The 144179-nt window shown below is 40.1% G+C and overlaps 3 protein-coding genes across 6 annotated transcripts; all 3 read right to left on the bottom strand.

The window, feature by feature from the left end:
- Positions 1–43518: 43518 nt before the first annotated feature.
- Positions 43519–71276, bottom strand: mtf1 (metal-regulatory transcription factor 1). Its single transcript, XM_084089591.1, has 12 exons — positions 71126–71276; positions 70631–70707; positions 68118–68613; positions 58249–58487; positions 55950–56081; positions 53441–53514; positions 52228–52358; positions 52064–52138; positions 51867–51969; positions 47633–48120; positions 47447–47504; positions 43519–45361 (listed from the first exon to the last, which is right to left on the bottom strand). The coding sequence occupies exons 2-12, from the start codon at positions 70651–70653 to the stop codon at positions 45057–45059; spliced, it is 2124 nt and encodes a 707-aa protein (XP_083945717.1). The 5' UTR covers positions 70654–70707; positions 71126–71276; the 3' UTR covers positions 43519–45056.
- A 919-nt stretch (positions 71277–72195) lies between these two features.
- On the bottom strand, positions 72196–114581 carry inpp5b (inositol polyphosphate-5-phosphatase B). Of its 4 annotated transcripts, XM_084088847.1 has the most exons (23): positions 114240–114581; positions 113739–113818; positions 110546–110643; positions 110430–110459; positions 110229–110339; positions 106362–106499; positions 99943–99991; positions 98475–98645; positions 97273–97374; positions 96599–96713; positions 93692–93808; positions 92975–93162; positions 92234–92345; positions 92017–92126; positions 90046–90181; positions 88587–88697; positions 87818–87983; positions 84661–84896; positions 80979–81089; positions 80537–80621; positions 79235–79362; positions 72834–72945; positions 72196–72580 (listed from the first exon to the last, which is right to left on the bottom strand). In XM_084088847.1, the coding sequence occupies exons 1-23, from the start codon at positions 114294–114296 to the stop codon at positions 72441–72443; spliced, it is 2703 nt and encodes a 900-aa protein (XP_083944973.1). In that variant the 5' UTR covers positions 114297–114581; the 3' UTR covers positions 72196–72440. The 4 variants fall into 4 exon arrangements, with proteins under 4 accessions (XP_083944973.1, XP_083944970.1, XP_083944971.1 ...); XM_084088844.1 differs by lacking the exon at positions 114240–114581 and having other exon boundaries at positions 113700–113833; XM_084088845.1 differs by lacking the exons at positions 110229–110339; positions 110430–110459; positions 110546–110643; positions 113739–113818; positions 114240–114581 and adding an exon at positions 106795–107169.
- A 1085-nt stretch (positions 114582–115666) lies between these two features.
- LOC311067897 (uncharacterized protein) lies at positions 115667–129446 on the bottom strand. The gene is made up of 9 exons (XM_084090043.1): positions 129311–129446; positions 127060–127111; positions 126489–126764; positions 126372–126406; positions 125284–125370; positions 125007–125172; positions 124859–124926; positions 124670–124765; positions 115667–117766 (listed from the first exon to the last, which is right to left on the bottom strand). Exons 2-9 carry the CDS (start codon positions 127109–127111, stop codon positions 117515–117517), a joined length of 1032 nt encoding a protein of 343 aa, XP_083946169.1. The 5' UTR covers positions 129311–129446; the 3' UTR covers positions 115667–117514.
- Positions 129447–144179: the final 14733 nt, after the last annotated feature.

Genomic DNA, 144179 nt, shown 5'->3' with positions numbered 1-144179 from the left:
CCAGACAGTTTTAGATACCATTGACTTCCATAGTATATTTTTTTCCTATTATCTATTCCTATCATATTATTATTGCAACACACAAGCTGAGAAACAGAATATGCTCTAAATTGTTCAGATAACTTTTCTGTAATTCATAACAGAATTGACAACTCATATGTATGACAATATCATATGTGTGACAAAAAGTCACACTGTGAATTAAACTGTTGAAGGGATTGCTTTGTCAACAGATAATAGTTTAAATAACTTGTCTAAGGAATCATATTGATGCATATAAACAAAAACAAAAAAATCACGTTAGAGGGTTGCAGAATTTAGTAGAGTTACTGTGGACTACCTACTATAATTTTAACATAAGCACACAAGGATCCAGTGCGTCATCAAGTAGGGGCGTGTCCAGGAGCTCAGGGGCTCCAGTGCGTCATCAAGTAGGGGCGTGTCCAGGAGCTCAGGGGCTCCAGTGCGTCATCAAGTAGGGGCGTGTCCAGGAGCTCAGGGACTCCAGTGCGTCATCAAGTAGGGGCGTGTCCAGGAGCTAAGGGGCTCCAGTGCGTCATTAAGTAGGGGCGTGTCCAGGAGCTCAGGGGTTCCAGTGCATCATCAACAGTAGGGGCGTGTCCAGGAGCTCAGGGGCTCCAGCGCGTCATCAACAGTAGGGGCGTGTCCAGGAGCTCAGGGGCTTCAGCGCGTCATCAACAGTAGGGGCGTGTCCAGGAGCTCAGGGGCTCCAGCGCGTCATCAACAGTAGGGGCGTGTCCAGGAGCTCAGGGGCTCCAGCGCGTCATCAACAGTAGGGGCGTGTCCAGGAGCTCAGGGGCTCCAGCGCGCCATCAACAGTAGGGGCGTGTCCAGGAGCTCAGGGGCTCCAGCGCGCCATCAACAGTAGGGGCGTGTCCAGGAGCTCAGGGGCTCCAGCGCGCCATCAACAGTAGGGGCGTGTCCAGGAGCTCAGGGGCTCCAGCGCGCCATCAACAGTAGGGGCGTGTCCAGGAGCTCAGGGGCTCCAGCGCGTCATCAACAGTAGGGGCGTGTCCAGGAGCTCAGGGGCTCCAGTGCGTCATCGAGCCCCCGTTTTAGCCCCGCCCAAAAAATCCGGAACACAGCAATGGTGAAAAACTGTTTAACAGTCTAACTCCACAATTCAGTACTTCACAGTTCACAGTCTTTGTAATATGTTTTAGCAATACATTTCTAACATTTATAATGTGTTTAGAATTTTTTTTTAGAATTGCCTTTACAGGGACTTTAAGGTTTTTACAGAGGGGTTTGTTCATATTTCATTCAGATTCTGATTTATACAACATTTTATACCTAAAAATGGGGCGACATTTTTATTTTTTTATGGCTGTTAACAGTTTTTTCTGATTAATGGAGTGATAAGAAGAGATATTCAAAATCCCCTCTGTAAAAACCTTTGACTCTAATATGTCAACAAAATGACACAAGAAATTTGAATCTGGCTTTATCCAATGTTCAGATTTCTCTTCTGGAAATACATGCAAATTAGCCCATATTTAAGGAGATACTACCTAATTTGCATATTTAAACACAGATATTCTAAAAACTTGTAATACAAAAGATATTTGTATTAATGTCAGTAATCAACTAGGGAAGTTTCATACTGATATCTATTAGTTATTTTTTTTCCTATTCACCTGGCGTGTCTCTCCTTTAAGTAATAATAAATAAAAAAAATGGACTAACACAAAAAACATATACATGTATGCTTTACATCTGCCAAATATATACTCTTTTTTTAAAATAAAGTGCACAAAAAGATGTATGTTTTTATTTAAAGGGCTGAGCTGTCAGAACAATAAATAATTTATAAATTAGGGTGGACCTGGGAAAAGCAACTCAAGTTCCCCTGAGACATAGTGGAGACCAGCCTTAGACCCGACATGGTTCAGCATCAAGATCCTCATGATGGATTATTATAACAACTTTAACCTGATGTTCACTTCCGGCAAAGTTACATCTTCTTTTCACCGGCATCGTCTGGAAAAAGGGATCATCACTGGATGCACCGTGTCAGTGATTCTCTTTTCCCTGGCCATGAACATGCTGGTCAAATCCGCTGAGCCAGAATGCAGAGGCCCCAAAACCAAGTCCGGAATCCGTCAGCCCCCCATCAGGGCATTCATGGACGACCTGACAGTAACAACTGTAGCAGTCCCAGGATGCAGATGGATTCTCCAGGGCTTAGAGAGGTTAATCACCTGGGCGAGGATGCGTTTCAAGCCGGAAAAATCCAGGTCCATGGTACTGAAGAGAGGGAAGGTAACAGACCAGTTCCACTTCTCCCTAGGAAGTACCCAAATCCCATCAGTCACAGAGAAGCCTGTGAAGAGCCTTGGGAAAACCTTTGACTGCTCTCTTAAAGCTGCAGTCGGCAAGTCTGACAGATTGAGTCGACTTAGCCAAAATTTTGAATGTTTACAACTCTCATGCCCCTCCCCCACTACCAGCGAGCACCCTCCCATCGAGATCGTGCTCGTCAGTGCGTGTGTACCTGATTTTCTGTGAACACGTCCGTCTCTTCAGCATCGATCAACACCATGGACTCGGAGGTAGGCTGCCCTGGCTAATCTATCCATAGATAGCAATAACCGAGGAATTGGAAGCTTGTTAGTAGATTTTCTCTCCGCCATCACGCTTCGCACAATCTTCAGGCAAACTTCAGGCGTGTCGTGTGCATGTGTTATTGTAACGTGCCCAAGGGAGGGGGATCTGTGGCGTGTGCACGACCTGTGATTGACAGTCAGATCTCACACCCCCCTGCGCTGATTGGACCTGATGATCTGGGAGCGGTGGATTTTTGCAAAAAAAATAACACGCTCCAGGTGGAGTTAGAAGCTCAGGTTTTTTTCTAAAACCACCTTATTTATGTTGTTCTGTCGGATTATAGTGTCAATTTCACTGAATATGATCAAAAAATTTTTGCCGACGGCAGCTTTAAGGATGCTGCTTCTATCAGGGCAACAAATTAACAACTGGAGAGCTGTCTGACTACAGTTGACAAGTCAAGCCTACTGGGGAAATTCAAAGCTTGGTTATACCAACATGGAATCCTACCTAGGATATTGTGGCCATTGTTGGTGTACAAATTTCCAATTTCCACCGTGGAAGGATTTGAGAGGAGGGTGAGCAATTACCTTCGACTGTGGTTGGGCTTGCCAAGAAGTCTGAGCAGCATCGCCCTCTACGGCAAGAAGAACAAGCTAACGCTACCGATCAACAGCCTCAGTGAGGAGTTCCTGGTTACCAGAGTAAAGGAGGTGCTTCAGTATAGGGATTCCAAGGACCCAAGAGTATCTCAAGCTGGCATTGAGGTCAGGACTGGCAGAAAGTGGAGGGCACATGAGGCGGTGGACCAGGCAGAATCACGGCTGCGTCATAAGGAATTGGTGGGTCCTGTGGCCATTGGCCGTGCAGGACTGGGAAGCACCCCAATAACCCATTATAACAAACTGAAGGGTAAGGAAAGGCGGGACCTGGTCCAAAAAGAAGCGAGGGCTGAGCCCTATCACATCAAATTTCTCATTCAGTCTGTCTATGACAACCCTGCCCAGTCCATCCAATCTCTTTTGTTGGGGCAAGGTTGAGACTCCGGCATGTACCTTGTGCCAGGGAAGAGGATCGCTGGAACACATCCTCAGCAGCTGTCCTAAAGCACTTGGGGAAGGTCGCTACTGCTGGCGCCATGACCAGGTGCTGAAGGTGGTTGCTGAGTCCGTCACTACTGCCATCAATCGGAGCAAGCGTTTACAACCACCAAGGCGCAAAATTTCATTCTTAAGAGCAGGAGAACCCCCGCCTTCCCGACCAACAGTTCAGACAGGCCTGCTGGGAACAGCGAATGACTGGCAGCTAAGGGTGGACCTGGGAAAGCAACTCAAGTTCCCCCGAGACATAGTGGAGACCAGCCTTAGACCCGACATGGTTCTGCACTCAGTAACATCGAAGCAGGTTATCTTGTTGGAGCCAACAGTGCCCTGGGAGGAGAGGATGGAGGAAGCGAGTGAAAGGAAAAGGGAGAAATATGCGGAGCTGGTGGAGGAGTGTCGGAGACGGGGGTGGCGTGCACAGTGCTTGCCCATCGAGGTTGGGGGAAGGGGCTTTGCAGGAAGGTCACTCTGCAGGGCCAACAGCCTCCTGGGAATCACAGGAGCACGCAAGAGAAGAGCCATCAGTGCAGCGTCAGAGGCTGCAGGAAAAGCCTCACGATGGCTGTGGATCAGGAGGGACAAACAGTGGGCGAACGCTTCTTGGACACAGGCCGGGAACTGATCACTCCCGGTCGGGTCGCCTGGGTGAGGGGGTCCGAAGTTGAAAGACCCGAAACCCCCTATGACCCCAGGTACTATCACTGATGATGTGTCCAAGAGTGCATCACAAGGTGTATGTAACAATAAAAAAAAATAAAGAAAAATACACATCAGAAAACTTAACGTCAGAACTTGTTCTCTACACTACACTCACAGACGCACACACTCAAAAACTCTCACATGCACAGACGCACACACTCTCACACTCACAGACGCACACACTCACAAACTCTCACAGTCTCAAACTCTCACACTCACAGATGCACACACTCACAAAATGTTGTTTTATTAACAAATTTCGGGAGGAGCACATTCAGATAATTAAACCCAATTAAACACATGTGGAGCACATTCAGACAATCAAACCTAATTAGACACGAGTGGACCACACTCTGTTAATCAACCCAGTCAACGAGGTAAGAGGTGTATATATATACTGCAAACTTACCTCGTTTAACAGCATCCCTCCTCCACCCCATCTCCTCACTTCTAGTCCTAAATACTCTTACAACAACGGGGGAGTTCTCTGGGTTCGGGCAAAATTTCAGAGCTCGGAGCCCTCCCCCGGACCGCACGCCAAATACGCATAATCTTTACTCTGTTTAATTGATGTAAGGGTGAACTCGTGAACTCACACTCACAGACGCACAGACTCACACACTCACAGACGTACACACTCACAAACTCTCACACTCACAGACGCACACACTCACAGACACACACACTCACAGACGCATACACTCACAGGCTCTCACACTCACAAACTCTCACACTCAAAGACGCACACACTCACAAGCTCTCACGCTCACAGACGCACACACTCACAAACTCACAGACACACACACTCACAGACGCACAATCTCACAAGCTCTCACACTCACAGATGCACACACTCACAAACTCACAGACACACACACTCACAGACGCACAATCTCACAAGCTCTCACACTCACAGACGCACACACTCACATACTTACAGACGCACACACTCACAAACTCACACTCACAAGCTCTCACACTCACGGACGCACACACTCACAAACTCTCACACTCACAGACGCACACACTCACAGACACACACACTCACAGATGCACACACTCACAGACACACACACTCACAGATGCACACACTCACAGACACACACACTCACAGATGCACACACTCACAGACACACACACTCACAGATGCACACACTCACAGACACACACACTCACAGATGCACACACTCACAGACACACACACTCACAGACACACACACTCACAGATGCACACACTCACAGACGCACACACTCACAGATGCCCAAGCATTCACATAACACATTATAGACTTCTATAATTCAATGTTAGGCTGCATAGATTAGGTCAGCCGGAACCGGGAACACTTCCCATAAATCCTCATGTACTCGTGACATCATAAGAAGAATGGCATCTACGCTAATTTTAGTGTCTTTGTTTATCCTGAGGTCTTCCCACAGCCTGCCGGATCCAGGCCGTATCCAGATCTGACGAAGGACCTTCGCCTGGACCCGATGACAACGCAGTGCTGAAGTGCCAACTAGTCTCTCCCTATGGAGGATCCCTTTACCACTCTAAAGATAAAGCGTCGTCGGGAAATTTTGTTTTGCGTATCTACCCCGAAGTGACAACCCACTGTTTTTCACAGTGTTTGGACTACCAAGAGTTGTTCAGTCTGATCAAGGGTCTAATTTTATGTCTCGCCTTTTCTCCCAGGTGTTAAAGCAGTTGTCTATTCAGCATAACATTTCATCTGCGTATCATCCAGAGTCTCAAGGTGCACTTGAGAGATTCCATCAAACTCTCAAGACTTTGCTGAAGACCTACTGCAAAGAGTTTGAGAGCGACTGGGATGATGGCGTTCCACTACTCCTCTTCGCAGTTAGAGCTGGTTCAGGAATCCCTTGGTTTCAGTCCAGCTGAACTTGTTTGGCCATACTGTGAGGGGGCCCTTGAAATTGGTAAAGGAGAAATGGTTAGATGTTGAGCATTCTACTAACCTCTTAGACTATGTGTTTAACTTGAGGCGCGATGTTACGAGGACGCTGCTAATAAAGTTGCGAGTAGGCCTACACATTGGATTCACGTTTATTATTATATTATAAAATACCCCAGTTTTTACGCCGTCATATTTTATTTTGTTGTATTTATCCGCCACACCTTAAAGGCCGGTCCGTGAAAATATTGTGTGATATTAAACCAGTCTGTGGCACAAAAAAGGTTTGGGACCGCTGCCGTACGGGACCTCCCTTGTCCCGATTAAATAGACTGCTACGCTGATCTAACCACTGACTGATACAACAGCAACACAACACTTGAGAATGATCACGACACCGCATCATCCAAACACAGCCCTCACTCACGCTCATCAGACCATCAAAGAACAAACTCTAAATTGAGAATTTATTCTTTTGGGACAAATTATTGTTGGATTTGCGAACAGAATCCTCTGCTGGTCTACACAGAGAGAAAGCCCTGTCTAGGCTCTTCTGTTGTGTCGAGCCATTCGTTAGTCTAGTTGTTTGATGAGAAAATCAAATGTCAAAATGTGCAATACACGCATTGAGTTTTGTAAGCTCCGTGCAACTGCAGCAGTGGAACACTATTATTACTAGATTATTAGAAATCTAATTACTCAAGCTGTTTTCTCATTTTTCTACTCTTAATATTAAATAAAAAAAACGACTGAGCAAAAGATACACGGATTCTCTTGAACCACCACCGCGTTTGCGGCAGAAAACTACTGCAGTGCAGCCAAAATGCTCTGTTCGACTTATCTGAGATCCTTTACTCTTCCCTGTGGATGACCTGTGACCTACTCTTTCTGTAAGATCTGAGTTTTCCGCAGTTTCCGCTGTATTTTTTAAAACTGAATATTTGCAGTCTAAGAATTCAGAACAAAAAAATAGCTGTTTGAAAATACTTGTCTATAAAATTCAGCCATAAAAACATTTCAATTCATTAAATTTCTAATGTTCAATATTTGTTTAAAGAAATCAAATTCAGAACTATTTAAAATACCACATAAAATTCTAATTTGTTAATTACACTTGTAAATAATTCAAATTTACACAATTCAAATTCAAATCATATTGTCATATTATAAGCTCCATACTCCCTCAGCTCAGAGATCCACTGGTTGGCGATCACACGTTGGTCTGATTGGTTACAAGGTAGTTTGTGACGTCAGAAACACCAGCGATTTCAAAGCGTTTTTGAGGGTTCACTGCAGTTTTAAGGAGAAAATACTCAGCAATGGAGTCGACTTATGAATTTACACATGCTTTGTCTTAAAGCATATTAAAAACACCACATAGACACATAAACAACATTAAAAGCTGGATTTTCACCACAGGGGGACTTTAAGATGTGAAGTTCACTACGAGTGTACTTTAGTCAATGTTGTCCCTGTTGTTGTGTGTGTTTAAGAGCCGTGTCATTAATGTTGTGTTTGCTGCAGCTCATCGGGGTCCGTATCCCAGATCACCCGTTCATGAGACGCCTCTGTCAGATGTGTGGCGAACCGCTCGCGCTCACCAGCGCTAACGTCAGCGCTCACACCAGTACGGTTGCTGCTAGCGTAAGCACACGACTCCACAACTCCCAGTGCTTTCTCAGTGGGCTTTGGTCTGAGTTTGACGTGTGTGTGTGTGTGTGTGTGTGTGGTTTTCTGCAGGAGTTTGAGGATCTGTGGCCCAGTCTGGCGGTTGTGGTGGACGGAGGCCCGATTGGAGATCAGAACCGCTTGGGTTCGACAGTCGTGGATCTGTCCGTGAGTGGCAGATACCGCATCATCAGGCCGGGATGGTGAGTGACTCTCAGAACCTCATTAACACGTTCATTAGAGACTTGAGTTGCATCTTCGCTACTATATAGGAGGCAAGAACAGAGGAGTGTGAAACACACTCGTGAACGTCTGCGGATGAGCGTCTGCTTCCGGTGAGGTTCTGAACTGCGCGTCGCACAGGAGTGGATGTAGAACATCTAAATGTCATTCATACTATATAAAACATACTTTTTAATGGTTGTGAAGTGTTTCAAATCAAATGTAGTATTTGTACCTACTATACAGTATGTGATTCTGGATGCAGTTTTAGTCTTAGAGCTGCACGGTATATTAACATTATTGAAATATCGCTAATTGACAGCAGTGAGTGATTTTATCTTTGTCTCGTCGTTTAAGCAGGTTTATTAGGCTGCCGTCACTTTAAGAGTTGCACGGATCCAATATACTGATACACACACGTTTTCTATCTTATTGATCAATAAGTTATTGATCAAAAACTTATTGATCAATAAGTATTTGGTAATTTAAGCACATTCCTCACATTGTCAACTTAAGTAACTCACTATTTCATGCAATAACCCTTTTAATTCAGCTCTAAATATCTTACATTGGGTGTCTTTGCCGACCTTGTGTGGAAAATAAATAATATAACATGATATTTCATGACTCTTGCCACTAGATGGCGTTATAGCTCTATATGGAGCAAATGAGCTGTTCCGCTGGGTCCTAAAGTGATTTCTCTTCAGTATGCATTCAGATACACAAGTAAACATTATAAAATCATTTTTGGGTAAAGTTTTAGCATTTATATGAATTTTTATATTTAGAATTTTGAGCATTTTTAGGTTTTTCTGTGTACTGAAGCATTCCTCACATTCCAGTCATTCCTAAGGGGGTCAAATTGAGGGAAGGATGAGTGAGATGGGGGAACACTTAAGTTGCTATTGTTGGAAACTTTTCCGTCATTGAAGCAGAGACCAGGAGATGTTGGGATATCTTTCAAGCAGAAGTTACTCTTTATTGAGAACTCGCTGTGCGTCGCTGTCGTCATCTAAGTCCGACTAGGGAACTTGAAAACGTAGTTTATATACATTTCAAGGGGGAGGGATTTACATAGAGGTGGAGACACTCTGAACAAAGCATGTAAATTAAGTACATGAGTCAGCTCATTACCGACATTTCCCCAACCCTGATCTCATCAGCATAACAGTGTCATTCAAATGCATAGATGCTAATCCAATCAGCCTGACTATTCAACGACTGGGACAGGGGCTCCAAGAGCCATTAAAGACAAAGGGTGAGAGTCTCAGTAATCTGACTTTAAAATTGTTTTATTTTTATTTATTTTTTGACAAGTACAAAACATGGAAATACATTTATATATTTACACTGATTCCTTTCAGATGTCTTTTGGTGCAATGAACAATCCTCAAGAGCTTGTCTTCCTTTTCCTTGCTCAAGACCATTCTAGAAAGATACACACAGATGTTGAGCTGATGTTCAGTAACTCTGGACACACAGATGTTGAGCTGATGTTCAGTAACTCTGGACAGACAGATGTTGAGCTGATGTTCAGTAACTCTGGACACACAGATGTTGAGCTGATGTTCAGTAACTCTGGACACACAGATGTTGAGCTGATGTTCAGTAACTCTGGACACACAGATGTTGAGTTGATGTTCAGTAACTCTGGACACGCAGATGTTGAGTTGATGTTCAGTAACTCTGGACAGACAGATATTGAGTTGATGTTCATTAGCTCTGGACACACAGATGTTGAGTTGATGTTCAGTAACTCTGGACAGACAGATATTGAGTTGATGTTCAGTAACTCTGGACACGCAGATGTTGAGCTGATGTTCAGTAACTCTGGACACACAGATGTTGAGCTGATGTTCAGTAACTCTGGACACACAGATGTTGAGTTGATGTTCAGTAGCTCTAGACAGACAGATGTTGAGCTGATGTTCAGTAGCTCTGGACAGACAGATGTTGAGCTGATGTTCAGTAGCTCTAGACAGACAGATGTTGAGATGATGTTCAGTAGCTCTGGACAGACAGATGTTGAGCTGATGTTCAGTAACTCTGGACACACAGATGTTGAGCTGATGTTCAGTAACTCTGGACACAGATGTTGAGTTGATGTTCATTAGCTCTGGACAGACAGATGTTGAGCTGATGTTCAGTAACTCTGGACACACAGATGTTGAGTTGATGTTCAGTAACTCTGGACAGACAGATATTGAGTTGATGTTCAGTAACTCTGGACACGCAGATGTTGAGCTGATGTTCAGTAGCTCTGGACACGCAGATGTTGAGCTGATGTTCAGTAGCTCTGGACACGCAGATGTTGAGCTGATGTTCAGTAGCTCTGGACACACAGATGTTGAGCTGATGTTCAGTAGCTCTGGACAGACAGATGTTGAGCTGATGTTCAGTAGCTCTTGACAGATGTTGAGCTGATGTTCAGTAGCTCTGGACACGCAGATGTTGAGCTGATGTTCAGTAACTCTGGACACACAGATGTTGAGTTGATGTTCAGTAGCTCTAGACAGACAGATGTTGAGCTGATGTTCAGTAGCTCTGGACAGACAGATGTTGAGCTGATGTTCAGTAGCTCTAGACAGACAGATGTTGAGATGATGTTCAGTAGCTCTGGACAGACAGATGTTGAGCTGATGTTCAGTAACTCTGGACACACAGATGTTGAGCTGATGTTCAGTAACTCTGGACACAGATGTTGAGCTGATGTTCAGTAACTCTGGACACACAGATGTTGAGTTGATGTTCAGTAACTCTGGACACACAGATGTTGAGTTGATGTTCAGTAACTCTGGACAGACAGATATTGAGCTGATGTTCAGTAACTCTGGACACACAGATGTTGAGTTGATGTTCAGTAACTCTGGACACGCAGATGTTGAGCTGATGTTCAGTAGCTCTGGACACGCAGATGTTGAGCTGATGTTCAGTAGCTCTGGACAGACAGATGTTGAGCTGATGTTCAGTAGCTCTTGACAGATGTTGAGCTGATGTTCAGTAGCTCTGGACACGCAGATGTTGAGCTGATGTTCAGTAACTCTGGACAGGCAGATGTTGAGCTGATGTTCAGTAGCTCTGGACAGACAGATGTTGAGTTGATGTTCAGTAACTCTGGACACACAGATGTTGAGCTGATGTTCAGTAGCTCTGGACAGACAGACAGATGTTGAGCTGATGTTCAGTAACTCTGGACAGACAGACAGATGTTGAGCTGATGTTCAGTAACTCTGGACAGACAGATGTTGAGTTGATGTTCAGTAACTCTGGACAGACAGATGTTGAGCTGATGTTCAGTAACTGGACACACAGATGTTGAGTTGATGTTCAGTAACTGGACACGCAGATGTTGAGCTGATGTTCAGTAGCTCTGGACACACAGACAGATGTTGAGCTGATGTTCAGTAGCTCTGGACACGCAGATGTTGAGCTGATGTTCAGTAGCTCTGGACAGAGATGTTGAGCTGATGTTCAGTAACTCTGGACAGGCAGATGTTGAAATGATGTTCAGTAGCTCTGGACAGACAGACAGATGTTGAGCTGATGTTCAGTAACTCTGGACAGGCAGATGTTGAGCTGATGTTCAGTAGCTCTTCACACACAGATGTTGAGCTGATGTTCAGTAGCTCTTGACACACAGATGTTGAGCTGATGTTCAGTAGCTCTGGACACACAGACAGATGTTGAGCTGATGTTCAGTAGCTCTGGACACGCAGATGTTGAGCTGATGTTCAGTAGCTCTGGACACGCAGATGTTGAGTTGATGTTCAGTAACTGGACAGACAGATATTGAGCTGATGTTCATTAGCTCTGGACAGACAGATGTTGAGTTGATGTTCAGTAACTCTGGACACGCAGATGTTGAGCTGATGTTCAGTAGCTCTGGACACACAGACAGATGTTGAGCTGATGTTCAGTAGCTCTGGACACGCAGATGTTGAGCTGATGTTCAGTAGCTCTGGACAGGCAGATGTTGAAATGATGTTCAGTAGCTCTGGACACACAGATGTTGAGCTGATGTTCAGTAACTCTGGACACGCAGATGTTGAGCTGATGTTCAGTAGCTCTGGACACGCAGATGTTGAGTTGATGTTCAGTAACTCTGGACACACAGATGTTGAGTTGATGTTCATTAGCTCTGGACAGACAGATGTTGAGCTGATGTTCAGTAACTCTGGACACAGATGTTGAGTTGATGTTCAGTAACTCTGGACACACAGATGTTGAGTTGATGTTCATTAGCTCTGGACAGACAGATGTTGAGCTGATGTTCAGTAGCTCTGGACACGCAGATGTTGAGCTGATGTTCAGTAGCTCTGGACACGCAGATGTTGAGCTGATGTTCAGTAGCTCTGGACACACAGATGTTGAGCTGATGTTCAGTAGCTCTGGACAGACAGATGTTGAGCTGATGTTCAGTAGCTCTTGACAGATGTTGAGCTGATGTTCAGTAGCTCTGGACACGCAGATGTTGAGCTGATGTTCAGTAACTCTGGACAGGCAGATGTTGAGCTGATGTTCAGTAACTCTGCACAGGCAGATGTTGAAATGATGTTCAGTAGCTCTGGACAGACAGACGTTGAGTTGATGTTCAGTAGCTCTGGACACGCAGATGTTGAGCTGATGTTCAGTAACTCTGGACAGGCAGATGTTGAGCTGATGTTCAGTAACTCTGCACAGGCAGATGTTGAAATGATGTTCAGTAGCTCTGGACAGACAGACGTTGAGTTGATGTTCAGTAACTCTGGACACGCAGATGTTGAGCTGATGTTCAGTAGCTCTGGACACACAGACAGATGTTGAGCTGATGTTCAGTAGCTCTGGACACAGACAGATGTTGAGCTGATGTTCAGTAGCTCTGGACACACAGATGTTGAGCTGATGTTCAGTAACTCTGGACACACAGATGTTGAGCTGATGTTCAGTAGCTCTGGACAGACAGACAGATGTTGAGCTGATGTTCAGTAACTCTGGACAGACAGATATTGAGCTGATGTTCAGTAACTGGACACACAGATGTTGAGTTGATGTTCAGTAACTCTGGACAGACAGATGTTGAGCTGATGTTCAGTAACTCTGGACACACAGATATTGAGCTGATGTTCAGTAACTCTGGACACACAGATGTTGAGTTGATGTTCAGTAGCTCTGGACACGCAGATGTTGAGCTGATGTTCAGTAGCTCTGGACACACAGATGTTGAGCTGATGTTCAGTAGCTCTGGACAGACAGATGTTGAGCTGATGTTCAGTAACTCTGCACAGGCAGATGTTGAAATGATGTTCAGTAGCTCTGGACAGACAGACAGACAGATGTTGAGTTGATGTTCAGTAACTCTGGACATGCAGATGTTGAGCTGATGTTCAGTAGCTCTGGACACACAGACAGATGTTGAGCTGATGTTCAGTAGCTCTGGACACAGACAGATGTTGAGCTGATGTTCAGTAGCTCTGGACACACAGATGTTGAGCTGATGTTCAGTAGCTCTGGACAGACAGATGTTGAGCTGATGTTCAGTAGCTCTGGACAGACAGATGTTGAGCTGATGTTCAGTAACTGGACAGGCAGATGTTGAAATGATGTTCAGTAGCTCTGGACACAGACAGATGTTGAGCTGATGTTCAGTAGCTCTGGACACAGATGTTGAGCTGATGTTCAGTCGCTCTGGACAGACAGATGTTGAGCTGATGTTCAGTAGCTCTGGACAGACAGATGTTGAGCTGATGTTCAGTAACTCTGGACAGGCAGATGTTGAGATGATGTTCAGTAGCTCTTGACACATGTTGAGCTGATGTTCAGTAGCTCTGGACAGACAGATGTTGAGCTGATGTTCAGTAACTCTGGACACATATGTTGAGATGTTCAGTAGCTCTTGACAGATGTTGAGCTGATGTTCAGTAGCTCTGGACACGCAGATGTTGAGCTGATGTTCAGTAACTCTGGACAGGCAGATGTTGAGCTGATGTTCAGTAGCTCTGGACAGGCAGATGTTGAGATGTTCAGTAGCTCTTGACACACAGATGTTGAGCTGATGTTCAGTAGCTCTGGACACACAGACAGATGTTGAGCTGATGTTCAGTAGCTCTGGACACGCAGATGTTGAGCTGATGTTCAGTAGCTCTGGACACACAGATGTTGAGCTGATGTTCAGTAACTCTGGACACACAGATGTTGAGCTGATGTTCAGTAACTCTGGACACACAGATGTTGAGCTGATGTTCAGTAACTCTGGACACACAGATGTTGAGTTGATGTTCAGTAACTCTGGACACGCAGATGTTGAGTTGATGTTCAGTAACTCTGGACAGACAGATATTGAGTTGATGTTCATTAGCTCTGGACACACAGATGTTGAGTTGATGTTCAGTAACTCTGGACAGACAGATATTGAGTTGATGTTCAGTAACTCTGGACACGCAGATGTTGAGCTGATGTTCAGTAACTCTGGACACACAGATGTTGAGCTGATGTTCAGTAACTCTGGACACACAGATGTTGAGTTGATGTTCAGTAACTCTGGACACACAGATGTTGAGCTGATGTTCAGTAGCTCTGGACAGACAGACAGATGTTGAGCTGATGTTCAGTAACTCTGGACAGACAGACAGATGTTGAGCTGATGTTCAGTAACTCTGGACAGACAGATGTTGAGTTGATGTTCAGTAACTCTGGACAGACAGATGTTGAGCTGATGTTCAGTAACTGGACACACAGATGTTGAGTTGATGTTCAGTAACTGGACACGCAGATGTTGAGCTGATGTTCAGTAGCTCTGGACACACAGACAGATGTTGAGCTGATGTTCAGTAGCTCTGGACACGCAGATGTTGAGCTGATGTTCAGTAGCTCTGGACAGAGATGTTGAGCTGATGTTCAGTAACTCTGGACAGGCAGATGTTGAAATGATGTTCAGTAGCTCTGGACAGACAGACAGATGTTGAGCTGATGTTCAGTAACTCTGGACAGGCAGATGTTGAGCTGATGTTCAGTAGCTCTTGACACACAGATGTTGAGCTGATGTTCAGTAGCTCTTGACACACAGATGTTGAGCTGATGTTCAGTAGCTCTGGACACACAGACAGATGTTGAGCTGATGTTCAGTAGCTCTGGACACGCAGATGTTGAGCTGATGTTCAGTAGCTCTGGACACGCAGATGTTGAGTTGATGTTCAGTAACTGGACAGACAGATATTGAGCTGATGTTCATTAGCTCTGGACAGACAGATGTTGAGTTGATGTTCAGTAACTCTGGACACGCAGATGTTGAGCTGATGTTCAGTAGCTCTGGACACACAGACAGATGTTGAGCTGATGTTCAGTAGCTCTGGACACGCAGATGTTGAGCTGATGTTCAGTAGCTCTGGACAGGCAGATGTTGAAATGATGTTCAGTAGCTCTGGACACACAGATGTTGAGCTGATGTTCAGTAACTCTGGACACGCAGATGTTGAGCTGATGTTCAGTAGCTCTGGACACGCAGATGTTGAGTTGATGTTCAGTAACTCTGGACACACAGATGTTGAGTTGATGTTCATTAGCTCTGGACAGACAGATGTTGAGCTGATGTTCAGTAACTCTGGACACACAGATGTTGAGTTGATGTTCAGTAACTCTGGACACACAGATGTTGAGTTGATGTTCATTAGCTCTGGACAGACAGATGTTGAGCTGATGTTCAGTAGCTCTGGACACGCAGATGTTGAGCTGATGTTCAGTAGCTCTGGACACGCAGATGTTGAGCTGATGTTCAGTAGCTCTGGACACACAGATGTTGAGCTGATGTTCAGTAGCTCTGGACAGACAGATGTTGAGCTGATGTTCAGTAGCTCTTGACAGATGTTGAGCTGATGTTCAGTAGCTCTGGACACGCAGATGTTGAGCTGATGTTCAGTAACTCTGGACAGGCAGATGTTGAGCTGATGTTCAGTAACTCTGCACAGGCAGATGTTGAAATGATGTTCAGTAGCTCTGGACAGACAGACGTTGAGTTGATGTTCAGTAGCTCTGGACACGCAGATGTTGAGCTGATGTTCAGTAACTCTGGACAGGCAGATGTTGAGCTGATGTTCAGTAACTCTGCACAGGCAGATGTTGAAATGATGTTCAGTAGCTCTGGACAGACAGACGTTGAGTTGATGTTCAGTAACTCTGGACACGCAGATGTTGAGCTGATGTTCAGTAGCTCTGGACACACAGACAGATGTTGAGCTGATGTTCAGTAGCTCTGGACACAGACAGATGTTGAGCTGATGTTCAGTAGCTCTGGACACACAGATGTTGAGCTGATGTTCAGTAACTCTGGACACACAGATGTTGAGCTGATGTTCAGTAGCTCTGGACAGACAGACAGATGTTGAGCTGATGTTCAGTAACTCTGGACAGACAGATATTGAGCTGATGTTCAGTAACTGGACACACAGATGTTGAGTTGATGTTCAGTAACTCTGGACAGACAGATGTTGAGCTGATGTTCAGTAACTCTGGACACACAGATATTGAGCTGATGTTCAGTAACTCTGGACACACAGATGTTGAGTTGATGTTCAGTAGCTCTGGACACGCAGATGTTGAGCTGATGTTCAGTAGCTCTGGACACACAGATGTTGAGCTGATGTTCAGTAGCTCTGGACAGACAGATGTTGAGCTGATGTTCAGTAACTCTGCACAGGCAGATGTTGAAATGATGTTCAGTAGCTCTGGACAGACAGACAGACAGATGTTGAGTTGATGTTCAGTAACTCTGGACATGCAGATGTTGAGCTGATGTTCAGTAGCTCTGGACACACAGACAGATGTTGAGCTGATGTTCAGTAGCTCTGGACACAGACAGATGTTGAGCTGATGTTCAGTAGCTCTGGACACACAGATGTTGAGCTGATGTTCAGTAGCTCTGGACAGACAGATGTTGAGCTGATGTTCAGTAGCTCTGGACAGACAGATGTTGAGCTGATGTTCAGTAACTGGACAGGCAGATGTTGAAATGATGTTCAGTAGCTCTGGACACAGACAGATGTTGAGCTGATGTTCAGTAGCTCTGGACACAGATGTTGAGCTGATGTTCAGTCGCTCTGGACAGACAGATGTTGAGCTGATGTTCAGTAGCTCTGGACAGACAGATGTTGAGCTGATGTTCAGTAACTCTGGACAGGCAGATGTTGAGATGATGTTCAGTAGCTCTTGACACATGTTGAGCTGATGTTCAGTAGCTCTGGACAGACAGATGTTGAGCTGATGTTCAGTAACTCTGGACACATATGTTGAGATGTTCAGTAGCTCTTGACAGATGTTGAGCTGATGTTCAGTAGCTCTGGACACGCAGATGTTGAGCTGATGTTCAGTAACTCTGGACAGGCAGATGTTGAGCTGATGTTCAGTAGCTCTGGACAGGCAGATGTTGAGATGTTCAGTAGCTCTTGACACACAGATGTTGAGCTGATGTTCAGTAGCTCTGGACACACAGACAGATGTTGAGCTGATGTTCAGTAGCTCTGGACACGCAGATGTTGAGCTGATGTTCAGTAGCTCTGGACACACAGATGTTGAGTTGATGTTCAGTAACTCTGGACAGACAGATATTGAGCTGATGTTCAGTAACTCTGGACACACAGATGTTGAGTTGATGTTCAGTAACTCTGGACACGCAGATGTTGAGCTGATGTTCAGTAGCTCTGGACACACAGACAGATGTTGAGCTGATGTTCAGTAGCTCTGGACACGCAGATGTTGAGCTGATGTTCAGTAGCTCTGGACACACAGATGTTGAGCTGATGTTCAGTAGCTCTGGACAGACAGATGTTGAGCTGATGTTCAGTAACTCTGCACAGGCAGATGTTGAAATGATGTTCAGTAGCTCTGGACAGACAGACGTTGAGTTGATGTTCAGTAACTCTGGACACGCAGACGTTGAGCTGATGTTCAGTAGCTCTGGACACACAGACAGATGTTGAGCTGATGTTCAGTAGCTCTGGACACAGACAGATGTTGAGCTGATGTTCAGTAGCTCTGGACACACAGATGTTGAGCTGATGTTCAGTAACTCTGGACACAGACAGATGTTGAGCTGATGTTCAGTAGCTCTGGACACGCAGACGTTGAGCTGATGTTCAGTAGCTCTGGACACACAGACAGATGTTGAGCTGATGTTCAGTAGCTCTGGACACAGACAGATGTTGAGCTGATGTTCAGTAGCTCTGGACACAGATGTTGAGCTGATGTTCAGTAGCTCTGGACAGACAGATGTTGAGCTGATGTTCAGTAGCTCTGGACAGACAGATGTTGAGCTGATGTTCAGTAACTCTGGACAGGCAGATGTTGAGATGATGTTCAGTAGCTCTTGACACGCAGATGTTGAGCTGATGTTCAGTAGCTCTTGACACAGATGTTGAACTGATGTTCAGTAGCTCTGGACAGACAGATGTTGAGCTGATGTTCAGTAACTCTGGACACATGTTGAGATGATGTTCAGTAGCTCTTGACAGATGTTGAGCTGATGTTCAGTAGCTCTGGACACGCAGATGTTGAGCTGATGTTCAGTAACTGGACAGGCAGATGTTGAGCTGATGTTCAGTAGCTCTGGACAGGCAGATGTTGAGATGATGTTCAGTAGCTCTTGACACACAGATGTTGAGCTGATGTTCAGTAGCTCTAGACAGACAGATGTTGAGCTGATGTTCAATAACTCTGGACAGACAGATGTTGAGCTGATGTTCAGTAGCTCTGGACAGACAGATGTTGAGCTGATGTTCAATAACTCTGGACAGACAGATGTTGAGTTGATGTTCAGTAACTCTGGACACGCAGATGTTGAGCTGATGTTCAGTAGCTCTGGACACACAGACAGATGTTGAGCTGATGTTCAGTAGCTCTGGACACGCAGATGTTGAGCTGATGTTCAGTAGCTCTGGACAGACAGATGTTGAGCTGATGTTCAGTAACTCTGCACAGGCAGATGTTGAAATGATGTTCAGTAGCTCTGGACAGACAGACGTTGAGTTGATGTTCAGTAACTCTGGACACGCAGACGTTGAGCTGATGTTCAGTAGCTCTGGACACACAGACAGATGTTGAGCTGATGTTCAGTAGCTCTGGACACAGACAGATGTTGAGCTGATGTTCAGTAGCTCTGGACACACAGATGTTGAGCTGATGTTCAGTAACTCTGGACACAGACAGATGTTGAGCTGATGTTCAGTAGCTCTGGACACGCAGACGTTGAGCTGATGTTCAGTAGCTCTGGACACACAGACAGATGTTGAGCTGATGTTCAGTAGCTCTGGACACAGACAGATGTTGAGCTGATGTTCAGTAGCTCTGGACACAGATGTTGAGCTGATGTTCAGTAGCTCTGGACAGACAGATGTTGAGCTGATGTTCAGTAGCTCTGGACAGACAGATGTTGAGCTGATGTTCAGTAACTCTGGACAGGCAGATGTTGAGATGATGTTCAGTAGCTCTTGACACGCAGATGTTGAGCTGATGTTCAGTAGCTCTTGACACAGATGTTGAACTGATGTTCAGTAGCTCTGGACAGACAGATGTTGAGCTGATGTTCAGTAACTCTGGACACATGTTGAGATGATGTTCAGTAGCTCTTGACAGATGTTGAGCTGATGTTCAGTAGCTCTGGACACGCAGATGTTGAGCTGATGTTCAGTAACTGGACAGGCAGATGTTGAGCTGATGTTCAGTAGCTCTGGACAGGCAGATGTTGAGATGATGTTCAGTAGCTCTTGACACACAGATGTTGAGCTGATGTTCAGTAGCTCTAGACAGACAGATGTTGAGCTGATGTTCAATAACTCTGGACAGACAGATGTTGAGCTGATGTTCAGTAGCTCTGGACAGGCAGATGTTGAGCTGATGTTCAATAACTGGACAGACAGATGTTGAGCTGATGTTCAGTAAGTCTGGACACAGATGTTGAGCTGATGTTCAGTAAGTCTGGACACAGATGTTGAGCTGATGTTCAGTAGCTCTAGACAGACAGATGTTGAGCTGATGTTCAGCTGATGTTCAGTAACTCTGGACAGATGTTGAGATGATGTTCAGTAGCTCTTGACACGCAGATGTTGAGCTGATGTTCAGTAGCTCTGGACAGGCAGATGTTGAGCTGATGTTCAGTAACTCGACACAGATGTTGAGATGATGTTCAGTAGCTCTTGACACAGATGTTGAGCTGATGTTCAGTAGCTCTAGACAGACAGATGTTGAGCTGATGTTCAGTAAGTCTGGACACAGATGTTGAGCTGATGTTCAGTAAGTCTGGACACAGATGTTGAGCTGATGTTCAGTAAGTCTGGACACAGATGTTGAGATGATGTTCAGTAAGTCTGGACACAGATGTTGAGATGATGTTCAGTAGCTCTGGACAGGCAGATGTTGAGCTGATGTTCAATAACTGGACAGACAGATGTTGAGCTGATGTTCAGTAAGTCTGGACACAGATGTTGAGCTGATGTTCAGTAAGTCTGGACAGACAGATATTGAGCTGATGTTCAGTAACTCTGGACACACAGATGTTGAGTTGATGTTCATTAGCTCTGGACAGACAGATGTTGAGCTGATGTTCAGTAAGTCTGGACACAGATGTTGAGCTGATGTTCAGTAGCTCTGGACACACAGATGTTGAGATGATGTTCAGTAGCTCTAGACAGACAGATGTTGAGCTGATGTTCAGTAGCTCTGGACAGACAGATGTTGAGCTGATGTTCAGTAACTCTGGACAGAGATGTTGAGCTGATGTTCAGTAGCTCTGGGCAGGCAGATGTTGAGCTGATGTGTGATTTATAGTTTCTTGTGGGAATGTTTTTACCTTTCTTTAGAAAAGCCAAAGAACAGGAAGAAGAAGAAAGGCATCTATGCTTTCTTACGGAGAATAGGGAAGAAGAAGAAAGGCATCTGTGCTTTCTTACGGAGAATAGGGAAGGCTAAAGAGCTTCCCACCCTCGGTTGCAGTGAGGTCGATATAGTGCCCTACTGCGATCCCACGGATGTCCAGCAGGATTTATCTGGGTTTGACTGGGCGTCACCAGTCGACCCGTGTCCATCTGGAGTCGAGCTGCCGGTTCATGCAGATTTATACGATTCTGAGACGTCATCAGTCTCCGCAGAATCCCTCATGGAGTTAATGTCCGTCTCAGATGTATCCAGTTTTGAGATGTCACCTGAGAGCCATCCGTCTGTCCTGGATCCAGAGTCGGCACCAGATCAAGAGCTGATGTCTGTCTCAGGATTATCCAGTCTCTCTAGTATCGAGCTGACACCGGACTCCAGTCAGGATGATCCCGACCCATCGTCTGTCCCGGGTCCATCGGCACCGGATTCTGTGATCTACACCATTGTTTTTACAAAAACAAAATTGTTACATTAAAGTTAAATCACTGTTAAATTTACATGGATTTACTGTAAAACATTTTAAGTTTATTTATACAAAAAATGCTGTTTTAAAAGAAAAATCTTTTAAAACAAATAATACCCTCTGAGGTCGACAAACGCGCGGGCGCGTTTTGCTGGATTTTCTCCACATTGTAGCACTATAAACATAAATTACTCCGTCATTTATGGTCATACAGAAAAAAGAAATATAAAAAAAAGCATTGTGCTTTTGTAAAATAAAGAAAATAAACAGGGTGTGCGTTCTGCCTCTCCGTCGCGGTGAACTTTTTTTTCTTGAGCACGTCTATAAACTGAAACAAAACTCAGGGAATACTTGTCACACATTTATGAGCCATATACCTTTATAAACATTTAAGTGTGTACTTTTAAATGATCGGATTCAAACTGAAAACAAATATTCTCTGTTTAAGTAATTTGTATAAAACCAACAAGATGTCCAGCTTCTCAAACGCTTGCTCATTATTTTTTTAATTTACCACGCCCACTCGCGCAAAAGATATTCACATGCAAATCTCCACATGGAATGCGATCGCGCTCATTACCTCAAAAACAAAACACCAAAACACTTCACAAGTCTCTGCTTTTAGACGCGCCTGAGCTTACATTGGATTTACCTCAGAAGAAGAAGAACGCGATTTGAAGACAAGAAAGATGTAAGGTAAGAAATTCTTACATATTAGTTTGCTATTGTTGCATAAATTTCACATTGCAGTTGAACTGTTGCTAGATATATGGTGAATATTATAATATTTATACCCGTGTTTACTGTTACTGTGTTTGTGGATATCTGCTCAAACGTAGATATGTATATGGTAACCATAATGTTTTATATTTGAGCGCGATCGCGCTTGAATGTATCATATTTTGCAGCGCGATCGCGTTTGAATGTATCATTTTGCAGCGCAATCGCGTTTGAATGTATCATATTTTGCAGCGCAATCGCGTTTGAATGTATCATATTTTGCAGCGCGATCGCGTTTGAAAAGCAAACGGCTTCATGTTTTTACTATTATCTCATTTCATATCATCATAACGAATGGAAACATTTGAAGTAACATGATAATCAATATATTTTTCTTTAGCTTAGTTGTTACTGAAATCTTTTGGAAGATTTATACTGCTACAGGTTATTGTTATTTTATCCAGCACTGCGCATAGCTTATGCCTACAAGGCACAACAAACCTGGTGTTCATTACATTATATATTGTTGGAAACATTTGTGTGTGTGTGTGTGTGTGTGTGTATATTCTGTGAATTTTAAAAAGCAATTTTAACCAGAAAAATCTAAAATTTATTCCCAAAATCGTGCAGGCCTTTCTCTTGATATCAGTATGTTCACTTCTTTTTTTTCAGGGCCCAGATGCTCCACTGATGAGTCCTGCTGACTTCAACATTCACATGAGTCTCTGTACATGATCATGGTAAAGTGAAAATCAAACACCTTGGAAATGAAAGGTATGTACAATGTTTTTAGGAATGGCACAAAGGTCTCTGTCTTTGGATCATTGTTTTCAATGAGTGCTTTTTTGGCATTTGTTGTGTGTATCTTTGGATTATGTTGTGTTGTAAATAAATCCAAACAATTTAAAAGCCATTATTTTTTAAATCTCCTCATTTACAGTATTGTGCAAGGTTGCTCAGAATGACAGGGCCTGATAGCTCCTAATAGGGCCGTTATGGGAGGGTCTTTGTCTTTCTCAGGTGTGAAAACAATACATATTAATGACCTCTCGCATAAAGCTTTTTCACACAAAACACGTCGTAAATTTTTAAAATCAATATATTGTCTTATCTGAATGAGCAGTCAGGGTGATTTTCACATAGTTTTAGAGCAAATATTCTAGGCTACGTGATACAATTTTCAAAAGTCTTGTGAAGAAATAATCAGTATGGGTTTCATGGCCTTATTTCAGTGAGAATTTTTTTTGTATTTTCACAAACCACGCATAAATGTCATTATCTCAAAACTACAAACTTTTACATACATGCTGCTGATATATTATCGTAGCAGAGTTTGTGCTGAATACAGTGTAATCAGACTTTAGCCATGAAAATGTCACAAGTAACAGAAATAACCAGAAATGTCAGAGCATGTCAGAACACCTCCAGGGCCCAGAAAACAGCTCAGACCTCAGAGGGTTAAAAATGTAAACAACTTTACAGTTTTAAACTGTAGAAAATCAGAAATGAACAAGTCAGAAAATATAATAGCAATAAAACTCTGTAACACTCGCCAGGAGCTGAATCAAACCTTCAAGATGGAAGAGTTTCAGACGTCACGCCACTCATAATCTGTTCCTAAATCAGTGTAAGGACTCTTGGACGAGAAGACGGGATGTTTGTCTTCTCCACTTTAGTGCCTTTCTCTGGGTTGATGGAGGAAAATCACCTTGGAAAATAAGAAAAACAGGCTACTGTATCAATTATAAATGGGGGAATTTTTGAAGGGTAGGAGTCTGGGGGAGTCTGAGTTTGAAAAAAATAATTAATCGTATCATTTTTCTCTTGATAAAAAATGAAAACGGGTCTGAACACCATACAAGGGATAAAGGGGTCATGAATTGAGAAATCTAATTTTCCTATAAAAATTACAATGAAAATATCCTGTAACCTTCAGAATTCAAAACAGCTTTTATTGATTTCAAGTTCAGAAAAGGACTCATTGCGGATTGTAATAGTGCAATGAGAGACTCGCCTCCGCCTCTGCAGAATCAAATCAACACCCACTTCTACATCATCGTGTCTGTGAGATGAGAAGAGAGATACAGGATTAAAAATATCATCACCTTCCAGAGGATATTATTTACTTTCAGCTATGTGAATGTCTCAGTAAAGCATAATTGGTTTGTTCGGTTCATTTCATTGTGGATTCTTTGGTAAATCAGTCGCAATTTCGGCGCAGAGGTTTAGCAAACAGAGGACAGTAATGCCACAACATGCAAGTAACCGTGTTAATTGTAATGCCTGATCTGCAAACAGTGATTTCTGATATGTAATGATTCATGACAGATGTTCTTTGTCTCAAAATCGTTTATTGCCGTTTATGCGTCAGTAAATCAAGCCAGTGACGAAATGGTCAACTTCACACAAATAACCAAAAAAGGCGATTAAAGCTGCGTCAAAACTGTGCATGCATGTCTGTATTTGTTATATGTGTTTCATGTCTCTGGAATAAAATATTCTGATATGTGAGATCACAATATAAGGCACAAGCTGATATGTAATTTTTTTTAATGCAAAAATAAATGAGCACTGTGCATTTGTACTAGAATACAGGCTCTAATTTTGCATTAATTTGTTAAGTAAAAACAAAAAAGGGTCATATTGAAAATGCATAAAATAACTAATTTTACTTTCTGGCATTTATGTGCTGTTGACTTCCGCCATGATTCACATTCTTACACATGAGGATTCAAAACAGATTTTTTTTTTCATTGCAACTTTTTTGGTTGCAAGTTTTTGAAACAGACAAACTCAGAATGGTTGAAGAGTTGATTGATGGTTGAATAATCTTTGAACTACAGTATGTCGTTATCTGCATATCTCATCCATGAAGATGCAACAACGGAGAACAAGCCAGTGGTGGGTTTTGAGAACCAGAAGCTGACTGAGCTTTAGCTATAGCGTGAGCCCCTTTGTTAATATCCCTGGAGGTGAGAAATAATACAACAAAAGGTCAAATTCACTCAGTATTCCATGACCTACTTCACTACTATCTCAATACATTATAGTCAAACTCATTTTTATCTTGAAATAATGAAGATTTCTGTGCCACCCCTAAGAAAAACTCCTACTGTATGGAAATGTATCTTACCCGTGTCTCTCTGTTAGGTGTCCTATGTTACCAAGAGCTCTTCTCATCACACTTGACAATGTATTGATGGCTTTATACTCTTAAAGCACATCATTTCAGTTGGATTTTTGTAAAGCCAGCATGATCCATCTGTAACATTAAAGGAGTAATGTACTCAAATGTAGTTCCAAAGCCATAAAGACCCATATTGTCAAAACTGAAATTCCCTGGCTGTTTTCATGATCACAGAGGTCTAGGGGCGATGAATATAAGCTTCAAAACAGTCAATCCACAGACAAATGCACACAGCCTGCATAAAGCAGCTGTGCCTTTTCACAAGCCGCTGTTACTTCCGTATAAATGTGATGTCAGAACTACTCAGTCACCGCCTTCAGTCTCACCCCGAGCACTGCCCAGCGTCAGGAAACTACATCACTGCACAGGCTTCAGAACAACACTAATGTAAGAAAACAGTGGCTAATATTTATTCAGAAACACCACAGCAATTTAGTTCGACCTTAATTCTGCATATTTCACATGTGACTGCTTCCTCAATCAGGCACAGCTCAATGCCGGTTTTTAAAGAAGCTCCTCCTCAAAGATGCTGCAGTCCCTACGGTTCATAGTTTACAAGTTTACCTTAATGAACATGCAATTACAGCACATGTTCCCGCGTTCTGTGGCCATCCTTGCAGATTTACCACAAGTACACCTTTTACAGAAAGTAACATTGTAAAAGAAATTGTAGCACATCAACTAACTGTATCAGTAGGAAAGCAATAGTTACATAGCTTACTGTATTCGGTGTCTGTCTGCTAACGTTACATTATAAAGCAGTTAAGTGTTTCAAAATCAGTGTATAACTAACTATTAACGTACATATTTTGGAGATTTAAATCAAATTTGACAAAAAAAAAAGTCTGAGTTTGTTTACAGACAGTTTAAATTAGCGTTAACGTTAAATCTGCGTGCAGCATCAATGTAATGGTAATTATAGTACTTAACAATAACACCGAAAGTGAAGCTGTGTTCACACTACAAGCGACTTTGTCGCTGCATGTCGCCAGTGGCTGGTGGTGAGGTCGCTAGTGGGCGTTCCCACTACTGGTTGCCTAGTAATGTTTATGAGTGACATTCACAGTTGTAGACAACAAATCTGTTTTCTTGCCGCTACAAGCTAACATTTTGGAAGGAAAAGTCTAAATATAAATGGAATCAGTACATAAAATGCATAATATTAAAGATGAATGAGAAACAGCGAGTGCTCTTTGCCATCGCGGCTATTTAACTGCAGCAAATGGGCAAATACTGGTCTATCTGAGTTCACGAAACCATTCAGGCTCGGAGTCAGCACGGCAAATACCACTGTATGTACACGGAGACATATCATACATTATTGGACAGTTTCTGACTGCTAAAATAAACTCATTCATCTTGCCTCGGTCGGACTCGGCACTGAAGAGTGACGGATCACGCGCGCCCTACTGACTTCACTCCTATTGGTTGTCGCTCCCGAAAGTCGCTCTTCATTTGCATAAAGTTGAACAGATCTCAACTTTGTCGCGTCGCTGGACACGCCCCATCCAGTCGCCAACGGTCAGTGTCGCGCGTGTCGCCAGAAATCGCCCGCTCCCCATTGAAATTAATGGCATCGTGTCGCTTTGTCTCTTGTAGTGTGAACGGGGCTTAAGGAGGAGTTTGTCTGCTGTCATCGCTGATTCGGGGTCTGAGTCCGGCTCGAACATATAAGGCCGGATAACATTTCCCTCAGCAATGTCCCTCATTACTGGTGTTTTATTTACCTTACTTGTGAGCATCACCAAACCACAGCAGGCTACAGCATACAAACCCATCTAAGGTTAAAAATTTAATTGATGTTCAACAAATAAAAAACAGCTATAATACAGATGAGCAAATGCTAAAGCTTGGGTTGCTGAATCTTCGATCGCTACTCCAGAATCACTCATTGTTAATGATGTGATTTCAGATTATAACCTAGATGTGCTGTGTTTGACAGAAACCTGGCTAAAACCAAACGATTACATTACTTTAAATATGTCCACCCCACAAGATTACTGTTATAAACAAGAACCTCGTCTGAAACGCAAAGGGGGAGGAGTTGCTGTAATTTATAGTAATAGTTTCAAAACCACTAAGAAATCTAGTTTTAAATATAATTATTTTGAAGTGTTGGTGCTTAATGTAAAAATATATAGTGTAAACGATAAATCACGTTTGAGATTTGTGCTGGCTACTGTATACAGGCCACCAGGGCACCATACAGACTTTATCAAAGAATTTGCGGACTTTCTATCAGAATTAATATTGACTGCAGATAAAGTACTAATTGTTGGAGATTTTAATATACACATCGATAATGAAAAAGATGCATTGGGATTGGCATTTAAAGATATTCTTAACTCTATTGGAGTTAGACAACACGTATCAGGACCTACTCATCGTCATAATCATACTCTAGATCTAATATTATCACATGGAATAGATGTTGATGCCGTTGAAATACTGCAGCAGAGCGATGACATCTCAGATCATTATCTAGTCTCGTGTAAATTACACTTAGCCAAGGCTGCAAATATGTTAGAACTATCACTTCTGCCACTAAAACTTGCTTTATCAATAATCTTCCTGATCAGTTTCATCATCTCAGCATCCCAGATAGCTTAGAAGAACTAGATATTGCAACAGAAACGTTTAACTCTCTCTTTTCCAGCACTTTAGACACAGTTGCTCCGTTGCGCTTAAAGGCGATTAAAGAAAATAGTCCAACGCCGTGGTACAACGAGCACACTCGGGCCCTTAAGAGAGCAGCCAGAAAAACAAACTGGAAGAAAACAAAACTAGAGGTATTTCGGATTTCATGGAAAGTGAGTTTGATTACTTACAGAGAGGCTTTAAAAGCTGCTATTTATTCGAAACGGTGGCTAAACTAACGAAAAATAAAGCTTCAAGCACCGAAGTTTCCAAGCAACACAGCAGTAATGATTTTATGAACTTCTTCACTTATAAGATTGATAATATCAGGGAGAAAATTATAACTATGCAACCGTCTACTACAGTATCGCATCAGGGAGAGCATTGTAGTCTCCCTGAGGAAAAATTTGATTCATTCGTTGCTATAGGAGAGGAAGAATTTACTAAACTCGTTAATTCATCTAAATCGACAACATGTACTGTATGTTAGACCCTATACCGACTAAGCTACTGAAAGAGATGCTTCCAGAGGTCATAGATCCTCTTCTTATCCCCCTGGGGTCGGCGGTATCGCCGGCGATACCAGCTCGCTTTTTTTCTTATCAGTTAAAAAGAAATTAATTTTGCTCTGTTGACTTTGATATTACAAACAAGTTTCATACATCAATCGATTCTGTTAAATGTGTATTATTTTTGTGTATACTCACAATAAAAACAAAGTGTTGTGCTTTTTGCCAAATAAAGAAAAATAAACGTGATGCGAGTTCTGCCTTCTCTCTGTCAGTGTAGTCCATTCTGAAACGCGTCCGAAAATGAACTATAACTCAGCGAATACTCAGTCAAACAGGCATACAGACACACAGGCATGAAGCTTGAATTCTCTTCTTTTAAATGAAGTAATTTATATAAAAAACAAATATTCTCATCTTGTGAAATCTGTATTAAAAGAGAGCGATTCCAGTCGAGCTCATTAGAGCTCATTCAAATGTAATGTGACTCCACCCACGGAGAGCGCACGCTATTCAAACGCAAATGAATGAGGCAATCCACGCAAACCTGTGAACGCCCCCATATCAGCTCGAGAAAACAAGTTTATTCAGATCATTACTTGTTTACACCGTCTCGCAGCGCTGTGAGGAATAATAATAATGGAAAATGTCCCTCAGAAGTGCGGGTATTTCGAGGAGCAAGGATCCGACTGAGCTGAGGAATACAGTAGTAAGTTTTTTTTCCTTCTCAAGTGAATGGGGTTTCTGTTTGTGAATGAATGAACGGCAGAGATGCGCGCTGTTTACCACAGCTCGCAAAAAGACCGTTTAAATCGCGTGTGTGAATGAATGATGATGTTTTAGCAAACTGTATTGCTATACTGAGATGAGTAAAAATCGACTGAAATATGTTGAAATAAAATGTAGGCTATTTGTATAAGCAACGTATTAAACTGCAAATTAACATTTATATGCCCTAATGTTTCATAAAAACGTTACAGTCAGGCGAAATATGAAAGACATTTTGTTGACTAGATTTGGGTACAGTTTTTACTGTAGAATATACTGCCACATCAAATAAGCTTTTGTTTAGCAATTTCTGCTCATATGTTCTATATATATATATATATATATATATATATATAAAATACTATTTTTGTCAAAAATAAAGTCATAAACTAAGATGTTAGATGTTCCAATGTTGGCTTTATTCAAACTAATGAATACATATGATAAAATGTAGGCCTATAATAATTTTTTTACAAAGAAAGAGTACACTTGAAATATTGTTGAAATTGTAATTATTGTTGTAATTGTAACCTTTTTAATAAAATAGCAAAACATATTTACAAGATAGATGTAAGCAAAATCTTAAATGGTCAATATAAGTCTTCTTCTAAATATATCTTTTGTCCTTGCATTCATTCTTGTGGGGCTCAGTCAGTGTCACACCTGAATGAATGGCTCATTATGCAGAGTGGGTGGGACATTGTATTCTCAGGTGTAAACCACTCCTCGTTCACGCCCCCCTCGCATATTGGCTTTCCAAGCAAAACCTGTCTTATAAAACAATACATTGATTTAAATTGTGTGTGAACAATTAGGCAGGATGATTTTCACATCATTTTGAAGCCAGAACTCGAAGCGACAACATTCATTAGTCAAAAGTCTTGTGGACACATATTTAGTATGTGTTTTGTGGTCTTATTTCAGCAACTTTCATTTTTATTTTTTTCAATAACCACGCATAAACATTCTCTTAAAAATTCAAACATATACATGCATGTTGATCACATATTATGGTAGCCCTGTTTGTGCTATATAGAGTGAATTTACACCTTTGCCATTAACATGTTTATAAATAACTGAAAAAAGCACAAATGTCAGAGCATGTCAGAACACCTCCAGGGCCCAGAAAACCGCTCAGACCCCAGAGGGTTAATATCATTAATTCGTCTTTGTCTCTAGGATACGTACCAAAAAACTTTAAGCTGGCTATGATTAAACCGCTTGTTAAAAAAACGCAACTTGATCCTACAGAATTAGTCAATTACAGGCCGATCTCGAATCTACCTTTTCTGTCAAAGATATTAGAAAAGGCGGTATCCTCACAACTGTGTTCCTTTCTTGAAAGAAATGATATCTGCGAGGATTTCCAGTCCGGATTTAGACCGCACCATAGTACCGAGACGGCTCTCGTTAGAGTCACAAATTATTTGCTCTTATCATCCGATTGTGGTTGTGTCTCTCTATTAGTGTTACTCGATCTTAGTGCTGCATTTGACACCATTGACCACAACGTTCTTTTAAATAGACTAGAAAACTATGTTGGCATTAGTGGAATTGCACTAGCATGGTTTAAATCATACTTATCTGACCGTTATCAGTTTGTAGCAGTAAATGAAGAGATGTCTCATCGATCACAAGTTCAGTATGGCGTACCACAAGGCTCAGTACTAGGACCGCTACTGTTCACTCTGTACTTGCTACCCTTAGGAGATATCATTAGGAAACATGGCATTAGTTTTCACTGTTATGCTGATGATACTCAGTTCCTTCAAAACCTAACGAAACTTACCAATTCACAAAATTAACGGAATGCATAGCGGATATAAAAAATTGGATGACTCGTAATTTCCTACTTCTAAATTCTGAAAAAACAGTTTCTAATTATTGGACAAAAAACGTCCTCACGTAATAATCTAGAATACAGTCTAACACTTGATGGCTGCTCTGTTAAGTCTTCATCGTCGGTTAGAAACCTGGGTGTGCTCTTTGATACCAATCTTCCATTTGAAAGTCACGTGTCCAGTATCTGTAAAACTGCATTTTTCCATCTTAAAAATATCTAAATTACGTCATATGCTCTCATTGACAAATGCGGAACAATTAGTTCATGCGTTCATGACCTCAAGGCTAGATTATTGTAATGCTATTATGGGTGGTTGCCCTGCACGCTTAATAAACAAACTACAGCTGGTCCAAAACGCAGCAGCTCGAGTCCTTACCAGAACCAGGAAGTATGACCATATTAGCCCGGTTCTGTCAACACTGCACTGGCTCCATATTAAACATCGCATCAATTTTAAAATATTGCTGATTACTTACAAAGCACTAAATGGTTTAGCTCCGCAGTGCTTGAGCGAGCTCTTAACGCATTATAGTCCTTCACGTCTATTGCGATCTCAAAATTCTGGCCAGCTGATAATACCTAGAATATCAAAATCGACTGCTGGCGGTAGATCCTTTTCCTATTTAGCACCAAAACTCTGGAACAGTCTTCCTAACATTGTCCGGGAAGCAGACACACTCTGTCAGTTCAAAGCTAGATTAAAGACACATCTCTTTGACCTAGCATTCACATAATACATTATAGACTTCTATAGTTCAATGTTAGGCTGCATAAATTAGGTCAGCCGGAACACTTCCCATAAATCCTGATGTACTCGTTACATCATGAGAAGAATGGCATCTACGCTAATTTTAGTGTCTTTGTTTATCCCAAGGTTTTCCCGCAGCCTGCCAGATCCAGGCCGTATCCAGATCTGACGAAGGACCTTCGCCTGGACCCGATGACAACGCAGTGCTGAAGTGCCAACTAGTCTCTCCCTGTGGAGGATCCCTTTCCCACTCTACAGATGAGACGTTGTCGCGAAAATCCGTTTCGCGTTCCTACCCCAAAGCGACAAAATAAAATAAAATTCTTTATCAAAATTTATAAGCAAAGACCAGTCCTTTGTTTAGGCTTGGCTTGTAGGGAATTCCAAACCTGCGCTCTTATATTCAAACGCACATAACTATAGAACCAATTCTTAAAGCGCATGTGAACGCCATCAGCGTTTCTCACAGGTTCGCGTTTAAAGTCTGTGTAGAGAGAATGGTGTCGTCTTAGTGGCCCCTAATTTAATAACAAATGATCGTTGCGACGGAAGTGAATCAATCAAAACTAACTTTAGATGGAAAATAACTTAAAGAACCGCTATAAAGCCAAAACAATCTCTGTTACCTTAAATTATACGTTTATCTCTGTAAAGCTGCTTTGAAACAATCTTCATTGTTAAAAGCGCTATATAAATGAAGTTGACTTGACTTGACTCTGGCCGTGCGTCACTCAGAAAACAACAGGCCAATCAGAAGAGAGGCTCATGAATATTAATTAGAAAGGCCAAAATCGACCGGTTCTTTGCAGAGTTCCTGAGAAAGGCGCTGTAAAAATATATTGGGATGGTTTTTGGTGCTTATACCGCAAATATATATTCTTAAGGACATCCAAACCTAAAATAAAACTTCAGAAAGGTGTACAATATGGAACCTTTAAAAAGCACCCATAAAAATAAAGTGTTAAAACAAAGTAGTTTATGCGACTCCAGTGCCAAGGCACAAAATCACTTTGAATGATAAACAGTTTAACTCACACAATATAGACGGTTTAAGTATATTGCAAAGAGTTATTTTCAAATTAAACAGATGAAAACAGCACTTACAGGTGTATTGTGTAAGTTTTAGCTGCATCTAGTGGTGAGGTTGCGAATTGCAGCCAACAGAAGTTATGGTGGCCGACAGGAAGTGATGTCGTCATCTGAGACAGCAGAGAGTAGCCAGTTAAGCAATGAGGTTTCTTTACAAAGATAAATAAAGAAATTAGGTTTACTTGATTATTCAGTAAACGATATGTTATTGCAAATATTATTGTTACTTGTTCATCGTGTCAGTGTTTTATTCGCTGACTTTAGCTCGCTTCTTATCATGAAGAACAACACAGTGACGAAATGCGTTTGTCCATTTAGGGCCACCGTAGAAACATGTGGATGTAAGGAGACCCTCGGTGTGTGTAGAGAGAAATGCCTCATTGTAAGGTAATTAAGACATAACGGTTCATTATGTAAGGTCTTTATACACCACTGAAAACATAGTTATGTGTATGATATTGCGTTTCTGTCAACAGATCCTCCTAAATATCACACAATACACCGTTAAAGGGATACTCCACTTTAAAATGAAAATTCTGTCATCATATACTCACCCTCATGTTGTTTCAATCCTTTATGAATTTCTTTCTTCTGCTGAACAGAAAGGAAGATATCTCTCTATAAATTACAGGAACGTCTGTCTGTGTGTGTGTCTGTTAACCACATATCTCTCGAACCGTTAGTCCGATGGATTTCAAACTCGACAGGTGTCTCGCTACGGGCACGAGTAAGTGCAGTGCCAAGTTTGACGCTGTTTGGATGAGAAATGCTAAAGATATCTTAAATATATCATTTTTAAAAGGTTGTGGTTTAAAAATAAACATTCTGACATAAACACTCTGTCAGCTACACTGTTTACTTCTGAAGATTATAGTTCCAGAACGTGATAAATCCATTTTGATTAATTTTAGTAAAAATGTGTTTTCTTTACCAAGAAAGTGGCAAGATGAAAACCACTATTTTCTGTTTCAAACTTTCACATAGCATCTTTAGGTTATAATATCATAAAAAATTCAAATCCAGATTTGGATTTTCAAAGATTTATTATAAAAACTGATTATTTTCCCCCAAAAATGCAATAAATTCATGACACTTTTTTTTCCAAAATGCTATCATATTGAAACGGTTGAAATCAGCCATCGCTAAGAAATATCTCCTGAACTTTTTTGACGGCGATCAGCTCACAAAAACTGATTTTGCACGGGCACTTTGCACTGCTCCCTGAATCGACGCGCTTATTCATTTGTGGATGTAAACTGAATCTGTAAGTCAGCTATGCTGTTTACTTCTGAATATTATATTTCATTCTGGTGCGCTTAACGTTATCGCTACTGTGTAAATGCTATTCACCAACTAAACATATCCTATTCAATGCGTTCACAGTCTCTTTCACGGGCATCATTTGTAGTTGCCTATTCACAAGCTTGTTTGCTCAAGCGTAGCGTTTCCTCGAGTTCACTGTGTGCTTTCTACCATGCACAAATAAAAATGTCACTGAACTTTTGCTGTGTAATTGTAACAATGAGCACTCAAACACACCAAACCAACAATTACTAAAAACACACACAAAAACTGATTTTGCACGGGCATTTTGCACTAGTTTAGAAGAATGTCAGTAACCAGACAGTTTCTGGTCCCATTGACATCCATAGTATTTTTTTTTCCTACTATGGAAGTCAATGAGACCAGAAACTGTCTGGTTACTGACGTTCTTCTAAATATCTTCCTTTCTGTTCAGCAGAAGAAAGAAATTCATACAGGTTTGAAACGACATGAGGGTGAGTAAATGATGACAGAATTTTCATTTTAAAGTGGAGTATCCCTTTAAATCCAATATAGCGACCAAAACAAACCATTCAAGCTTCATGATAGCATGGTCACGAGACATGAACCAATGACTGATATTACCATTTAAAATTTGGGCCGTTTACACTGGGCTAATTTTTAACAATATGATGTTACAAAATATATACCGGTATTGTAAATGAGGTAAATAAATAAATAAATAAAAAGTACTTTTCGGAAATTTTCGTTAAAATCAACATCCTCGCCAGCTCCGGACTGCGAGTCAAAGAAGAATATCTCTCTGGGAAAGGTTTAGGAGCGCACCTCACATAAATATCGTTCAAAAACATAATGATATTTTAAAATACATGTTGTAAACGGGGTAAAACACTTACTTCTGGTGAAGGAGTGGCGTCACTTCCATCTGCAGACGGGAGCGCTCTCACCACCTAAGAAAGTTAAACTCATTAGCACACAGTAGCTTAGAGGATGAATGATAATTGTATTAATGTTAAAATGACCTGTGTTGTGTGTGTCCACAGCATCCCTGGGCGGAGGAAAGATGCCAGCCTTGATATTTCAGGCTGAGGGGTAAACATGTTTTACGGCTTCTTCCCCACAACAAGATCGCCTCGCACCAGACCTCTCCCGGAAGCCACGCTGGAGAAGGCCATCTTCAGAGGGTTGAAGGATGTGTGTGTGGAGAGTTTCTATGTTGTTTTCCCTGCAGTGCATGATTACATCTTTAGAGATGTAGGTCTCTCCTCAGGAGCATACGGGGTATCATCGCTCGGCCGTCTCCACATCGACAGTGGTGCTCTCTCTCCTGCCGCTCTCCTTGATGATCCCAGTTATCCCAAGTATTTTGACTAGGGATCTTGTAACTGGGAACCCATGGTCTGCCATCCAAAAATAAAAGAAATAAGGGGTCTTCCTCTGTTTATGTAATGTGGGCTATGAAATAACATCACAATCAGTTGAGTTATAGTTAATGTTTAATTTGTTAAATAATGTTAAAATATTCAATTCATGTAACGTTAACTTAACTAACCCTTTATGAACAGGGCCGCATTAAGAGCTCACTGAGCCCCGGGGCTATGAGTTACTGCAGGGGGGCCACTTTAGGTCACCAACTACAGAGAGAGAGAGAGCTAAATGTTATATCATTATACAGAGTCATTTTTATCTATCTATGATATACTTCACATTTTATCTATCTATCTATCTATGATATACTTCACAGTCAAGTTATATTACTTTTAATAAGATTTTTATCATATCAAAATTTAATGCCACTAAAATTTCATAATTCTTGTGACCAATTTCAATATCACAAAAAATAATAGTAGATTAAGAAAAGAATCTCAAGCTTACTGATGACAAGAGTCACAAATAACAATAGAACAAAGGCACATAAGAAATCGACCTGCTTAAAGGGCTGTAATCAACCAAAGAAAATCTCGGTCGACTGAAGTCCTCAAACTTTCGACTAAAAATTACGTTAGGAAAAAAAGCGTTAAATTAATTAGCTGCGCACTTGATAGCCTTGTTGTCCGCCTAAATGAATTATAAATAAACATAAAAAACTAGTAGGTTATTTGCAGTATAATAAATCGTTTTTGACCTTATTATTTTGCACTGAAATGAGTCTGACACGAGTCTGTCGGCTCTGCATCCCGTGCGCCTGCGCAATATCAGAGCCTATGATTTACGAAAATAGTGATATCACAAGCACTTTTGAGGAATATGCAACATAATTAAAACAATTGTTTTTGTCATATGTATTATAATAACTGACAGACACTAACGTTATCATTTCAGCCGCTCTGTGCAGCTCAGCTTCGCGGCTGAGACACGAATAGACTTTTAAAAAGTGCTGCCACACTGCCGATGTCTTTGTTGACATGGTAGAAGAGGACTGACTGACTGACTGACTGACTGACTGTGAATTAAACGCTCTCACAATTAAATAATATTCAGCAAACCTTCTAGTCGCCTACTTTCTTCAATCTGTCTCTCTTCTCCGGTGGGTCGGGCTAATCCAAAAGAAGTGAAAACAAGGGGGGTGTTCTGAAGACAGACTGTTACCTGTGAAACAGCGGTGCTCTGAAAACACCCCCATTAGCAATTAGTGCTTTCCACCTGATGAAATGAACGCGGCAAAAAATCGACCAATCAGAATTTTGGTCGAGCCAGAACGTATCGACCAAATAATCGACTAGGAGATTACAGCCCTACCTACTTGAAAAACTTAAAGGCAGGGTAGGTAGGACTATAAAAAAAAAAAAAGATCCAAATTTGTTAAAACTTTCTATATATATCAATACATAATTAAAATGTAAGTACTCTGAAAAAAAGAGTATAAAAATCAAGTGACTCTAGACCGTTTAATCTGTATTAAACACAGCTCATTATTTCGATTCGGGACGAATCAAAGGATTGGCTTAGGCGACTGTCACTCTCTCTCGCAACCATGGCAACAACCCTTTTGCCACGGGATCTGCCCACTTGCGCGCGGCCGCGCGCACGTTTGATTTGAGGAATTCGAGAGGCACTGAACCTAGGAATAGCAAAACAATGGCAGAGAAAGAGCAATCAAAATTCACATTACCGGCATGCAGTTAGTGAAGGCAAACAAGGCAAAAAAAAGAAGACAGTACAAGAAAAGGTAATGAACAAAAAGTCTTTGGATAAACAAAGAAATAAAACGCGTGTCAATATCAGCGTAGCTTTCCAGCGACCACCCCGTCCTCAGCCTCTACTTCCTCGGACCCTAGTTGCACGCCACGGCTTCTTGCACGACCTCCTCTGCTTCGCCCTAAAATTATTTTTATTTTACAAAAGGACATTTTACAAACCTACATTTTGCGCATGTGCTCCTGCATGCACTTTTCCAGTCACAACACAGCAATCAAAGGAGGACGCGCTGAAAACTGTAATGCTGTTCTCTTCCTTCGAATGTTTGAGTTGCAGAGGAATTTGTGACTGTTTCAGCTGTTCAACCACATCAAAGTTTCGTAATTAGTAAGTCCGTGCTTTTTCTCTTTTTGTTCTTATGTGCTGAAGGGCTGCTGTGCCTTGGTGAAACGGTGTTTGTACGTGAAGAGCTCTTTTCCAAAACGCCATAAACCTAAAAAGCTGCCTCAAAGAACCAGCAAAAGTAATGATTATGAATGTGTAAAATATTGCAATAAGACATTTTAATTGTTTATTAATTTCTGTGTCGGCTGCAAAGATGAAGTTGACGATATTTGACTCGCGATCTTCGCAGTAGGCTAGTGAACGCATGCACCGGAGAAATGCACATTTAGGCTACATAGTTTTATTTTGTTTTGGATGGTTTTGTTTAGAACCAGATTTCTGTAAATATATTCCACATTTTTTAGGCCTGTGAGGCGAGGCTACGGTTCGGTTCACGATGATATAATCTCCAGTTCAAGCACCTTATGTTGTGATTGATAGCCTATATTTACTTTATGTATTTAATGCAGGAATGAAAATATTAATGAATTAATGAAAAAAAAAAATATTAAAATTAAGATACAATTAATACAAAACGAAATTCGTTTTAAAGAAAGGCTTTGTGCTTTCTGTTTTGAGGTCTCTGTTAAAGTTTGAAAGTCTCAGTGCAGCTTTCAGAGCGCTCGCGTCCATAATGGAGAACTGTCAAGTAATATTGTTTTTTCCTCATAAATGCAAACACGAAAAATAAAAGACAAAAACTTTTTTAAAAAGACAAACCATAAATTTAGAAAAAAAAAAAAAAAAGATGGATTTATAGCGTTTTGGGGGAAAAATGAATGGATTTATACCGTTTTGAAAATGTTAATTTTTTTTTACTTTGAATTGATCATCAACAATATTGTTGTTTGATTTAATAATCACTGTTGCAAGAAGTGCCTAGTTAAGTTTTTTTTTTTTTTTTTTTTTTTTGTAAGTGGAAAAAGTAGGGGGTGCCACAGATTCTGTTTAGTTAGCTCCTTTATTGTTTTTTCTATAGCCTAGAATAATATAGGTCAAATGCAGCAAGTCAAAAGACCAACTGGACCTTCTTTGCCAGTTTGCTCACATTTCTTTGAAGGATGGCAAAAATATCGCCTGAATATCTATATCTAGATATTGGAAAAAAATATCGAGATATTCATTTTTGTCAATATCTCCCACCCCTACATGCAGAACACCATATATGTTATGAATCTTACACGAAATTCATCTTCATCACAATATAACTGATGGTAATGTAAAAAAGTGTATCAATGCAACCTGTTTTTAGCTTATATAACTAGCTCGTTAGCGAATCAAAAAATATATATTTTAAATTTACCAATATCAATATGCTAGCTTGATAGTGAGTACTAAAATACATCTTATTTGTTTATATTCATAAGCAATTAGCGTTAGATTTTTTTATTACATGTGATTCTGACATGATGTCACTACATGCACTGTGCTCCTTCCTCTCTGCTTGTCTCAGGTAAATAATGCGTCTTCAGCTCAGCGGTTGGAGTCGCGCGTTCATGTGTTTTGGGGGCGTGGCTTTGGAAGGAGCCCAGAAGGGAGGGGGTGGAGTGAATGGAAATAATGAACTGTCTTTAAAACAGTCCTGAGAGGTCTACAGACACTCGATTTTTATACTTTCTTTTTCAGAGTACTTACATTTTAATTATGTATTGATATGAACATAAAGTTTAAACAAATTTGAAAAAGAAGTTTTTTAGACCATTCCTACCTACCCTGCCTTTAAAGCACTGAATAATATTATATTGTATAAAGTAATCAAATATACAATATAGTTTTCACTATACTGTAAATTCAACATTCATTCTTATTTATTTTACAAAAGTGATTCAGTCAAGGCCGGGCAGTAAATTACTTTCTTTCTGATGTTTGATTAACAAAATACTCAGCAATGGTGTCGACTTATGAATTTACACATGGTTTGTCTTAAAGCATATTAGAAACACCACACAGACACATAAACAACACTAAAAGCTGGATTTTCACCACAGGGGGACTTTAAATGACTTTTTAAATTGTATTTAGATAATTCCATTGTGGTGATTTGGTCTTGCAAGAACAATTAATTCAGTGTAAATACTCCAGGTGCATCCTGTTAAGACCAATAAACATAATTAACTTGCTGATGTAATTAATTATGACTAATGAATAATTTATATAATTAAGACCGACTGCATCTGGATGTACAACCAAAACTAAAAATGGCATCAATTGCAGGTAAGATATTTTCATACATTTGAAGAACCATTTCATAGGTTAATATATTTCTTCTAAATGTCCCACTTCAGGAGAACCTGAAGACACTATTACCCTGGAAAAAGATCTACCCACAAATCAGGTAAATTGCATGTTTTTGCATTTATGATAGAAAACCACATGTATTTAATTCTCTTTTTAAAACAGTATACGTTTGAGAGAAATCTGGAGGCTCTCGATGCCAAAATCTCTGACAGAAAGGAGCAGCTCTGGCTCTGCAACATGATCATGAACGACCTGCTGGAAATCCAGAAAAGAGTTGCTGTAGGTTTTAATATTGTTTCACAGAGTTGGTTTTAAAGGGCTTTTTCAACTCTACTCATTCAAGTGTTTATTTTGGTAGGAAAGAGGCCTTGAGAACACATCATATCCAGGACCAGATAACTGAGCAGATTATGATTTGTAATATGTGTGTGTGTGCGCGTTTTATAAATAAAATCTTGATGTGAAAGTGTTGGGATGGAACGATTTCTTTCTGAAACAAGAAATAAAGTAACCAATCACACAGGGTTTTACTGGTATTGTATTGCTTTTTGATTCAAAAAGTTATTACTTTGCCATAATACTTTATACAAAACAAGCATATGAGAAATTTTCACATTATACATTCTTTAAAAATACAGATCTTTACAGTTTCCTCACACTCTGGGTATCAAAAGCAGTCATTGTGGAAGCATTAGTGACTCGACTAACATGCCGGACCAGAAGATCAGATAATAAATATCTTCTATGAAAAGCAACTGTTTAATAAGCTATTTTTGTTGCACTGAAGGACCAAATCATACGTTAATGCCTTCAAAAGACCCACGTGTGAATGAAAGCGTAATGATGATGATGATGGCACCTGACGAAGGTGGAATGATTCAGAAAAGCACAGATTCAACATGAAAAAAAGCTGATCTTGAAGGTCAAGCGAGTAGTTTTTCACCATTATTTTTCCAAAATTAAAACAAATGCATGATTTTTATGTCATGTGAGTGTCAAAGAAATTACATAAAGCAGCAAAAGTTCTCAACAGGAATATATATATATATGTATGTATATATAAACATTGCAATGCCCAGATACAAAACAACAGATTAAGTCACATCAAACATAACTGTACACAACACAACATTTTGATGGGTTAAGAAAAAAAAAAAAGGCTTTTAAACGTGAAATATTCAATGCAACAGGACAGTTTTACTCTATGATGACTTGCATATGCTAAATATGAACGTTGACGCGGGATGTTTGCGTGTGAACATGTACAGATGGAGTGGTTTGGTGCTCTACGACACATTGCATAGTTGTTTTTGTTAGTTGATGAATAAAAATTGGCTTCAGTGGAAATTAATCTTTCATCCTGTAAAGTAACTAGTCCTATATGAAATGTCAACAAACAATAAGGTCAGAAGCATTATTATTATTATTATTATTATTATTATTAAGGTACGGCTGATCATGTTTATCGGCTGGATAAGTGCCGTTCATTAGGGAAAGAACTGTGTTGTTCAAACTATAATGTTCCAGTAATAAGTTTGCACAGCTCATGGATAAAAAGAAAATGTAGTGGATAAATAAATCAAGGGATCAACACTGAGGGAGCGACGCACCGATTCTAGCGTAACGACGACCTCACGCTGTTATTTGGCACTGGACAGGAAAAGGCTCAGTGTTTCTCCAAAGCCGGTTCTCCGTTGGGATCTGAAACGGTGAGGAATGAAAGAACTGGAGTTGTAAGGCAGTCCTCGAATTACAGGATCTGTGGAGAACTACACACTGTACACACAGCTGACAGTGAAGGCAGTGCAGAGGCTCGTCTCTCATCTCACACACACACTTCTGTACAAAAATACAAATAAAATCTAATGGCTTAAACATTTATCATTTCAAATCTACTATATATTTACATTACGGTCAGCTAGAGTCTTTACAGCAGTGGTTTATAGGAGAGGGGCGAACGAGCGCAGGCTGAACCGGGGCCGGGTAGTGCACTACACACACACACTCATTCACTCACTCACTATTACTCACTCACACACTCACTCACCATTACTCTCACTCACTCGCACACTCACTCACACACTCACTCACTATTACTCTCACACACTCTCACTCACTCACACAGTCACTCACTATTACTCTCACTCACTCACTATTACTCTCACACACTCACTCACTCGCACACTCACTCACTATTACTCACACACTCTCACTCACTCACACAGTCACTATTACTCTCACTCACTCACTATTGCTCACTCACACACTCACTCACTATTACTCACTCATACACTCACTATTACTCACTCACACGCTCACTCACTCGCACTCACACAGTCACTCACTATTACTCTCACTCACTATTACTCTCACACACTCTCACTCACTCACAGTGACTCACTATTACTCACACACTCACTCACTCGCAAACTCACTCACTATTACTCTCTCACTCACAGTGACTCACTATTACTCTCACACACTCACTCACTCGCACTCACACAGTCACTCACTATTACTCACTCACTCACTATTACTCACTCACACACTCTCACTCACTCACACAGTCACTATTACTCTCACTCACTCACTATTGCTCACTCACACACTCACACACTCACTCACTATTACTCACTCATACACTCACTATTACTCACTCACACGCTCACTCACTCGCACTCACAGTCACTCACTATTACTCTCACTCACTATTACTCTAACACACTCTCACTCACTCACAGTGACTCACTATTACTCACACACTCACTCACTCGCAAACTCACTCACTATTACTCACTCTCACTCACTCACAGTGACTCACTATTACTCTCACACACTCACTCACTCGCACTCACACAGTCACTCACTATTACTCACTCACTCACTATTACTCTCACACACACTCACTATTACTCACTCACACACTCACTATTACTCACACACTCTCACTCACTCACAGTGACTCACTATTACTCTCACACACTCACTCACTCACTCACTATTACTCACTCATACACTCACACTCACTATTACTCGCACACTCACTCACTATTACTCACTCACACACACTCGCACACTCACTCAATCATACACACTATCACTCACTGACTCACTCACTCACTCACTCACACACTATCAATCACTGACTCACTCACTCACTCACACACACACTATATACAGTATTTATATATACTGCTGCTTGTTCTTCTGAATCCCTGAGCGGGTCATCACTCACAACAGAGACTCGTGGGTTTTTCACGAAAGGAAAGTGCAGGGAGACGCGACGCAGAAAACACTGCAAACTGTAACAACCAATGAGAGAAAAGAAAAGAAACCCAAGCACATGCCCGTCACAAAGGCAAGATGACAGTGTTTGATTCCATCACAGAGCTTCAAGAGTTCATATTTCATCCAACAATCAAGAGGACTTTTTTTTTTTTTTTGCATAAATAAAAAGAAACATTTAAATCAGTCTAGATTCAATTCAGTTTAAATAAAAAAAAAATTTTTACATGACATTTCTTTACATAAACATGGTGAGAATCACGGATGAAATGGTCATTAATAGCCAAAATATTCTAAACGGTTCGTTTCTTTATGCATAAAAACCCAAAAACATTTCAGATCTTTCTTTTGACTATGGGAAATATGACCCAAATAATTTCTAGACAGGTTTCGTGAGATCCACTTAAAGTATCTTTCAGGGGAGCGAAAATTGATTGAAAATGTGGGAAAGAGAGCTACATTAATCCAACAATTGAGTATTTTAATAAATTAACATATATCAAATTAAATACTAAGTTATAGGCAGCCAAAACAAACCTCTAAATTACATTTAAAAGGCAGGTCAATGTTCATCGCAGGTCATCCAGACTGACAAACCGTAAAATAAAACATCTCAAACATCACATTATCATCATAACCACTGCAGCCTTTCCAATAAATTACACATCATAAAATACTTCAATGTTTCAATGTGCAGGACTTTGTGTAGATGACTTCCAACCATGATGAAGACCTTACTGTTGAAGTCTATATATATATATATATATCCCATGATCGATCTAGTGGATTTTCAAGTTTAAACTTAAGTACAGCATGTACGCCTCTTGTTTTATACGGTGAATCTCTATAAGCAAATGTCAAATATTAATAATCCAGCGGGGTTAAAACGCTAACGAGACTCAAGGCTAGGGCTGCACGATTAATCACAATGAAACCGCACGCGATTTGGCAAAGGCTGCGATTACTTAATGTTTGTGCAGCGGCTGATTGGTAGTAAATGCTTCTCCATCTGAACACCAGAGGGCGTCTCTCTCTCTCTCTCACTCACACACACACACACACACACACACACACACACACACACACACACGATGATAACGCACATCATTCCAGGAAATCCCTATGGGCATCATAGTATCTCGGTATCTGAATAAACAGAAGATTGAAACGCTTAACTAATGACTAATAAAATGCCTTATTCTCTTTAAGAAACACATCATCTCACAGAAGGAGGAGCTCAACTGTCCTTATGAAGTGAGTTTGGAGTAAAAGCATGTTAATAAATGTCTTTTGTTGGACAAGAGCTTCATATACTTTTTGAAAAATGCATAAATGCTTTTGGTCTCATAAATGTTTGGAAAGATGTGTGACACGTGTTGCTTTTACAGATGCATGTTATAAGTGACTCCAACCCGCAGTGCATTCAGACGGAGCAGCGTTTACAGAGCCCATCATCAATGACAGGCTGCGCATAACAAATAATCACAGCCTTTGCCATTTCAAAATCGCGATAAGCCAATTCGATTTAAGTGCAAGTAAATTGCGATTAATCGAGCAGCGCTAACTCAGAGCATTGTGAGAAGCTGAACTCTGCCTGCTGCCCTAAACTGCTCTGCCTGCCTTAAAAGTGCACCATAAACCACTGGTCTGGATGGTGTGTGTGAGATACGCATCTGTACACGGTACAGATGAACCTCTAGGGGGCGCCGCTGGGGAACTGGTCCAGCAGGGCCTCGATGTTGGCCGTGGTCTCCGGGCTGAGCAGATCCAGGCCGTCGGTGGGGGGGTCAGGGGTCACCGGGTCGGGGATGGGCTCTGATGGAGGATCCTCAGGGAGAGATGGAGGAGCTGGAGGAGGTGATGTGGTCTTGGTCTTCTCCACTGAGGAGACAGTGCTCTTGTCTTTAGCCGAGTCTCTGCAGGCACACTGACACTGGCAGGACTCCTCCTGCTTGATGATGATCACCGGCAGGCTCAGGCCGATCTGCTGCACTGCGTTCCCTGAAACACAAACACACCTAGCTGTGATGATCCACATTACTGCTGAAGTAAAATAGTTTAAAGTTGACATATTATGGCCCTTTTTCACAAGATGTCATATAAATATCTGGTGTCTCCAGAATACGACTGTGAAATTTCAACTCAAAATTCCCGACCGGATCATTTGTTATAGCTTAAAGCTGCCGTCGGCAAGATTTTTTTGATCATATTCACTGAAACCGACACTATGCTCCGACAGAACAACATAAATCAGCCGGTTTTAGAAAAAACCACGCGCTTCTACCTCCACCTGGAGCCTGTTATTTGTTTTGCAAAAATCCAGCGCTCCCGGTTCTTCTGGTCCAATCAGCGCAGGGCTGTGTGAGATCTGTCAATCACAGTTTGTGCACACGCCACATTAAATGTGCCGTTTTTGTGTTTGTCCCTTTAAATGCAAATGAGCTGTTGCCCAGCCTCCGTTCAGAAGAGGGCGGAGCCTTTACACAAGCTTCAGATACTCCAGCAATAACACAACAGGCCAATCTTACTCATCAAAATCTCAGAAATAACCAAACAAATAAACTCAACCAGCTGTGACAATCCGTATTACACTCTGTTATTGGGCTGCACGTGATGAGCTTGCTTATCGATGTATTGGCCAATAATCGGTATCGGACGATTAAAGCTATTATTTTCACTATTGGCCATCGGCAGATTGATTAAAAACAGCCGATGATCAGAGCCGATTATATCCTGTCAATCAAAAGGGTGCGGAAAAACGTGAATTGGACAAATAAATACAACAGAACGAAAATACACATTAAACAGTGTTTTAAGTTTTTCATGAAGATATTCAACAGAGATATTCAGATAAATAATACCCTGGGGTGAAAAAAAGGAATAATCAATCAAATGCAAAATAACCGCATATAACGCTGCTTAGGCTTACTGTACACATTAAATATAGATTAATTCTTATTAAAGATTTATTTTGTCATTTGTTGTTTGATTATCATTAATGACAGACTGCAGCATATATTAGGCTGCTGTCACTTTAAGAGCTGCACAGATCTAATATACTGTTACACGCGTTTTCTTTCTCAACTGTGTACGTTTACTTAAGACAAACCCCCTGTGTTTACATGAATACTCTACTGTTTTTTGTGTGTACGCATTTAGCAGTGTATCCGAAGCCCTTTTGCGTATCCGCGTTTGGCTCTGACTCGGCATGTTTCCTAAACATCTGCAAACATATTATGGTGTTTTTATGCTTTAGTACAGTAAAAAACGTACATACAGCACCTTTAAATCAATTATGATTAATCACACAGCCCTAGCTTCGGCTTACATCACAGCACTGAAACTGCTCTAGTAAAGGTTGTCAATGACCTTTTACTCCTCTGGAGATTTGGGAAATCTCTTCATTCTCTTATTACTTGACCTCAGCTCAGCTTTTGACACTGTCTGCCACAAACTATCTCGCCTTTCAGAGATTGGCATCTCAGGTGTGGCATTATCCTGGTTCTCTTCATATCTCAAGGATAGGCAATACTACATCTCAATGACAATTACAAACCCCCCACAGTATCGCTCAAACAGGGTGTTCCCCAGGGTTCAGTTCTCGGCCCGTTATTATTCACTATCTACATTTTGCCTCTTGGACAGATTATTCATCGTAATTGTTTTTATCACTGCTATGCTGACGATACTCAAATATACACAGCTTGCCAGTTAGATTCTATCCACCAGACTGGCTCGTTATCCTAATGTGTCAGTGAATGGAAAGAGAGAGCGTGTGCACATGGTTGCCAGGTTGGGAAGATTAAGCAGAAAATGCATCTATTTAACAGAAAAACCCTGATTGGGGGATTTAAACCCTTGATATCTGGCAACCCTGAGCATGAACTCTTGGAGGCTTGTTACAAATGCAAGACAAATAAACAACCAATCGGCCAATATGGCAGACTATTACGCTTAATTAATCGAGAGAAGCAGAAACTAGAATCGCAATTACAAATTTAAATAGCCCTACTCAGTTGTCATTTTAACTTTCAGTTATATAAACAGATCTGCAAAAACAGCACATAGCAAAATATTCAATCATACCTGAATGTCCACCGACTGGTATGGCTGTTGTAAAAAAGACTTTCTCTACTTTTGGACCCTGAGAATATAAACAGTAGTAATGTCAACCAACAACAACAAAAAATGAGAAGAATAAATTTGTGGCATTAATTCAAACACTAACTGATAAAAACCACAGATAAAAAACATAAAGCTAAAGCTAAAGACCTGTTGTTCTGGGTTCTGCTGCGCACTGGCGGCACTGCTGAGGATCCACTGCAGGTTCTGATCGGACATGACGATACTGGGCTGCAGGCCGAGGGTGGGGGCGATGGTGATCGTAGGAGGAGGAGGAGGAAGAGGAGGAGGAAGAGGAGGCGGAGGAGGAGGAGCCAAAGGCACTGTGTGCGTCACCTCCGCGGTCACGGAGACGCTAGTCGCGGTCGACCCCGGCTGAGCCACGAAGAGCGGCGCGACCGAGGGAGCCGGTGGAGCCGATGGAGCGGGTGGAGCTGATGGAGCGATGGGCACTTCTGGCGAGAGTGATGAGGTGGGCGGAGTCAGTGACGAGCTGCCGGCGGCAGGAGGCGGAGCCGGCTGTGAGGTGGGCGGAGTCTGAGCCTCAGGTGATGTGATGGGGGATGAAGAGGGCGGAGGGAACACGTCTGAGGCTGACGGAGGACACGAGTCCAGGCCGAACACCTCACCGGGGTGATCTGGAGACACAGAGGCGGGACACACGTCAGACTGAGGGACGGCACATCGGATGATCCGTCATTCCTACTAGGCAGCACGTCACACGTTCCCTTCGTTAATATACTGGTTACAAATTTTAAAATGAAAAACATCATGAAAAGTCATCAAAATATCACCATTACGTCAACTTTTTTTAAAAGTCCAAGCATGTCACTTACACAATTCAATTAAACACAATCATGTTTTAACATGTTGCTACCATTCTTTAGCTTATTGCTAACATTTTTTATATGTTTCAACTAGTGCTGTCAGTTAAACGCGTTAATAACGGCGTTAACGCAAACCCATTTTACCGGCGTCAATTTTTTTATTGCGAGATTAACGTTCTTTTTGGCCTAGCTCCAAAACCTTGTAGTTTTTTTCATATGCTGTTGCAACAACTAGTAACGTTAGAAAAACTACAACACCACACCGGATCTAGCTAGACCGGAAACAAAATGACAGGCGCGCCGCACACACACTTGTTTGGGCTTGCGAGCCGGCGAGTGCGAGTCGCCGAAATGGATGCCAATAAGATTCTGAATGGAAAGTTTACTTTTAAAAAGTTGCCAAATGGTTCCATTGACTAGACCAAAGTGATCTGTGTGTTTTGTCGTTGTGAACTGAGCGATCATCATCGCAGCTCGTCCAGTCTGAAACACCACTTGACGCGAACGCGAACTCTCTGATGCGATTATTTGCTCCGAGTGAGAATGTTAGTGGGAAATTGAACACTACAGTATATGCCAATGATGTTTTCAATAAAAAAAAAAACATTTGCACAAAGCAAGCCGATCCACTTTTCCATGTTGACGAGCATTAAAAAAAAAGAAAAAGAAAAAAGAAAGCAAGGGACATTTAGAATAGATAAAAATGTGCGATTAATTGCGAGTTAACTATGACATTAATGCGATTAATCGCGATTAAATATTTTAATCGTTTGACAGCACTAGTTTCAACACATTGATATTGCTAGAATGTTGATACCATGTTTCTAATGTTTTTGCACATGGGTAGCATGTTTCAACACATTGTTAACATGTTTTCGCTTGTTGCCAGAATGATTTTTTAACACGTATACCATATTTTAACATGTTTCTAACATTTCTTAGCATGTTCTTAGTGTGTTTTAACACACTGACAGTGCTAATATGGTTTAAATTGTTGTTAAAATGTTTCTAACATGTTTTAGCATGTTTTGCTAACATGTTTAATGTTTTAACACATTGATATTGCTAGCATGTTTCAACATGATGATACCATGTTTCTAATGTTTTTGCCCACAGATAGCATGTTTTAACACATCGATAACATTTGACACTTGGTTACAATGTTCTAACATGTTTCTAGCATGTTTTAACACACTGACAGCGCTAACACGTTTTAAAATGTTTCTAACAAGTTTTAGCACATTGCTAACGTGTATAATATGTTTTAACACATCGATATCGCTAGCATGTTTCAACAATGTTGATACCATGTTTCTAATATGTTTTTGTGGTTACCATGTTAAAGCACCTTGCTAATATGTTTTAACAATTGCTAGCATGATTTAACATACTGTAAACGTTTCACTAAACTGCTACCACATTGCTAACATGTTTTAACTTATTGCTAACATTTTTAATGTTTCAACACATTAATATTGCTAACATGTTTCAGCATGTTGATACCATGTTACTAATAAGTTTTTGCACATGTGTAGCATGTTTTAACAAATTGATAACATGTTTTCGCTTGATACCAGAATAATTTAAATGCGTTTTAACACAGTATTAGCATGTTCCTAGTATGTTTTAACACACTCACAGTGCTAACATGTTGTTAAAATGTTTCTAATATGTTTTTGTGGTTGCCATGTTTTAGCACCTAGCTAACAAGTTATAACAATTGCTAGCACGGTTTAACATTAACGTTTCATCATATTGCTACTAAGATCCTATCATGTTTTACCATGTTGCTAACGCTGACAGTGCTAGTATGTTTAAACAATGTTAAAATGTTTCTAATTCTTTTAATTCATTAAAATTATTTTAACACATTGCTTACATGTTTCCTATGTTTTAACACATTGATATTGCTAGCATGTTTCAACACAGTAACAATATCAATGTAAAACACGTTGATACCATGTTTCTAATATGCTTTTGCACATGGGTAGCATGTTTTAACACATTGATAACATGTTTTCGCATGTTGCCAGAATGATCCCGACGTATTTTAACATGTGGTTACCATGTTTTAACAATTGCTAGCATGATTTCACTTATTGTTGACATTTCACCATATTGCTACCACGTTCCTATGTTTTACCATGTTACTAACATGTTTTAACAAATCATTAGAACGTTTTAACAAGTTTAACACATTTATAAATGTTTTTTACATGTAGATAGCATGTTTTAACACATTGATAACATGTTTTCGCTTGTTGCCAGAATGATTTCAACGTGTTTTAAGGTGTGGTTACCATGTTTTTAACATTTCTTAGCATGTTGCTAAAATGTTTTAACACATTGACATGTTTTAACCCATTTCTAAGCATGTTCCTAGTATGTTTTAACACACAGACAGTGCTATCATGTTTTAACACATTTATATCATGTTTTAACACATGAGTAGCATATAGTTTTAGCATGTTGCTACCAGGCTTTAACACATTGCTTACATGTTTTAACTAGTGCTGTCAATTCAATTATAATAATAATAAAAAACAGTCACACATCATGTTATGTAACGGTAGCCAAAGGTTGCCAGGAAAAAAACGCATGCATTAATTTTACTGCATTAATTGCGTAAAATATTTGTAACGCGTTAAAATGAAAAAAATGTATTGCAAAATTAAAGCATTAATTTTGACAGCACATATTGTAATATTGCTCCTAGCATGTTTTAACACATTTCTAGAATGTTTAACCATGTTGCTAACATGTTTTACAATTCCAAAAATAAAAAAGTGCACTGTAAATACCTTAATGATGCACTTAATTAACGATAAAATGAAGAACTATGGACACTTCATTCACGCGTCTGTCGCAGACTTCAATACTGAATGACGACAAAACCTTATAATATTCATAACTGCACGGTAGAGTACACTGTACAAGTGCATTATTACAACTATTGTTAACAACCAAGTTTTAGCACATTGGCAGCATTCTGTAGTGCATTGCTATCATGTTTTAACACCTTGATAGCATGTTTTCAACATACTGATATAACTTTGTTAACGGGTTTCTAGCATGCTTTAACACACTGCGAATGTGTTTCGAGCAAGTCTCTGAAGGTCTGGCATACACAAAAATAATAAAAAATTAATAATTCCCGCCCAAGGAAATGCGTAATAAAGGGGCGGGGCCTGGTTGAGTTAGTAAGTAGTGTGTTGAAACTGGTGGTAAGGCGCGGGACATTTCCCAAACACACTCGAAGCGCTCGACCAATCACAACACACTGCTCCAGCCGACCAATCAGAGCACAGTGTGCTTTTCAGAAGGAGGGGCTTCGTAGAGACAGGAACTAAACAGAGCGTTACTGACAGACTGGGAAGAGAGGAGCCGCAACAATGGAGAATATGAGGAAAATAATGAAAACCTGTTCTAGTGGAGCCTAATAACAACATCAAGGTCCTCTTTAGCACATGCTTATCCATTTTTAAAAGTTCAAAGCGTACTGCATAACAGAAGTGACTCGAGTGTCTTTGAACACAGTGAGCTCTAAAGGTTCTTGCCTGTGGTTTTGGGGTCGTCCTGGCTGACACTGTTCTCAGGACTCTGGAACATCAGCTCAAAGATTCGTATGGGGGTGACGCTGTTCAGATCCAAACCCTGAGACTGAGACATGAACATGTGCTGAGATGCACTCTATGTATCTGGGAGACGACTGGAAAAAAAAGCTCTGTGTAAAAAAATGAGGGCGCAAACTCACATTGTGGTTCTCCTGCAGCTCAGAGTCAGTGGAAATGAGGCTCAAATCACTGAGGCACAGCGAGTGATTCGCATCCTGCGGTTGAACAAGGACAACAGGACCAATTAAGTCCACGGTCACAAAGTGCTGGTGTAATAAAGGGCAGTGAGTGTGTGAGTGAGCACCTCTGACAGCGGATGAGCGCTCACGGTGAACGCCGGGCCTTTGTCGTGCCCCCGGATGTGGCTCTTCAGGCTGTACTGAGAGCTGAAGGTCTTCTCACAGCCGTCGCTCGGACAGAAGAACGGCTTCTCTCCTGGAACAGGGAAAGAGGCGGTAGAGGAAGAAATCAGGGATGCAATGATAAGAAAATTTTGGCCGATACCGATAATTCTTTATATTTGAAAGCTGATAACCGATATATTGGCTGATAAATCTAAATCCAAAATTTTATATAATTTTTTAGAGCCTTTTGTCACCATTAAAATCCATGTCCCAAACACACAATTATAATGTTCTCATTATAATTTTATGTAGCCGATATGACATGTTGCATTTAACTGTATTTTCCTTTTTTCAAGTTTTTCTGATCATAATTCAAGAAATTTCAAAGCCATCATGTTGAACAGTCGCATCTGAAGAGTCTCAGCTGAAGGAATAATCCATTATTTATCGGCTTTAATATATATCGGCCAAATTTTCTTATCAGGCTGATAACGATAACATTAAACATGACCATATTTGGGCCGTCGCTCAGACAGAAGAACGGCTTCTTCAGGGAAAGAGACGGTAGAGGAAGAAATCAGGGACGCACCGATAACCGAAATTTTGGCCGATAACCGATAATTCTTATTTTTATATACATTTTGAGAGCCTGATTACAAAAACAAAAGCTCATCATTAAAAGCCATGACCCAAACACACAGTTATAATGATGTTCTCATGATAATTGTATGTAGCCGATAGATTTGCATATATGTTCGTACAGATACTGTAAAATACTGTGAAATTCCAGGACTTTCAAGGACTTTTCAAGCACTAGTTTTTGGGGTTTTCAAGGACTACAATCAGAGATCTCACTTATTAAACAATATTTTAAAAAGTCAAATTCAAGTACCCTGCACTTTACTGTATTTTCCTTTTTTCAAGTTATTCTGATCATATTTCAAGCAATTCATAACCATCATGTTGAACAGTCGCATCTGAAGAGTCTCAGCTGAAGGAATAATCCATTATTTATCGGCTTTAATATATCGGCTAAATGTTCTTATCAGGCTAAATGAGATTCTCTAATCTAAATAAAATTGACATTTCTGCACATCAAATATGATGCAGTAGTTTTTGTGTGTGTGTGTGTGTGTTGCTTTGTGATTTTGCCTGTTTTGAGCAGTGTCTTACCAGTGTGTGTCCGTACATGTGTTTTCAGGTGATGACTAGCAGCGAAAGCCTTACCACAGCCATCATGGTCACACCTGCACACACAAACACAACAGTAGCCTCTAATAGTGCATCAATCGTTGCTAATATGCAAACACAGCACGTCCATGATTTAGCACTAGCGCTGGGTGTCGAGCTCAATACTTCTGAGGCGCCGACCGAACTGCCACGATACCATAGACTAGAGTATCAAAAATGTCTTGTCGTTCGGGACCAAACTTCGATACCTGAGGGGTTAATCTAGTCACCGTCAGTGAGCCAATAAGCACGCAGCATGATGTGCCCAAATCAAGAGCTGGTGATCAGGGAAAAGCACTGGTTATGTCGGCTTGATGGACACAGAGCCGCTCACTGACAGACATGCAGGATTCATATTTAAAGGTGCTCTAGGTAACTTTTTAACCTTAACTGAACAGCTTCGGAGTCAGTGGAATGGTTATATTACTTATTTTGGGTTGAATGGTGGTGGTTTCGCACCCCCCTGGTGCCCGAGAGCGGAAAAAACTCACTTGCAACTTTGGGCCGGCGGGTCGGCGTCAGGAAGTATCGCGTGATATCAGGTCTCACGATGTAACGAATTGCTTGACGGCACTGCACACGTACACGCCCCCATTCAAGCACCGGCTAGCTATAAGCAAAGGGCAACGATAGACTGAGTTATGGCTGAGGCTGTAAAAAAGAAGCAGAAAGCTAGGAAATCTTTGTCGGAGGACCAATGAAAGAGGAAACGGGAGACTGACCGAGCAAGAAGTCAGACTCGAGTAAATATCGGACCGGCTTTTTCAGAATGGGGAGAACTGAGAGAAACAGAAGCCTGCAAAACGGATGCTGATCCTGCTGTTGCACTTGTAAGTATCTTCGGAATAAACTGTGTTTAATATTTAAATTTCAAGTAATTGCGACCTCAGGATGTTTGCTATTGTCTGTAAAGGTTTTTATTATGATCGCTGTCTGTTACGGGCTTACTAGTACGCTAGATACTGCTATAACTTTGATGTTAGCATTGTCATTAGCAAACACGTTTGATTTCTGTAGTTGTTTGGCCGTTCCTCTGTCGGTTTTATTTGTGTAACTTACACTTTTATTTTATGTCACTACGTCAACGCGTCTGATAATAGCCAATAAACATGTTGCACATATCATGATCGAGCTAGAAAAAACGTTCTGATGTTTTCTTAGACAAGCAAAGGTAAACCGTCATTCTACCAGATTAACTTATAGACCTTGCTAATATAACAGTAACTTTAGACAGGGTTAGGGTTAGGGTTAATATTAGCCTCCGATATATATTTATATATGCTCATGCCCATTCTCCCAAAAACAAACAAACGCGAAAGCAGTAGTTCGCCTCGTTCATATCGTTCGTTCACGGTAAAAATAATAGTATGCATGACAACACAATAAAAAAAAATATATATAAAAAAATTGCCATCAGTTGGAAAGAAAGGGACAACAGCTCGTTTTTACGACAGAGTGTTTGAAAGCATTTACTACCAGACACTAGGGGGAGCTACGTAGAGAAAAAACACTCAGACTTGCCTGGTGTCCCTTTAAATAGTCCTTTTGCAGTTTAATATTCTCACTTTGACAACATTTTTTCATTTGAGAGAAACTATGATGTCATCACAGAAGAAGCTCTACGGCAACCCGTCAAAATAAAAGTTTGGTTTAACTTAAAGAAACTGCGAGAGGAATATATTACTCTTGTACAGTGTAATGTACATCTCAATGTACTACTACTACTAATACAATTATTAAAACAAATGTTCTTCCAGGTTATAATTTTATCAGTAAACCTCTGTTGTGTAGCACTTGTTTGCCAACAAATTAAAGGGCTTGTTTGATTTTCATTTGAATAAACGATAAACTAATGTTTTATGCCTTCATTTGATTACCAGACAAATTTAAATACACAACACAGAATTTAAAAAAATAAATAAAAATAAAATTCATATGCCCTAATAATTGTAAACAAATTAATAAATTCAGTTGTTTTTATGAATTAAATTAATTAGATATGTTTTTGATATTAAACCATTAAAATGGAACACAGAAATCAAAGAACTGGTTAAAAAAATAAAATTAAGAATGTAATTTTTGTTAAACTGTTAATAAATTGCTGTTAAACTAAACAAGTTTCCTGATTTCAATTAATTACACATGCTTTTGAACAATCAAATTTAATTGAACAGGTCGGCTGTCTTGTTTTCCCCGTCTTCACACTAATGCCACAGCCTCTGCTATAACATCATCTGTTCATAAAACTGGTATCGGAAAAGTATGGTTCAGGAACCGGTATTGATATCGAAGATCTCTGAAGGATACCCAGCAACATTCAGCCGTGTTCCAGCTGGACTCTCAGTGGCGGTGAATATTACAAGGGATGATGTCAACATCACAGTAACGGTGATTGGCTGCTGATGCTGTGAAGCACTTGTGAAGTGAAGCTGGTGTGTGAGTGAATGGTGACCTGAAGGGTTTCTCTCCCGTGTGTGTGCGGATGTGCTTCCTCAGGTCGCTCAGCGTGGTGAAGTACTTGGTGCATCCCTCGGATTCACAGTTAAACGTCTTCCCCGTGTGCAGACGCTGGTGTGCTTTCAGTCTGTGAGAGACAAACACAACAACCATTCGCTGATCAGCAGACGCCTTCACACAGAGGACGAGTCAATCATGACACACTACAGGCAAACACATCCAAGACTTTAAGCAAACTTCACATGTACAGTACCTGAACTATATCCAAAGGAACCGATATTGAATCTAATCAAGAGCTTGTGAATTAAATCCCACAACATTCCAGCCGGTTAGGACAAAAATGACTTCAGATTTACCAGCCGCAGTACATGTGCAAACACACATCTGAGTGGAAGCTTCATCCGGTGAGATATATATATATATGTGTGTGTGACCCTGGATCACGTCACCAGTCACAAGTCGCACAAGTATATTCGTGGCAATAGCCAAAAATACATTATATGAGACAAAATTATCGTTTTTTCTTTTAAGGCAAAAATCATTAGGATATTAAGTAAAGATCATGTCCTATTAAATTTATTTTGTAAATTTCCTACCGTAAATATATAAAAATAAATTGTGAGTGGATGCAGCAAAATAGGGAACATAAATTAATTTTCTCATTGTTTTGATTTTTTTGCACCCTCAGTTTCCAGACTTTCAATTTGTTGCATCTCGACCAAATATTGTCCAATCCTAACAAACCACACATCAGTGGAAAGCGTATTTATTCAGCTTCAGATGATGCATAAATCTCAATAATAAAAAAGACCCATGTGGTCCAGGGTCACATATAGATCATATACTTCAGCAAACAGAGGCTAACAGGAAGTGAAACGGTGTCAGATCTGTGGCTTCAGGCCAGAAGTCACATGAGTTTCTGTGAGTTTCACACGCTTTCATCCACACAGTGCAGTCGCTGTGTGACACCGTGTCCTAACGCCTCTTCTCCATGTTGATCAGAGTGTTTGTCCTAACCAGCGACGGCGACACGCGACGATTCTCTAGTTTCTATTTTTCTGCGACGTCGCGCTGGAACAACAAACACAGAGTGTGGCGATGATAATCTCGGGTGCTGTATGTGCTTTATTTAATGTTCAAATTCATCTTTTTCCCGCACACCGCCACCGCCACGGAGCAGGACACAGAGAGCCTGTGCGATACGCAGCCGCGTCCAGGACACTCACTGATCTCGACTAAAGAACATTTGTAGCTTTAATAAGGATTCATCTATAGGCCATTTATAATGTATGCAGTGCAGACTATTTGATAAGCTTATTTCTGTACATTTCGTACCTGTTAGACAGGAAGGGCACAGGTAAATATGACATTTATTATGGGTTTAAGTGAGGACTGTTTAAAGTTCACTTAAATTAAAAGTTGTTATATTTTTGAAGCCTAATAAATGTTTAAAATTTTGGGGAAAAAATCATTTTCATCTAGACATCAGTAGCTATATTAATATCAGTGATACAGGCCTTCATTCATAAACAGATGCTATTAAACAATTATTTAAAATATACTGTCTTAATGTTGTTTTTGCATTACAGAGGAAATTGAGTCTCACTTTATTAAAATTTTCTTTACACACAAAACATTAATAGTGAACATTTTTGACTTGATTGATTCTCTCAAGTCTTGGCAATCGGCCCCTATTAAACAATAAAAAAGTAAGACATCTTTTTGTTATACATAGTTTAGTAGCCTACTATTCTTTTTGCCAGAATTTATCATTATAATCAACTTAATCATTTTCAAAATTATTATTATTAATTATTCTGTATCACCATAGTCCCTAAATGTATGTAAATTCAGGAAATGGGATTCAAATCGAAAAAATGTTCCCCCATTTTGTGTCCCCCACTTCTCAAAGCAAAGATACACCCTTGAATTCACCTCAGATCTTGAAATTAAACAAAAGGAAACAAGAACAAACGAGTGTATTCTTTGACAAAGATTGTTTTAGTAAGTCAGTAGTCTATGTATCTGAATAATGTTTAAATGGTGTAATATATGTGCATTTGATTATATAGACTCAAGATTACTCTCTGTTGCCGTGCACTCGCGAGACTCCGCCCACACGCCGCTCTGATTGGCTGTGGGTTTTGACTGATTTGATGCATCTCGCAGTCGTGTCGCGTCTAGTGTGGACAGACAAATGATTTGTCCCTGGAATCTTGTGGCATCGCGTCTGGTTAGGACACGGTGTGAGCGTTTTAAGGCTATTCCAGCACGCTAACGTAACACCCGTTCACCTGTAGAGTGTGTTGAAGGCCTTCTCGCAGCCCTGCACGTCACACTCGAAGGGCTTCTCCTTGGTGTGCACACGCACGTGTATCTTCAGGCTGTAGGAGGTGAGGAAGGCTTTCCCGCAGCCCTGCTGGTTACACACAAACGTGTACTCGCCGCGGTGCGTCTTCTGGTGCGTGCGCAGGTTTCCCGCCGTGCTGTAGGTGCGCGTGCAGCCCTCGAACATGCACTGGTAGCGCTTCACCTGAGACAGCACAGAACACACAACGGTTACACACACACAGGCCTAACACACATGATCCGCCGGACACTGTGACCCTGCATCACGTCACCAGTCTCGAGTCGCACGGGTATATCTGTGGCAATAGCCAACAATACATTGTATGGGTCAAAATTATTTTCTTTTATACGAAAAATCATGAGGATATTAAGTAAAGATCATGTTCCATGAAGATAAATTTCCTATCATAAACATATAAAACCTGTATTTGTGTGAGTGAATGCAGCACAATCATGAACATAAATGAACAACTTTAAAGGAGATTTTCTCAATGTTTAGATTTTTTTGTATCCTCAGATTCCAGATGTTCAATAGTTGCATCTCAGCCAAATATTGTCCGATCCTAACACACCACACATCAGTGGAAAGCTCATCTATTCAGCTTTGTATTAATCTCAATTTCAAAAAAATGTACCCATGTGACTGGTTTTGTAGTTTTTTTCAGCTTTGATCACAGGAATAAATTACACTTTACTATATATATATATATTCACACAGAAAACAGCTGCTGTACATTGTATTAATATCTCACTGTTTTTACTGTATTTTTGATTGAACACATGCAGCCTTGGTGGGCAGAACAGTGACTTACAGAACAAAAAAAATCAATTAAATGCAAAAGTAAATAATAAAATATTAAAATAAAAACATATTGGAGAGTAAGATCACAGTCCAATCAAAAGGCCAAATTAAAGATCATAATTAATTATCAAGTATAATATCAAGTAACTATTTTTAACATTCTGTATGAAGAATTCTGAGTCTCAGCATAAAGCTGCTTATATCATAATAACAAAGGATCAATAAACTGTGTTTGGGAAACACTGAACACTATTCTGAGTCGTTGACGTGTGTGCGTGCGTGAGTGATTGTGTGTGTGTGTGAGAGTGACAGGTGGATTGCCGCTGCTGTCACTACTAGCCGTTTGTCTGCTGTCTGTTAGCGTCACGTCACCTCAGCTAATCCGCCTCTACGCGCGGCCAAGATGGCGACGGCCGGCTCCGCCCACTCTGGGCTTCAGAAACACTCTTCAGAAACACTACGGGTGACGTCACACACACTACGCCCATATTTTTACAGTCTATGGTTGAAACTGGTGGTTATGGGAAGGGGCGGGACATTTCCCAAACACACTCAAAGCGCTCGACCAATCATAACACACTGCTCCAGCCGACCAATCAGAGCACAGTGTGCTTTTCAGGGGGAGGGGCTTCATAGAGACAGGAAGTAAACAGAGCGTTACTGACAGACTGGGAAGAGAGGAGCCGCAACAATGGAGAATATGAGGAGAATAATCAACATTCAAGCAGGAAAAGCTGTTCTAGTAGAGCCTGAGACATCATCAAGACTCTGAAGAAGGGCATAATCATGTGTTAAACGAGGATAACAGAATCCAAAGGAGAAACGAGCGGACAGAGCATGACTCAAATGAACAAAACATTTCCTTTTTTTCCACCAAACTTCCACACACAACACTCTCTCACAGACGGCAAGCTCCACACTGAACAAAACACACTCTATCTGGAATATGGGCGACCTCAAATGACTTGACAAATGTATCAGTTTCCATTTCTCTCCAGTCACGTGTGGTTAAGCCACTGGTCAGAGGAGTGGCCTCTAGTGGTTATTAACCGGCGTGCTGCTCATGTGAGCTCATTTCCCAGTCCTCCTCATTCCCAGTCACACTACTGGGAGCGGTTGCCGTGCGACCGGTACTTCTGAAGGACTGTATGAGGATAGCCGGCCTAGGAAGATTTTCTGCATACTTAGAATATGAAATAATGTTGCATGGAATACTGTATCCCACAATGCAATGCGTCTGACTTGACCTTTCATTCCCAGTGTGAGGAGATCATCTTGCAGTGCGATGAGAGCATTCTTATATAGCCTCATTAATCACTTTCTATTTATCATCTATCCGACAGCAGAATGACAGTAAAGACTCCTCAAAGAATCCTGAAAAATAAATGTCATGGTTTCCACAAAAATGTTTTCAACACTGATAATAAACATAAATGTTTCTTGAGCATCAAATCATCATATTATGCTGATTTCTGAAGGATCATGTGACACTGAAGACTGGAGTAATGATGCTGAACATCAGCTTTGATCACAGGAATAAATTACACTTTACTATATATTCACACTGAACACATTGTAGTAATATTTCACAATATGACTGTATTCATGATCTAATAAATGCAGCCGTGGTGAGCAGAAAAAGTGACTTCAAAATCATAGTTCAATGCAAAAGTAAAACAAAAAAATTTATAATAAACATTAGAGATGAAGATCAAAATCCAATCAAAAGGCCAAATCAAAGGTCATAATTAATAATCATAAGTATAACGTAAAGTAATTAATTTTTACAGTCTGAGTCTCAGCATAAAGCTGCTTATATCATAACAAAGGATCGATAAACTGCGTTTGGGAAATATTGAACATTATTCTGAGTCGTTGACGTGTGAGTGTGTGTGTCTGTGTGCGTGTGTGTGCGTATGTGTGTGTGTGTGTGCGTATGTGTGAGAGAGAGAGAGTGTGTGTGTGTGCGAGAGAGAGAGAACGTGTGAGTGTGTGAGAGAGAGAGAACGTGTGTGTGTGTGTGTGCGTATGTGTGAGAGAGAGAGAATGTGTGTCTGTGTGAGAGAGAGAGAACGTGTGAGTGTGTGTCTGTGTGAGAGAGAGAGTGAGGGTGTGTGATTGTGTGTCTGTGTGTGTGTGATTGTGTGTCTGTGTGTGTGTGATTGTGTGTACGTGTGTGTGTGTAAGAGAGAGAGTGTCTCTCTCTCTCTCTCTCTCTCTCTCAGTCACATGGTCTTTGTGTGGGAGAGCGGGACTGCTTGCGGCGACTGCCGGGAGAGAGAGAAGACGCTAGTTGTGAGTTGGAGGGAGAGCCCGATCTCATGAAAATGCGTATCTATACCACGAATGTTATTTCTCGTGCCATTTATACGCCAAAAATAGTTTTTGTGTGCATATGATACGCACTTTATGGTGTGTAATACACACGCACTCCTCACCCCTAATCCTAACCAAGTATTTTCAGTGCGTAGCATAGGCCTATACACACTATAAAGTGCGTCGTCTTCCCGACAGTACACAATCACTCGGGCGTTTAGTCGACAGAGTAACAGGAGGACAGTGCAAACTGGTGTGATATGGCCTGTTGAGGCTTTTTTTATTTGTTTACAAAGGTCCTGACCGGCAGTTTTGCCTCTTATGGAATGCATCACTATTCATGCCTAATGTCTAAAGCCTAATGTTTAATATATTTTGAAGTGCAATTTTGTTTACATCCATTTTATTTATTGTTTTTGGTATTTATTCAAGTGAATTTTGTTGTTAACAGACACTGAGAGTCCATTGCTTTTATTGTTTTTGGTTGTTTTGTTCATTTTGTGGATATTTAAAATGTTTTCCGTTTTCAATGTTTAATATTCTTTAGAAATAAAAGTTTATAGATCTTTGAAAAGGTGTACCTGCATTATTATGCCATTATCATTATATTAGATGAAAATGGTCTCAGAACGACAATATTATCGTTTATCGCAATAATTTCTTGGACAATTTATCGTCCAGCAAATTTTGTTATCGTGACAGGCCTAGTGAGAGAGAGAGAGAATGTGTGTGTGTGTGTGTGTGGGAGAGAGAGAGAATGAGTGTGTGTGTGTGTGTGTGTGTGTGGGAGAGAGAGAGAGAATGAGTGTGTGTGTGTGGGAGAGAGAGAGAATGAGTGTGTGTGTGTGTGTGTGTGGGAGAGAGAGCGAGAATGAGTGTGTGTGTGTGGGAGAGAGAGAGAATGAGTGTGTGTGTGTGTGTGTGTGTGTGGGAGAGAGAGAATGAGTGTGTGTGTGTGTGTGTGTGTGTGTGTGTGTGTGTGTGTCTGTGTGTGTACGTATGTGTGTGTAAGAGTGAGTGTGTGTGTGCGTGTGTGTGAGAGAGAGAGAGAATGTGTGAGTGTGTGTGTGTGTGTGTGTGTGTGTGTGGGAGAGAGAGAGAATGAGTGTGTGTGTGTGTTTGTGAGAGAGAGAGAGAGAGTGAGAGTGTGTGTGTGTGTGTGTTTTAGCAGCAAACAGACTCTCTTTTACATCAAGCCAATGATCAGTATTCAGCAGCACAGATCCGTGATAATGCTGATCTCTCTCTCTTTTACCAGGCACACACACACACACACACACACACACACACACTCACTAGACAAACTATATAAACACACATTAGTAGCTCAAATTTCACTCCTGCTCAATATGTCCAACTCACTTTAAGACTCCATTATATTCCTGATGTTATCCTCCTCCTCACACACACCGACCCTCACACACACCGACCCTCATACACACCGACCCTCACACACACCGACCCTCACACACACCGACCCTCACACACACCGACCCTCACACACACCTGTTATGGTAACACAATAACATGTGTTAACCAATAGCACTGATCGAACAAATTGTAATTTGTCAGTTATGATTAATCAGTATTCACACAGCTAATCAACACCTTCAGGCGCTGTCACACAGTAACTCACATCATCTGTTCTCCAGACGGATACGCCACTTATCTAACATCAATCACAGAAATCTCAGTCGTTAGATTGTTAGAAGAACTGGCATGAAAATCAGCGCTTATTTTATGTCAAAATAATCCCCCAATCCTTCATTATGAAAATAATTAAATCTGAAAAGCTGATATAACTGATATAATTATATAATGACAGACTTCTGTTCGAGAGTTGGAAAGGCTTGTATTCACCAGGGAAGGACTGAAGTAAAGACATTTATGATGTTACAACAGATTCCCTTTCAAATAAACGCTGTTCTTTCTATTCATCAAAGAATACGGAAAAATGTATAATAAAAAACAATATTGATAATAATCATACATTTTTCTTGAGCATCAACTCATCATATTATGCTGATTTCTGAAGGATCATGTGACACTGAAGACTGGAGTAATGATGCTGAACATCAGCTTTGATCACTGGAATAAATTACTCTGTATATTCACAGAAAACAGTCATTTTAAATAGTTCTAATACTTTTTTACGGTGTTTTTGATCAAATAAATGCAGCCCTGATGAGCAGAAGAGACTCATTCAGAAACACTACATCAAGCTTACCGACCCAAACTTTTGAACGTTAGCATATATTAATAAACTGAATTCAAAACTCATTTAAAAAAGTTAAAAATCAATTATTTCCGCGTTTGTTTGGACGTAACCCAGTTCAGGAGGCCCACCTGTCAGATATGGGTCACGTGTCAAAGGTCATGTGAAGAACATCTGGTTTGAGCACAAAACTGTAGTGGGATCATGCTGGATAAAGCGAACTCTGGAACGTTATCCACATCAGCCACTCTATGAACACCAGAGCTCGTGGCACACAGTACACACACACAACACACAACACACAAGCTCAAACACATCCATGCTTTCAGGATCATTATGAGACAAAGTGTGTGATGAATGACCTTTACATTTGCGTGTGTGTGTGTGAGCGTGAGTGTATGTGTGAGAGCGTGAGTGTGTGTGTGAGAGCGTGAGTGTGTGTGAGAGCGTGAGTGTGTGTGTGTGTGTGAGAGCGTGAGTGTGTGTGTGTGTGTGAGAGCGTGAGTGTGTGTGTGAGAGCGTGAGTGTGTGTGTGAGAGCGTGAGTGTGTGTGAGAGCGTGAGTGTGAGAGCGTGAGTGTGTGTGTGTGAGAGCGTGAGTGTGTGTGTGTGTGTGTGTGAGAGCGTGAGTGTGTGTGTGAGAGCGTGAGTGTGTGTGTGTGTGTGTGTGTGAGAGCGTGAGTGTGTGTGTGAGAGCGTGAGTGTGTGTGTGTTGAGAGCGTGAGTGTGTGAGAGCGTGAGTGTGTGTGTGTGAGTGTGTGTGTGTGTGAGAGCGTGAGTGTGTGTGTGTGTGTGTGAGAGCGAAAGCGTGAGTGTGTGTGTGTGAGAGTGTGTGTGTGTGTGTGAGAGCGTGAGTGGGTGTGAGAGCGTGAGTGTGTGTGAGAGCATGTGTGTGTGTGAGAGCGTGAGTGTGTGTGTGTGTGTGTGAGAGCGTGTGTGTGTGTGAGAGCGTGAGTGTGTGTGTGAGCGTGAGTGAGTGTGTGAGAGCGTGAGTGAGTGTGTGAGAGCGTGAGTGTGTGTGTGTGTGTGAGAGCGTGAGAGTGTGTGTGTGTGAGAGCGTGAGTGTGTGTGTGTGTGAGAGCGTGAGTGTGTGTGTGTGTGTGAGAGCATGTATGTGTGTGAGAGCATGTATGTGTGTGAGAGCGTGAGTGCGTGTGTGTGTGTGAGAGCGTGTGTGTGTGTGAGAGCGTGTGTGTGTGTGAGAGCGTGAGTGTGTGTGTGAGCGTGAGTGTGTGTGTGAGAGCGTGAGTGTGTGTGTGTGTGTGAGAGCGTGAGAGTGTGTGTGTGTGAGAGCGTGAGTGTGTGTGTGTGTGAGAGCGTGAGTGTGTGTGTGTGTGAGAGCGTGAGTGTGTGTGAGTGTGTGTGTGTGTGTGAGAGCGTGAGAGTGTGTGTGTGTGAGAGCGTGAGTGTGTGTGTGTGTGTGAGAGCGTGAGTGTGTGTGTGAGAGTGTGTGTGTGTGTGTGTGAGAGTGTGTGTGTGGCAAAATAGGCAGTAAAGAATATCATTTGCAAGTCTGTAATGCAAATAAAGCACCAGATGCAGATCACCCTGTTCCTGCTCGCGGTGACTCAGGCCACAGGAGAAACACTAGAAACACCAGATTTGAATGTTCTGATCAGCATGAAATGATGCGTAATATCGGTCAGTTCAGTGGTCAATCTATCCCACACACAGACAGCAGCGCACGGCTTCAGGCACGACATCTGAGTCTTCTTTAATCACTGAGCAACACCAGCTCTCTCTCACAAACACACACACACACACACACACACACGTGAAGTATGGTGATGCTCCAGTGTTTTGGTGGTTGAAATAGTTTTGAGAGACAGAAAGAAACAGTGTTTACAGTATAAACCTGTATATGTGTGTAAGTTCACTACAGCTGGCTTGAGCACGGCATCCTGAACTACACGCTGGATTTCAATTAGTCGAAAACAGGTTTTTAAACGCTCCACTCTTGAGTATTGGAACCGGACTTTTGATGATGGTGACGTACGAGAACACAAGATCGCTGAAGAACACACACTGAAAACGGCCTGTGTGTGCAGTGTGTGTTCAGGAGGACTAGCGTGAGTCCTCGTGTGATTGGCAGACGGGGAAGTTCATAGGGACAGCGCACGGCTGGATCCTGATCTCTGATGTGAGATCATGTGGAAACACAGATCCTGTGGGATGAACAAACACAGGCCAGGAACTGAACAATCCTCTAGACCAGCTTATCTGATCTGCTTTCACTGAGCAAGCACATCTCTCAAACACGCGTGACTGACAGACACACATCTGGCCTTACCAGTCCAGCAAGATCAAGCACAGACTAAACAACACCTGCTATATGAGGGCCGGAGGACCCATTATGCCTTGATGTTGTTTTCAGGCTCTACTAGAACAGGTTTTCCTGCTTGAATGTTGATTATTCTCCTCATATTCTCCATTGTTGCGGCTCCTCTCTTCCCAGTCTGTCAGTAACGCTCTGTTTACTTCCTGTCTCTATGAAGCCCCTCCTTCTGAAAAGCACACTGTGCTCTGATTGGTCGGCTGGAGCAGTGTGTTGTGATTGGTCGAGCGCTTCGAGTGTGTTTGGGAAATGTCCCGCCCCTTACCATAACCACCAGTTTAACACACTACTAACTAACTCAACCAGGCCCCGCCCCTTTATTCTGCGTATGAATTATTTAAAGTCCCACTGAAGTGCCTTGGAACGCGCAGCTTTGTTTGATGCGTTGACGAAATTTCCACGGAAACAGGAAGCGGGACATACTGAATGGCTCCTCCCCCTTTTCAAATAGCCAATAGCGTTTAGTTTACCTCACAGACTGACGGCACCATGGAAGTGAATCCGAGTGCTGATGATACGTTGGATTCAATAGCAAATGTGTGAATAAATTCTAGCCATTTCATTCTTAACCAACGTACAGTTGGAGAACGGGATAAAACTGGAGCGTTTGAGCAACCGAACTCACATCGCCATATTGCTCTGTAACGTGTCAACGGTCGCTTTGGTCAGGTGGTGTTTATAGCATAGGGGCGGAGCTTCAGATTCTAGAGGGCATTTGATTGGACAGACGATGTGATGAGAAGCTTGTCTGAAGTTTAAAATCATTGGTTACCCGTAAGCCAATCACATAACGTTTGGTTATGGCGTGTGTTATGCGCAGGCTCAGCCGCATCTAACTTCCACTGTAAACACATGTATGATGCGAATACAAAACCATCGAGCGAAATACCGGAGTGAACATGGCTGTGAACGACTTTTGCAGATTATGTGAAGTAAATCTACGCATCCACGGTACAATCAGCGTCTACGTGACGGCTCTCAGCCCGCCCTCTGTTCGCTGATTGGCCGGCTGTTTTCAGGCCGGAGGAAAACGGAAAGCTCTGACGCGGTCTCAGACTGAGTACAGAAGCGGAATGAAACTGAGCGGAAGTAGGAAGTAGCGGCTAGCGGTTCAGGGCTTCCGTAGGCTATTCTGGTCATGCTATGACATGTTCTCGTTGTGCCGCTGCCTCTAGGGCAGTACTTTCTAACCATGTTGGGGAATTTTATGCAAATGTGTTTTAGAATAATGTCACTTGCCAGGTCATGCAAGGGGGAGACTACAGGATTTATTATACTTGCCAAAACGAAAATAGGAACTCCACTATGTCTCTCTTTACACTGATTTTGTCCCGTTGTCGGCTTCAGCTAAGAAAAGAGATCACACTTGAGATCACCTTCCACATCGAGTGCAGGCTCTTTGGTGGAGCTCTGCTTTGAAGGAAGTGCCATCGTGACGAATGAATGGACTGCATGCGGAGGGACGTGAATCAGAGGCACAGAAAACGCTGACGGCGGTGAGCGGTCATTATGTTTACCAGTACCCACACCGTGCTTTGAGCGCGACCCGCAAAAAACAACAAAAAAAAACAAACGGATTTGCATGATTCACGAGAGCATCATTTTCAGGTCGGAAAAGCCGCATTTCGGGATTTATCCGGAAGAATCACACCCCCGTTTAAATGAGGAATATTGTGACGTGTTTGTTCCCAGAAGAAACTCAAGACCACACTGGAGGCGTTTCAGGAGTTCAGAAACACTGACTCTGATATAGAGAAGAGCTGGAGCTTCTTCATGATCACACAGCAACATCACACACTAGGGATGCAACAATATAACAATATTACAATATAGCGCAATACAAAAATGCAACAATATGTATCGTGGATAGTGACAATATCTATTGTGCATAGTTCACCCAAAATGAAAATGAGTGTGAGTTTTCAGAGTTTCAGTGTCAGGACTACATTAAACTACTATAATGTTGAATATAATGTATAATAATGCAATGGGGGAATATGTGTGTGTCCTGCTAATGCCAGATGTCTGATGTTACCAGTAAAAAGTGGCCTACATTATTTTACATATATGAGTTCAGAATCGTGACATGGTGAGGGTCTCGTCACAGCCCTAGCACACACTAGAGACAGATCCTTCTCGCTCCTCACCTCTCTCTGCTTGGTCTCGGGACACTCGGAGTGCAGCGTGAGCGTGGCGCCCTCGATGTTCCGAGGCATAGGGGTGGACCCGGGGTTGATGATGAACTGGATCTGGTCCGGTGAGATGGTGTGGTGGATGTACCCCTGCGACATGCCGTCGGGGTCACACATGAAGGCCAGCGAGCCCTCGTCCCCCTCGCCCTCCCCGAACGCCATGTCCTCCTCGCCCTCCTCGTCCAGGCGGATCGGGTCCTGCTCGATCAGCACCGTCGTGCGGTCGTAGATGCGGCCCGAGGACGACGACGGGCCCGAGATCAGCTCGTCCTCGTCCTGCTCGAACCGGGGCATCTTGTCCTCGTCGTCCTCCTCTCGGCACAGCTTGTCCACGTCTTCTTCCTCGTCCTCAAAGAGCATGGCTGACTCCGTGAGAGGACCATTCTCTCCCATGATCCTGACGGAAAAGCTCAGTCCCGGGTTTGTGTCCACGCGCTTGCTTTTGTTGCGGCTGGAACGAGTTTAAAGAGGTTACAGGTTAACTGAGAACAGGACTGCAATCATGGACTGAAATATTTGTTTTCTCCAGAGTGGCTTTATATATAAATTAACTAAATTAATAACTTTTTTTTACAACAAAAATGAAACATCGCTGAACTTGCTCAAGCTGGATTGTGACGCTATTTTCTTCTAGAAACAAACGTTGTTGCATTATTCTCCTGTTATCTCGGTAAAGCTGCTTTGAAACACTGTATTGTAAAAAGCGCTGTATAAATAAAGATGACTTGACTTGAACTGGCTAATCACTTCCTCATCAGAGTTATTGTTGTTAACTAAAGCTAGAGCTGCACGATTAATCGTTAAAAGATGGCGATCTGGACTCAAACACTCACGTGATCTTATTCCTAAATGACAGTGATTCGGCTCTGGCTATTAACCCTTTGACAGGTCCGATCACAGCGAACACTCAGATCTGTCATCATGAACAGATGCGAAACAGTCTTTTCATTATTTCTGTCTTACCATAATTCATATTATCACAGAGGTACTGGGATAAAAGATTATAGTTCATATATAAACACTGGTGTCTACAGTAGTGATCAGAATAGAGTAAATCACCTTTTGAAAGTAACTTGATTATCAAAGTAACTTGATAACTCACTCATAAGTCTTTATGAGTGAGTCACTGATTCAACTGATTTCTTTTAATATTCATTCTGGTTAATTAGCCTAAACATTGTTTAATATTTTGTCAGAACCTCTAGCAGCCTAATTTACATATTTTTTTTTATTTTGTCTGTTCAGAATCGTGATCCATATTTGAAACAACAAAAATCATGATTCTCATTTGATCCAAAATCGTGCAGCTCGAACTAAAACCAATAAAAAATTATTTTCAGTAAATTACATAAAAGATAAGATATATATTTTTTCTTTAGATTAAAAATTAAGTATAAATGATAAAGGAACATAACTAAAATTAAAATAATAGTCCATTCAAAATATTAATAAATATTACAATAGTATATAACTAAAATAATAGCAATACTAAAATAACACTGAATCATTATAATAAACAGGTTATTATTATCGAGAAGCGTAACAGTGTTACGTGAGCACTTTCAAGCTAAATGTGTGTTAAAAATGCTCAGCAATCATTTCTAAGCTCTTTCAAATGTACAAATCCGCCACAAAGTTGTACAGTTTGGTTGTAATAAATGGGGTTTCAATAAAACAACAACATAATGTGTTGGAAAATTGCTGATTCACACAGTCACGAGAAAGTAGGACAATGCAGGGGAACTATTTTTGGCCGGTGTTAGTCGAACTACTAAACAATCAGGGGGAAAAGGAGCATTTGTAAACTGAAACCACAGTTTTCATGTTACTATAACAAACACACACACAATGATCTGAACAAAACTAACCTAAAACACACAACTGTCCAGACACAAGGACTGTGTCACTAGCTGACTATCTAGACAGCACATTATACACACCTATGACACCCCAATATTTCAATCAAATGTCTTGACATTATGATGCTATACTTACTAGGTTATAATGCTGTCTAGAGAGCAGTTTACTAGGTTATAATGCACGAAAACACTGTCTGGGAAAGCAGCTGATAAGATGTGAGACACAAGAATGCTTTTCTCACACGACTAGACAGTTACAAAGAGGACATTATGCCTCAAAGTAATGGACAAACTGTGACAACAACATCAAAACCCTTCATGATTTTAACACAATAAGTCTTGAAGCAGATGTGTTTATCAGGCTCTGTCATTCTGGACACTTTCTAGAAGTTTCCATGTTCACTTTGACATTGATGACAATCACAAGTCAAGCATGAACATGTTCACATTGATCACACTGATTTAGAGAAACCCGCGAACATATTAGAGATCATAATTGCCATGCGGCCATTAATGACAAGCAGTCATGAATGCGATATATTCATTTTCAAATGTATGTTTTCCATAAAAACAAGCTGTCATGTCAGTCCTGCTAACTGATTAGCTCACCTGTGTATTGAAGCTCCAGTCATTAGTTCATCTGCTTCGGTCCGATCAACATGAATAACATCCCCAACACAAAAGGGCTGAAATAATTAAGCCACACATATTTCATGTAATAATTAAAACGGTGGTGTTTTAATTAAGACTGACTGCACAGAGAAGCTAACAGGCTAAAGTGCTAGTCCCATCAATGACAGGCGTTAGCTTCATTAGCACGCCGTTAACACCAGTTTATAAACTATATTATTCACTATCGTTAGACAAAAGCGCAGTTCACTTGTCGTTTAAACCCGTTAGAGTGTAAAACACTCTGAAAATGGTGACTATGTGATGGTTAAAGAACTGACATGTAGGGTATGGGATGAATGCTAACAGATTTAGCCCGTTAGCATTGAACAGAAACTCGAATGGTATCGAGACAGGCCATTAAAATATCAGAACGACAACGACACTCTCTTACAGCTTTAAATCAAGCAGATAAAAATCGTCTGATGGGTTTACCAGTGTTATAGAGACGCTCGAGGCCCGTGTAATGTTGTGTATCGGCTCCTGTCTTCATTCCTCAGCGGCAGCATCATGAAGAGCAGCAGCTCATACTGACTCCAGATCAGCTCAGATCGCTCGATTCAGAGTCACACACACTCACAACAGCACACAACACACTGCTAACGATTCAACATACCACCTCATATCCATCTACATCACTTTTGAATTCATTTAAATAGATACAATAAAATAAACACCCTTTTTACTGCTTGAATACGTCTCTCAAGCACTAGAATATGAACATCACTTTTACTGTCCCTTCTGATCATACTGCAATAAAGTGATGCCCTTCTCAGGATTTCTGTCATGTTTTCCAGTGCAAATGTCTATATACATACATTTAGGGTAAATTGGGACACGTTTGCCATTGGGATGACTGGGAAAATGTCCCTACTTCAGAAGAAAAATTCAGTGAGTTTATGATTAAAAGAGCAACAAATACATTATCTGCCAATAGGCTCAGAAAAATCTACTTAATTCAAAGGGAAAACAACTTTTTATATCCCATTGATAGATATTTGTTTTTGTTTTAATCATAAACTCACTTCATTTTGATCAATTTCTCAGAAAACAAAACTACATTTTGCTTAAGTAAATGTTTTTTATGTTAAGATGTCTGGAAAACAAGACAAAAATACTGAGGAAGAATCATTTTTTTCAGTGCATATCTATTTTTGAGGCATTCATTATTATTATCTTAGACTATTATCTAAGACTTTGCTATATATTTATATTTCATATTTACTTTTTTTTTATTACAAATGATGTTATCAGCTAAGTAAATGCTCAATATTGAAATAATGAGTGACTGAACTAATTATTATGTAATTGCATAATATTCTCTTAAATCAGTCATTATTTTAATGCTTTATTGAGATTGGCTGAGAAAAATCTTGAAAATGAGCATGAACATAAAAGATAAAGTACATTTTACATGGTAAAATAATAGAATTTTTAAATGAAATCCTCTATGGGATTTTGCATCCACACCCCTAACATGATCAAGGAAAAGTCAAACGCTGAGATTATTATGATTGTTTAGATTTAATATAAAAGAACAGCTGTATTGTATTTACAAACATCGAAAATACAAATATATTTCATTAAATAACCATTATTTTTCAAATAAAAACTCCCATCTGATTTGTAATAAAACCAATTATTTTCAATAACGGTTTAAAATGCATTGAATTAAATGGCAACTACAAAATGTATGGACATAATTCTGCTGACACCTGGAAGAAACCAGGCATGTGAAATAAGGAGTCCATTATTGGGGTGATTTATCATGAAAGTCTCTGTCGGAGGGCGTCTGGACCAAGAAATGCTGGAAAAACTCCTTCACCTTCCTTTTCTCTGTGAGATCTTGCTTTGTGGGCGACCGCAGCAACAGGCCAGCGAAGATCGGGCCTGTAAACCACAGAAACTTGTCAGTTTAACCACGACGGCAGGAAACCTGGAACATCAGAACCTCATGCTTTCTGTTTTCCTTCAAGCGCACATGAGCAAAGGTGTTATTGTTTTGATGACTAATAATAACAGTGAGATTACAGAATGCAAAGTCAAAGTTTGAGTTCTGCTTTCCACTGAAACTGGCCTGATCTCTCAAAATCTGCAGACAAAAATACACAAAACAAGAAGTGAAAGCGCATCGTCAACCGACCTAAGATAGCGGCGTCCAGCCGATTGTGTGCCGAGTGCTTCAGCAGCTCCTGAAGGAAGGCCGTTAAATAGTTAAACACATTCCTATGGCACTGAGGTAGAATGGAAATGATCTGCGGACAGAAAGAAAAATGAAATGTTACACAATTATATTGATGATAAAGCAAAAGCTAGAACATTTTCAAAGTTTTACCGCCACTTTGCAGATATTATTATTTCATGTTTATTACAAAGTATTACAAACTACATGAAAAATAATATCTGAAAAAGCATAATAGGGGCACTTCATAACACTATATTAAACATTTCAACTTGACAAGACAATCTAAAATGCATTCAGGTGAAACATTCAAATAGAGATCGACCGATAATCGGTTCTACCGATATTTCTTCCGATGTTTAAGCATTTTCCCATAATCAGGTATCGGATTGTAATATCGGATTCACCGTTAATTGGCGGCATCTTGTGAGCGTTTTGAGAATTGCAGAATTCCATCATTTCATCCCTTAAAACTCATCTCTAATCACCAAAATGACTTTTTCCTTGAAAAAAAATTCTTCATGCCTTTAAATATCTTGACTGTAACTCGACACCCTTGCCTCATTAAGTATGCGCGGTTCTATGAATATGCAAATGAGCCCCGCCTCCACTCACTCGCTCAGCTCAGAGATCCACTGGTTGACGATCACACGTTGATCTGATTGGTTACAAGGTAGTGTGTGACGTCAGAAACACCAGCGATTTCAAAGCGTGTTTTTGAGACTGTCTTTGGTTCACTGCAGTTTTAAGGAGAAAATACTCAGCAATGGTGTCGACTTATGAATTTACACATGGTGTGTCTTAAAGCATATTAAAAACACCACATAGACACATAAACAACATTAAAAGCTGGATTTTCACCACGGGGGACTTTAAAGCATCGTGTCTGACGGGAGACGAGTCAACAACGGTGTTCAACGGTAAAATAACTTCTTTAATTAATAAACTTTATTCAACATAACAGCCGTTAATGCACAAATGAGATGTTACATAAATGCTTCACATGTAATATAAACTTGAGTCACATAAAAACTAATATTGAATTATTCTGGCAACATGCCAGATGAGATGGACTTTTTTTCTGAGAATATTTGCGTATTCAGAGTAAAGTATAATCCATTCTCTTCACTCTTTAGTCTATTAAACAACACGCAAACCTTTTAAACTGTACTTTAAAACAAATGCTTATATTTATAATATATAAATAAGAGTTGATAGACTCCCCTGTCATTTATTTATGTTCTCCATCTGAAAACATTAGACTTTGTAAGTTTATTTAGCCTGTTGTTAATATCAATGTTGTTGTAATAAATAAGAAAATGCAACTGGGATTATTAAGACTGAAGTAGTGATGTTTCGTGTTTTTATTCAGGCGGTTTTAGAATGTTTTATTATTGTTTGGATAATTTTTACATGCTATATTCATTACTTGTTTGTTTACCGATAAAAGCTTTAATATAAAAAAGACACTTTAATGACAGTGCACTATATTTTTGTATGTGCACTCTTTCAGACTCTAATGTAACTTTATATATATATAGAACTTAGAAGAGTTTTGTTTTGCATGCAAGGAGGGAGTGAAATCACAGAAATAACAGTATTTAAAAAGTGTTAAATAAAACAGTTTGTTCAGTTCAGTGCTATTGTTATAAAACAATAAATAAATATCGGTCTGTATATCGGTTATCGGCCACATTAACATGCAAATAATTGGTATCTGTAATTAAAAAAATCAATATTGGTCGATCTATAATTTCAAATAAACATGTTTCTGAATAAAACAGTTTCCAGGTATTGTAAGAAAGTGTATCTGCTAGGGGTGGGCGGTACACCGGTGTCATAGTCATCACCGGTGTGACATTGCGCCACGACATGGATTTTCTAATACCGTCAATACCGTAATAAATCAATTATGTTCCTTGAACGGCTGCATTTACATTAGGGCTGTAGTCAACCAAAGAAATGCTTAGTCGACCAAAGTCCTGTCCTGCACAACGATTAGTCGACTAAAAAAAATAAAAATAAAAAATAAAAATAAAAAAAAGACGCGATGTTTTGCATTTTGATTGAACATTTATTAAACAATTGTCAGAGCATTTATAAAACAACAACGAAAAAACGTTTTTGTTTTTGTTTTATTGACACCTGGGATCCCCCGCGAAACGGTTCTCATTCGCGCTTGAATAAGGCCGGCAACACACTGGCTGCTGGCGTGAGAGTCTCAGCTGCGTTGGGTGTCTGTTTTTATTTCGGCTCCCATGTTAAAAGGTTGGAGTTTGCACACTGCCTGCGTGAGACACGCGTCTCAGGCGCGGCTCGAGCCACGCGGAAAACGCGTGCATGCTAGAAATAGAACCGACGCCTGAGTGTTCCTGCAACAAGAGTGTTCTCTGGCTAGAGCGCAGAACAGCGGAGTTTGTATGAACCGAAGTGCATGCCTGAGCTTGTATTGCTGCTGTTGCTTTGACATTGTGGAAAATAGAATAAACAAAATGTATTAGACTTTTTACCCGTTATTATCAATCTAAATTAATCTCGTTTTTAATTTAGGCAAACTTAATTTCGTTTTTTCTTTATTTAAATTTCGTTTTTCTTTATTTAAATTTTGTTTTTTCTTTATTTAAATTTCGTTTTTCTTTATTTAAATTCCGTTTTTCTTTATTTAAATTTAATTTTTTCTGTATTTAAATTTCGTTTTTTTCTTTATTTAAATTTCGTTTTTCTTTATTTAAATTTCGTTTTTTCTTTATTTAAATTTAGTTTTTCTTTAGGCCTATTTAAATTTCGTTTTTCTTTATTTAAATTTCGTTTTTCTTTATTTAAATTTCATTTTTTCTGTATTTAAATTTCGTTTTTTTCTTTATCTAAATTTCGTTTTTCTTTATTTAAATTTCGTTTTTCTTTATTTAAATCTACCCTTTACTGTGTCAGTAATTTGTTAGTCAGAAAAATATTAGACTACCTTAAAAGTATTGCTTAATTAACAGACTGTGTGCGTTTTATATCACTAGTGCAGTGTCCGTTCTCGGAGAATATAGCCGCCCTGCTCGCGTGAGGTGCGCCGCTTCCCGCTCGCGCTGTTCTGTAGTTTACTATTAATTCTGAACGTGTCGCGTCTCGCGTGTCTGTCTATATTGCACCAAATGCGACACTGCACTCCCTTGTGAAGTCGATTGGATGAACGGTTCTCGAAATAATCAAAATGCAAACGGACAGACAGACACATAGAGATTACTACCTATATTCCTTACTGAGCACGAAGCAGCAGTGCAGCCAGCCACAGGTGCGGTTCCCGAGTGTTCTACGTGGTGCGCTAAACTGTGGCGCTGTTACAAAATAGCCTAAATTAAAGCATTTAAAGTTGTGGATAAAACATAGGCTAATTATATTTAGAATACAGTAATATATAACTGCTTATAAAGGAATAAATATCAAGGAGTAAATCAATGAAAATTTCTTTATTGGTGAAAAAAAAAAGTTATACCGTGATATTATACCGTCACCGTTCAAAAGATGAAAAATACCGTGATATTAATTTTAGGTCATATCGCCCACCCCTAGTATCTGCCTCGACCCAGATTCCACTGCAGCATATATCTGAGAATGAGCTCGTCCCAAAATGGCTTAATTATCATAGAGATTAAAGAAAGTCAAGTTATATTGTTTCTTCACCATTTGGATTGATCACATCCTGAGCAAATGGTCCAGTGTAGGATGGGAATGTGTGCGGGACACAACTTCATTAACACACAGACCACAGCTGTTACAACAGGAGCAGCTTCATTACATTAAGAGTGGTAAACTGACAGGAGACAGGTTTGAGAATCGGGTGTTCTGGGTTCATCCAGACGCCGGTGACCCCAGGGTGCCTCTGTGCTGGGCCACTGCTGTGATACACTGATTCTGGAGATCTTCCACATCACTTCTCTTACAGTATCATCATAAACGTCCAGTCCAACAGCAGGTGTGTGAGAGTCAGAGTAACACAGAGTAGTGTCACACACACACACACACACACACACACACATACCTGTCTGCGCTGATGTCCAACAGCAGGTGTGTGAGACTCAGAGTAACACAGAGTAGTGTCACACACACACACACACACACACACACACACACACACACACCTGTCTGCGCTGATGTCCAACAGCAGGTGTGTGAGAGTCAGAGTAACACAGAGTAGTGTCACACACACACACACACACACACACACACACACACACACACACACACACACACACACACACACACCTGTCTGCGCTGATGTCCAACAGCATGTGTGTAAGAGTCAGAGTAACACAGAGTAGTGTCACACACACACACACACACACCTGTCTGCGCTGATGTCCAACAGCATGTGTGTAAGAGTCAGAGTAACACAGAGTAGTTTCACACACACACACACACACACACCTGTCTGCGCTGATGTCCAACAGCAGGTGTGTAAGAGTCAGAGTAACACAGAGTAGTGTCACACACACACACACACACACACACACACACACACACACACCTGTCTGCGCTGATGTCCAACAGCAGGTGTGTGAGAGTCAGAGTAACACAGAGTAGTGTCACACACACACACACACACACACACACACACACACACACACACACACACACACACACCTGTCTGCGCTGATGTCCAACAGCATGTGTGTAAGAGTCAGAGTAACACAGAGTAGTGTCACACACACACACACACACACCTGTCTGCGCTGATGTCCAACAGCATGTGTGTAAGAGTCAGAGTAACACAGAGTAGTTTCACACACACACACACACACACACCTGTCTGCGCTGATGTCCAACAGCAGGTGTGTAAGAGTCAGAGTAACACAGAGTAGTGTCACACACACACACACACACACACACACACACACACACCTGTCTGCGCTGATGTCCAACAGCATGTGTGTAAGAGTCAGAGTAACACAGAGTAGTGTCACACACACACACACACACACACACACACACCTGTCTGCGCTGATGTCCAACAGCATGTGTGTAAGAGTCAGAGTAACACAGAGTAGTTTCACACACACACACACACACACACACACACACACACACCTGTCTGCGCTGATGTCCAACAGCATGTGTGTAAGAGTCAGAGTAACACAGAGTAGTGTCACACACACACACACACACACACACACACACCTGTCTGCACTGTCTGCTGTCGGCACTGATGTGTGTGAGAGTCAGAGTAACACAGAGTAGTTTCACACACACACACACACACACACACACACACACACACACCTGTCTGCGCTGATGTCCAACAGCATGTGTGTAAGAGTCAGAGTAACACAGAGTAGTTTCACACACACACACACACACACACACACACACACCTGTCTGCGCTGATGTCCAACAGCAGGTGTGTGAGAGTCAGAGTAACACAGAGTAGTGTCACACACACACACACACACACACACACCTGTCTGCGCTGATGTCCAACAGCATGTGTGTAAGAGTCAGAGTAACACAGAGTAAGGTCTCACTCACTCACACACACACACACACACACACCTGTCTGCACTGTCTGCTGTCGGCACTGATGTGTGTGAGAGTCAGAGTAACACAGATTAAGGTCACACACACACACGCACGCACACACACACACACACACCTGTCTGCACTGGCTGCTGTCGGCACTGATGTGTGTGAGAGTCAGAGTAACACAGATTAAGGTCACACACACACACACACACACGCACGCACACGCACGCACGCACACGCACGCACGCACACACACACACACCTGTCTGCACTGTCTGCTGTCGGCTCTAATGTGTGTTAGAGTCAGAGTAACACAGATTAAGGTCACACACACACACACACACACACCTGTCTGCACTGTCTGCTGTCGGCACTGATGTGTGTGAGAGTCAGAGTAACACAGATTAAGGTCACACACACACACACACACACGCACGCACACACACACACACACACCTGTCTGCACTGGCTGCTGTCGGCACTGATGTGTGTGAGTCAGAGTAACACAGATTAAGGTCACACACACACACACACACACACACGCACACACACACACACACACCTGTCTGCACTGGCTGCTGTCGGCACTGATGTGTGTGAGAGTCAGAGTAACACAGATTAAGGTCACACACACACACACACACACACACACCTGTCTTCACTGGCTGCTGTCGGCACTGATGTGTGTGAGAGTCAGAGTAACACAGATTAAGGTCACACACACACACACACACACACCTGTCTGCACTGGCCGCCGTCTGCGCTGATGTGTGTGAGAGTCAGAGTAACACAGATTAAGGTCACACACACACACACACACACACACACACACATGCACGCACGCACACACACACCTGTCTGCACTGGCCGCCGTCTGCGCTGATGTCCAGGCACTGCTGGTAGAAGGAGAAGGGAATGACGGGTTCGGGAAGAGCGTCGAGGAACAGGAGCAGGGCTTCGGCCACGGAGTGATTACTGCCGGCTGACAGCGCTCAGGTCAAGGGTCATTATCATCATCGTTCACTACAGCAGAGCGCCTCCACTGGTGGCTCATGTTGTAGGATAAAAGATCTGCTACACAGTCCTTAACTAGAAGCCCAGGTATCTTCACATCACTGGAAATAACTGAAGTGTGTGTCTAATGTAGTTTGAGTCATTATATATTATTAGGCCTATAAAGACCTGAACACAAATCTAGGCAAAACGTTTGAGTTAAACGTTAAAACTAAAAATAATGAGATTTTTTATTAATTTGGTCACAAAAACATCTGATTTTAGAAGTTGACTACTGCATTTAAACTTTAGTATTTATTTATGTTTCTTAATAATACAATTTTTAAAGTGCCCCATTATGTTTTGGGGATATGCCCTGTCATGTAGTGTGTAATAGAGTTTTTGTCTCCCAAAAGAAAGAATCGAACTGCATGAAACAATTCGTCAGTAATTCAGTCTCACTTCTGCTGAACCTGCTAATTTGTAACCAATTTACATAATGCCAGCCTGTGATTGGCTGAACAGCGTCTGCTTTGCTCCGCCCTCAAACGCTGTAGTTGTAGATGAGACTGGAAGAGTTTGAGAAAGCAAATATACTTTGACACACTTCCAAAGGATGAGACATCGTTACTGTTCGTATCACTGTGATCAAGAGCTGAGATTCAGATATGATAATGAGCGTTTGTTTCTGACCAATCAGAGCAGAGCCGCTCTCAGAGAGGCGGGGTTTAGAGAGACTGAATCTTTATCAGAGCGTTTCAGACACTGAGAGAAAAGAGCAGATGCTGCAGTGGATTTTATGATAAAATTAAAGTGTTTATGACCTTGGATGCATATAATGCTGTTGCAGAAGACCTTAGGAACCTTTAAAATAGCATAATAGGGGCACTTTAATGCGACGTAAATATTTTTTACGTTATATTTGTCTTTTTTCTTTTTTATTCTGCTCTTGCGATGTGAAAATGGTCACCCATACAGTATCCCGTGAATTATTTATTCCATTGGACTACACTTGGAATATGTCCTTTTTTCACCTGGTCTATTTATGTAGTGGCAAAAAGAAAAACATTTTAATATCTGGAATTATCCAGAAATAAAGGAGTTCAGTTCGGGTCAGTTCAGATCACAGACATTTATTATACAGTGAGCGTGTGAAAGGATACGGAGAGTGTCCAAGCTGCCCGTGTCCAAACAATCCCGAATCTCCTCGAACTCACTGCGCAGGCCGGGCTGCTGAAACAGGTCTTCCTGTAACACACACACACACACACACTTCATCAGGTCTGCTTTCAAAGTCCTTGGATGAACTCCAGTCATTGTCCTTTAAAGTTTTATTTACAGTCAGTCCAGTCAATCACATGAGTAACTCAGTCAGCCCTCTCTCAACAACAAAGCACGATTCGGGGAATGTTAAATTCTTGTTCCTGAAACAACTCCCAAGGCAAGCGCTGGACGGATTCCTGCTTTAGTGTTGGTGTTTCTATGGAGAGGAGCTCAATGGGAGACCATAACAAAGACAAACAGCAGCACAGCAGCACAGAATCACAAAAGCACAGCTTGAATGTTTTTACACGGGCAAAGAGACGAGTTTCAGCAAGTCCTGACCTGCTTTTTTGCATAACGGAAGAGATGGTCCACCATCATCCATAATTCCTTGGGGATTTCTTGAGGTTTATCAGTCTCCGTGTCACTCGTCTGGCTTTTTGACTTCATACTCTGATATAACACACAAAATATGAGGCAAATTAATAACTCCCAGATAATTATGGCTTTTAACCAAGTTAATGATAATAGAACATTTAAATACGGCCCAGAAATGTCTCCATTGGCTGATTGCAAAAGGCCTTTTTGAATCTAAACCTAGAGACAAGGACCCATCGAACTGATCAAACGAAAAGACCATTTTAATGTTACAAAAGGCAAGGCAATTCAAAAGCTTTACATAGAAAGGAATTATAATAATCACACTATAGCAATTCATAGAGCTTTGCATAGAAAATAGACACAAAATAAAAGCAAGGGAAATTACAACATATATATAAAAGGAATTAAAAGAGATCAATTATATAGTTATAAAATTAATTAGAGTAAAATTAATTAAAATAGTAAAAAGATGATACATAGAATAAATTTCTCATCTGGCGAAACACCGGTGTATCTTATTTTGACTCTGAGATTTCCCCATGACAGTCAGTAATCTTCTGTGGATGTTCATATACCGTGGATTATCTGAGCCCACCAGACCAGTAATCTGTACCAATCCAGACCAGTAATCTGTGCTAGTCACCACCACAGTGTTCTCTTGATCGTCATGAGGCAATCCCTCTCACACTCCACCACAGAAAGATGAGCACTTGCTCACAAATTTGGTCCCTTCACAATACCAATACAATACCCTTCACAAAGCACCGGTTATCAATCAGTGCCATGAGTTCAGTTTAGAATCAAAAGGAGAATGCAGAGATAAAATACAGTGTGATCAGGCGGACGAACAGTGGCACAGTGCTCATTCAGTAAATGCACAGCTGAACGTGTGTTTTGAGTCTGGATGTGAAGGTGATACTGTAGGAGCACATCTGATCTCCTCTGGAAGCTGATCCAGCATAATAGCTAAAGCGGACTCGCCATGCTTAGAGTGAACCCTTGGTGTTTCTAGCTGTTGTGATCCTGATGATCTGAGTGATCTGTTGGGTTTATATTCAGTGAGCATATCTGCAATGTATTGAGAATGTATTTTATTTGATAAGATTCCAAAGCCGTCTTTTGAACTTTCTGTTTATTAAAGAATCCTGAAAAATAAAATGTATGATGGTTTCCACAAATATCTGAAGCAGCACAACTGTTTTCAACACTGATAATAATCATAAATGTTTCTTAAGCATCAAATCATCATATTATGCTGATTTCTGAAGGATCATGTTCTGGAGTAATGATGCTGAAAATGCAGCTTTGATCACAGGAATAAATTACATTTTACTATATATTCACATAGAAAACGGCTGATTTACATTGGAATAATCTCTCCTCCCCCATCATGAGTGGACACGCCCCCTACTGCTGATTGGCTCACTCTCTCCTACCTCATCATGAGACATGCCCCCTACTGCTGACTGGCTCACTCTCTCTCCTCCCCCATCATGAGACACGCCCCCTACTGCTGATTGGCTCACTCTCTCTCCTCCCCATCATGAGTAGACACGCCCCTTACTGCTGATTGGCTCACTCTCTCTCCTCCCCATCATGAGTAGACACGCCCCTTACTGCTGATTGGCTCACTCTCTCTCCTCCCCCATCAGGAGTGGACACGCCCCCTACTGCTGATTGGCTCACTCTCTTTCCTCCCCATCATGAGTAGACACGCCCCTTACTGCTGATTGGCTCACTCTCTCTCCTCCCCATCATGAGTGGACACGCCCCCTACTGCTGATTGGCTCACTCTCTCTCCTCCCCATCATGAGTAGACACGCCCCTTACTGCTGATTGGCTCACTCTCTCTCCTCCCCATCATGAGTAGACACGCCCCTTACTGCTGATTGGCTCACTCTCTCTCCTCCCCATCATGAGTGGACACGCCCCCTACTGCTGATTGGCTCACTCTCTCTCCTCCCCCATCAAGAGTGGACACGCCCCTTACTGCTGATTGGCTCACTCTCTCTCCTCCCCCATCATGAGTGGACACCCCCTACTGCTAATTGGCTCACTCTCTCCTACCTCATCATGAGTGGACACGCCCCCTACTGCTGATTGGCTCACTCTCTCTCCTCCCCATCATGAGACACGCCCCCTACTGCTGACTGGCTCACTCTCTCTCCTCCCCCATCATGAGACACGCCCCCTACTGCTGATTGGCTCACTCTCTCTCCTCCCCATCATGAGTAGACACGCCCCTTACTGCTGATTCGCTCACTCTCTCTCCTCCCCATCATGAGTAGACACGCCCCTTACTGCTGATTGGCTCACTCTCTCTCCTCCCCATCATGAGTGGACACGCCCCCTACTGCTGATTGGCTCACTCTCTCTCCTCCCCCATCAAGAGTGGACACGCCCCCTACTGCTGATTGGCTCACTCTCTCTCCTCCCCATCATGAGTGGACACGCCCCTTACTGCTGATTGGCTCACTCTCTCTCCTCCCCATCATGAGTAGACACGCCCCCTACTGCTGATTGGCTCACTCTCTCTCCTCCCCATCATGAGTAGACACGCCCCCTACTGCTGATTGGCTCACTCTCTCTCCTCCCCATCATGAGTGGACACGCCCCCTACTGCTGACTGGCTCACTCTCTCTCCTCCCCATCATGAGTAGACACGCCCCTTACTGCTGATTGGCTCACTCTCTCTCCTCCCCCATCATGAGTGGACACCCCCCTACTGCTGATAGGCTCACTCTCTCTCCTCCCCATCATGAGTAGACACGCCCCCTACTGCTGATTGGCTCACTCTCTCTCCTCCCCATCATGAGTGGACACGCCCCCTACTGCTGATTGGCTCACTCTCTCTCCTCCCCATCATGAGTGGACACGCCCCCTACTGCTGATTGGCTCACTCTCTCTCCTCCCCATCATGAGTAGACACGCCCCCTACTGCTGATTGGCTCACTCTCTCTCCTCCCCATCATGAGTAGACACGCCCCCTACTGCTGATTGGCTCACTCTCTCTCCTCCCCATCATGAGTAGACACGCCCCCTACTGCTGATTGGCTCACTCTCTCTCCTCCCCATCACGAGTAGACACGCCCTCTACTGCTGATTGGCTCACTCTCTCTCCTCCCCATCATGAGTGGACACCCCCCTACTGCTGATTGGCTCACTCTCTCTCCTCCCCATCATGAGTAGACACGCCCCCTACTGCTGATTGGCTCACTCTCTCTCCTCCCCATCAAGAGTGGACACGCCCCCTACTGCTGATTGGCTCACTCTCTCTCCTCCCCATCATGAGTAGACACGCCCCCTACTGCTGATTGGCTCACTCTCTCTCCTCCCCATCATGAGTAGACACGCCCCCTACTGCTGATTGGCTCACTCTCTCTCCTCCCCATCATGAGTAGACACGCCCCCTACTGCTGATTGGCTCACTCTCTCTCCTCCCCATCATGAGTGGACACCCCCCTACTGCTGATTGGCTCACTCTCTCTCCTCCCCATCATGAGTAGACACGCCCCCTACTGCTGATTGGCTCACTCTCTCTCCTCCCCATCATGAGTAGACACGCCCCTTACTGCTGACTGGCAAATGCATGGTTCAAAACTCTAGCGGTCTGTGGATCAGTCAGGAAGAGTGTGTCTCTCACCAGCTCTCTGACGGTGTCGAGCGGCATCTCCTGGATGGGTTCCCTCAGCAGACACAGTGTGGCGAGAGACGAGCCGAAGCAGCTGGGCAGGTACGAGCCCGTGATGGAGATGAAGTAATCTTTCCCCCTCTCCAGGTGCAGGACCAGTATATCCTCGAGCTGCTGCTGGCCTGAGTTCAGCTCCGGGGCCGTAGAGCGGTTCACAAACACCTCCAGGTCGATGTCCACGCTGCCACCTACACACACACCACAGTCACATCAGAGGAGACCACATTTAGCACTGCATTGGGGGAGGTGAAATGTTGAGTGCACAATAGGGTGCACAATACTCCTTGGTTATCTTCATGTTTCACCACTGCTCATTATTTACCCAGGGTTCACAATTGATCCTTGCTATTCATAAACTGCCATTTCACGCTGTACATTCATAAACTTTGGGTTAACGTCCATATTTACCCAAGTCAAGTCACATTCATTTACATAGTGCTTTTAACAATATGGATTGTTTCAAAGCAGCTTTACAGTGAATAGGAAATTACCGTAACAGATTGTTTAGGCTTTACAGCAGCTCTAGGATAAAGTAATTGTCCAGATAAAGTTAGTTTTGATTGATTGATTCACTTCCGTTGCGAAGATCATTAGTTATTAACTTAGGGTATTCTTGATATTCTTCATACTCTGTGTGGTGGTCAGTTCACAGCAGTGACAGAACTTATTTTTTCCAATATGTTTCAATTGATTTTTACCCAATATGGCCATTTTACCTTTATAAAGCCAATTTTTAAACCTAATTATATGCATGCATCATCTTTTGTGTCAATTTCATATATTTAATCAAATCTAATTATAAAAATAAGACACAATAGGGCTGTATTCAGTATCAGTATCAACAAAATTAATCTTTGCAATATTGAATATTGATATTTAAAATGATTTAAAACAAGAAAAGATTCTTTAAATGTGAGACTGAAACCGCCAGTAGGTGGCAGCATGACACTGTTAATGAGCGAATCACTGAGGTTTCACTGATTCTTCAAGGAAAGAGGCATTTGACTCTCAATCTATCCTAGTCAACTGATTCGTTCAAAAGGCTGATTCACTCAGTAAGGAATTTGTTCCTGTTGGCTTTGTTTTTTAACTATTTTCGTTGGCGAAATAGAGCAAAAACAGGCAATATGGTGTTTAAAATGTAAGTCACTTATCTTCTTGTTTATTAAACTTGTATACAATCAATATCACATTTGTTATCATGCTAATTTTTTGGAGAAAAACTGCACTCTTGTGATATTTAGTACTACATTACGCACTCTGAATGCACACCCGCACTAGTCTAGGCTACAAGATTACATCACGTAGAGGATGCATACACTCTCTGGGTGTGTGTGTGTGTGTGTGTGTGTGTGTGTGTGTGTGTGTGTGAGGGATAGGCTATACTCAATAATGTCAAATCGCACATTGTTAAAACAACAATTACGATATTATTGCAGACGATATATATCTCACACCCCTATTCAGTACATATATATAATAACCAAAAAAATGCTCAAAATTCAGACAAAAATTGCTAAAACTTTACCAAAAAATGATTTTATAATGTCTACATGTGTATCTGAATGCATACTGAAGAAAAACTGGCTTTAGGACCCAGCAGAACAGCTCATTTGCTCCATATAGAGCTCCATCTAGTGGCAAGAGTCATGAAATATCATGTTATATTATATTTTTTCCACACGAGGTCGGCAAAGACACCCAATGTAAGATATTTGTGCTTAATGTGCTTAAATTACTAAATTACTATTTATTTATTATTTATTGATTAAATCTTGTAATTTAAAGGTAAATAAAAAAAATAAAAAAATAAAAAAAAATGCATTAAAAAAAAAATTGGAAAAATATTATCAAACTATAATAATAAAAAATAAATATAAAAAATAATATAAAAAATTACATTAAAAAAATTGAAAAATATGATCAAAATAAGCATCATTTTAGGGCTTCGGTCATTTAGACCCGCAAGGGAAGGATGTGTTACAGGACGCGAGGGAAGGATCAAGTATGTTCTGATTGGCAAATGACTTGGTGTTGAAACGTCTTGTGTCACACCTGCTTGTGTTAGGAAACTGAGTGAGTGAAATAACTGATGGCATTAGCTAACACAAGAGGGTGTGAAACAGTGCTAGTCAATCTCAATAAAACAGTAACAGCTGTCGTTTTAGAGGTGCTTCATACTGTAGATATATTCACACTGACAGTGGGTGCATATACAGTCACACCAAAGATTATTCACACACCTTCAACATTTCTCACACTATCACTGTTTATTCGCTATAGTTTAGAAAATGGTAATAAAATATGACAATAAATCACATTTTATTATCAAATCAGTTGATATTTCACTGGTTTTGTCATTAGCATTAAAATATCTTGTACAATGTTTATCCAAGTGGAGCTGATGTCCACATTTCTCAATAACTGTTGTTTGTTTGTTATTGTGAGACACTCTTTATTAATCTGAGATGAGGAGTTAAACCACACTGGCTACGTTTACATGCAACCAAATAACCCGTTAGTAATGGGACTGACGGCTCAATCGGACTGAAAAGCGTTCATGTAAACACATTAATCATTAATTACTCATTATGGTTACTCACTTTGCAGGGGAAGTTTGTGTAAGACAAATCTGTGCGGATTTAGCGCAAATACTCGTGATTCATCCTGATATATTTAATACAGCGTATTGTGCAGAATCTGCTCATATCTGGCTTACTTGAACACACACGTCACTACACAACACAACGGCGAGCGCTTGTTATTGAAGCAATAGCGAAGATTAAAAAACATTTGGTGAACAGAAAAGACATTGTTATTTTCCAACATCCAACATGTTCTTTGTCCTCCTAAAACACATTTTTGGTGAAAAGGATGAGGATGAAAGAGGAAGGGAGGAGATGCTGGATGACAGGATTTAGTTTGAATAAGAAATGAATCTGTGAAATGTATATATATAAGCTGTGACGTAGTTAATCTGGTTTATTTCTTCCTCTTCTTCTGGCTAGTAGAAGTTCTGAATGGTCGGTAACTTAAACATTTAGTAGCCAAACTGGCCGGTGGGTGAAAAGGTTCATCTCCAACCCTGACTGTGGTTGAGCGGTCTCACCCTGGGCCAGGAAGCCTTTGCACGGGTTTGCTGTCAGCCAGGGTTTGCAGTAGAACGGCTCGTCCAGCTTCTGAATGAACTCGAACTGGCACGGCACCTGGCCGTCGTTGTGGACGCGCACCGTCTGGGCCTGATGCTGCATGAACTTCACATGCTCGAAGTGGAACTGCACAAACACACCAAAACACACCACAATCAGGCATTCGTTTCCATTCAGAGGATAAACACGTAAATACTGACTAAAAAACAAAAAACAGTACAAGTAAACAGTAAAAATTGTGAAATATTATTACAATTTAAAATAGCAGTTTTCTATGTGAATCTATAGTAGAGTGTAATTTATTCCTGAACTTTCAGCATCATTACTCCAGTCTTCAGTGTCACATGATCCTTCAGAAATCAGTATAATATGATGAGTTGATGCTCAAGAAACATTTATGATTATTATCAGTGTTGAAAACCGCAGATTTTTGTGGAAATGGAATTGATGTTATTTTTCAGGATTCTTTGATGAATAGAAAGTTCAAAAGATTATTATTATTATTTATATATATATATATATATATAATCTTTTGTAACATTATAAATGTCTTTACTGTCACTTCTGATTAATTTAATGTGATCTTTCTGAATAAAAGTATAACTTTCTTTCAAAAGAGAATAATCTTACTGACCCCAAACCTTTGAATGGAAGTGTAAATGTAAAATGTGTCAAATCAGTGAGTGAATAATGACACACTTCAGGTGGAGGAGGACGGAAGCGGCTCACCTCTCTCTGAGACAGCGACACTGAAGGAATACAGTCATTCTCCTGTCTGTCGATGCGCCTCACGATCTCTTCAAACGTCCGCTTGTAGGACTCGTCGTTCACAAGCTTGATCTGTGCAGAGTCACGGCAGATGTCAGTAAGGGACTGAGTATTAGGGTTGGGGATTGAAAATCGATTCCACTTCAGGAATCGGATACTTGTTATAAAATTAAAATTTCGATTCCTCTTATTGATTCCTTTGTGAGCATTTCAATATGACTTTAAATAATTCAAGCGTGAGACGACTCGCTGTTTTCTGTGCTGCAAACATGTGTATCAGTATACTGGATCTGTGCAGCTCTTAAAGTGACAGCAGCCTAATATTCCTGCCGTCTCTATAATAACACTAATATTCCTGCTCTATAATAACTCTAATATTCCTGCTCTATAATAACACTAATATTCCCGCTCTATAATAACACTAATATTCCTGCTCTATAATAACGCTAATATTCCTGCTCTATAATAACACTAATATTCCCGCTCTATAATAACACTAATATTCCTGCTCTATAATAACACTAATATTCCCGCTCTATGATAACACTAATATTCCCGCTCTATAATAACACTAATATTCCCGCTCTATAATAACACTAATATTCCTGCCGTCTCTATAATAACACTAATATTCCCGCTCTATAATAACGCTAATATTCCCGCTCTATAATAACGCTAATATTCCCGCTCTATAATAACGCTAATATTCCCGCTCTATGATAACGCTAATATTCCCGCTCTATAATAACGCTAATATTCCCGCTCTATAATAACGCTAATATTCCCGCTCTATAATAACGCTAATATTCCCGCTCTATAATAACGCTAATATTCCCGCTCTATAATAACACTAATATTCCTGCCGTCTCTATGATAACTCTAATCAAACAACACAAGACAGAGAAAATTCACTCGTTCTTGACTGAATAACTTTTGTGTAACTATATTTGTAATGTATATTTTATTTATAAACTGCAGTGTTATTTTACATGTGATTACAGTTTCTGTACCTGAAAATCTTAAAACACTGTTTATTTCAATCGCATCTTTGTTCAGTTGTATCTATGTGTTGCGATTGCTCATTTTTTATTTGTTGTTGTTTAATTACTGAGTGTTTACTTGTCTTTAATAATGCTTGAAATGTATATTAGTTCGGCTAGTTGTTCTTCTATGGTATTTTAAACCACAGGCAAACGTTCCTTGTGTAAGTGTTCTTTAGCCTGTAGATTTTTGGTCATGATTTTCAGCTACAATTAAATATTTTGCAATTAGACTCAATATGAATGATATCTAAGTTTTTTTTTTTTTTTGCCTGATTGGAATCGAAATTAGTAATCGTTAAGAATCGGAATCGTTCAAATTAAAGCGAGACCCAACCCTACTGAGAACGAGTGTGTACGGCCACGTCTGCTGCTCTCACCCCTATCTCTAGCAGAGAGCTGACGGGTTTGTGGTCACTGGTCTTCAGGGTCATGTGACTCTGGTAATTAAGCTGTTTTATGTCCTTCCCCCTCCACAGGATGCGGTCACACCACGCAGGAACTCGACACTTCTCACTGAATAGACACAAACACACACACAAATAAAGTGTTTTTAACACTGATAATAATCATATATGTTTCTTGAGCAGCAAATCAACATATTAGAGTGATTTCTGAAGGATCATGTGACACTGAAGACTGGAGTAATGATGCTGAACATTCAGCTTTGATCACAGGAATAAATAATGGGGCTAAACCACATCAAGAACATGAACTTCTGAACTCTAGGCGATGCTTTCTTCAAACGTTTTGGGTATCTTCAGGATATGCTGTTGATGAAATTTTGTGCCGATGCGTCAAAGCATTTAATTTTTTTAGTGCAATTTATGACAAATTTCAAAACGGCAGACATGTGACTCTTCCGATCCGATCCATGACCAAACATTCTGACAAACATTTCAAAAGTTGTGAGAAACTGAGCCATTTTTCAGATCTCATGACCTGTAGGTGGCGCTGTTTCCAAATTTGGCACACACACTCAGATCATGGTGTTGATGAAGTGTACCAAGTTTTGTTTCAATAGATAAAACTATTGAGCATCTAATGGAATTCAGAGTCAATATTAGGTTCACATCACTGTAACGTTTTAACAAAAAGGAATATCAAAACTCTGTTCAGTCATTTCTGCGAGGCTTGGGCCAATGATCATCGGAGAGGTTTTTCAGCACGAGGAGAGTAATCGGCTGTACTAAGAAATTTGTTTCAAGGACAAAAGGTTCAAAAGTTATGACAAAAAGAAAAGTGAATATTTGAACTGGTGGTGGCGCTATAGAGTTGGTCCTAGAAACCCCAAAGTTGGTCAGATTACTATTCAGGGCCACCTCTATGAGTGTGCCAAATTTCATCATTTTCTTATGTATGGTTTATAGGGCTGTCATTCACTATCTACTGGGAATAATAATAATAAAGGAAACCAGCAATAAAACAAAACATTGCTTTGATGAAGTAATCAGACCAGAAATAATACTGACACTTACAAACACTTGCCATTTCCTACTTGTATAGCATTTTATTATGTTCTAAATGTATCTATTTATTTATTTGCTTTAGACTGTAGGGCAGCATAATATTGGAAGAAACCTGACATTTCAATATTCTGCTTTTCTGTGATATTTAAAAACTGCCACTGTTTTTGACCCATTTAATATGACTATGAAGTAATAATAATTGTTTATTTGTTTGTGATTATATAAAAAAATAAGAATAAAAAAATAAAAATATTGTAATAAGGTACAACTTTACAATACAATACTAATATATTTGTCTATATTTATTTATTTTGAAACATTAATGAAATCAAAATTAAATATTCTTGTATTTTTCAGTAATCTTGAATCCGAATCACTTCCTCTTGCAGCATCTCTTCTCTGATGCCGAGGGTTCCCTACATCTGTTCTTGTTCCAGAAGAGTTTCACTCGGATATACGGCACAATAGGGGAGAAAAGACCAGAGCGACTTCCGTTTAATGCAGACTTTAACCATCAAGCTTTTATTGTGACAGTATCCTGGCAAATGTATTCTCTGCATTTTTCAAAGTGAAGCTCATGATAGGAAACACTCATGTTTTAGTGTCTCAGATTGGCTTGATTCACAGTAAATAAACCGAGCGTGTGTAAACCTGTGCCATGCTTAACCGTAACACAAGCAGTGCATGTATTAATTTAATTAAACTGCATTTGAATATCGTGCAGCCCTAGTCCACTTGTAATGTTAGTCAATGTTTCTTGCGTGTGAAAAGGACGTGATTTGAGCACACTGCTATGTGTTCGTTTATTGTATGTTGTGGAGAATATTAGCTCTTTTATTGAAAGTGTGACAGGAGAAGTGATGTGTGATGGTGTTCTCTGACCTTGTGTCCCACTGATCTGAGCCAGTGTCATATTTGTATGTGGGTTGGAAATCAATCTCTCCCTCCGTGAATCCCACAAACACAACCTCCTCATCCATCTGCCGCTTCAGCTGAAACACACACACACACACACACACACACACACACACACACAGTCATTCATATTTCCATATAACTCAACATTATCCAGAGAAACCGCAGCGGTGTCGAGTGTTACCTGGTCATGATTACACAGGGTCTCAAAATCCTTTTTAGCTATTAATTCCTTCACATGATCGACTTCAAGGTCACTTAATCGATAGTTTAGATCTCCCAGCCATAGCACAACACTGGAAAAGAAGAGAACATTGACCATAAAAGACTTAAACAGGGAAAACCTGACAATTGTCTCTAATTTAAGGGGTGGTTGATTATGATTTGACTTTTCTAAGTTTAGTTAGTGTGTAATGTTGCTGTTTGAGCATAAACAACATCTGCAAAGTTACGACGCTCAAAGCAAAGGGAGATATTTTCTCTTACAGAAATCGCTGTTTAAGGACTACAACAAACGGCTGGTAGAGACTACAATGAGCTTCCTCCCGGATTAGTGACATCACTAATCCTAAAATTTGCATACACCCCGCCCCCGGGGAACGCGATTTATAGATTATCATGACAGAATATGCTAAATAATAGGAGCTGCTAACACACACACACACACACACACACAAGCTGTTGAAGCTCCGCCCCCTGTGCCGGGAGCAGCAGCTCATTTGCATTTAAAGGGACACACACAAAAATGGCGTGTTTTTGCTCACCCCCAAAAAGTGACAATTTTAACATGATATATAAAAATATAAACTGAGCTAAAACTCTGGGGACATCAGAGGCTTATTTCACATCTTGTGAAAAGGGCATTATAAGACCCCGTTAAATCAGATATGCTGCATGTTGGCCAGCTATCGTGTTTAGTTCATACTTGTGCTTCATGATGGTGAGGGGGGGCAGTGAGGGGTCCTCCTGCCGGAACTGAATCCTGCGGCAAATGTCCTTAAAGTCCTGATTGCGTCGTTCAAACTCGTCGGTGTGCGCGGCGAGGTGGGAGTTCACCACACAGATGTCCGAGTTGTGAAACTGGAAGCGAATGGCTACTGCACCTTTATTACCCTAAAGGAGAAAGAAGGTTATTTGAATGTTATAGGCTTAAGCTTACATTATTTTTGCTTCTAATTTAGGAGAACAGTTGGAGTCCATTTTGTAGAGATGGTAATGTTAATATGCCACGATATAACATGCAGAACTAGGCATGAGAACATGGAGCTCATCAAGGTTACACTTTATTTTAAGGTGAGGTTGTTTGGTTGTCTACATTCAGCGCTCCTCTAACACACTCACCATCCGCCCCACATAACACACTCACCATCCGCCCCACATAACACACTCACCATCCGCCCCACATAACACACTCACCATCCGCCCCACATAACACACTCACCATCCGCCCCACATAACACACTCACCATCCGCCCCACATAACACACTCACCATCCGCCCCACATAACACACTCACCATCCGCCCCACATAACACACTCACCATCCGCCCCACATAACACACTCACCATCCGCCCCACATAACACACTCACCATCCGCCCCATATAACACACTCATCCTTGCGCTCCTCGTAACACACTCACCATGCGCCCCATGACGCCTGTGCCGACGGTCTCGGCCTCCATCTCAGAGATGTGCGCCGCGTGCTCCGCTTTCACATAGAACAACAGCATGATTCCCACCAGCCGCACCAGCTTCACCTGAACAACACACAGCAATACTCTTACAAGGGCAATAAAGGGGTGAAACATTTAACCCTCTGGTGCTTTAATTTTTTAGTATTGTTTACTTCATCGGAATGGTACTAAACTTAGTAAAGGCTTTGGCACATGCTATGCGAACACAAAAACAAAAATCATGGACATGATTAGAAAAGGTTAAACGGTCCTGAAAAAAATAGTCACACTTGTTCTAATCGTGGTCAAAAATGGAAATGAATGGGAGATGAATGTCCTCTAGTGGAAGCGTTTGGTACTGCGGCCAAACACAATCTGACTGAAAGCTCATTTTTTTGAGATGTCAAGCTCAAATTTGGAACACAATTAGTTTAGATTTATGGCTTTGATTTTCTTGCAGTTTTAGAATAAAATATGTTTTAGAAAATATGTATTTCATATAAAAATTGAAAATAGTATTTTTGTGCATTTTTCATAACAACAAACGTAAAATTCTGTAACTTTTTTAGAGTTTCTTTTTTTTCACTTCAGCAATAATCTGCCTTTTTGCTCGCGGGTTTCTCTTTAGAGCTCCCCCTACAGCTTCGGAATAAATATTTGACAACACTGTCGTCAAAACTCGTTGGCGACTCGCCCCCCTCCCATCTTCTCCCGCTGATCCTGTGCATTTGTTTTCAAAGAAGCCGGCGAACGCACGGGGCCATGTCCACTGAGGTATGTGTGATACACAGAAGGCCAGCATATAAATGTTTAGATAGTGTACGTGTGCAGTGCCGTAAAGCAGTTCGTTACATCGCGAGACCTGATATCACGCGATACTTCCTGATGCTGCGGCCGGCGGCCCAAAGTTGCAAGTATGGTTTTTCCGCTCACAGGCGCTCGGGGGGTGCGAGAAGACCACCATTCAACCCGAAAACAGTCATATAACCATTCCAATGACTCCGAAGCTGTTCGGTTAAGATAAAAAAGTTACTTAGAGCACCTTTAAGTCTGTTGCTCTAAAGCATTCAAGATTTACCACAGACTAGTTAGAAGTTTGTAATAAATTGAAAGCCATCCATATCAGCAGCATATTCTAATAAATAGGGCTTCCCCGACTTAAGATTTATGCCAGCAGCCATTTCACCCTGTAGCCCAAGACTGGTCGCCCACTGAAGCTAAGCAGGGCTGAGCCTGGTCAGTACCTGGATGGGAGACTCCTGGGAAAACCAGGTTGCTGCAGGAAGAGGTGTTAGTGAGGCCAGCAGGGGGCGCTGCTCACCCTGTGGTCTGTGTGGGTCCTAACGCCCCAGTATAGTGATGGTGGACATTACACTGTCTAAGAGCACCGTCCTCCGGATGAGACGATAAACCGAGGTCCTGAATCCCAGGATGTCCTTCGAAAAAGAGTAGGGGTGTAACCCCGGTGTCCTGGCCAAATTTGCCCCTTGGCCTCTGTCCATCATGGCCTCCTAATCATCCCTATACACTGATTGGCTTCATCACTGTCTCCCTCCACCAGTAAGCTGGTGTGTGGTGTGTGTTCTGGCGCAGTACGGCTGCCGTCGCATCATCAGGTGATGCTTCACACTGGTGGTGGTTGAGGAGATTCCCCCTTCTAAAGCACTTTGAGTGCCCAGAAAAGCGCTATATAAATGTAACAAATTATTATTATTTTCTATTCGACTAGTAGTCGTTCATTTAAGCCATTAGTCGACTAGTCAGACGATTATGATATTCATTTATTTACTTAAATATATACTTAAGGTTGGGGAGAGACATCGGAAAATGGTTCGAGATTCAGAGCTGAGAAAGGATATTATATGAAACTTTGCTCTTCATTACAGATAAATAAACCGTAACAATGAGCCTTTTAATATATATATTAAGCGTGCAAGTGCATGCATAAAGCTTTTCACAGCAAAAGTAATGATTATGAATGTCGAAAAGCAGTCTGTACATTTAAAAAAAAATATATATAAACTCCCCCTGTTGTGAAATCCAGCTTTTAATGTTGTTTATGTGTCTATGTGGTGTTTTTAATATGCTTTAAGACAAACCATGTGTAAATTCATAAGTCGACACCATTGCTGAGTATTTCCTCCTTAAAACTGCAGTGAACCAAAGACAGTCTCAAAAACACGCTTTGAAATCGCTGGTGTTTCTGACGTCACAAACTACCTTGTAACCAATCAGATCAACGTGTGATCGTCAACCAGTGGATCTCTGAGCTGAGGGAGTGAGTGGAGGCGGGGCTCACTTGCATATTCATAGAACCACACATACTAAATGAGGCAAGGGTGTCGAGTTACTAGCCTGGTCCTACCAGACTCTCGTACATTTCATTTGTACAGAGAGTCTGGCCACTCTCCATTGACAAGCTTCCTTGAAGGCGGGTACTCTGAAGAAGTTTAAAACTATTGGATCTGCCATAACCAATCGCTAACGTTTGGTCGTGACGTATGTCTACAACTCAACCTAGTGCACAACCTCAACGTCATCGTTCTCAGCCACTCCCTCTGTTCGCTGATTGGACCGGTAAAAAATTGACCGGAGAAAACCCAAGAATATCCGCAAACCCAGACGGAAGTGTTGAGGAGGGCGGAGCCAGGCTATCGAGTTACATTCACGATATTTTAAGGCATGAAGACATTGTTTTCAAGGAAAAAAACATTTAAATATGTAATTTTGGTGATCAAAGATGAGTTTTATAGTTTGGTCGCCTAAGCCTCTTCTCGTTTAGTTGACGATTAGGGTGTTATTATCCTAATAAACCAGTGCTTCTGTGTTATCTGAACATTAGCTCATGGGTGCGAGGGCAGAGGAGGTCCTTACTAAAGCATACTTGGCATCTGGATGGAGGCTCTTGTTGACGGCTTGCATCCACTCGGGCTCTTTAGGAGTGTCATTGAAGAGAAACGCCTCCTTACTGAGATCCAGCTCCTGGAAACTACAGCAGGGAATCACACTCACGTCTTCATCACTGTGTACGTTAGCATGAATGTGACCCTGGACCACAAAACCAGTCACATGGGTGCAATTTTTTGAAATTGAGATTTATACATCATCTGAAAGCTGAATAGATCAGCTTTCCATTGATGTGTGGTTTGTTAGAATATAACAATATTTGGCCGAGATACAACTATTGTAAATCTGGAATCTGAGGGTGCAAAAAATTCAAAACATTGAGAAAATCTCCTTTAAAGTTGTTCATTTATGTTGGCGATTGTGCCGCATTCACTCACACAAATACATGTTTTATATATTTACGGTAGGAAAGGTACAAAATATCTTCATAAGACATGATCTTTACTTAATATCCTAATGATTTTTGCCTTAAAAGAAAAATCGATAGTTTTGACCCATACAATGTTGGCTATTGCCACAGATATACCCGTGCGACTCGAGACTGGTTTTGTGCTCCAGGGTCATAAATATACTTTTGTGGTCCAGGGTCATAAATATACTTTTGTGGTCCAGGGTCATAAATATACTAGGCGTATTCTCACCCCACGAGGTAGAAGTCAGGAGGGGTGGCGGTGGACGCCAGCCATGGACTGAGACTTTCCTTCGGATTCTGGCCGTTCACATTGTACGTTCCCAAGAAGAAGCTGTCGGCACACAATGAGAACAGAGCCGGTGATTCAAAAGTTCCCACGACACGAGCCAAAGAGAGAAGCTGCCGGTTTAAATTAGGAAACATCTCACGCATTCTGAAAGCTCACGATGAGCCTGAGAGAACGACTGCCAGAGTCAGAACAAAACAGGCGTGATAAAGCCATTCTGACTCTGGACTTCAGGCTTTCTGTCCTAAAGAAGAGCTTTGAGCGCCTATACTTATGATTTATGAATACTCTTCGTGTATTTGCAGCTGTAGGACAGGGTTTCGCTCAACAGGGGGCGACGCAGAGTCACTGCTGCATTTCTAAGGGAAAACAAAGTGCACTAAATAGAAAAAGGTACGAGTAACAAACAAAACTGTTCAATTGAAAATTCTGGTTATAGTTATTGTTTCAAAGTGTTATTTATAACTAATAGGTTTCAGGGATGATCTTTGAGTTTGTTTTCTAAATAAAGGCGACTAAAGGTACAGTGAAATCAGTCTTAAATAGTGTATTCATAGATATTCATGAATTTTCCAGTCTTTTCTGATTACTGTTTACATAATAATTTGTGATTTTATAAGTGTTATTATTATTATTGTATATAATAATAAATTACTTTCCTCACAAAAAGGAATTTCTAGTCAATAAAATATTTGGAGCAAAGAAATATTGTTTTTATTATTAATTTTCATGATTTTTATTTATTTAATTGTTTTGTGGGAGGGAAACGAAACAGTTTTTTAACAGGGAATAACTGTTATAGCTAATGTTAACAATATTTCACAGTAATGTCAAGAAAATAACATTCATGCATTCAGTGTTTCTGAACTCCCTGAAACGCCTCCAATCATAACACACTGCTCCAGCTGACCAATCAGAGCACAGTGTGCTTTTCAGGGGGAGGGGCTTCATAGAGACAGGAACTAAACAGAGCGTTACTGACAGACTGGGAAGAGAGGAGCCGCAACAATGGAGAATATGAGGAGAATAATCAACATTCAAGCAGGAAAACCTGTTCTAGTAGAGCCTGAGACAGCATCAAGACTCTGTGAAGCGCATATTCGGTCCTCTATGACCTCAAGCATGAGAACGGCACTGATCCACACCTGTAGTTCTGGATGTACGTGTAGGCGTCCTCGTTCTTCAGGAGCTCACACTTGATGAGGTTATCCCGCAGGCCGAACTGGGGCATCCCGAGCATCTGGTCTTTATTTGACAAGATGTGCTGGGAGTTTCGGATCAGGTCATCTCTCCCCTCGCCCTTCCCTCTCTCCTGACTGAAACAAACCCAGACGAAATGATTTACGACAGAAATATCTGACTTTTATTCAAGATGTGTAACATTTGAGACAGGCACAGGAGCCGGCTGGGAAGCGGATCCACGTGCAGGTCAGATTATTTAAGTGTGAACACAAAGTAACTGGTGAAAACACAGAGGAGGAAACACACTAAACTAGGGAATGTCCATTCAACGACTGACAGAGAACAAAGGGCGACACACACAGGCAGACCAGCTTAACAAGAGAACAAGGGGGCGTGGCTAATGAGACACACCTGGGAGACTCATCAACATTAAACGCAACAAGGAACTGCAAAACATGGAGCAAGACAGGAAATAACATAAGAGTCCAGGAACAGGGGAACACAGGTCGGAGTCATCACAGAAGACATTTATAATGATACACAAGTTTCTATTTCACATTAACGCTGTTCTTTTGAACTTTCGATTCATCAAATAATCCTGAAAAATAAAAATATGAAGCAGCACGCCTGTTTTCAAAGCTGATAACAATCATAAACGTTTCTTGATCATCAAATCCTCATATTATACTGATTTCTGAAGGATCATGTGACACTGAAGACTGGAGTAATGATGCTGAACACAGGAATAAATTACACTTTACTGTATATTCACACAGAAAACAGCTGATTTACATACTAACAATATTTGACAGTTTTTACTGTATTTTGCTCACATACATGTAGCTGTGGTCAAAAACACTGAGTTAGGTAGAGTAAATATGATGAAACAACTAATGATATCTTACATCAGCACTCTTACAGTAAATAAACAGTATTAAAGTATTGTTTTAAGGTTAAAACGTGACTTCACACTCCCAACTAACAGATTATTAACCTCACCTTGAAAATCAAACCATGACGGTTTTGTAGAGCTTTTAGAAATGAGGAAAACTGCGGATTGAACTTTTAAAATACTCCTTAAAGAGAAGGAAAGCAAACTTTAAGTTTCCTTCCTTCCTGAAGGTTTGTTTTCATCACTGATTTCTCTTCTACAGTGTCTGACTTCATGCATCTTGTTTTTAGTGACTGAAGATTGGTCTGCAAATTACTGTCATAAACACAGTAAATAAAAAAACATGTTTTGGAAACACGAAAATATGCCTAGCGGAGATTTCCTCGAGATCAGTCAGAAACACGGCGAGATGTTGAATAAGCCCGGCTTTAAATCAAGAACAGCCAGGAATAGTCATGTTATAACTATATATACCATGTTTAAGCCGTTATAACTGCAGATCTATGAAATAATGTAAACGCTAACAGTGTGAAACGTACCTCTCACACACACCGTCCTCTTTCTTCTGTCCGACGCCCTCGGCTTTTCCTGCAAACGTGGAGACAGAAGATTAGCTCAGATTAGTCCACAGCGTTACACACACACACACACACACACACACACCAGTCCTTCATTAATACACACTCGCTCAAATCTTACGAGTTTTTCTTTTCAAGGATTACAATCAGAGATCTAACTTATCAAACAATATCTTTATTATGTGTCAAATTCTAAAAAATTCACAGCTGTATCAAATACTTGAATTATCAGAGCCATTCGAAATGGGTCTCAATATCAGACGGGTGAGAAAAGACTGTTTTATCAACAAAATTAGGACCTTTTCAGAAATATAAGGGTTTCCAAGACTTTAATTTCCAAGTCAAATTCAAGCACTTTAATCACCTTGTGTGAACCCTGCAGCGGAAACACTTTATTTTACAGTGTCATTGTTACACATGTTACATGTAGTTACTGTAGTAATAACTATAAATTATGCATAATTACATGCAATTAACCCTTAACCAAACACCCATCCTAACCCTAACCCTACAGTAACTGATATTACTCCGTTCTTAAATGTATAATTACACTGTAACAACGACACCTTAAAATAAAGTGTAAGCTAAGTTTCTTACAGCAGTCTGTGGGAGAGATCAGGTCAGAGTTCGACTGTGATGACGTCATGAACCCTGCGATGATGTCATACGAGAGGAATGTGGGCGGGGCCAAAACAAACGCCCGTTTTCTCACGCTTTCACACACTCAGATGTCAAAGCAATGGCTTGAGCTAAAACTGCTTTAACACAGTAAAGTTCGGTCGGCTCATTTAGACTTACCAGACGATTTTAGTTTAGCTAAACCTTAAAGCCTCACATGCTCGTGTTGTGTTTGATCACACTGATTCAGATTCGATTCGACGCCTGGATATTATGCAGTCGTTTCTGAACGAAAAGTCCATTTCTGTGACCTAGAGATACTTTTTTCTAAAATCATCAGTCCACGACTCCACGTGATGAAAAATCATGCTTTACAATTAGGTTTAAGTTATTATATCCAGTAGTGTCTGAGACAGACTTTTTATTTAATCTTTACGTTATAAATTTATCATATCTTAAACATCATGGTAAGTATATTGTACAGTATATATAAATATATAAAGTGTAGGCCTATTTGTAGAATTATTTTGAATTGTCAGAACAATTTAAAATAAAATTTACTTGAACAATTTAAAAAGAGCAAAATGGAAAGAAGAAAGTCTGACTGCCGTACGAAGGAGATTAAATGCGTAGATTATGACCTATAGAAACAGAATCTGAATCAAAATCTGATTTTTATTCCCCAGACTTTCTATGTGGGTCCCAGACTTTTAAATATTTATTTTAGATTATGTAATTAGCTTTTCATACATTTTAATTTCTTCTGATGTAATATAAATAGTCCTTTGGTTTTACAAATGAATTTTAAAAGAGCAAATATTCCATATAATGTATCTATAAATGATATTAAACATGTTACGCAGCAGGTCACTAAGGTCAAATACACCATGATAACATTTAATAAAGTGATAAATAAACAATGTGTAAATGGAGAAAAGGAAATAAAGATATAAGCAAACACACACGGTTTATAAAGCAGACTGTGAGATTGTCAGGTGTACATTCATACAGAACAAGCTCAGATCAGAGGATTACTCTTTATACTACTACATCAAAGGTCTATGTCTATGTATCACACTAAACAAACACACACACACACACACACTTCACTGTGAAAAACAGAAGAACTGAGTTATATTTAAATGTAACGTTACACGTCAGAACGGATGACCAGAAGAGACGCACGATCGTTGTTTCCTACACATGTAGCGTTAGCTGTGTATGTTTAGTTTGTTTAAGCTGATATTTAACCGAGAGCACTTTTCTTACCATTTAGTGGAGTCGCATTAGACATCTCCCTGTTCTCGCATTCTGACTGTACTTACACACTGAACACACACACACACGGAGCTTTGGCAGGGAGTCCTACTCCGCCGAAGGATTGGCTCATGAATATTAATTACTCCTAACCTTCCTGTAGCGTCCAATCACGAGGCTTCGCAAGCGCCCTTTTACCAACGTCAGATTTGTAGCCAATCAAATTGAGCCATTGATCACATTTCTCACTTATTATTCATGAGCAGAGGCTCCGCATGTATTTATTATGTCTATGCTTCGCATGATGGTTGGTTTGCAGACTCGCGCGGTCGAACACGGATCAATCGATTGAGAATCAGACTCAACTAGCTGACAGCGTTTTTCAGTGTTGCACTTCAGCAGAGATCAAATTTGTTGTCTTTTTGGACAACAAAAATATGACATTTCTGTGAAATTAATGTAGTCAAATTTGACCTACACAAATGTAGATTTGTTAAAGTTTCTCCATGTGTTGCGGAATTAAAAAATTTCATTTCAATCCTTAAAACAATTAAAAAGGAGGAGTGCCTTAAAACTCTCTAAATTACTGGCAATATATATGGTATATGGATTGCAATATATACCTGGAGTGTAATTTATTTTGTTATAATTAGCTTTTATATATATATATATATATATATATACAGACCCTTTCCAAAAAATTAGAATATCATGGAAAAGTTTCTTTATTTCAATAATTCCATTCAAAACGTTAAACTTCCATAGATTATAGATTCAGGGCCCACAACCTAAACGATTTCAAGTATTTAGTTGTTTATTTGTACATAATTTGGGCTTCCAGCTCATAAAACCCACGAAAACAGGATTTCAAAAACTTGGAATATTACATGAAATCACACAGTAATTACACAGTGATACCATGGTCATTGAGCCAGGTTTTGGTTATTTGGGCAGTGTGGGCAGGTGCAAATCCTGCTGGAAAATGAAGGAAGCATGAAGTGCTCTGGAAATGTCCTGGTAGACGGCTGCGTTGACTCTGGATTTAATAAAGCACAGTGGACCAAAGTCCTCTTTTCTGATGAGAGCAAATTTTGCATCTCATTTGGAAACCAAAGTCCCAGAGTCTGGAGGAAGAATGGAGAGGCACACAATCCAAGATGCTTGAAGTCCAGTGTGAAGTTTCCACAGTCTGTGTTGGTTGGGGAGCCATGTCATCGGCTGGTGTTGGTCCACTGTGCCGTCCACTCAACGCAGCCGTCTACCAGGACATTTCCAGAGCACTTCATGCTTCCTTCATTCTCCAGCAGGATTTGCACCTGCCCACACTGCCAAAATAACCCAAACCTGGTTCAGTGACCATGGTATCACTGTGTAATTACTGTGTGATTTCATGTAATATTCCAATTTTTTGAAATCCTGTTTTCGTGGGTTTTATGAGCTGGAAGCCCAAATTATGTACTAATAAACAAGTAAATACTTGAAATCGTTTAAGTTGTGGGCCCTGAATCTATAATCTATGGAAGTTTAACGTTATGAATGGAATTATGGAAATAAATTAACTTTTCCATGATATTCTATTTTTTTGGAAAGGGTCTGTATATATATATAAATGTTTTATTGTTATTATGTTGTTTACGATATGCTGCTTGGTCTTATTGTTAATGTGTTTAACAATGATGATATGTTAATTCCTGTTTGATTTAATAAATTAAAAACCCTTCAGCAGTGATCGCATCTGCTTTACCGCCCCTGGAGACATTTAAAGCACAGAAGAAGAAAACAGTTACACGTTGTCCTTGTTACAGTGTAATTGTACATTTAAGTACTGAGTAATATTAATAAACTAATGTAGGCCTACTTACTGTAAGGATAGGATGAAGATTAGGTATGGGATAGGCCAGGGTTAGTTGCATGTAAATTATGCATCATTTATGGTAATTAACAAGGACACTGCAAAATAAAGTTAAAATACCACACAAAAATAAAATGATACATTAGTCTGTCAAGCTTAAACAAACAAACAAACAAATATGTCTTCATATCATAACATATCAATATAAAGAGTATGTTTTTCATGAACAGCAACAGCACTGATAATCCAGCAAGATCGCACCACCGTAATGCAAATACACTCTGAAAACACTTTACATTGTGAAAGTGTAGTTGAGGTCAGTGTTAACAACATAACTAAACCAATTAAAAATTGAAATAAAGCTTAAATAAAATACTAGATGTAAGTATAGTGTATATATAAGTATATTTAGTATAGTATAATAATCACATAAGGTACGTAAAAAACTTTAACTAAAATTTAAATGAGCTTAACCAAAACATTAATTATACACTATAATGGTGTATAGATAATATTAAAATAAGGCGTTGGAGGGTTAATAAACTGATCTGTAATGTGACGAGCTCCTGGTGTCTCTGAGCTGGTGACGCATGACGGCATGTGGACGGACTGGTTTGTTTACTCAAGGAAATCATGCAAATGGAAAAGGCAATGGTCACGTTTCCTCCGTAAGCGTTTCAGTGTCTGGATGATGTACAGTGAACATGAAAAGCGAATACACCGTTTCATATCAGCAATCATCAAACACACACACATCTGTCAGATCCGTGATGACCGCTGCGGTGACTTCTCTCTCACACACACACGCTCACACACACACACGTGCGCACATTACAGTTTTTTTTATTCGCTTTGGTACTATTTTCACAATGAAGCTGTACATTTTCAAAACTCTTAGTACAAAAATCCACACTGATCACACTTGTAACACAGCTAGTCATTCTTTCAAAACCTGATCTCATGCTTTCATTACAGTAATGGGTCAATGACGTATAAGGATTTTCGACAGGCCAATTTTAAAATACAAAAAAAAAAAAAAAAACCTGTTGCAATTGTTCAAACATTAAGGATGTTGTGTACACCTAAATTCATTTAAAAAATTTAATTTAAGTGATTTTAGTGTTTTTTCATCTAGATGAATTATCCTTAGCCTTAAAAAATGTCATGTGGTGCGACCGTGATTTATCTTAAAATTAATTCATTTCCTTAACATGCTTAAACAGTTCTTAGTAATTAAAGTGTTTAGAAACCAAGTATTTGCATTTCTTTTGATTTTTTGTAAATAATGATCTCATTTTTTGTTCGATAATTTGCCTTCTTAAATCTAGTTAACAGACTTATTTTTCCTGTACATCACATAAAACTGATAGAAATGTTTTAAAAATATCATTTACTAAAGCATACTGTATCAGTGATTCATATTTCAGCCACGGAAATAAGATATTTTATTTTAAATTTAATACAGTGATTGCTTTTATTGGTCGCACCACATGATAAGTGGTCGCTCCAAATGACACGAAGACCTTATATAGTTAAAAATCTATTTAAAGAGATCAATGAACAATACATTTTATAAAAAAAAAAAAATAGATTTAAACCAGATTTTATACAAATTTCACAGAATTTTCCTGAACATAAACATTTTTAAAAACTTTTTTTTTATAAAAATCACATCAACAACAAACAATGCAAGATACATGTTTCAAATCACCGTTGTTGCTGAATTAATTACAGTAATACAGGCTATAAACAATATAATATACTGTAGTGGACATTTACAGATGAAGGTTGAGTTACAGTAATTCGGCAGTCTCTACTATGGTAATCTGTTTACAGTATTGCATACATACTGTACTGTAAAATGCTGTATTTGATGCCATCTGTCTCCCTTCTACTGATGCATTTCTGATCAATCTGATGTTTTACAGTCATTGACCTCTCCCTTATACTCTATTCTGCTTTACAGTATTTGCACAAATGGCAAATTTCTCTGTATCTCTCTCTCTCTCTCTCTCTCTCTCTCTCTCACACACACACACACACACACACACACACACACACTTTGAACTTTGTGGTGGTTATTATCTATAAATCACTTATGTAAAAAGAATTCATTACATTTGGTTATCCATATCAGAAACTGCAAACAAGTTATATAGAAACTGTATAGAATCAATACCTATAGAAATCTACAGGTGCACCAAATGATTCATTTATTAACCATTAAGATCAGCTGGATTAAATAATAGACACATGTGTTAAACTGAACAAGAAGAGATGCAAATCAAAGGTTTGATAGTAAGAGCTTTATGAAAGGCAGTGACTGTGAACGAAACACTTATTCTGTGTTGTGAAAAGGATACTTTGTGATTTTGAGTATTGCACTAACACAATTGAAAACATGATGAAATGTTTGAGCAAAAGTGCACTATTGATGATCTGTTGTGATATTAGCACTAAGAGTTTGGAAAATAATGTACACCTAACTTGTGAAGATAGTACCAAAGCGAATATTAAAAACTGTAGGCTGAATGTGTTATGAAGACAAATGCAGATCTACACACATGTTCTCTGAGCTCGAGGATCTGAGTGATGTAATGAACACACACGCAACGCCGTGATGCAAAGCTGCATTAGCAAACGCAACACTCACCAGATTTCCTAATCTGGCTCATCTTGATGTTCGCGGCTCCGGCCGCCTTCCTCAGAGATCGGGCCGCTCTCGACGCCTTACGGTACTTGCCAAGCCAGTCGAACTTCGGCTCCTGCTTCATATGTTGCTCACACACATCTGAAAAGATCAAGAGACAAGTGTGTGTTTTATACCCAGAAGAATTAAAGCTCTATCAGTTTCAGAACTAAACCCACAGAGATGCTTGTCTGGTGCATTAGCGGACTCGTGTTGTGTCTGTGCCGTTCTGAGAATGATAAAGAGGAACTCTTGCTCTTCCCTTCACCACTGATCACTCGCTCTCTCTCAGAACTAGTTCACACTATCATCAACATCTACACACACACCAGTTTAACTTCCGTTTGCACGGCAGTGTCAGAGTTTCTATATGACCACAGGTTTTCTACGATCTTACCTTGCAAATTTTTAATATTCTTCCTGCTTCCTTTTCCCCTGGAGCTCGCCATCACGAAGGTCAAACATCACTTATTCCCTGATTTAAGGTTGACGAAATCACACACAGATCCACAATCACATCTGCGGATCCTTCTGTGTGTTACAGACCTACAGCATATCTGAACCCAAGCTCCTCCTCTCACACCGCTCTGTCGGGTCTCTCTCGACGTGTGTGTGTTAAATCTAACAGTTGTCTGAGAGTCGAGAGCGCTGGATGCATCAGAATATCCCAATCACTACGTCTGAGTCACTATTTTATAAAGAAATATCCAGTCTTTGGAGGCAGGACAGGTAGTCGTCAGTGCAAACGCTTATCACACACTGACTCCAAAAGTCACCAGGTGAATGAGTGACAGAACAGGTCAGCTGACGCCTGTCTTCACTTCAACAGGTTTCAGATCAGCATGAATGAGAAACACACGGCACAACTCGCTCGGCAGGATTGCTGTGGATGATGTCATGGTTTTCTTTTATCTTTCCTCTGCATCAGGGTGAGTTCCCCTCATCTGATCGACGGCTGGACGTGCAAGCGTGTAAAATACCATTCAATGTGTTCGTAAGTCTTTCAAAAGTTTGGGGTCAGAGGATTTATGCAAGAAGACTCTTCTGCTCACCAAAGCTGCATTTATGTGATCAAAAATACAGTAAGAACTGTAAAATTGTGAAATATTATTCGCATTTAAAATAGATGTTTTCTGTGTGAATATATAGCAAAGTGTAATTTATTCCTGTGATCAAAGCTGCATTTTCAGCATCATTACTCCAGTCTTCAGTGTCACATGATCCTATCACTACAGGGTTCGTACAGATACTGTAAAATTAAATTCAAGCACTACTTTTTTGGTTTTGAAGGACTACAATCAGAGAAAATGACTGCAGCGTTAATTTTGTGTGAAAGGATTGTTTTATCAATAAAATTAAGTCAAGTCAAGTCATCTTCATTTATATAGCGCTTTTAACAATGAAGATTGTTTCAAAGCAGCTTTACAGAGATAAGCGTATAATTTAAGGTAACAGAGATTGTTTTGGCTTTATAGCGGTTCTTTAATAAAGTTATTTTCCAGCTAAAGTTAGTTTTGATTGATTCACTTCCGTCGCAACGATCATTTGTTATTAAATTAGGGGCCGCTAAGACGACACCATTCTCTCTACACAGACTTTAAACGCGAACCTGTGAGAAACGCTGATGGTGTTCACATGTGCATTAAGAACTGGTCCTATAGTTATGTGCGTTTGAATATAAGAGCGCAGGTTTGGAATTCCCTACAAGCCAAGCCTAAACAAAGGACTGGTCTTTCCTTATAAAAATTGATACAGAATTTTATTTTATTTTGTCACTATTTTGTCACAATTTTCCCGACAGCGCTTTATCTGTAGAGTGGGAAAGGGATCCTCCATAGGGAGAGACTAGTTGGCACTTTAAGCAATAATTTCACATATATGTATTTCAATAATTCAAGCTCTTTTCAAGTACCTTTTAATAAATATGTCTGTTTTCAGGGGTTTTCCAGGACTTCAATTTCAACAAGTCAAATTCAGGTACTTCAAGCACTTCGATCACCTTGTGCGAACCCTGTGACTATAACTGCAGTGCGACTCCTGACACCCTTGACCATAGGGGCTTTCGCACCGGAGAGATCTGGGAACTCAGTTCTGGGAACGAGCCACCGGGATGGTTCCCCGAGAACTAATGGCTCCCTTAGGAACGTTTTCTGGTTGCGTTCGCACTGCCAGTGGGAACTCTGAAGTGACATAAGACAAGCTTGTTGTTGTGACAACAGGGCTCGCATTATCCGTGTTTATTAGTTTACGATCTGTCCAACAGTCCTGCCTAATACGTTATTAGATAGAACTGTTATGCACAGAAAGTAGACAGAATGAAAAGTTATTAGCGTATGGCGTGTGGTTGATGTCCAGTGTTGCTAGCGGAGCAGAAAATCCCTCAAAGTCCCATTGGATTTTCTCCAGTTTTCCATGTTCGTAGAGTAAGTTTCTGGAGTAAATATATAGGCTATAATCTGTGTGTTTTACACAGCCTTTTTAAAAAGCGGGTGCTGGTGTTTCACGTGCGTTCGGCCAATCAGCGAACACTAACGTCACGGGTAGTTCCTGTAGCGCTGGTATAGACCGACTCTGAAGGAGGAGTAAATTAGTTCCTCCCAAAGGAGCTCCTAGAACTAAAATCGTTCCTAGATCCTGCATTGCGAACACGCCAAAATCCGTGAACTTCTGCCAATAGTTCCAGGAACTATGAGAGCGTTCCTCCGGTGCGAAAGCCCCTCATGTGATCCTGCTTGAACGGTTGTGTAAGTGTGTAGGAATTCAAGGCACCGAAATTAATTAGTTTAAATCTCTCTGATGTTTGGTGGAGTTTGGGAATTGTTTGGTACCATTAACTTGTGGTGTACATCAGGGATCGGTTTTGGGCCCGCTTTTATTCTCGCTGTATTTGCTCCCTAAAGGTTTGATTTTTCCCCGGGAGCATAAGATTCCTTACCATTTTAATGCGGATGATACCTAGGTTTACCCCCCCTTAAAACATGAAGAAAATTATGACATGCACTCTCTAGTCGCGTTTCCATTACCCTTCAAATTGCGAATTGAATATACACCCAATGGAAACACGTCAAATTCTCAAAAAACTCCCATATATCGCAAAAAAGTTTTTACGCTCGCATGAGGTGCTTTTCAGGCAACTTTTGCTTTTCAAAAAAGGAATATTTCGCAAAACTGCAATGGAAAGTTTTTTCGCATTTACATGACATATGTAAAAGTCGATCATTCTTTAAAGACGGCGCGGTGTGTTTGGACAGAAGACGAGACGGAGATCTTCATTCAACTCATAAAAGACAAAAGAATTACAGGAATACTGGTTTCTAAACAACAAAGAAATGCCACAATTTATCAAGAGCTTGAAGCAGAAATGAGGGAGAAACCCCCAGAAACTCCTCATATGAGCCGCTAACAAGTTTTTTATCGACATTTAGAAAATACCACAAAAGTTTTGTGCAGATCTGTAATGGCTTCTGTTGAACTGGGTTGTGGAGGCAAGAATGAATCTAAAACTGAAATTATGGTTTTTGGACCACCAGCTTCTACTAGACAGATAAACTTTATTTCATACCCATTTGGGCCCTTTATCTGTGAATTCTCATGCAAACAATTTGGGAGTGATTTTTGTTAACATTTTTAAAGGACATGCTTTTATTTGCTCTAGGCTGGATCACTGAAACTCACCGTCTCTTGGTGCGGCTCAGTCTCTCTCTCTTCAATTGGTACAGAAAACGCTACTTTTATTCTCTTGACAGTTTAAGTATTTCATCGTCTAATTTTGTGAGATTGTACAGCACTTTGGTCAGGCTGTTTTAAAGGTGTTCAAGGTCTCAGTCTTACCGCTCCACGCCCGGTTGACTTCTCCGAGGAACAGTCGGCTCTGAGATCCGAAAGGTAACTTTAGCTCCAACTCCTCGTCCAGAAACGTCACTCGTACTCGAGTGTCCGCACCTTTATAATGACAAAATAACTAGCTGTTGATAATCCCAGAGATGCTTTACATTTGATACACAAGCTGGCGAGATTAACATAAACCCTCACCAACAACAGCAAGCTCATCTGGAGACGAAACTGTGGAGATATCAGAGAAAAACATTATAATAATGGAGCATATAAAGTATCCCTTCAGGTGTTTTAACTAAATAATTCAGTCTTACCTTCAACAACTGAAAAGTCATAAGAAATGGGTATGATTTCGTCCAGTGTGACGTCATCGCCAGTGATGGCCATTCTCCGATGGGAATATAGAAATAACCTGGAAAAAATATGCAACATCATCAGCTTTATAAACTGATTTTGTCTTTAAGATTACATAACTTATGCAATTAACTAAAAACACACTGTTATTGCTAAGATATCACATGCTATTGTTAAAATGTTCATAATGGTTCAATAATAAATCAGTAATAACCAGGCTTCTCATATATTTTTTGGTAACACTTTACAATAAGGTTCATTAGTTAACATTAGTTAGCATGAACTAATAATGAACTGCACTTATACAGCATTAAAGGCAGGGTAGGTAGGACTATAAAAAAAAAAAAAGATCCAAATTTGTTAAAACTTTCTATATATATCAATACATAATTAAAATGTAAGTACTCTGAAAAAAAGAGTATAAAAATCAAGTGACTCTAGACCGTTTAATCTGTATTAAACACAGCTCATTATTTCGATTCGGGACGAATCAAAGGATTGGCTTAGGCGACTGTCACTCTCTCTCGCAACCATGGCAACAACCCTTTTGCCACGGGATCTGCCCACTTGCGCGCGGACGCGCGCACGTTTGATTTGAGGAATTCGAGAGGCACTGAACCTAGGAATAGCAAAACAATGGCAGAGAAAGAGCAATCAAAATTCACATTACCGGCATGCAGTTAGTGAAGGCAAACAAGGCAAAAAAAAGAAGACAGTACAAGAAAAGGTAATGAACAAAAAGTCTTTGGATAAACAAAGAAATAAAACGCGTGTCAATATCGGCGTAGCTTTCCAGCGACCACCCCGTCCTCAGCCTCTACTTCCTCGGACCCTAGTTGCACGCCACGGCCTCTTGCACGACCTCCTCTGCTTCGCCCTAAAATTATTTTTATTTTACAAAAGGACATTTTACAAACCTACATTTTGCGCATGTGCTCCTGCATGCACTTTTCCAGTCACAACACAGCAATCAAAGGAGGACGCGCTGAAAACTGTAATGCTGTTCTCTTCCTTCGAATGTTTGAGTTGCAGAGGAATTTGTGACTGTTTCAGCTGTTCAACCACATCAAAGTTTCGTAATTAGTAAGTCCGTGCTTTTTCTCTTTTTGTTCTTATGTGCTGAAGGGCTGCTGTGCCTTGGTGAAACGGTGTTTGTACGTGAAGAGCTCTTTTCCAAAACGCCATAAACCTAAAAAGCTGCCTCAAAGAACCAGCAAAAGTAATGATTATGAATGTGTAAAATATTGCAATAAGACATTTTAATTGTTTATTAATTTCTGTGTCGGCTGCAAAGATGAAGTTGACGATATTTGACTCGCGATCTTCGCAGTAGGCTAGTGAACGCATGCACCGGAGAAATGCACATTTAGGCTACATAGTTTTATTTTGTTTTGGATGGTTTTGTTTAGAACCAGATTTCTGTAAATATATTCCACATTTTTTAGGCCTGTGAGGCGAGGCTACGGTTCGGTTCACGATGATATAATCTCCAGTTCAAGCACCTTATGTTGTGATTGATAGCCTATATTTACTTTATGTATTTAATGCAGGAATGAAAATATTAATGAATTAATGAAAAAAAAATATATTAAAATTAAGATACAATTAATACAAAACGAAATTCGTTTTAAAGAAAGGCTTTGTGCTTTCTGTTTTGAGGTCTCTGTTAAAGTTTGAAAGTCTCAGTGCAGCTTTCAGAGCGCTCGCGTCCATAATGGAGAACTGTCAAGTAATATTGTTTTTTCCTCATAAATGCAAACACGAAAAATAAAAGACAAAAACTTTTTTAAAAAGACAAACCATAAATTTAGAAAAAAAAAAAAAAAGATGGATTTATAGCGTTTTGGGGGAAAAATGAATGGATTTATACCGTTTTGAAAATGTTAATTTTTTTTTACTTTGAATTGATCATCAACAATATTGTTGTTTGATTTAATAATCACTGTTGCAAGAAGTGCCTAGTTAAGTTTTTTTTTTTTTTTTTTTTTTTTGTAAGTGGAAAAAGTAGGGGGTGCCACAGATTCTGTTTAGTTAGCTCCTTTATTGTTTTTTCTATAGCCTAGAATAATATAGGTCAAATGCAGCAAGTCAAAAGACCAACTGGACCTTCTTTGCCAGTTTGCTCACATTTCTTTGAAGGATGGCAAAAATATCGCCTGAATATCTATATCTAGATATTGGAAAAAAATATCGAGATATTCATTTTTGTCAATATCTCCCACCCCTACATGCAGAACACCATATATGTTATGAATCTTACACGAAATTCATCTTCATCACAATATAACTGATGGTAATGTAAAAAAGTGTATCAATGCAACCTGTTTTTAGCTTATATAACTAGCTCGTTAGCGAATCAAAAAATATATATTTTAAATTTACCAATATCAATATGCTAGCTTGATAGTGAGTACTAAAATACATCTTATTTGTTTATATTCATAAGCAATTAGCGTTAGATTTTTTTATTACATGTGATTCTGACATGATGTCACTACATGCACTGTGCTCCTTCCTCTCTGCTTGTCTCAGGTAAATAATGCGTCTTCAGCTCAGCGGTTGGAGTCGCGCGTTCATGTGTTTTGGGGGCGTGGCTTTGGAAGGAGCCCAGAAGGGAGGGGGTGGGAGTGAATGGAAATAATGAACTGTCTTTAAAACAGTCCTGAGAGGTCTACAGACACTCGATTTTTATACTTTCTTTTTCAGAGTACTTACATTTTAATTATGTATTGATATGTACATAAATTTTAAACAAATTTGAAAAAGAAGTTTTTTAGACCATTCCTACCTACCCTGCCTTTAATCTTTGTTATTGTTAATTTCAACATTTACTAAATACTTTATTAAAAGCTTGTTAACATTAGTTAACACTCTGTGAACTAACATTAACAAACATTAATAAATGCTAATGGTTGCTAGTTCATGTTAGTTAATGCATTAACTAATGTTAACTAATGAACCTTATTGTAAAGTGTTACCATTTTTTTTTTCTCAGAAGGGACTGTACATTTTAAACTTTTATAACATTTTAAAATGTTATTTTTCCATTATTATATATTAGTCTCAAATACATGCACTAACCCCATACAAAATATCAACTGTGCATTATATTACCTGTATGTTAGTGTTACTGTTGATAGTCTATGAACTCACGCATGTTCGTTGCTCTGCTGCACCAGTCCGATCAGTTTGCTCTCTCTCACATTATTCCGCAGTGAAACACACTCCACAGCATGTGCACGGCTGCTAAGGATATATACACGCTCATACAACACAATATATTACGTTTTCGAAATTCGACCACCAAAATATTAGGATGATGACCTACGTTCACTTCACAATAAGAACAGCCATTTTAGTTTACTGTAAATTGGCGACATCTGGCGGACATGTCAGGAATTACACACTGAAATTTTCTTTTCCCTTAAAAACTGGGCATGCTCAAAAAAGACATGCATTGTAAACAGAAATTAAGATTATACGGACTACGCGATATTCTTTATAACTAAAGATTGATCTATACCGGGTAGCCTATGTTTAAATAGTACAAAGTTTCGCACCAAGTTACTATGCATCAATAGCCTACATGCAAGTCAATTCAAAAGCACGGCTTTATTTTGAACAGAAAGAGAGATAGCGGTGCTGAGAGGATACTATCTTGCAGTTTTCCCCCTTTGCCAAAGTCTCTTGAATTGCCACGGACTGATCCATTATTCACAGCAAGTCTGGAGCCGATACTTCTTCAAGCGCAAGACGTGTCATTTAAGATCGTTTACTGTGCGTGTGTGTGTGTGTGTGTTCGTGGTTTCCTCAGCGACTTCCCTCTGTGCCACGCAGCAGATCCAGCAGATCCAGCTCATCTTCATCAGTTTATCAGCATCTGTAGTCGCTTAAGAAGAGTCTCGGATGAAACCACTTCTGATTGTCCTCTTCTTTATTACTTTTCTTCTGACCGTCAAACACCAAAGTTGGCAGAATCAATGGTCTCAAATCCCACCCATTCCTCTTTTACTGCAGATCCACTAGGTGGCGCTATAGGGATCTTATTTTAGCTTAAAGAATCTGGTATGTTTTAAACACCACGTTTGTCCTACTATCTCTTAAATGTATATAGTATGCATACTGTAATAGTATTATTAATAGCATATTTTCTATGTAGGGTTAGGGCTCTGTTTGGTATATGCTAGTATACTACTTTTAGTTCGAACAGAACACATTCAAAACAGAATATGTCAGGGCACTCCAGTCAAAATAATATATTACTTCTGCTTTATTCATCACGCTGGAATTGGAAAGTCGAGTCAAGCATTGCATTGTGGGAAACAGTATCTTAGGCAGTGCATTCTGTTATGTGTACTGTACATGTTGTAGCCTAGAATAGATTATCCAGACATCTCTTTTAAAATGTGCATACCTTACAGTGCATACTACACATGCTTAAGTGTAGTATTCACTGTATAAGGGTAGTATGTGTTGTATGTAGTGTAGTATGCACTGTAATAGTGTAGTATGTAGTGTAGTATGCACTATAATAGTGTAGTTTGTGTTGTATGTAGTGTAGTATGCACTGTAATAGTGTAGTATGCATTGTATAGTATGTGTTGTGTGTAGTGTAGTATGCACTGTAATAGTGTAGTATGTAGTGTAGTATGCACTGTAATAGTGTAGTATGTAGTGTAGTATGCACTGTAATAGTGTAGTATGTGTAGTATGTAGTGTAGTATGCACTGTAATAGTGTAGTATGTGTTGTATGTAGTGTAGTATGCATTGTATAGTATGTGTTGTGTGTAGTGTAGTATGCACTGTAATAGTGTAGTATGTAGTGTAATGGTGTAGTATGTGTTGTATGTAGTGTAGTAAGCAATGTAATAGCTTTTACTCATATCTGAGTATTGAATATGTCTCTTCTCAGTCTTTCATTAATGTGAATACTAAATTCCCAAGCCTTTTAATATACTAATATAGATTTAATATAGACTGGTTTGGTTGATCCAATACAGCAGTTAAAAAAAAGAAGAAGAAGTAATTTTTAGGAGAATGTAAAGCACAAGAAAATGTACAAATAAACGCTAGGCTGGGTGCTGAGAAGATAAAGCATTTATTTATTCATTTCAAAAGCAGTTTATTAAGATCTATTACTTGTGTAAAGATGAAGCTGGTTATCATATCATGTTACTATAAATATATCAGTATTTCATTGTTTTCATATATAGGCAGTACAGAGAAATTAAAATCATTGCAACCCTTATCAACCGAGCTGTCAAAATCTTTATCATGACCTTTATTATATTGTCAGTACATTAGTGTTATCCGGCAAAGTTATGAAATCACATGTCATTTAATAAAATAAGCATAAACTATGCATTTAGATCTGTACACCTGCATTTAATAAACACATTTCTCTGAAAAAATAAAGCTTTATGTTAATGAGTATGGGTTTTACCCACAGGCTTTTTATATGTCCAATATTATAAATGCATTATAAATATTTTACATTGTCTAATTTCCATTTAGATGCATAAAGTGCGTATTTCATTTGTTTGGGGTTAACTGGTTTGTACTTAACTATTATTTTGCAAGGTGAAATCTGCCTGGTTTGAACAATCAGTTTGTTATTTTATATAATTAGTATCAGAAATTGGATTATCTAAGCATTCTAAGGAAATTCTTTGGAGTATTTTTGAGTAATATGGAATATAAACTTGGTTGTCACAATAAATATATATATATTTTTAGAATGCACAAAACCTGTGTACTACAGACAAAACAAAATATGAGTAAGAGAAATAAGCTTCAGATAAATACATGATTGACTACAATCAAAATGTATACATACATACATACACTCTGAGAGAAGTTTGTAAAAAAAAGGGTACTTTCTCTATTGATTTTTCTCTGGTGTTTTGAATTATGTAGTGTAGTATGCACTGTAATAGTGTAGTACTGTATGTAGTGCAGTATCCACTGTAATGGTGTAGTATGTGTTGTATATAGCATAGTATGCACTGTAATAGTGTGGTATGCAGTGTAGTATGCACTGTAATAGTGTAGTATGCAGCGTAATATGCACTGTAATAGTGTAGTATGCACTGCAATAGTGTAGTATGTAGTGTAGTATGCACTGTAATAGTGTAGTACGCACTGTAATAGTGTAGTATGCAGTGTAGTATGCACTGTAATAGTGTAGTATGCACTAATAGTGTAGTATGCACTGTAATAGTGTAGTATGTAGTGTAGTATGCACTGTAATGCTGCAGTATGTGTTGTATGTAGTGTAGTATGCACTGTAATGCTGTAGTATGCGTTGTATGCAGTGTAGTATGCACTGTAATAGTATAGTATGCACTGTAATAGTGTAGTATGCACTGTAATGCTGCAGTATGTGTTGTATGTAGTGTAGTATGCACTGTAATGATGTAGTATGTGTTGTATGTAGTGTAGTATGCACTGTACTGGAGTGGTATGTGTTGTCTCTAGTGTAGGATTGAAGGAAATGCCCTTAAACTTAACGGAAAAGGTTTTTGTACGGAGTTTGTTGCTTGCCAAAAAAGAGCAAGAATTAATAACAGATGCACAACTCAGTAACAATCTGTATGTAAGAATAAGCAAACCTCATATTTGTTGCTTCAGTGTTATATATATATATTCCTTGGTGGATGATTTCAGTGAAATAAAGAATCAACAACAGGCACCCTCCCACTTGACAGAACTCTCTATGGATGCCCACGGTAAAGCTTATTTGGCATCTATACACATATATACACATGCGTGCATTCTGCTTTTCACATGGATCTTGTAGACACACACACATTCATGCTTATATCACAAATAATGTAAAAGGGACAGTAAAAGAAGTACAAACAGCTTTAAAACAAACATACACTTTCTGCGCTTTCTTGGATTGCCTGTAAATGTGACTTTGTTACACTCAAGTGAAGACTTTCAGTATCCAGAAGAGCAGAAGAGAGGCGATCAGCAGCGCGGGAGAGTGAGGACCCCTGGTGGCGGAGCTGGGCATGTTCACGTCACCGGTCAGTTTGAGGCACGAGGCGGTCGAAGTGGCATTGCAGCACTCCAAGTAGCAGGTAGTAACAGAGGTTGAACAAACCGGCATCTTTCTGCAATCGTCACTGCAACCTGCTTGCCAGCTCTCTATGCTGCCAGATGTTGTCTTTTTTAGCTAAAAAAAATGAGACAATGAATATGTTTCGATTTAACATGAGCATTTAGCATCAGAGCAGATCCTTTAACTGAATATCACATGGTTTAAAGTCAACATTAAAATTTACCCTATTTACTGTCTTAAAGGGGACCTATTATGCCTTTTACAAAGTCTTGATGTTGTTTTCAGGCTCTAACAGGTTTTCATGACTGAATGTTGATTATTTTTCCCCATATTCTCCATTGTTGCAGCTCCTCTCTTCCCAGTCTGTCAGTAACGCTCTGTTTAGTTCCTGTCTCTATGAAGCTCCTCCTTCTGAAAAGCACACTGTGCTCTGATTGGTCGGCTGGAGCAGTGTGTTGTGATTGATCGAGCGCTTCGAGCGTGTTTGGGAAATGTCCCGTCCAGGGTTTCCATTGTCCGGTAATTACACCGGACAATGGCCGGAAAAAAAATGAAATGTCCGACAAAATTAAATCTCTCCGGTCAAATTGTCCGATTAAAATTGCCTAATAATCCCGCCCCCCTAACACAATCTGAATTTGAGAATAAGCCTAAAATGTATAAAGCAAAAATACACCGACCTTTGGCTATGTTATAAAGGAACAGGCTCTACCGTTTGAAAGTTATTAAACATTATTACACATGGCTTGGTTGAATTCCAATGTGGAATGCGGTCTGTTATTTCTTGATATCAGACCGCTGCGAAGCACTAGCGGCGCCAGGATTTTGATTGTAGGTGGGCCTCCAGAAAACTGGATGGGCCAGTTAAAATAAGCCAAAAAATAAAAAATAAAATAAAAACGGGTTCCCCTTCATCTCCGTTTCAGCGCTTTTCTGGACACTGAGGACAGTGACTCAGTAGCCTACCTGAATTTAATAAATAAATAAAAAAAAATAAAAAAACTTAAACAGGATTTTTTTTTGTTGCTTTTTTAATACAACTACAATTTCATTTAATTTATTGTTTAATAAAATTATAGGCCTATTATTTTTAGTTTATTAACAGCAACAACAGCTGTAAAGATGAAGTTGACGATCGCCATCTCCTTATGAACGCGCCTATAGAGAGAAATGCACATCATGGATTACATAATCAGAGAGTAGCCTTTCGTTTTAAATTGTTAAAAAGACATTTCAAGCTTTCTTAAGATATATTTCATGTCTGTGAGGCCTACGCTGAGTTTCGTTAAGTTAGGATGAGATGCGCTCCCGTTCACGAGCAATGCAAGTGACCGCGCGGGCGCCTGCATGATTAGTCCTATCGTCTGCTATATTTGCTGCTTATTTATTAAATACAGGCAATTAGTTGATAAAAAAATTATTAAAATTAAGATACAATTTATACAAAACGAAATTCACTTCAAACAAGTAATAAAAACTCGTTGAGTGTTTTAGCGCAATTTTCTGACCTCATGGGATCACAACAAGTAAATCTTTTCCTGGATTTTTTTTGTGCGTTCCCGAGATTAGACCTTCCTTAACATAATGCCGAAAACCCGAAGTCTCTAGGTGGTCTGGTTGAGGAGTAGATAGAAGTGCAAGATTGGTGCGCACAGACAGAACATAAATCATGAGTTAACAATCGCAATTTTGTCCGGTGGAAAATTGCGCTAAAAAGTCTTTCTACAAAACCAAACTTAATGAAGTGGTCAAAATCATGTCTGACCCGCTCCATGTCTCTCGATATTGCGCATCCTATCCTACTCGTGCGGTTCACTTTTCATAATCAACATAAAATAAAAAACAACATTATAATATTTTAACAAATATTAAACTAAATTAGCTTATTTAATGGCTACAACACGTATAGTAGACCTAGACTCTTTATTTGTACAAATTGCTGCACATTCTTTTTATTCAGAATTTTGCACACATAAGTTGAAAGGCATTTGTTTGTGCATGCATAGCAAAACATATCTGCAACATTTATCAAGTTCACTGATAATTATGCGCGCATTTATTAATGATTATCTTAATGAATAATGAAGCAAGGACGAACCATATAAACTGCGTTGTTTGTTTAGAATGAAATGGATCGCAAATAGATCCGAATGAAGAAACGTACAAAAACATAGTAGAAAATGGGTCTCGAGTGTTCCTGCAGAAAGGGGGTTCTCGCTGCAGAATCGGATCAAGACGAAGCAGCGAAGTCGCCTAACAAGGTTACGCGGCTTATGCGCATTGCAGGTTGTGGAGAGACACTGGGAAGTTTGCTTGAGTAAAAACAATAGGCTTCAGATATTCTATGTGGGGAAGGGGGATTGGTTTGTTAAACTGTTGATTGACGCCAATCGGACATTCATGTTTTTTTCCGTTTTTTTATTTGAAAGTTAGGCTAATAAACATGTTGCATTCGGCCTGATTATGTCATTTTTTAAGTTACATAGCCTTCCTCCAGTTTTCCTCAACTTGACTAATTAAGAGGCGATATTTGACCGGCATATCATCAAAATGTCCGGAAAACGAAACCTCTGCCGGTCACTTTGACCGGCACCATTTTTTTCTAGCGAAAACTATGGTCCCGTCCCTTACCATAACCACCAGTTTCAACACACTACTAACTAACTCAACCAGACCCCGCCCCTTTATTCTGCGAATATTGTGATGTGTTCGTTCCCGGAAGAAAACTCAAGACTACAATGGAGGCATTTCAGGGAGTTCAATAACAGTGACACTGATATAGAGAATAACTGGAGCTTTACAGAGCTTTTTCATGCTCAAACAGAAACATTGCACACTACAGACCAATGAACATGGAGAAAAGCATAATAGGTGCTCTTTAAAACATGCTGAAGACCTTAATGACATTCACCACACAAAACCTTTTCAGAATATGGTGGCAAAATTATCCTGGACGAGCCCCCACTTATTTTATCAGCCTCCTCATACGGACAGACTCTTAGAGGGGAAGACAACTGCTTTAAATGTTCAAGTTCTTTAATGTCAGGTGGATTCTGATTGGCCGAAAATGTTTTAATCGTTCATCAGCTGGAAAAACGATTCCAACGATGTTGTTACCGTATGTCATTGTTAGAGCTGTTGTGTGGGTTCCCTACACTGAAAAAATATTCTTTGGACCAAAGAACAGCCAATTTTATTAAAACAAATTATAAATATTAGTTTAAATAAAATGAATGTTAGTCAAATGTAACGGAAATTTTAAATTTTGCCACTGCTACAAGCTCGCCAGTTCCCTCAACTCTCCGTTCACAATCACCGGACTTCTAATCATGCTCACCTGTCACCGTTTAACCATTATCCAGAACTATACTTAAGCACCACCTCCCCACACTCAGTTGTCTGGTCTCGTCTGTAACTAGCTAGTAAAGGACTTACCTGAATGACTTACCAGTTGTTGCAGATTCACCTCGAACCAAGTGTATCCGCAATTCCGCACATTGGCCGCTGCGAGAAACTGGAACAAATTTCCCCTCATAACTGCTTATCACCAGGGATTATAACCATCTTTGCAGCTCTAGCTCGCTGTGTATGATGACTCCATGGGATTAGAAAACCTTGTTCAATGCTCCATTCGTGGATCATTATGTATCAGCACTGCAATCTCGCTGCCAAGCCACACAAACTGCCCTACAGGACCAGTAGACAAACTTGTTTCATCTTTCACCATATCGCCTATCACACCATTACAGTGCATATCCCTAAATCACTTGTGTCTATACTGTAGATCTGGAAGCCACCTCCTACCTGAATGTAACCTTGCGACCTCCTTGTCCAGCGGTGAGTGTTATCCAATCGCTACCTATTATCACTGCCCCACTTAATTCCACTGTAACAGTGACCAGTGCTCACCTTTCCATTACAGTCAAGGCCCATGTTGACTCCATGACTTCATCTCTGAACAACTCCTCTGTCAATTCAACATCCAGAAATCCCCTGCCCCTTGGTCGAGGCATCAAAACTCACCATACCCCTACCCTCACTCTCCACATTGGATATACTCATGTAGAGGAGATCTCGCTGTTGGTTCTGGAGGGCTCAACTGGGACACACTTGGCTTAAGATTAACTCTCCTCAAATATCTTGGACCACTGGTGAGGTTCTGGCCTCAAATAAGAAATTCTTCCTTGACGGTCTTCAACTTCCCAATAAGTCCCTAAAACCTTTGTGGGTGCACACACCGTACCTCTCAATGCCACTATGGTGGAGAGCCCTTGAAGTGAGAGTAAGATGGCCATTCCAGCCGAGTACCAGACATTCTAAACATGATGCTAAACTACCACCTCACCGATCATGGGACTGATCTTCAATCGACAGCCGAGTGCATTTTTGCCCAAAGGTAAAATCTATCTGCTTTCCATCCCGGGACAGAAGCCATGGAGGAGTATGTAGAAGAGGCTATTTGCCAGGGCTACATCTGCCCTTCTACCTCCTCTGCCACTTCCAGAGGCTTGCGGCTATGTATTGATTATCGAGTACTCAACCAACACACCATCTAGTACCGATGCTCTCTTTCCCTGGTTCCTGCAACCCTCAAGAATCTTAGAGGGTCCAAGATCTTCACCAAGCTGGATCTGCGTAGTGCGTACAACCTCATCCAGATAATAAAACCCACTGGGCACTACGAGTAATGCCGTACCGGTTAATGCCGTACGGGCTAGTCAGCTCACCCTCGGTATTCCTGGGATTTATGAATGAGGTGTTTCGGGAGTACCTCCATCGCGTCATGAAGATCTACATCAATGACATCCTGATCAACTCCCGGAATGAGACTGGCCATCATCTCTAAGTTACGCAGGTCCTCCAAAAGCTTTGGGAAAACATACCTCAAACTTGAGAAGTGTGAATTTCATCGACCCTCTATTCAGTTCCTCGGATACGTCATCAATGCAGTCGGAGTGCAGATGGACCAGGGGAGGTTAGAAACTGGCCTATTCCCTCCACAGTAAAAGAACTACAGCGCTTCATTGAATTCGCCAACTTCTACAGAAGCTTCATCTCCAACTTCAGCAAAATTGCCTCTCCATTAACCTCCCAAGCCTCTGTTCTGGACAGCAGCAGCCACAACCACCTTCCAATGGCTGAAGGAAGCATTCACCACCACACTTACGCTCGTCCACCCTGACACAGAGCATTTGATTGTGGTTGGATGAGAATTATAAACATATACCATTGCGACACCCTATTGGATTGTACGCAATCCATCGTGTACATCGTCTGCTTCTAAAGTTTGACTTTTTGGCGGTTTTGAATTTGATTGGGTGGGTGGACAAAATTTGGGCTGGTTTGGGTACAGTTCGGCGGTTTTCAAACATCTACATATTAAAGTCTAATTGATTTAAAAACTAAACTAAAGTGTGCATGTAGTACATAAAATCAGTCATCATGACATTACTAAACACACACGCCCATGCAGAGTCAGCTGGTGTTGGTGTTGACGTCACCGACGAGCACGCACTTTTAGCCAATCAGCGATCAGCAGGCAGATGCAATTTAGCGCGATAAGTTGTAGCTGTATATTCAAGTGATCGCTAATGCCAAAGGGACATACTATACAGTAAGTTGTATCTACAGTAAAGAGTGAGATAGTGAGCAACTCTAAAAACGTACACATGTGGTGGGAGATGACTCGATGGTGAATATAACTCTGAGAGGAGAGCACAGTTGAATGACTTGAATTGAAATCGAATATGGACGACTCCTGTCCATGGTCATGTGCACACTGGCCTAACCTTACCAGACATCTGCAACTTTTACACTGTCCAGACTGCATGCACTCTACTTGTTCCTGACAGCTGCTGAAAAAGGTTTGAATCAACAATGAATCAGTTTTGACTGCTAAATTCTGTGTTATGTTCTGCAATGTGTACTTCCGAGGGTTGAAGTCATCGGTTAATTTCTTGATTGTAGTTTTGACAGTGTCCAACTGGACATTTTAGTCATATTTGCTAATTCTCCTTAATTATTGCCCTGTTTAGATCTGTTTTCCTGGGAAATGTATTTATTTTTTATTTTATTTTATCATCTCAGGAAGTTCATCGGTTGGTACAGGGATGTCCCATTTGTGCCATCTCTATATCTCCCAGATACCTGCTGGAGGGAAAGCTTCTAAACCTGGGAGTAGATTTCATCTCTATCAGTCCGGGTCCTTCACATGCATTCTAATGGTAGTAGATCTATTCGCTAAGGCCTGCAACCTTCGAGGCACTTTTCCACCAAGTCTTCAGAAACTACGGCCTACCTGAAGATATAATTTCCGATCGAGGTCCCCAGTTTATCTCAAGATTGTGGAAGTCATTCTTCAAACTTCTAGGTGTGTCAGTGAGTTTAAGATGATCACCTGGTCAGGTGAGCCATTGGAGGTTCCAGCTGTTGTCCACTGGTTTAAGGAGAGGGAGAGGGTCTGGGACTCAGCTCACGTCCATCTGCAATGGGCAGTCCGACATCATAAGAACCAGGCCGACACCAGAAGATCCAAGACACCTGCATACCAACCTGAGCAAAAGGTCTGGCTTTCCACCAGGGACATCCGCCTTTGGCTGCCTTGTTACGTTCCTGTTTGCTTTTATAGTTGAAGTAGTTTTATAGTTGAAGACTTTTTTATTTTATATTTTCATCTTTTTATATTTTCATCTGTATTATTATTCTTTATTAATATTCATAATCAGTTGTATTATTTTATGGAGTTTTAAATGCATGTGTTTGAATGTATACTATAGACAGGATCACATGTCAGACAGGGAGGGGATCTGGGAGAATGTAACATGTTCAACATTCAAAAATGACACTTAAATAGCAATAAAAAAATAAAAATAAAAAAAGCATATCATGAAATTACTAAATTTAAAAATCTTTTAAAAAGAAAAAGATGATTAAGGTATCTAAACCTAACTAAGAATTTTATTAAACATTAAATTATGAAATAAATATAAAGATAGGTTTTAAAAAATTTTTTTTTACCATGCAGTAATCCTGACCAACGGGACACAGCATGCTGGTACTGATGGGTTTGTAGCACGCTGGCCCATCACACTTGATAGTATGACACTTCTTGCCCTTTTGGAAATAAAGAAATCAAGCAAAAGTCAGAAACTGGCAGAAAATGTTTATTTGTGCCCTACAGTGACAAATGGCTATGTGTGTTCTTACATTGTTTGCTTGGGTGGTTGGACCCGTGGCCTTTGTGGTTGTTGTAGTGGTAGTGGATGTTGTTGCAGCTATTGAAGGCATGTAATAAAACAGTCAATATTAAAATGCGACCATATATCTGAGATAATAAGACAGAGTTTGAGGTTACCTGTCGTACTGAGTGAACTGGTCAAGGCAAGCAGAGTGTCGTTGAGGCAACTTTTTTGTGTTGCGTTGCAACATTTCCAAGAGCAATTACCGAGAGCCGAGTTCCCGCAGGACACACCACATGAGGCACTGCACTTGACAGAGTAACTTGTGTTCTGAGTCATTATCTGAAGCACAACAGAGCAAGGTGTAACTCTTTAAATCATTACAAGTTCATGAGCACATGATTCGCATTATTTAATTTCCACTGGAGGTTCCCATCTGCACGGTGGACTGACCTCACAGAAATTATAGCAGGGTTTCATCGTGGCATTCATGAACTTGACGTAACAATCCGTAGTGCAATCAAATACTGGACAGGACATCTTTATGGGAGGAACAAAGTTTCAATTCAAGATTTACATTTTAAGCATTTAAGCTGCTATTGAGGTGGGATACGGGTAAGGCTAGGACTGGTTAGGTGCTATATGGGTAGGTTTAAGGGTGGGTAAAGGGGAAAGGGATGGTCAACAGTGTAATTGTAGATGTAATTACAGGCAGGTATTTTAAAAAAATAAGTACAATATTTAAACTTGTTTCACAATAATTGCACTGTATCAAGTGATGACTTAAAATGTTAATAGTTAAATACGCTTAAAGTGCCCCTATTATGTTTTTTGGGATATTCCCTTTCATGTAGTGTGTAATAGAGCAGCTGTTTGTGAATGTAAAAGGTCTGCAAAGTTTCAAAGATGGAGTTTTTGTCTCCCAAAAGAAAGAAGTGATTCTGAACTAAAACGAGTCGTCAGTAATTCCAGTCTCACTTCTGCTGAACCCACACAGGTTTGTAACTAATTTGCATAATTCCAGTATATAGTCTTGATTGGCTGAACAGCATCTCTTAGCCCCGCCTTCAAACACTGTAATTTATCTGAGACTGGAGGAAGAGTTTGGTTCGTGTTGTTCATGTCCAGAAGACGCTGTTTTCTGCTGCTAAAGCAAGTCCACTTTGATGAGATTGATACGGTAAATCCCACGCCATCATTACTGTTCGTATCACTGTGTATCAAGAGCTTAGATTCAGATATGATAATGAGCGTTTGGTTTCTGACCAATCACAGCAGACTGACCAGTCTGACCAATCAGATCAGAGCAGCTCTCAGAGAGGCGGGGTTTAGAGAGACTGAATCTTTCAGCGTTTCAGACACTGTGAGAAAAGAGCTGATGCTGCAGTGGATTTTATGAGAAAATTAAAGTGTTTTTTGACCTTGGATACATGTAATACTGTTGCAGGAGACTCAAAAACAAAATCAGGAGCCTTTAAAATAGCATAATATGGGCACTTTAATATAAAGTGTAACTTAAGCATTCTATGTCCAGCACTCACCAAAGAGTAATTTCCTGTTACTGATGATAAATTATCTGAAAATATTGACAAATAAACAAGTTAAACATGGTATCTATACATGAAAGACAACGTGAGTATGACAGAAAGAAAGAATACCTGTGTTCATATTAGTACTGCCCATTGTGGAAACAGTTATATCGGCAGAAGAAGTGCTCTGTGTGATGTTAATGTATGCAGAGTCTGATGTGGACATATCTGACATCTGGCCTGTTGAAGTGGTGGAGTTCGAGTCCTCGGGAGGCATTGATAGAGTTACAGATTCTGCAGTTGCATCTGCTGTCGGTACGGCTGTGACAGGCTCAAGTTCGGTTACATTCTCTGGCCACACTTTAGAGAGCAGACTCATTTGCAATAATAGAAAAAACAGGAAGCCTGTTGGACAAACAGATGAAGGACAGAAAATATCTGTGACAACTATAGAGCATTTACTGGATTTGCATGTGTGGTTAAATGTAACTTGTCCAGCCGAGAAATGCATGGAAAAACATGCACACTAGAAGCACGAGCATAAATTATTAAAGCGTTTTTTTGTTTTTTTTTTGCAGTTGTTTTTTGTACAATTTACACAGTTCCATTGGCATGTTAAATAAAACCATTTATTAACCACAAATCAAATCACATAAAATATCTATTTACAATAACATGATGAAATGGTTTAACAACAAACCTGTTTTTGAAGACCTCACATTCTTGCTTTTCTCGATTTCTCCCAACGCCATCTGAAGGCATGAAAACATGTTTGTCATTTAGTTATGATGCAAAACAGCAAGAACATTGTTATGTTTATGGATGTTGGTGTTTTTTGAAGATTAAATCAAATTCATTTGACATGTTTAATGAGTCCAGCAACCAACGAAAAGCATGGCGAGTATCAGTACTAGAAAATTCCCTTTGCCTGTAAATAAATCACTGACGGTGGTTTGCATCCATGACGTTGGAGATATATTTCACCGAGAGCTATGCAAACGTGGCCTGTGGTGATTGTCGATGCTTAACCTCCCATGACCTCGGCACATGATGTTCTGCTTTGATCTGCAATGGGCCATGTCAATCTCTTCTTGTACAGTCAAACCAAAAGTGAGGATAGCAAAATACAGTAAACTGTGACATATTATACCCAAATATTCTTCATACAGAGACTACCAGTAAAATGTATTCAAATTTGGGAGCAAAAATGATTCAGAGTCTTTGACCTGATCATGTTTTGCTGAAGTGTGTTTTCTTTAATTGCTAATGCTCTTTTTACACACAGACTGAACACAATTAAGCATTGCTTGGTCACTGGTTGAGCTAAACTGGTATTATCTAACTGTGTAGTTAAATTTAACAGCTGACAGATATTCAACATAATTCATGTGTGAGACAGTCTAACAGAAGGACGGACAAAACCAGTGAAATATCAACTGAGTTTTGCTCATATTTTATTACCATTTTCTAAACTATGGCGAATAAACTGTGATAATGTGAGAAATGTTGAAGGTGTCTGAATACATTTTGGTTTGACTGTAGATGTCATTTGATTAGCCGAAACAGAGGCGCACTGATTCAGTTTCCACAGGCGCACATACAGTATTTGAATTTGAATGTTACATCACAGGAATCGCAATCCAGGGTTCAGTGTCTCTGCCAAACACACGGGTTCACAGTTACAGATGTTCCCTTGCATCGAGGCCGCTTGCCCTCACACAATTAACAACTTGTTTGTTCTGGGCGAATCCCCCGGGTGTAAGTGCAAAGCACGGCTTGTTACTCCGTTCCCCGTGAGACAGTGAACAACCCCTTCAGGAAACTACCCTGGAAACCATGTCTTGTGTGAAAACATTGGTTCCACCAAATTATGACTTTTTCTTTCTATCCCACTGTAGCATGTTTTGGATGACTTTGAACATCTGTCTGCATTTCTCCTCATCTAGTTGTCTAATAAACCTGGCATTGTATATTTCCAGTATTGTGGTCTCTTTGATGAATTGCTTTTGTTGCTGTTTTGTAAGTTGCTTTGGATAAAAGTGCCAGTGACACTTTATTTTAAAGTGACGTAGTTACACGTTACTACATGTACTGACTACAGTAATAACAGTAAATGATGCATAATTACAAGCAACTAACCCTAGACTAAATCTTAACCTTATCTCTATAGTAAGTACATGTTGTTAATTAATATTACTTAGTACTTATGTAAGTATAATGTAACTACGTCACCTTACAATAAAGTGTAACCAGTGTCAGCGAAATGCATAATAAAAAATTCAGATGCACTGAAAAACTGACATTTTTTTGCTGTAGGATTCGGCAAGTAACGCACTGAATTAAAGGTGAGATTATGAAATAAAACATACTCCAATAATTTTTTTTTTTTTTTTTTACAGTGTGGCTGAACTACATATATATATATATATATATTATCCTGTACTTCCCAATGATTTGATATACTTGTAAAGGCAAGGCAAGTTTATTTATATAGCACACTTCATACACAATGGTAATTCAAAGTGATTTACATAGAAGACATTTAAATAATCAAAATAAATAAAAACAAAAAAGGCAAGAAATCTCAGCCTACATTCACAGCAGCACTTTATTTATCCTCTTCTCCATGTACATACTACGTACTTATTATAGTAATTACAATAACTGGGTAATAACTAGGCACTAACCCTGAACCTAAAGTAAACTTAAAATAAAGTGCAACCTAGTTCTCAACTTAATCCACACATGTAATATTAATCATCCGCCACATGCAGCATGTTGGGTCTTGATGAATTCTAGACTCATGAAAACACCTGTTTGAAAACATGGCAACCTTCAATACACAACAGCATCTCCAGCCAGAGCAGATCCAGCTAAACCTACAGCTGCATCCAAAACTATATTTACACTTCAGCAACATCTGAATACGTATATTGGGAAATAATGCTTACCTTCACTGTACAGTGGGAAAGCACGAATTAGACTGGAGTTGTTAACAGCTGTGGATAAAGTTAAGTGTGCCAATATGATCCTCTACCCCTTCCCCTCTCTCTCACTCTCTCTCTCACTCTCTCTCTCTGTTGCTATGTGCTCCTCCAGCCCGATGACATCAGAGGGAAGGTTTCCTAATTAGTGGAAACTGATGGGATTGGTCTGATGACCATGTGTTTATACTAGGATGATGGGGTGTGTCATTACTGAAATGATGCATTCAACTTTATATAAAATTATTCGTTATGTACAGCTTTGAATTCAAGATCTCGACTGGCAGTTTAACTTCTGTAAATGCACCGTGTCAGATTATTTGTATAGCCTTTTGATAATATTAACAATATTAATTTAACTTATCTAAATAGTAGTTCATATAATACATAACCAGTCAAAAGTTATATTTGTTTCTCAGGATCTTAAAAACACGGTGTAGACAGATATAAAATATGCCTACATAAGAATTCCTTTACAAAACTGACATTTGATTTTAAAGTGTTAAAAATGAAATGCAAAAACAGTTCAAATGAAATTTGATTTGAATAGTCAAACACACAAAAAAAAAAATCAGCTTTTAACACAACTCAGGTTCACTTAAGTTAATAAGAATAAATTGCATCACTTAAAAAAAAACTGTATAGTAGTTAAAATAGTAGTTCTTAGTTATCTGGGAGGTATGAAAAAAATAGTAGTTATTGATTAGCTAATAGTGAACTACCTCATTCAACTGAGCGCTATTAATAACTAATTTGTTAATCAGAGTTTCTTGTTAGTTAATAGTTACTAGAGTCTTAATAGTGGATTACTCATTTGTTCCTGTGTAGTTATTCATTAATGATGGAACAGTATTCCACTAGTTTGATATCATCAATCCGTGACGTCAGATTTTGGCCTAGGTTCAGATTTTTTTTTTTTTTAGGATTCTCAACATTTGTCTCAGACAGCCAAAATCGTACAGCGTGAACCCGTCTTTAGTTCTAGTTCGTTCATTAGTTGTCTTGGTTTCTAATTAGTCATCACATTGTTTCCTGTTCGGTTGATTACCTTCCTTATGTATTTAAGCCTTCAGTCTTCCTCAGCTCTGGGTCTTTTGTTGAAGGTGTTTCAAACAAGTATGTGGTCCAATCAAGCAAGGAAAACCAATGAAAGTATTGAAAACTTGTATATTTTAAAGTGTAATAAGTTAATCAAACGGATTGTAACCATCATCCGCAAATCTGAAGAACGACAAAATTACCATTCATCACGGGTTACTCACAAATTACCATTCACAGGTCATTTGAATCAAAGAAACTGAAATTCCCCTCCACCTCATCTGTTGTGTACAGTTGCAGTTTACAGCTCTTTGTTCAGTAGTAACATTAACTCACTGCATATTTGAGTCTGGAGATCTGTATTTGGGGCAGGTTGAGAGGAGTGGAAACTGTGGCATGTCACAAAGATGTAAGACGGACTTTGAAGTTGATTTCAGCAGGTGAAATCAAGACTTTCCCCAGACAATACCCCTTTGTAGTGGCGTGTATCACAAAAATGCAGAGCACTAGCTTGAGACACAGAAGGATTGTGGGTGCTCAGATGCCAAACATGGATTTCTAGGATTTTCTAGAATTTACAGTTTAGTTTAGACACAATCACTTTTCTAATCCATGCTGTACTGTGTTTTTATGGAGGTTGGGAACTGAAATGCAAGTTTAGTTTAGTATCCATGATCAAAAGTGTCTCTGAAAGCACAACTGATGGCAAACCGAAAGGGAGTCAAGTTTTAGCAATAAATGCTGTATGATTTTAGGCCTAGAAAAGCAAGATATCCAAGTTACTAAAACCACTGGTAGTCAAAGTCTCTATGCAAAGCTGATGTTCTACTATTAAGCTACAACAACAAAAACAACAAGAAACTGAAAGTGTGTCAAGACAAATCTGAATGTTAGTAGCACACAGATCAAAATGGTTTGAAGATTAGTTTGAATTCTGATGATTAATTAAACCTTTGTTTATTTGATTATGCTGTACTATGGTCAGGTACATCATTAAAACAATTCAAGCAACAGTAAGTGGTGTAATTATGAATGTTTCCTGCAAAAACTTTTTAATCTTTGAACAGTTGAAAATAATTTTGCTCTCATTCTATTACATTCTACAAAAGACACACACACAAAACCCCCCACTGATTCTGAAACCTTGCTCTTGGCCAAACATTAGAAGATATGCAGACTTCTCAGTCTCTTGATGAGGATTGGCATGGTAACAAAAGATCATTTACCAATTCCCTTTTCCTGAAGATATCTATTGTTACTTGAAGATAACTATAGGTACCAAGCTTTTGCACCTGCTGTTGCCAGCCAGATGGTTGGGTTAGTATGAGACTTCATTCTAGAGCTGAAAAGATGTTGAATTAAGGATCTAGACATTTATGTCCTTAAACTCTAGATACTACAGGCTCATAAGTCCTTACCTCAATCTGCTTGTGCTTGCAATTACATCATTCTCTATAGAGCACAGCTGATTGATTGCCGTGTATTGGTAGCTAATGGGCTCTCTGCTCAACAATGAAATTCTTATTGTTTGCTGTAGCAATTTGCAGCGGGCTTTCATAAACCCTCCACCTTCCCCCGCCTATGATTGTACAGCAGTAGCGGCAGCATGTCTTGCTTGCTTATAGCAGCAATAACAGCAGCAGAAGCAATAACCAACAGGAGCAGCAGCAGAAATAACCAACAACAGCAGAAGCAATAACCAACAGGAACAGCAGCAGAAATAACCAACAACAGCAGCAGCAATAACAGTAGCAGCAGCAGCATCAATAACAGCAGCAGCAGCAATAACAGCAGCAGCAGCAATAACAGCAGCAGCACAAACAGTAGCAGCAGCAATAACAGTAGCAGCAGCAGCATTAACAGTAGCAGCAGCAATAACAGCAGCAGCAGCAGCAGCAGCATTAACAGCAGCAGCAAAAACAGTAGCAGCAGCAGCAGCAATAACAGTAGCAGCAATAACAGTAGCAGTAGCAAAAACAGTAGCACCAGCTGCAATAACAGCAGCAGCAGCAAAAAACAGTAGCAGCAGCAGCAATAACAGCAGCAGCAATAGCAGCAGCAATAACAGCAGCAATAGCAGCAAAAACAGTAGCAGCAGCAATAACAGTAGCAGCAGCAGCAGCATTAACAGTAGCAGCACCAATAACAGCAGCAACAGCAGCAGCAGTAGCATTAACAGCAGCAGCAAAAACAGTAGCAGCAGCAGCAGCAGCAGCAATAATAGTAGCAGCAATAACAGTAGCAGTAGCAAAAACAGTAGCAGCAGCAGCAAAACCAGCTGCAATAACAGCAGCAGGAGCAAAAAACAGCAGCAGCAGCAGCAATAACAGCAGCAGCAAAAACAGCAGCAGCAATAACAGTAGCAGCAGCAATAACATCAGCAGCAGCAATAACAACAGCAGCAGCAAAAACAGTAGCAGCAGCAGCAATAACAGCAGCAGCAGCAATAACAGCAGCAGCAGCAGCAATAACAGTAGCAGCAGCAGCAATAACAGTAGCAGCAATAACAGCAGCAGCAATAACAGTAACAGTAGCAGCAGCAGCAATAACAGTAGCAGCAATAACAGCAGCAGCAGCAGCAGCAGCAGCAATAACAGTAGCAGCAGCAATAACAGCAGCAGCAGCAGCAGCAGCAATAACAAAAGGAGCAGCAGCAAAAACAGTAGCAGCAATAACAGCAGCAGCAGCAATAACAACAGCAGCAGCAGCAAAAACAGTAGCAGCAGCAGCAGCAATAACAGCAGCAGCAATAACAGCTGCAATAACAGCAGCAATAACAGCTGCAATAACAGCAGCAGCAGCAGCAATAACAGCAGCAGCAAAAACAGTAGCAGCAGTAGCAGCAATAACAGTAGCAGCAGCAATAACAGCAGCAGATCTATTCCGCCGAGACCAAACACATTGACATTGTCTTTCTCATCACCATGCCAAAATCTCCAAGAGTTGTCATGACAGAAGTGTACTTCTACCAAGAGTTTATCATGTTTCCAGTTATGGCGATCCACATTTGTTTCACTACATTAAAATATTCTTGTTATTTAACCCTTTCCTGGCTGATTATGACATCTTTAAGAAAATGAATGTGAAATAATGCAAAATATGACTTTTGGAACGGGACTATACAATATATTGTATTTTTATGTCGTTACAGTTTTCTTCAAGGCATTACAGAATTTTGATAGATTTAGGCTGAAATACTAATACATAGTGCCAGTCAGCTGATCCACGTCTACCTATAGGAATACGACGCCTATCACTGTATACATATATAAGCTCCTTCAGTATTATCAGCAGCTATCACGTTTCTCAGGAGCTAATAGACCTTTATCTCATTTCCTGGTTTTGGAACGTTCGAAATCGCCAAGCAGTGATTTTAGCTCCCTTTGAGAAAAACTATCGTCATATCATAAAACACAGAGGGCCCTATCTTGCACCCAGCGCAATTGACTTTGTACACCGACGCATGTATCATTCCCTGGTGTGATTCCCAAACGTTCCCTGGTGCTATTTTGCAAGTTTAGAAAACAATTCCGCCACTGACCGAAAAAAACTAGTTTAAAGTCAGTGGCGCGTTGCGCATGTTATTCATATGCTATTTTAAGGGCCATAATCAATGTAGCGTGTGCTCAACGCGCATACACTTTGATTCTCTCATCTACACAGAAGCAGCAGTTTTCATTTTTGCAAATCATACATTATTACGATAGATAGATAGATAGATAGATAGATAGACAGTTTATTATAAAAGCATACATCTAGCTTACACATTTACCCAAATTATCATACGCCTGTTTAACCGAAGTTAATTTGGGTGTGTTTCTCCATCCCCAATGTCACTTCTCTGTGTTTTACGGCCCTGGCGAGAACGTCGGTCTCCTCGGCTGTGAACCGCTCCTGGCGTGCGTCTGGCAAATCCACCGTTATAATAGGAATCCGCTATAGAACAAGCGCACCTACTCTTAAAGGGAATGTGAGATGACGCTCTGATTGGTTTATTTCACGTTACGCCCAAACCACACCTATGAGTAATGAAGCTACTTCAGACCAACCCATTTTAGATTTGCGTCGGGAGCAAGAGTCATTTATCCCGCCGGTATAATAGCAACAACGCCCGAGATCCGCCCACAAAGTTACTTGCGTTTCGCGCTTGATACTTGCGTTTCAGACCGTTAAAATAGGGCAGAGGCGGACAGAGTACACAGCTTCATTACTTGAGTAAAAGTACAGATACCCCTTGCTAAATTTTACTCAAGTACAAGTAAAAATACTACAGTCAGATGTCTACTTAAGTAAAAGTACTAAAGTACATGTTTTTAAAAGTACTTGAGTATCAAGAGTACAAGAGTACATTTTCGAAATATTGCATTACTACTGCCACAGTGCTTACATTGGTAAACACAGCAAAGCGAAAACTATCATTAACTTGTTCAGAAAATTGAAATAGTCTGGCGAGGTGGGGGCACGGGCACATTCCCGGGATGTGATTTTTTTTTCCCCAGGATGGTAGGGGAAGACTCATGAATATTCATTAGGGAAGTCATCCCTGATTGGTCTGATGACCTACCCCTAACCCCGCCCCTAAACCTACCCGTCACTGGGGTTAAGACCAATCAGGGATGACTTCCCTAATGAATATTCATCAGTCTTCCCCTACCATCCTGTAAAAAAAAATATCGCTCCCGGGATGGACCTGCTGCGTCTTCATCCATTGTTTCGTCCATGGTTTCGTCTCTTATCTAAATCTGACCATGGAGTTGACTTTGGAGGAAAGCTGAAGGTGATTGCTGATAGGCTGTCCCAATCAGTGGCGCCTGCACAATCCAATCACATTTGAGAGGGAAACAACAAATTGAGGGTTTCCAAGATGTTTCTTTTTTCCTTTTTTTAATTTTTTTTTTAGAAGAAGTAACGGGTACTCATGGTTATGGATAGAAATGTAGTGGAGTAAAGAGTACAATATTTGCCTCTCAAATGTACTTGAGTAAAGTCATGAGTACTCCCCAAAAATGATACTCGAGTAAAGTACAGATCCCTCAAAATTGTACTTAAGTACTGTACTCAAGTAAATGTACTCCGTTACTGTCCGGCTCTGAAATAGGGCCCAGAGAGACTCAAAGGTCTACATGGCAACCCGTCAAAATAAAAGTTTGGTTTAACCTTTGAATAAAGTTTTACTTAAATCATTACATTTTAAATAATTGGTTATAACAATTTAATTAAACCATTAAAATGGAATCAAGAAAACAAAACAAAAAAAAAACTTTTGGGAGATGCGAGAGCGAAGTAGTCCAGTGATAATTAACAGGCAGCCATGGTGAACGCAATAACCGGAAGACGCACTGCTTCAGCAAATTTACACGGCTACTTCCGGCGTTCTATTGTGATGCGATAAAGGCCTATTACCAGCTCCTCCTCTCGCCCAGTCAGGATTTGGCATTCTGATTCCCCTTGAATCAGAATAAATTCTCAAATTATGTTGTACTTTAAAATCTTGAATTAATGATATCTGCAATACATTCATGTTGGTTCTGTTCTGTTTACCGTAAGGGGGGGTATTGCTGCTAGGCTGCATGGATGCGCAGCGAATTCTTGCCCAGAACAGAACCATATCGCCAATCTAAACTGTATGCAATTGCCAATTGTATTTGATGATAGTGGTCCTGACAGAAGTATTCTACTATAAAATCTCTGGTTAAACTTTTTTTCGATGGTCCACTTTAGACATTCTACTAACTACAAGTAACTTAACAATAGAGTATTAGAGTATTAGTAGACTGTTAGGTTAGGGTTCAGGTTAGTAGAATAACTTGACATGTAGTTGCAAAGTCAGTAGAATGTCTAAAGTGGACCATTGAAATTAAGTGTTACCAGACCTTTTTTGTAAAGGCTTTCTGGGAGAATGTGGGCATTACTTTGTCGTAGATTAGTTGATCATAGGCATCCTAAATCAAGTGAAGTGAAGTGTATTAATTTATTACTTTCTCCTTGACCATGACAACATAAGTAAATTATGGCACAGCTTACCCAATCCTCTATGTCATTTAGACTTAGAACTTGACCCAATTGTTTGAAAAATAGCAAAGATTATTAAACATCAACATTTTAAAAGTCATTCTAATAGGATTCCTCAGAAATAACTGTACTAAAACTTTACAGATCAACATAAGAAAAAAAAATAAAATCTTTGAAATGACCTGAAATAATCCCTTCATTTGTCGTGAGCAAATAAAGTATGTTTCTGTCATCTGTAAAATTTTGCTCTCAAATATGTGGCTTTGCATTTCCATTCAGCAGGCAGGGGACGCGTTTGCATCGCAGCTCTCATTTTCATAATTACTGCACTGCACTTCAAGACAAATGTATGTCGTTAAACTGAAGTCAAATGACATGGTCATATCTAAGACACAGGCAAATAACTTTCCATTTAACTTCATTCGTTACAATGCTCAATAAATAAATAAATCAAAAACTAATATAAATGTATAATCACAATTAACAATAGTTTAATTTTCATACACTTTTATTCAAAGCGACTTACAGTACATTGCATTCAAGGTTCATACGTTTATCTGTCCGAGCTGCAGGAATATAATTACTAATAAATGTAATAATAATAAATATATTATTAACTTAAGGATATGAACTATATCCAGTATGAACTAAAAAATACCCAAAGGTTTCCTGTTAAATATTTTTAGATAAGGTAAAAATAGACCCTCAAGGTACCAGTATTTCTGAATACATTTGTGTGTGGTTTTTTTTTACAGTATGTGTGTTTTTAATAGTAGTATAATTTTATTTATAGTATAAATATCTTTTAAGTGTCCAAAAGTGATGATGTCTGGAGGGGATGTTAGTTTTTAATGACCCTACAAGTTTGATTAAACCATCGAAATATGAGGAAAATATTTTATATATTTTTTAAAATATTTTAAATATGAGGCAAAAACGAAACACTAAACTTGTTCAAGGTTTTCATCTGACAAACTGAATGGGCAAACTACAGCTACAGGTTTTATTTTACTATGCAAAAAAAAAAAAAAAATGCATAGAAAAACAAAAAGCTGACAGGAAAAAGCAAACACTGACTACAACACAATCAGTTATTCATATTTAGTTGGTTCTCTCTTGCTTTTGCATGTGTTCATAATTTCTTTGTTTGACAGTCTGGGCAAAAATGATGTCGCACAATTTGTCATGTTTCATTGCGTTATTATCAGAAATAAAATAATTGACTCCAAGCAGAACATGCAAAACACATTTAACACATTTATAATAATATTTCAATAAAGAGTGAAGATGTCAATTTTACTAGGCCACTTTGGGCCACCACAGAACATGACAATGGTAATTATCCAGATTAATGTGACATATTTGCCATGACAGGACGACAGCAAACTCTGTAAAGTGCTTTAAATGAAATGAATGAAAGTGCTCAGTCATATATAACAATGCAGGTAATTCATAACTGAAGTGAATGAGAGGACATGACCTGAAAAAATGCCTCATTAATGCGTCTGAATTTAAAAGCCTGTATGGCTCTTGTGTCTCTGTGGACAGGTGTTCGGAGAATGAACTAATGAAACCCCCGAGAGTCACACACTTCACAGCCAACAGCACATGAATATGTGACACGTCATGAATGCACATCCATCCATTCACCAGACCAACTGAAAAGGTGCATCTCTGAAGAACACCTAAATGGAAACTGTGCCTGTGAAGCTGCAAAATTACAAAAAAAGCACCATAAAAATAATACAAATTACAAGTACACAAGTCTCATGTGCTACTGTTCTGACAGACTAACCATGTAAGTGATATGTGTTTTTTATAATCTTAGACACAGTCCACTTTCATTTTCATTTTATGGAAAAGAGTAGCCAAGATATTCTTCAAAATTTTCATTGGTGATTTCAAATATGAAATTTAATAACAGTATTGGAGAATTTGATGTTTGCCCATTCAAAGAGATAAGAGCTGTACTTAAACTTAAGCCGTCGGGTGAAATGACTTGCCTTAAAGGGACTTTGGTTTGGAACAGTTGAGTAAATGATGCAGGAATGTTCGTTTACACTTTATTCCGATAGTTCAGACATTCTACTAAGTACGAAACTAAGTAACTTTGCAACTAATGTCAACTAACTCTCATCAGAGTATTAGTAGACTGTTAGGTTAGGGATAGGTGTTAGGTGTATAAGTTGATATGCAGTTTATAGTCAGTAGAACTAAAGTGGAGCATTGAAATGAAGTGTTAGCGTATGTTAATTTTTAAGGTGAACTTTCACTTTAAGATGTATAAGCACTCCCCAGAGTCACTGTTAAAGAGGAAACATTACACTGTTGTTTACACCAGGCCTCGATTTTCCACCCATCCCACTTCTGACAATCCAAAAATACACAGCCGACTACTATTTACACAGAACAATCAGTCGCAGTGATTTTAAGCTCCGATTTCTTTTAAAAGCTCTAGATCAACATCAGAATTCACAATGAATGGAAAATGAGCCTTTCATTGCAACATGCAACAAGAACATGTTCAAACAGAAGTCGAATCATGCTTTACATGTCATTATGGACAAACACATGTGTCTGGAGGGATTGATGAATTCTTCCTAAACAAACTCGCCTCAATGTGGATGTAAATATATTTGCAACAATGAAATGCTGAATGTAAGGCTCATCGAGTCATACTGTAATGACACGACCAGTCCTCTGATAGGAGAATATGAATATGCTGTACTGCCTTTTCATGTTCCCATCATTTGTCTTATTTAATACAATATTAATCTAAAAATGCATGTTGGCTCTTCCTTTCCTTTTTAGGTATCACTTTAGAATAATGGTCCATCATTTATAGGTAACTACAGAAAGTAATGAGTAATTCTACACTTCAGCTATATTAACTATTATGGAAACAAGATGAACTAATAGCAAAGTTGGGACTGATATATTTCTTTATTAGGTAATCAATAATTACTGAATGAAATTAGCCTCTTTAAGAACTACAGCAAATTATAAAGAATTACCAAACACAACATTAATGTATCTGAGCAATTTTTCTTTTGACTCTGAACATGGTCATAAAGTGCATCTCTAATTACTCAAATATTTAAGAACTATAGTGATCTTGACCATTATTTAAAGTCATAAAAAAAAAAAAAATCACATTAAAATAATGGCTATAGTTGTAACGGTCACCAGCTGGAGTGCCATTGAAAGCCACCAGAGGGCACTCCACAACAGACTATTCAACAGACTATTGTCATTCCCTCACAAACTACATTTCCCATAATTCTCTGCCTGGACTTATTAGCACTCATTGTTTTCACCTGTGTCTCATCTTCTTCTTTGCTCACCCTATATAAGCCTGGTTTTTTCTGTCATTCCCTGCGAAGTCTTGTTTACTGTCACTCTGCAATTCCAATCATTCTCCTGGTTTTCGATCTTCTGTCCGGTTTTCTTGGTTTCCTCTGTTTTTGCCTGTGCCCCTTTGACCCTGTTATTGTTTGGACTGATTACCCGGTGTTTATGACCTTTGCCTGTTTTTGACTGTGATTGTGGATTACCCTTTCAATAAAACTGCATTTGGATCCTCAACCTTTTTGTCTCAGAGCAATTCGTGACAGAAGACTTCGCCAATATGGATCCAGCAGTACGTCTCACCCGCCTTCGTCAAGGAACTCACTCGCTCGCTCGAAGGACCACATTCAGATGTCCTAGGTATTGCCAATTTCACTAACCTCCCAGACTATGCTCTCATTGACTTCTTTTGTTATGGACTCAACTACCCGTTACAATCCACTTTAATCCGCGATGGTCCTCGAGGATCACTGAGCGAGCTCCTAGATTATGGCCTTTATTTGACTGGTTCCTCCTTCACTGTTGGGGAGTTTGAGGAGGACTTTTCCCTTAGACATTTTTTGGGAGGGGGCAGTATGCACCAAGCTCCAGTGGCTACGGAGCTTAGCCCACCAAGTTCACCACCATGTCCAGTGAAGATGCCTGCCGAGCCTGAGCTAATAGTTAATAGTAGTGATGGGTCGTTCGCGAATGAGCCGGATCTAAGAGCCGGCTCTTGTAGGTGAACGACGGGAGCCGGCTCGCATATCTGAAGAGCCGACTCTATTTTTAAAAATATAGCCTATAGAAATTAAATCATTATGTAGGCTAATAATGAAATAATGAATGATTTTAATTGCATTTAAAATAATTGACTAATTCAAAAACCAACAAAAACATAATAGGCCTAAAGGCGCACACACATTTGTTTCGACTGTCTGATCAGCCTCACATTCTGTTCCGAGCAAACTCACACACACACACTAGAGATGCGGATAAACCGCGGATCAGTCAGATGACGTGACGAAAAATAATATTTTAATTAATTTCGGGCGGGTGGCGGTTGAACCAATCAAATGAAAAAAGTTTGCCACTAAGCAAACCTGCAAGCTATGCCCAGCTGTCAGTACTATTGGAGGAGGCCTAAACGTCTCTTAGATGAGACCGCCTGGATTATTTTGTTATTTTGTTTTCGATATTAATTATATTTTAAAACAGCCAATCGTAGCCTACTGTGGAATATGCATTTAAAAGAGAGACAGATTATGGTCTGATATGACTCAGAAATGACATCGGGCAATTGCAGCGCAAGATTTTCAGAAGAACGCAAGAGCTAAACTTCTACAAGCTCAATAATATCCACATTAAAAAGTAAAAAAAGAAGGTAAGAAAAATAGTCAGTCATAACTTTGCCCATTAATTAGATGTGCAAGGCAAGCAGGCTAGTTTTTGGGTTGTTATGGACAATTAAAAATGTAAATATTCACGTTGCACAGTTGTGTGGTGGACTTTCAGCGAGTTAAAACATATATTTTTTAAAGAGCCGTTTGTGAGTCAAACGAGCCGGCTCACGAAAAAGAGCCGGAATGCCCATCACTAGTTAATAGTTCTTAATGAGGCTTCAGTAATTAATCTAGTACTATACTAATTTTTCCTTCATTACTTCCTGAATATTAAATATTAATGACGGACCATTATTCTAAAGTGTTACCAACTTTAATAACATTAGTTTGGCCTTGTAATAATCATAAACTCTCAAATGTATTGCAAACTTGTCTTATGTCTGATATGCTGAAATCTGTTCAGTTAATTCTTTAAGAGAAGAAAAAGTAAATCTGATAATACCAAAATATGGTTATTTCCACCGTTTCTTGCCATTGTTTAGATAAAGTTATAACCAGTAAAGTTTAATATGTCTGAGCTTGACCAATACATATTTCTGAAAGTATGCTATATGCTGTAATATAAATATTTCCTTAACTTACCTCTTGTTATTACAAAAAGGTCCTGCTTAACAGAAACAATGTGTCGATAAGAATCCACAGAATATATCTGATTCCATATATCCATGATCATTTCACAATTTCAGTGTATTTGTTTATTAACAGTAACTGTGGCACAGAATGCATTTTAGAAGATTATTGGATATCCTGTAGACATCTGAACTATTATTTCTAGTTTAAAATCAGGAATGTGAAATGAATACTTCTGCCATCTAGTGGCAGGACTAAAGCACTTAGTGGCCCCAAAAACTTAAAAATGTCTGTATGTCACTGCATTGGATGCCAATCAAAACGAAGAAGTCTTTTAGTTTTGAAGTGATAAACCAATATATATATAGTGTTGAAAATTAAGACGAAAAGTATTGTCACTTTGTGGATGTCAAACATTAATGGAACGTGTTCATAGTTAATGCGATTGAGGAGAACCTCATTCTTCCACTGAGAAAGAACCCTCATGATTTATTAGCCACTGTATATCAATGGAAATATGGACACAATATGAAGTTAACACTTTACAGTAAGGCTCCATTTGTTAACATTAAGTAACTAACAAGAACAAAGATTAATAAAAACTGTAACAAATGTATTGCTCATTGTTAGGTAATATTAGTTAATGCATCAACTAACATTAACTAATGGGACCTTATTGCAAAATGTTACTGATATAAATAATATATATCATATTCACGTTCCTTCTACGTTTCATAAAGTCAACTTTACTAACCTGCACTGTCAGGATTCAGATAGGGGAGACCCAGATGCAGAATGAGCAGGGGAGGGATATTTATTAACAGAAGACAGTACAAGATAGGGTGAGGCAGGAACAGTTGACAACAGTGACAGCTGGAACCAACTCCAGAGCACAACAGGTCGAAGAACTGCTGGGAGGGAGGAAAATAATCCAGGGGAGTAGTTTGGGGCTGACCAGGAAGGTGCCGGCCTTGGAAACACGTAATGAGCAGGTAACACAGATGGTGGGATGGGAGGGGTAGGGACAAAATTAGAGGTTTTCCTGGGAACACGGGCTTGCTCCAATGGTCGGGGCTTGGAAACAGTCTTGGCGACAAATTCTTGATTGGGGAAGGACTTGGGGATGAACTCAGGGGCCGTGACCGAACTGGAAGGAAGGGTACGTGCTAGGGAAATGGGTTCAGGAGATTTGTGAACAGTCCTAGACACTGGCTCAGAAACATCCTCCATGGCTGCAGGTACAGACTCTGGACTTGGGGTGCCCTCGGGGGGTTCAGGAGCATACACTGGACTCTGGACTCAGGAGCGCCCTCCTGGGCTGCACTGGCGGGCTCTGGGACAGCTTCCTCAGGGACAGCCTCATGGGCTGGAGCGGATGATTGACTTTGGTCAGGAGCTGGAGCCATCACTGGACTCTGGTCAGGGGCTGGAACCACTTAATTCAGGACCTCCCGGACCAACGGGCTAGGGGCCTCTATAAGAAGGGCATTTGACTTGCCAACATGGGACCTCCTTTTCTTCCTCTTCTGAGGGCATGACAATTTGTGCTGACTCGGCTGGCTGTGGACTGGCCGGAGCTGACTCGACTGGCTCTGGACTGGCTGGAGCTGACTCGAATAGCTCTGGACTGTCAGGAGCTGACTCGACTGGCTCTGGACCGGCCGGAGATGACTCGACTGGCTCTGGACCGGCCGGAGCTGACTCGACTGGCTCTGGACCAGCCGGAGCTGACACGAATAGCTCTGGACTGTCAGGAGCTGACTCGACTGGCTCTGGACCAGCCGGAGCTGACACAAATAGCTCTGGACTGTCAGGAGCTGACTCGACTGGCTCTGGACCGGCCGGAGCTGACTCGACTGGCTCAACCCCAAGGCTCTCACCCCCTTCATCTCCCACTGTGGTCTTCCAAGCAAAGGTTACAGATGTCTTTGAGAGCCCCATCCTGATAGTCTAGGCCCCATCCATAGTCCAGAATGTCTGGGCGAAGGCCCTCACATCTAGCCAACGCTGAGCGGACCGTCCTGCTTGGTGGGTGGAAGTATCTTAAAGCTCAGATAGGGGAGACCCAGACGTCAAATGCACCCCTTGTGTCCTGCCTTGCTAGATCATGTTTTCCTAGCCAAGTCTTGCCTTATCCAGTCGCTGTCTTGTTTTCCCCCATGAGGTTGTTTTTTTGTTGTTGCTTTTTTTTGCTTTTGATTCCTCGCTTCATTCCTTACCCACAACCCTGACATGCACGGAGGTCTGTAGTGATTTTTGTCCTTTAATAGACACGGCAGATTCTTGAAAATAAATTCCACAGTGCTACAACAATCATAATGAAAAGATCTTCACAAATAGACTTACCATAGTGAGTCAGGGTAAGATAAAAACATTGATGACAGAAGGATTGATAATGTATTGATTCAGTAGTTAAATGTTGTTAATTTTGAACAACAAAAACGTTACAAAGCTTTAGAATGTTTTATTACTAAATTCTAACATTT

Source organism: Abramis brama (assembly GCF_963993115.1).
Source record: "Abramis brama genome assembly, chromosome: 17".
Classification (NCBI taxonomy): domain Eukaryota; kingdom Metazoa; phylum Chordata; class Actinopteri; order Cypriniformes; family Leuciscidae; genus Abramis; species Abramis brama.
Note: the sequence above shows the minus strand (reverse complement) of the source record. Positions and strands in the feature narration are given on the sequence as shown.

Bases quoted from the DNA above. Each gene is read 5' to 3' on its own strand.
- mtf1 (XM_084089591.1), bottom strand. From the start codon at position 70,653: ATGACTGGAGCTTCAATACACAG. The intron at 68,614-70,630 runs GTGAGCTAATCA...AACTCGTTCCAG, and splicing joins ACTGGAGCTTCAATACACAG to CCGCAACAAAAGCAAGCGCG. The intron at 53,515-55,949 runs GTCACCATTCAC...TTGTGTGTGCAG, and splicing joins ACGGGAGAGAAACCCTTCAG to GTGTGACCATGATGGCTGTG.
- inpp5b (XM_084088847.1), bottom strand. From the start codon at position 114,296: ATGGATCAGTCCGTGGCAATTCAAGAGACTTTGGCAAAGGGGGAAAAC. The intron at 90,182-92,016 runs GTCAGAGAACAC...GTGTCTATTCAG, and splicing joins TCAGATCAGTGGGACACAAG to TGAGAAGTGTCGAGTTCCTG. The intron at 72,946-79,234 runs GTGTGTGTGTGC...TTCTGTCCGCAG, and splicing joins ACGGCGGCCAGTGCAGACAG to ATCATTTCCATTCTACCTCA.
- LOC311067897 (XM_084090043.1), bottom strand. From the start codon at position 127,111: ATGGCGTTGGGAGAAATCGAGAAAAGCAAGAATGTGAGGTCTTCAAAA. The intron at 124,766-124,858 runs GTAAGAACACAC...TATTTCCAAAAG, and splicing joins CAACCACCCAAGCAAACAAT to GGCAAGAAGTGTCATACTAT. The intron at 117,767-124,669 runs GTAAAAAAAAAT...CATTTTTTTTAG, and splicing joins TTGGTCAGGATTACTGCATG to CTAAAAAAGACAACATCTGG.